This window comes from Amborella trichopoda, chromosome 10 (assembly GCF_054954075.1).
Source record: "Amborella trichopoda isolate Santa Cruz 75 chromosome 10, AtrichopodaSantaCruz75HAP2 v2.0, whole genome shotgun sequence".
Classification (NCBI taxonomy): domain Eukaryota; kingdom Viridiplantae; phylum Streptophyta; class Magnoliopsida; order Amborellales; family Amborellaceae; genus Amborella; species Amborella trichopoda.
In genome coordinates, this window is record NC_142345.1 from 40,980,545 (window position 1) to 41,107,945 (window position 127,401).

General features: G+C 36.1%; 9 protein-coding genes, 1 long non-coding RNA gene and 1 other non-coding gene across 19 annotated transcripts; 4 read left to right on the top strand and 7 right to left on the bottom strand.

The window, feature by feature from the left end:
* The first annotated feature begins 3,301 nt into the window (after nt 1-3,301).
* On the top strand, nt 3,302-7,959 carry GLIP7 (GDSL-motif lipase 7). 4 transcript variants are annotated; one of them, XR_016042139.1, is made up of 5 exons: nt 3,302-3,793; nt 5,141-5,268; nt 6,010-6,258; nt 6,922-7,158; nt 7,458-7,959. XR_016042139.1 is itself a non-coding variant. In XM_006844031.4 (5 exons), exons 1-5 carry the CDS (start codon nt 3,556-3,558, stop codon nt 7,679-7,681), a joined length of 1,092 nt encoding a protein of 363 aa, XP_006844094.2. In that variant the 5' UTR covers nt 3,302-3,555; the 3' UTR covers nt 7,682-7,959. The 4 variants fall into 4 exon arrangements, 3 of the variants coding, with proteins under 3 accessions (XP_006844094.2, XP_088705106.1, XP_088705105.1); XM_006844031.4 differs by having other exon boundaries at nt 6,906-7,158; XM_088848980.1 differs by lacking the exon at nt 6,922-7,158.
* A 1,247-nt stretch (nt 7,960-9,206) lies between these two features.
* Nucleotides 9,207-10,791, bottom strand: LOC148780236 (uncharacterized). Its single transcript, XR_016042140.1, has 2 exons — nt 10,651-10,791; nt 9,207-9,703 (listed from the first exon to the last, which is right to left on the bottom strand). It is a non-coding gene; the product is annotated as an uncharacterized LOC148780236 (long non-coding RNA).
* A 685-nt stretch (nt 10,792-11,476) lies between these two features.
* LOC18433954 (Galactose oxidase/kelch repeat superfamily protein) lies at nt 11,477-13,118 on the bottom strand. Its single transcript, XM_006844030.4, has one exon. It carries the CDS (start codon nt 13,087-13,089, stop codon nt 12,040-12,042), a length of 1,050 nt encoding a protein of 349 aa, XP_006844093.3. The 5' UTR covers nt 13,090-13,118; the 3' UTR covers nt 11,477-12,039.
* A 5,268-nt stretch (nt 13,119-18,386) lies between these two features.
* On the bottom strand, nt 18,387-28,556 carry CR88 (Chaperone protein htpG family protein). Its single transcript, XM_006844029.4, has 19 exons — nt 28,052-28,556; nt 26,286-26,359; nt 25,975-26,100; nt 25,761-25,854; nt 25,442-25,525; nt 24,881-25,024; nt 24,621-24,737; nt 24,405-24,473; nt 24,198-24,278; nt 23,908-24,012; nt 23,643-23,783; nt 22,808-22,900; nt 22,580-22,657; nt 21,930-22,184; nt 21,707-21,809; nt 21,163-21,337; nt 20,938-21,043; nt 19,606-19,695; nt 18,387-18,869 (listed from the first exon to the last, which is right to left on the bottom strand). Exons 1-19 carry the CDS (start codon nt 28,358-28,360, stop codon nt 18,660-18,662), a joined length of 2,454 nt encoding a protein of 817 aa, XP_006844092.2. The 5' UTR covers nt 28,361-28,556; the 3' UTR covers nt 18,387-18,659.
* An 8,547-nt stretch (nt 28,557-37,103) lies between these two features.
* On the bottom strand, nt 37,104-44,652 carry LOC18433952 (alpha/beta-Hydrolases superfamily protein). Of its 5 annotated transcripts, none has more exons than XM_006844028.4 (6): nt 44,065-44,652; nt 40,224-40,260; nt 39,843-40,079; nt 39,689-39,736; nt 37,841-38,256; nt 37,104-37,432 (listed from the first exon to the last, which is right to left on the bottom strand). In XM_006844028.4, exons 1-6 carry the CDS (start codon nt 44,364-44,366, stop codon nt 37,360-37,362), a joined length of 1,113 nt encoding a protein of 370 aa, XP_006844091.1. In that variant the 5' UTR covers nt 44,367-44,652; the 3' UTR covers nt 37,104-37,359. The 5 variants fall into 5 exon arrangements, with proteins under 5 accessions (XP_006844091.1, XP_011623245.1, XP_011623246.1 ...); XM_011624943.3 differs by having other exon boundaries at nt 37,833-38,256; XM_011624944.3 differs by having other exon boundaries at nt 37,815-38,256.
* A 7,317-nt stretch (nt 44,653-51,969) lies between these two features.
* On the bottom strand, nt 51,970-52,043 carry TRNAI-AAU (transfer RNA isoleucine (anticodon AAU)). Its single transcript has one exon. It is a non-coding gene; the product is annotated as a tRNA-Ile (tRNA).
* An 8,913-nt stretch (nt 52,044-60,956) lies between these two features.
* On the bottom strand, nt 60,957-62,719 carry LOC18433950 (flavonol 3-O-glucosyltransferase UGT89B1). Its single transcript, XM_088848983.1, is given in 2 exon segments — nt 60,957-62,274; nt 62,277-62,719. Coding segments are annotated over 2 exon segments (1,434 nt in total). The 5' UTR covers nt 62,475-62,719; the 3' UTR covers nt 60,957-61,038.
* Nucleotides 62,720-66,427: 3,708 nt separating this feature from the next.
* Nucleotides 66,428-84,753, top strand: LOC18433947 (uncharacterized). The gene is made up of 3 exons (XM_011625015.3): nt 66,428-66,939; nt 80,128-81,847; nt 82,190-84,753. The coding sequence occupies exons 1-3, from the start codon at nt 66,511-66,513 to the stop codon at nt 82,429-82,431; spliced, it is 2,391 nt and encodes a 796-aa protein (XP_011623317.2). The 5' UTR covers nt 66,428-66,510; the 3' UTR covers nt 82,432-84,753.
* On the bottom strand, nt 83,942-86,647 carry LOC18433946 (GDSL esterase/lipase At1g71691). The gene is made up of 5 exons (XM_006844023.4): nt 86,319-86,647; nt 85,527-85,657; nt 85,033-85,281; nt 84,424-84,679; nt 83,942-84,308 (listed from the first exon to the last, which is right to left on the bottom strand). Exons 1-5 carry the CDS (start codon nt 86,566-86,568, stop codon nt 84,070-84,072), a joined length of 1,125 nt encoding a protein of 374 aa, XP_006844086.3. The 5' UTR covers nt 86,569-86,647; the 3' UTR covers nt 83,942-84,069.
* Nucleotides 86,648-104,092: 17,445 nt separating this feature from the next.
* On the top strand, nt 104,093-109,742 carry LOC18433945 (DNA glycosylase superfamily protein). 2 transcript variants are annotated; one of them, XM_011625014.3, is made up of 5 exons: nt 104,093-104,978; nt 107,482-107,539; nt 107,674-107,757; nt 108,612-108,756; nt 109,322-109,742. In XM_011625014.3, exons 1-5 carry the CDS (start codon nt 104,615-104,617, stop codon nt 109,586-109,588), a joined length of 918 nt encoding a protein of 305 aa, XP_011623316.3. In that variant the 5' UTR covers nt 104,093-104,614; the 3' UTR covers nt 109,589-109,742. The 2 variants fall into 2 exon arrangements, with proteins under 2 accessions (XP_011623316.3, XP_088705110.1); XM_088848984.1 differs by having other exon boundaries at nt 104,095-104,978; nt 107,469-107,539.
* A 3,080-nt stretch (nt 109,743-112,822) lies between these two features.
* Nucleotides 112,823-120,476, top strand: LOC148780237 (GDSL esterase/lipase 7-like). The gene is made up of 5 exons (XM_088848985.1): nt 112,823-113,087; nt 114,591-114,721; nt 115,677-115,925; nt 117,577-117,829; nt 120,104-120,476. Exons 1-4 carry the CDS (start codon nt 112,832-112,834, stop codon nt 117,631-117,633), a joined length of 693 nt encoding a protein of 230 aa, XP_088705111.1. The 5' UTR covers nt 112,823-112,831; the 3' UTR covers nt 117,634-117,829; nt 120,104-120,476.
* The last annotated feature ends 6,925 nt before the right edge of the window (nt 120,477-127,401 follow it).

The window sequence follows — 127,401 nt, forward strand, 5'->3', positions numbered from 1 at the left end:
GCACCTCAAAAATCCATTAGAAAATGTTGTTTTAATGTTGAAAAACCCTCTAGTTGGTCATCTCAATATCGAGATGTATGAATATGTAGAAAAAAAAAATTTTGAGTCCCAAAACTAGTGCAACTTGCAATACATTATCTCGACCTTCCACTTTCAAGATTTTCTTATGTTTATAGATCCACTTGATTTTAACTATTTTTAGACTCTAAAATTTAATAATTATACATTAAAATAGATTTTCAAATAAACCTAAGAATTTTTTATGTCAAAAATACATGTTATGATAAAACTTAGAAGTGCGCCTTAATTGGATTGTTTAAGGTTGCAACCTTATATAATTATATATATAACTTGGGTTAAGTCCAGGTTGACTTGAACCTTGACCCGACCCAATTCATAATTTGTTCCGAACCATACCCTACCACTAGGTTAAACAATAATACCGAGACCTAGACCCACATTGTCCACCCCTTTCCCAGCCCTAACTATTGTATAGCGTTTATAGGATAATTTCATTCGGGGTAGCAATGGACCCGACCCTGGACCCAACATCCAAACCCGACATAGGTTCGGGTATGGGTCCAAGAATTGGACTTGGTGCGTCGAGTCCTAGTAGGGGTGCAAGAATTGGACTTGGCGAGTCGGGTTCAAGTCCAAATATTGGACTCAAACACTATTCAAGTCCTTGTATATAATATTTTAATAATATTAATTAAATATAACTATATATTTTTTAGTTAGAATATGTAAATAATACATGAATATATTTGACATAGTATTTATATATATTTATATTTAATATATGTATATATGCTTTTATTTTTGGGTCGGATCTTGTTCCAATCTGGTCCAATCGGGTCTAGGTCCCATATTTTTTCATTCCAGGTCTGGTCGGACCCGACCGTTGCTACACCTTCAGAAGATCCAAAGATGTACATCAATTTTTTTTTTTTAACTTTTTTTTAATGTTAAGATGGGAACCATGTTACATTGTGATATCCAAAAATCCCCCAATTAGAGCCCGTTAAATTGCACGTCCTTTTTTTAATTGATGTTAAACTGTGGAAGATTTGTGTTCAATGAAATTAATGTCATCAATCAAAAACAAAATATAAATGTGCCAAATCTATGTCGTTCCTTTACATTATTTTAATACTATTAGGAGAAAACTGATTGAAAAACATAAAAAATGGGAAAAATAACATAAAAATAGAAAATAGTGGGAAAATTGGGGAATCTTGGGATAATTTTGAACATAGTTTTTTAAAATAGATTTTTAAGAATAATGGCAACTATTTTTGAGCTTTTGAAATTAAATGATGTTATTGAAAAAGTTTATATAAGGTTGCAATTTTATTTTTAGAAGTAATGTTGTAGTAATATACATTTAATTTTATTTAGACAGTGTAGATTTGACGCTATCTTAAAAAATACGTCATCTTTTATCACTGTTTTAAAAGGCGTATCCAATTTACGTTTATCAAATAAAATAAATGGTGTAGAGCATCATATCTTACTTCTACAAATAAAGTTTAAGCTTATGCAAACCACATCTATTTTTAGAGCTTGAAGTTTCATAATAAGTACGAAAAATAGATTCTTAGGCCAGAGTTTCAGCTCCAAAACTTGACCATAGTGGTTCAAGGTTAACACTTTATAAAACCCCACACTGCAAAAAATAACCTTTATCCATTAATCACTAATGCAAAAATAAAAATGTAAATCATTAAAATTAGAATGTAATAGAAATGATATTTACCCTAGATAATAGAAAACATGTTGTTTGTATAAGGTTGCAACTTTACAATATATACTTTTGATAGCGTAAAAATTTATTTTTCACCCTTATTAAAAATTTAAAGCTCAAAAAATAATACAGAATTAGCAACTTTATAGGCACTCAAAAATCTGGAAAATAGACCGTGTAGATAAGTTGTTACAAGAAAAAAAAATTTTAAAACTCAAAATTCATTTTTTCTTTCATATTCATAATGTCGAGGTTGAGACAATTAATAAGAGGGTTTTCCGAAAACGAAACCATTTCCTAAGGGTACCTTACCCCTAAAATGTAAGGGGCACCTTGTATTAACTTTTTTTCTTTTTTGCATGATTGTTTTGTACTTCCAGCCCGGTTACTTCCATGCTAAAGATTTCACTAAAAATTTGGATCCATTACTAATAGGAATCGGTTTCTATGAGTCTTGAGAAATGAGGCGCCTCTTAAAAATCTATTTATGAGATGAAATTTTGGATTTAATTTTTAAGGACATGTGACCTCTAACATGGAGATCACGAATATGAATAAATAAATAAATTTTAAAAATTAAAAATAATAATTTTATTAAAAAAATATTTGGAGTGTTAGTATCAATTATTTTGATGGACCACTTATTTGCATCCATCTTTAAGAAGTTGGATGCCTTATACCTATGGACCGAATGTGTAGAAATGCGATCCAGCCCGCATGAGACAATTTTCCTTACTAATATAACTACTGATATATCACATAACGGCCACAAGGCCTTCTCTCTCCTCCTTTTTTTAATGTTTTATTTTTTTTAGTGAATCAAACCTAAAAGGCCATTTTTTAATCTTGCTGCCTCTAATGTCACCAGCAATTCCCACACTCATAGACCGATCTCTGAGAGAGAAACCCACCAGCAAAACCCACTCCCATGATGAATGAGAGAGAGAAGAGGAGACCGAGTTGAGATTAATTCTCTATATGGGGTGGCAATTGTGGCAATCGACTCGATCCATACCGGGGACCCAAGGGGTAGACCCGATCCTGGTCCATGGTTCAAAAATTGGACTTAATGTGTCGCTCTGGGTTAAAATTTTAGACCTAAATACTATTCAGGTATGGGTATGGGTCTGGGTCTGGGTCTGGGTTTGGGTCGGGTAATATTTTTCAGATTTCGATATATGAAATATATTTAAATATATTAAATACATATACGTTTTAATTTTTGGGTGGGATCCAATCAGACCCATGTCCAAGTCCGGGTCCTACACCATATTTTAAAGTCCAAGTCCAGTGAATTCGGGTCTGGTCCCTATCATTTTTTCGGGTCCCTGACCGACAAATTGCCAACCCTTGCTCTCTGTCATTCTAACAAAGGTACGGAGGCTTCTTGTAATTTGTAGAAACGGCCGTAAATGAGTACACAATAGAGGGATAGGGCTTATACAGTATGAGCCATACCTTGGTGAAAAAGTTAATCCCCTGCAACCACCTTGCCAGAGGGCACGTTAACACGCCTTGTTCACTATTTATGGCACACACTGGACACCTGATCCTATGCTTTTGAGAGTCTCTGACTGAGTGAGGATCAGAGAGGGAGTGGAGTTTCTCTTTTTGGGTTGTTCTCTTGCTGCCAATTCAGCTTAGAGAGAAAGATCAAGGAGCATGAAGCCCATCAAGGCGCTTTGCTTTCTTGATTTCTAAAGATAATATCACCCAAGAGCTTGGAATGAGAAAGATAGTTAGGCCTTGTATTTAGAGAGAGAGACGTATGTTTGCCTGTTGAGCATATAGAGAGAAAGGTAAGTAGAATGAATAGACTGGTGTGCTTCCTCTTTGGTCTGCTTCTTGGCTTACCTTCTCACTTCATGGAAGTGGAGGGAGATGCCCTCTCCCCGGCCATGTTCATTTTCGGTGACTCTCTTGTCGACGACGGCAACAACAATCACATTCCTACGGTCGCAAGGGCGGACTATGCGCCGTATGGCGTCGACTTTGGGTACCCGAACGGCCGATTCACTAACGGCCTCACCGTGGTCGATTATGGAGGTAGCTTCTTCTGCTAGAATTGGATTTTTCTTTTCTTCAGAGGCACATTTGTTCCAAATTTCTTCAGCTCCAAATTTGGCGATGCCCATCGATATTAATTTCCAAAAATTGCTATATTTAACTTGATCATTGCATGTTATCCATTTCATGGGCGGTCAAGCCTTTCAAAATCTCAAAAAAAAAAAAAAATTTCAAATTATTCACATGGTTATGATTATGACTATGAGGCATTATAAAATTTTGGTTTCAATTTTAACTCTCTTTTTTTCATTAAAATGGATGTTCCACTGCCTTTTCTATGTCAAAAAAAGGTGTTTTCTTGGTTTTTATACTTTTTTTCATGAATTTCTTCACCTCGCCTCAGAGGTTCAGACAATGTATGTCCCAAATTTGTGCAGAAATTAATGGCCCTGAAACCCGCAAATGGCGAAGGGTGGACAATATAACTGTCCGTTTATTGGATGACAAACAAAAGTGGCCCAGCATGGGGGAGAGATTTTAGAGACTTGTCAAGGGGGGCAACAGGTCGGGTCGGACAAACGACCCGAAGTTATCGTATCCCATTGGTTTGTCCCCAAAGTTATCGTACCCCATTGGACTCGACCTAAAAATATTAAAATAATTTTTCGATTAAATATACCGATCAAAATACCCCTTAAAACTTTCAATGATATTTTAGTCATTTTATTTTATTGAAAATATTGTTTTTATATTTTTCGTTAGTGTGAATTTAATAGAGAAATGAACATCCAAAATTTGGTGTCAAAATAGTGTAGGGACATGACATTGTAATTAGGGCAATCTTAACCCTCCATCCATAATGGACGGTTGGATAAAAGGGAGGATAGAACTCAGGGAAGCATAGAAAGCTTGCCCTATTTTGAGGCCCAAGCCTTGTTGTTTTAGTGGTGGCGGGACTGGGACGGGCGGCATTGCACATTGTTTCCCTTATTTGTGCAGGAAAAAAATTATATAAGGTGCAAACCTGGGTCTAGGGTTTTGAGTGAGGTGCATCTAAAAAAACCTACTGGGACCTCCAATTGGTCTCAGCCTTAGAAATTTATTAATATAAAAAAAAAAAATTTCAAGTTTTAAAAATAAAATTTCTAACACTTTATCTTGCCGTCCGCTCTCAAGACTTTTAAGTTTTTATAAATCTGCTTTATCATCACCATTTTAATAACTTTAAATTTCATAATCAAAGGTTGCAATAGATTTTCAAACTACAAGGCTTTTCCATCCTGAAACTACAGCTTGAGGGCTTTTCTAAACAAATAGAATATTATAGCTTTGTAGCTTTGTAGTTATAATATGGAAGTGTAGAAGGTTTTCTTGTTTTTTTTGCAGCCAAATTATTAGGGCTACCCCTTATACCCGCATACTTAAGCCCTCTGTCAAAAGGCCCTGCCATACTCAAGGGTCTCAATTATGCATCAGCAGCAGCTGGCATCCTAGACCAAACAGGAAGACATTTTGTAATCTCTCTCTCTCTCTCTCTCTCTCTCTCTCTCTCTCTCTCTCTCTCTCTGCAATTGTATTTAGGGAAAATTTTCTGAATGAGTTCAGGCTTTATGCTCATGATCTGCCAAGAGTGGTATCTTTGATGCCCTTAAGATAAGTTCCACTTAGGGGTATGGACTCATGTGTCAAGCCTTCAGGCACGTTTGGTATGTGTGATAATATTTTCATGAAAGCATTTTCATGCCAAAAAACTCTCAATGGACTAGATGTGGGAGTTTTTTCATACTTTTCACATCAATTTGACAGCCATTTAATGTGAAAAAAAATCCCATATCAAATCAGGGAGTCTTTTTCATGTGAAAATACTCAACGGAAATATTCTTATATGTACCAAATGTGCCCTTCCAAAATCTATTTTGTTGATGAATTGATAATTGAGAATTCTATGTATCTATCACGTCAACCTCCCTGACCATGAATCTAAAAGAAGAAAAAAGAATAATGAAATTTGATTACTGAAAATTGATCATCTAGAAATCTTTTTTCTAGACCATTCATTCCAATTTTTCTTAAACCATCTCGACTGAATCATTTTTAGAGCTTCAAACTCATAAACCAACGATGACACATGAGTACGCGGATGCACACACCAGTATGCAAATGGACCAAACACATTTCCTTGTCTATATGGGTGCACCCTATGTTTCATGATCAGCATACTGTATTACTCAAATCTCTCTCTCTCTCTTACTCAGGGCTCACGCATTTCTCTTAACCAACAATTGAACCTTTTCGAGAAGACTGTAAAGGTGGATTTACCTGTACTGCTTGAAAGTGCAGAAACCCTATCTTTGTATTTGTCCGAAAGCATTTTTGTAGTGGGGATTGCAGGAAACGACTACATAAACAACTATCTTCTTCCCTTATTGTATGACAGCAGCCGTGTATATTCTCCTGATGCATTTGCTGACCTCCTCATCAATACCTACTCCCAACAATTAAGGGTAATCTCTATCATCTTCATATGTATTTTTGTGGTTTAAGTTTATGCTCACAAATTAGATGAAAAATTATAAGGGATTACAAGTGTGGAGAAGGGGGTATTAGGGAACAACTAACTCTGTGTTATGGATTTTTTATAATTTTAGCATGTATATTTTTTTTATTATGAATCAATCTTAAAGGTGGATTCAAGATTTGAAAACCATCTTATAGCCTCTAGGTTGCATTGTACTACAGAATTATGATTTTGAAGCACAAAAAAATAGTGCATATCTCATGATTTAAAAAGATTTAAAACAAGAAGTCCAAAGAAAAGTATCAAATAATCCATAAATAGTATACTTGAAAAAGTGTATAATAAAATCATTTTACCTTTTGCATAAGATCACGATCAACCCTAGCTGTTGGATTTGAAACTAAATGGTTCGGATTGCCATATTGATTAGATTTAATGTACGAAAGGAAGTTTTTCAAACTTTATGATATACACCATGCCCCACTTACAAAGATAAACCATATTTTTAGCCTTGTGGAGATTAGCATTTTTTTCTCTTTAGAGGCTTAACTTTAAGATACTGATTGACATAAGTAAATCTTTTTGGGGCATTAGATATTAGTCCCTTACTTCCATTTGTTTCAATTTTCACAGAGGTTGTATGGTTTAGGTGCAAGGAAAATGGTGGTAGTGGGAGTTGGGCCACTAGGATGCTTACCCAGCCAAATATTCATGGTTAACAACAATGGGAGCTGTGTTGATAACGTCAATGACTTGGTGTTAGGGTTTAACGATCGATTGTTCGACCTCATCGACACCCTCAATTCTACTCTGCCGGAATCCTTCTTTATTTATCAAAATGCGTATTCAATCACATTGGACATTGTGACCAACCCTTCAAGCTATGGTTCGATCTGATCAACCATTCACCCTACATCTCTTTATTTAGTTCTGCATTTTTTCGTCAATGAATCCATACATGATACTTAGGTTCGTCATGAATTTCAATTCCAAGAATTAATATGCATCTAACGTTTTCCTAAAAATTGATTCAGCTAAAAAGTTTCAATAGATAGAGCTTAAATAAAATAGAATTTCAATATTGACACACACTTACACAAACACAGACTCACAGCTCCGTTTTGCTGTTCATTTAGAAATTCATATAAACGCATCTCTCTTTCTATGTCATGCATGGGGTTTCAGGATTCACATACGGAAACACAGCTTGCTGTGGACTGGGGAGATATGGAGGATACTTGAGATGCCTTCCCCTCCAGCCACCATGTAACAACAGGGACCAATATGTCTTCTTTGATGCTTTTCACCCAACGAGTGCTGTTAATTCTATCATAGCAGAGAGATGTTATGGGGAATCACCGACAGATGACTGCTATCCAATTGGCGTTCGTGAGCTAGCACAACTATAGAGGAACTGTACAAAACCTAAAATAAGAGAAAAAGAAAGAACACTATTGTCTACCTGCTGTACTTTTCTTTCTTTTCTCTCTTTGAGTCGAATCTGCTCCTTCTCTCACATCTTCTTATTTCTATTTCTCTTCTTTAATCTGATGGGTTCAAATAAGAATCGACCTCGTATTGTCCTCTTCCATTCTAGAAATTGTATTATTAGATCACTATTATGTATCGAAATGTCATCCATATACTCTTCATCAAGTGCATTATCAATAGTAGCGAGATTGAACAATGCATGTTTCATCAACACAATGCAACGAGTGTTCCATTTTTTCCTTTCAAATCTCAAGGTTTCAAAAAACGCTAGGCAGCTGGCCTGGCACCCAGCGCCCTGTTGTACAAGTTATATTGATATGTAATATATATACATATATTTGTGTCAATTTTATAATTTATTACATTTGAAAATATTGTAACATATTTTTTTATGTACAAAAATATGACATATCGCATGTTCAGAATAAATTTGTTCAAAATTTCAAAATGCAAATCATACAAAATTTAAAAGTCTAATAGGATATGTATCAGTAATATTCTCCAACTCTCTGTATTTCATAATAAGTGAAAAGGTTTAGGAAGGTTCTTCAAACCACAAAAAATACTTTTGATTCTCAGAAAGAGGAATAGCCAAGAGATTGAGGGGTTATGGTATTTTTCTTTTAACTTTGGAGGTTGAAACCCCCATAACCTATTTCAACATCGAAATTACCCCATTTTTCCTTTTGTGTATTTTTTTTTTAAAAAAAAAACCACGAGCCTGGGAGCCCGCCTAGAACTCGCCTGACCCACTTGGGTACCTCCTTAGGTACATCCACTCGTGTAGGGCCGCCTGGGTCTGAGCGTGCGGTATTTTGATCCAGGCCGCCTAGGCACCGGGCGGACCGTTGTTTAAAACATTATCAAATCCCATGGAGTGAACACCTAGTAACAGTGTCAACTTTAAAAATTAGTTTGTACATCCGAATTTCATTTGCCATTTTCCTTTCTCCGTTGGGATAGTTCATATGGGATATGAACTTAGGATTTGGTGTGCAATGGTCAACATTGTAACCATCAAAGACAGCCTGAATCCGAATCTATAATCATCCCGATAATCGTTGATAAAGAATTTCATATTCTAAGAGGTGGGAATTCTTAAACTAGACTTATGCACCTTCCACAACATCAAAGAATGATCGCCTAATTTAAATCAAGGAACATCTTCATCAACTTTCACGTAAAGTGAACTTTCATGATTCTCCACCAGTCCAAGCTTCATCCAACTCAAAATCTATCACGAATTAACTCAAAATCTATCAGGAAGTATGGGCAGAACTACCACACTACATAAAAATTGTCAACATCTAGCATCACTGAATTGTGGTTTCTTTTCGTTCTCCTTGACCATCAGAAATAGGACCATGTCTGCTAAACATTCTCGTGTTTTAACACCGGCTTTCAGTTTTCACATGATTCAAAAATGTTAAAACTCTCTCAAAATTTAGCATGCCCTGCATTTCTGAGTCAAGCTATACATTCTCATCAACAATTTCTCAGATGTACTACACTTTCCAAAAAAAAAAATTCTCAGATACAATCTCATCCACAATTTCTCAGATGTACTACACTTATCAAAAAAAAAAAAACTCAGATATACTCTTCAAATATCCACATGCCTGCACACAAATGACTCAAAAATAGTTTACCAGTGGCGAAAAATTACAGAAGCAAACACCTGAACATGTCCCCAGGAAATACACCAAGAGAAAATCAAAAGAATACGAAATAATTTCCCTATGGTTGGCAAAACCTACGGATGCAAAAATCATCCTAGAACTGTTACCTATGGCCATGTTTCCCATACCATCTTCAGATCCCCTCCATTTCCCCATGCGTTACTTTTCCCCTTTCTCATTTCTCGTTTCCTTTTCATCTACTTTTGCAAGTCATCCATTCTCAAGTGCACTACTATCGATATGGGGTAAGGGAAACCCTTCCTGAAATTGTTCATTTATTTTTACCAGCATTAATTCCAAGTTTACATAGTAAATAGCCCTGATAAAGGAATGTCAAGTTAGTATTAACTTCTCTTGGCATTTTTCACATGGGAGCAATCTTAGTTTTTAAGGTGATAGCAAATATATATATATATATATATATATATATATATATATAATAGTATGTTGTGATAGCAAAGATATATTTGCATCAAGTGAAACTATACAAGATTGCTTATTCTATTAAAGTCAAAGTGGCATATGGCCCAGAATCAAACATCATAGATATCTGAGTCTATTATTGGGATTGAATCAACAGTAACAAAACTATTTGACAAAAAATTTCTCTCAAAGAAACGTAACTTTTGTCTCTGAGTTCCACTTTCATCATCTATCAGCAAAACTCTGCACAGTTAACTAATCAAATAATCATGTTCCCGATTATCTACAAGGATCTTTTCTAATGACATCACATCACTACCTTTTTCGTTCTTTTTTTTTTTTTTTTGGTTTTTGATAATGCATACTAAATTAGCATCATAACAAAGTACAACCAAACTTTATTCTCTCAATACATCCAACGATGGGTCTAAAACAGAACAATAAGAAATAAATCGCTGGCACGACAAGCTACGTGCCCCAAAGATAACCTTCTAGTCCTAAAGATTATCTTGAGCAACTAGACTTGCCACTACCCTAAAGTGGAAATATAGTAACCAAGCAAAAAAAGGAGTTCAGCAACTTAAACCAGAAGTGTTTAAAAAGAAATCCTCACAAAATTCGTGATTTAGATGAAAAACAAATTCAAATAAAATTCAGTTGTCCATATATTTCCAGTATGATGATATCCCAAAACTACTCCCATGTCCACTGTCAAGAAAACCGTTAATAAATGCAATCAAAGTACTGTGAATAACTCAAGCTATAAGGAAACCGGTAAATTGTACCTGTCAAAAGAAAAAACCAGTAACACTGAAGGAATGATGAAATTATGAAATATATAGAACAGTACCAATGTCTTCTTTCAATGACTGAAGGACCATGTGAAGCTGCGAATAATCACCTAAATAGAAATCAAATTAAGAGGCATTCTAAAGGGCGTTAGGTACTTTTAGCACAATGCACATCCAACTTTCCCAAAAAAAAAAACCGAGTGCACATCCAGTTAAAAACTAAAATTATGTAGAATTAAATTGTATCAACTCAAACCCCTAGAAGAACAAGTAATAAGAGGAAGTGGTAATCTCAAACTCAAGCTCTCCAATTTCCAAAATAACAAGTAACAAAAGAAACGCAAAACTAGAAATGAACAAGTAATCATAAACAATTTCATAAACAATTTCATGAAATACACACTTCAGGGGCAAATGAGATCCAAAACTGATGGAGGTCATACCATAAGAAACTGTCAAAAGTCCCAACCATGTTACATGGTCCAGAACACAGAAAGAGGAAGTAAACCATAAAGATATTTCACATCCAAACAGTCACAAAATTTCAGTTACAAAATTAGATGTCTTGCAGGAAAAAAATATCAACATGTAACAATCTTGATTAAACATGAAGTAAATCTAAAATATAGAAAAATAATAAAATATCTAAAGGAGCTGAATCCATGTTTCTAGAGACATCAATGAGATGAATAGTACATGACAGAAAGTACCATTAAGAACATCAAGAGGAATGTCGAACATTGGATGGACGCCTTAGTACCCAACCATTAGACTTCACATTGCAAGCCCAAGCTTATCAACCAAGAAAAAGAGTACAAACTAAATGCAACTCAAATTTATTGAACAATGGATTGCTTAACGAGCATTACAAGTTATTAAAACAAATGAAAACTTACAAAAAGATGCAATTCTTGGACCACGAGACTAAGCTGAAACTCTTGCCCAAGAAAGTGAATCCTTATATCCCAGACCCACAATCAAGAAACATAAAGCCCAGTGAATTCCTGGTCTTCTACATGTCTCCATGGCAGTCACATAACTAGATGTATTCCTCCCCCTCAACAAAAGTGAATTTCATATCCCCAAATAGTGCAGCTTATTTTCCTTTGACTATTAAAGTTATGCAGCTCATTAGAACCCCAAGCTACACCAGACATCCTTGAAACAAGAGAATGGTATTCTCCCTTTGATAAATTAAACAAATAATGTTACACCCCACAGCCAACACCAAAGTCCCTTTACATTGTTCAAACATCAATTCCTAGTATATAGATGTGTTGGAACTTTGTTCATAAGAGCTCATGTCACGGCCCAAGCTCAAGATATCAGATAAATATATTACACCCCGTGATAGCCCTTTCTCTGTCTTTACAACAACAATTCCTAGAACACGGAAGCATCAAGCCTGGGTTCATAAAAGCAGACTTGGCTGTTCCATGACTGAAGAGCACAACCAGCAATCCACGACCACCCCTTCTTATCCACATCATAAAGGAGCCCCTTGCCCTGGTTCCATGAAGTGAAGCATATTAAATTATCTTGCCCAAAGCACTCGAATCTTTCTGCTGATAACCTCAACAAAGACCTGAAGTATCTCTGAGGCATTCTACTTATCTCGACCCACATTGTCCTAACATGGTCCAATTCCCAAATCCTCATACTCTGATGAGTGCTATAAAGTCCTATCCTTCCTACCAAGAACAATCGTGATCTTGCCCCTGCAACTAAATACCCATCAAGTAGAGACCTTGGAAATTTTGCTGGTATGTGCTCCCAACACCCAGTATCAATTCTATACATCATTAGCCCCAAAGGAGAGAGAGTCTCTAAGTAAATCCTTGAATCACAAAATGCCATTTTCGATGAGCAAAGATTCACAGCCGGCATAATTTGATTCAGTGACCAACTGTTTAGCTTTGAATCAAAAACTTCAGTTGGTAATGCCTTGTCATTGTATATATCACTAGCAGCAATAACCTTAAAGGAACCATCTACACGATCAACCACCATGATCAATTGTCTCTGTTGATTATAACGCATATTAGGGAGAATTCTCCAAGTTTGTGTAAGAGGATTACAGACAATGGTCTTGAAGTCTAACCCATCTAAACCTGAGAAGCAAACCAAACCACCCGATGAACCTACAAGCCAAAAGATCCAATCAGGCAAAAAGCTAAAGGGCAGGCGATACCAGGCCTTTAATGGCATACTGAAAACTGAACATTGGGGCATCTGCAAATTCTTCCAAAAAGTAAGAAGGCATGGACCATGGGATGGTGCACGAGCGTGGAATTTAAGGAAACTAGGGTTTCTAGGGATCAAATTCCATGCTTTGCACACAGATCGAAGCTTGAAGAGAGTGAAAGGCGGGAGCCTAGCAAGGATTTCAATCAAAATATCATCAGGCAATGATCCCCAAATGTTATCATCCATTCGAATGTCAACCTGAACAATTCTGCTAAAATTAGCTGAGGTTTCTTCATCAAGACCCCTTGGCTTGGTTCTGACCGTCTTTTGGCGAGAAGGACTAGTGTTACGAACCCAATATCGGCCAGAAGGAGTCAATTTCTGGTAATCCTCGTTTCCCTCATTTCTCGAAACCTCAGCATTAACACCAACTTGCAACGCTAATTCTTCAGCCATAGTATTAGGATGGGCACCCTCCAGATCCAGATAATTCAATAAAGAAGAATTCCATTGGAGCTCAAAACCCATCAAAACCCTAGATTTGCATCGACTGCAAACTTGATAACCATAGAATGCCAAGATGGGTATAAAGATACAGAAAAACCGTTGAAAAAATACAGAAAATTCATGGATTCATTCGTGATAATGGCAAATATTGAATGATTCTTTGAGCCATTGAAAGACTTACCTACAAATCTGAAATCACATAGAAAACCTAGAAATTGTGAGCTTGAAGAAAGGCTCTATAAACCCAAGAAATCTGAATAAGTTACAATAATAAACCCGAAAAATCTGGAACTATGAAGAGACAAAATTAGGGTTTCAAGAAGACATTTTCCATTCGTGCATTTGGTGAAGAATATCTTTGATTGGGAACGCGACGAGATAATGCCCTAAACATACCTTTACTTGTCACTATTTAATAAAGATATTTAATAAAGGGTTGGTTTTTATAAGGTTGTTTACAAAACGGATGGTGACCCGGATCGGGTCTTTAAAAAACCGATCCGGATCAAAGAATCGGCAATTCGGACCGGGAATTGGGTGAATCGATCAAAATAAAACTTAAAAAAAATTCGAAAAAATTATTAAAATTCATTATAAATATTGTTTTTTAGGAATTCAATAAAAAATGAGGGTACTCCATTAAGAATTTTCATGTTTTTTAATGAACATGCGAATATTGATATGTTCTTTCCCTGCATGAACCGCCATTCAGCATTTAATTTACATCACACAAAAGGATAAACATATAATTATCATGGAATAAGTATATCAACATACATGGACTACAATAAAGCATAAAATTAGTAACATATGATCTAAAAATAAAATGATAGACGACGTTATTGTTCTTCTTGGTCACGCTGGTGCCATTGATTGAATTCGTTTAACAATTCATTGATTCGATCTAAAAACGAATCATTGATATTAACAGGCGTCTGACTATTCCCAAATCCCTATGTGTTAGTGTTTTGTTGTGTTCCGAATCTAAAATCCCCGAAGATTGTTCATCCTTCATTCTCACCTGCACTGTCGTGCTCATCCCTACACTGTTGCTGTTGGGACTCGATATGTGAATAATATGGCTGGGATAGGGTGGCCTCAGAATCATCATCTCTCTCATTTTCTCTTTGAATAATATGGATAAAAAAAAAAATAACAAATTTTCAAAAAAAATCGATCATGGATTAAAAAAAAAAAAAAAACAAATTTTCAAAAAATTCTATCATGGATTACAAAAAAAAATTCGATCATGGATTAAAAAAAAAAAACACACAAATTTTCAAAAAATTCTATCATGGATTACAAAAAAAAAATCGATCATGGATTAAAAAAAAAAAATCACAAATTTTCAAAAAATTCAATCATGGATTACAAAAATTCGATCATGGATTACATAAAATTCGATCATGGATTACAAAAAAAAAACAAAAAATTCAATCGTGGATTACAAAAAAAGAAAAACAATTTTCGATCATGGATTACAAAAAATTCAATCATGGATTACAAAAAACTCTATCATGGGTTACAAAAAAAGCAAAAAACAAAAAATTCGATCATGGATTACAAAAAAAAAACAAACATTTCGATCATGTATTACAAAACATTCGATCATGGATTACAAAAAATTCTATCATGGATTACAAAAAAAAAAAAAAATTCGATCATGGATTACAAGAAAAAAAAAACAAACATTTCGATCATGGATTACAAAAAATTCGATCATGGATTACAAAAAATTCTATCATGGGTTAGAAAAAAAAAACAAAAAATTCGATCATGGATTACAAAAAAAAAAACAATTCGATCATGGATTACAAAAAAATCGATCAAGTATTACAAAAAAATCTATCATGGATTACAAAAAAAAAAAAAAATAATAATTCCGTACGGGACTCGCCGATTCACTGTACTGACGCGCCGATTCCGTACAGTGAATCGGCAAGTCACTGTACAAAATCGTCCGGTTCTCTCTAGAACCGTACGATTCCCATTTTTTTCGCCTATTCGATCCATCCATGGCTATTCCCAAGTCGAACCGGGCGAGTCCGGTTTGACTCGGCTTTTTTTTAAACATTGGTTGCAACCTTAAACGATCCAATTAAGACGCAGCTCCAAATTTTATTATAACATGTAATTTTTTTGTAAAAAATTATTAAGATTATCTTAAAATCCATTTTCATGTCTAATTAAAAAAATTTAAACTCCAAAAATAGTTAACATCAATGAGATCTATAAACATACGAAAATTTTGAAAATGGACGGCCTAGATAATGTATTGCAAGATGCACTATTTATGAGACTCAATAACTTCCTTTTTATATATTCATACATTTCGATGTCGAGATGATCAAATAGACGATTTTTCAACATTAAAACAGCCTTTTTGATAAATTTTTAAGGTGCATTTGTGATTCTACATTTGAAGGTTGCAACCTTATATAAAATTTTCTTTTTAATAAATTCTATTTTTAGTTTTGTGCGCAAAATAGCATATCTTCAATGGTTAAATTTCAACTCTAATGGCCAATGATGATTGCGATCATTTTATATTAAATAATAGCTTATTATATATATTTTTATATAAAATAATAATATCTACAGAAGAAAATTTGTTATAATAAGTTAAAGTCCTAAACAATCAAATTAAGACCCATCTCAAAAATTCACTAGAAGAAGTTGTTACGATGTATAAATACCCACTGATCTATAATCTAGACCTCTAAGATGTATAGACGTGAAAAAAAATGGATTTCAAGTTGGGGAAATAGTGCATCTTGTAATACATTATTTGGGTCGTCAATTTTCAATATTGTCAGATGCTTATATATTCGCTTAATCTACACTATTTTTTAAGCTTTAAATTTTATAATTAAAGATGAAGATACATTTTCAAGACAACACAAAGATTTTTGCTACTGAAATATCATTTTTAAATACTATTTAGAGGTATGTACAAAAATGAAGATACATTGTTCAGGACCACAATCTTAAATAAAGCACACTCATATTTAAAATAGGAAAAAGTTTACATAAGGTTGCAACCTTAAAATGTAGAATTACATATGCCCTTCAAAAATCCATCGGAAAAGATTGTTTTAATGTTGAAAAAATCTCTAATCGATCATCACGACATCGAGATATATGAATATGAAGAAAAAAAAAAAAATTGAGTTCCAAGTGCATCTTGCAATATATTATCGAGACCGTCCATTTTCAAGATTTTCATATGTTTATATATCTACTTGATTTTAACCATTTTTGGAGTTTAGAATTTTATAATTACATATGAAAATATATTTTGAGATATTCCTAAGAATAATTTTACCAAAATTACATGTTAATTGGATAGTTTAAGGTTACAACCTTATAGAAATCACACCCTTTAAAATAATATAAATAACAATATATATATATATATATATATATATATATATATATATATATATATATATATATATATATATATATATATATATATATATATATATATATATATATATATATATATATATAGAGAGAGAAAATATCTCCTTATCCCCTATATTTAACTTCCATCCCTTATGAGACTCAAGAAGTGAAAATATTACTTGTAAACAAAAAATCTCCATTTTTTCTATCTTACAACCCCCTGGACCCCTTTGACCATAAATTTTTTACCCAAACAAATACTAAAATGACATCCTATTTAAACTTCATCTCTCTCTCTTTGTTTTTCGATGAGTTTATCCGATAAGAGGTTTAACTTGAGCTCGAACAACAGCTCACCTTCTTATGTGTGAGAGAGATAAAGTTTTAGAGAGCGAGAGAGAGATGGAGAGATAGAGTTTTAGAGAGAAAGAGAGATTGAGTTTGAGTTTTAAGGAGTTTTGAGAGAGATAGAAAGACGATGATATGAGAGATTGATGGAATTTGGGTTTTACAGAGAAATGGAGTTTTGAAAGAAAGAGAGAGAAGATAATGTGAAAGTGAGAGATGGAGTTTGGATTTTAGTGAGAGATGGAGTTTTGAGAGAGAGTAAGAGATAGAGTTTTAGAAGGAAATATAAAGTCAGTTCATAAATTGTTGAGGTCATTAATACATGATCACAAAGGTTTAAAGGGTTGAAAGATAGAAAAAATAGAATCATTTTGCTTACAAGTAATATTGTTAATTCTTGAATCTAATGAAATATAGAAGTTAAAACTAAGAGAATAATAAGATGATTTTTCTATATAATACTTGTATATCATAATATATACACTTTTATTGGTTATGCACAAAGTCCAAATCAAATTTCTCAAATATTATTACTCTTATATTTATCAGATTTCACATCGAAATGGCTAAAAATAATTATGACCTTCTTATACCAAAAATAAAAGACCTTCTTATACCAAAAATAAAAAATAAAAAATAAATAGTCTTGTAGCATACAATCTCTATCTGTATAATCATCGCTGGGTAAAAGAAAATTTGATTTTATGCTCTTAAAGGGCTTGACCTGGCCAAACATGAAATGCAAGACTTTGCTTACTCACGGGATGCAAAATCAGATCAACCTGTGGACCCAATGAGGTCCGGGTCTAGACCCAAACACTCCGACAGGTCAGGTCTGAGTACACAAACCTTGACATGATCGTTTCCAAGTCCGGGTTTGGGTCCAACCTGGATCGTGTCAGGTTGGGTTAGGTCTAGGTCAAAGCTAACCCCAGCGAATTATAATAGAATAAACTACATATAAATAATCCTAATTATATAGATATAAATTATATTATATATTTTTATTTAGAGACTCAAACCTGGCCCGACCCAATCGGTCGGGTCTTCGGGTCCAATCGACTTGGACACATACCAGGTCCGGGTCCAACTTAGACCTAGCTCACCAAATTCAAAAGGGGATTTTTTCAATTTATTTTATGAGCTTCTTCGTTGCTTCCAAGAGAACGTGTTTGGGCCCCAAAATTGGGAGATGAGCTCGCCCCCTTGAGCTAACTAAGTTGATAGAAGACACGGCTTCCACCAATCAAATGCGTTCTTATAGATGAAGAATGCAGCAATAAGAAAAGATGGATCAATTACATATAGCATTTGAAGGTGCCAAGGGTATTTAAGGACCAACTTGCATGCACTATCCTCTCAAAGGAAAATGAATACTGCCTCAAAATCCATAATTAAACAAGTAACACCTGCAACTCTACAACATTTCTTACCTCTTTCCACCATTCAACCACATTAGCAGACACTTAAAGCTCTCTCTCTCTCTCTCTCTCTCCACAAGGAACATACACTACCAAAAAAAACGACCCATTTAGGACAAACCCACCATAGGCTTAGGCCTTCCATGGATCACTCTCTGCTCTCACCTCCGAGGGCTCCACGACTTCAACTTCATCAGAGCCGCCTTCAGCCTCCTCTTTGGATTCAGCTTCAGAGGTGGCTATGGCTTCCTCACCATCTTCCTCTGCTCTTCCCCACCTTCCACCAAGTGCAATGGACATCATCTCATAAATTTTGTTACCCAACTCTGCCGGACTATCAGGCTGCATCCAAAGGAAAAAAAACAGAAACACAACGATCACTACACTCAGCATATTTAAGAAGACATCAACACGTATATTATCATGCATACATATGAACATACATGCTACCTACATACAGAGGCATGTGCATGCACGTATAAACATTAAATACCAGCACACATGCACACACACAGACTCTCCATAAGTGTCCAATAAATGCTGAATAGGTCAAGAAAAATACTCAGTTAAGAATAGCCTAACATAACACACACACACATATATATACTACATTAGTTTTTCAAAAGCGAAAGACAAACCCCACCAACACAGGCAAACAAGTGAAAGTAAATGCCCTCAAAACATGTCCGGCATATATGATTTCCAAAACCGGTGCCCTATTGGCGGCTCTATTTTCTTTAAGGTGGGGTTAGCTTGTTCAAATAAAAGAAAAACCTTCAAACCCTCACCTTCATGCAATCTGGTTGTACACCAAGGTACGAATCTCACAGTTCTAGTGGACAAAAAGCACATGGATTGAATGGATGAACCCAAAGCCAAATGGGTCCAGATCCACATTAAAACACTCATGCATGTAATATTAATTATTAATTATATTATGGATCTCACGACGTGTCAATGAGGCATGCCCATAATAGATTTCCACTCCATCCATCCAATCCAGGATAGGCATCCACAGCGCATGCATAAATATGAGTATATAACACAAGAACGGGGGAAGATGGTTTACAGCACCTACCGTGAATCCACTGGATATCAAGGCGGTATCATACAAAAGGTCTACAGCCCGACGAGCTTCACTGTCGTCCGGGTCGTATTTGCAAGCAGCCTGCAAGTATCACGATAATAAGGAGCTAAATTCTATTGGTTTAACAGACAAAAGACCTTATTTCAAAGGATTGCATGACAATGAGTAATAAAATCCTTCTGATTTGGATCCACAACATTGCTACAGTTCCCTGAAATAGCATGATAAGGATGAATTGAAGTACACATAACATTGCCCAATGGCTTGGGGAGCCACATGGGCTTTAAAGTTATTCATTGAATCAAGAGAATACAGATAATTCTCATAGAGACACCTGATCATCAAATCTGAGGACCATTAGTGCATCATAGCATTTTAAAGGGAAATAGCTACTTTATTACAAGAAACAACCTTGAGACCACTTACTATTGTTACAAGGAGGTCACAATCACTCCTAGCCATTAGATATCAAATTAGATGGAACTTTTGAGTCTAGTTGATGGCATCCTTACATCCACCCAATTTGAACGTAAATGGTCTCTTTGGAAACTCTCTCTCTCTCTCTCTCTCTCTCTCTCTCTCTCTATATATATATATATATATATATATATATATATATATATATATGATGCAACAACTTTCAAAAACTATGGTATGGCCATTTGTTTGATCCAAATTTTGAAATATACACTATTTTCATTCTAATGAACAATCACAAATAAGAAAATTTGAAAACACAACCTAGAAAGTATTTTTTTAGCTCAATTAACATAGGCCATTCATTTTTGTGAGATGCTTAGATCTAAGCCTTACAAGGATTTTTTCATTTCCAATTTTTTTGGATGGCTTTATTATCATTAGATGAACAATGTTAAAAAAGAACAAAATGATTTTGAGTTTATAAAAGCTACGATCTTGAAATTCACCAAATGAATGGTCTAGATTCGTTTTTGAAGAGAACCCATTTTGACCTTATCTAGGGTTCAAATTGAACTTTTTTTTTTTTGGGATGATTATTGAGATGAAGAGTGTGTAAAAATTTGGGTCATACAAATACCACAAACATGGTTTTCTAGATGTGTCGTTGCATCAACCGTTCCATCAAATCACAGCCCATATATATATATATATATATATATATATATATATATGAGTAATAATTGGGCCTACAAATAAGTGCATGCATTATTTAAAATTCAAGACAATAATTAGAAGCATGTGTACATGCATGCCTTTGTGCATGCGAGAGACAGAGAGAGAAGCACACTGCACATGCATGATAAGATAAGCTTCAACGGAAACACAATGAATCATCCATCTTACACTTAGATCTTTGATGATTGGATGGTCTGGATTGATCTCTAATATTCTCCTTCCCCTCATAAACTCAAGACTTGCTGTGTCTCCAAGAGTTTGTGCCTTCATGAGCCTTCAAAAGAATTACATTAAAAACAAAAAAGTTTCTCAGAAACCATAAAAAATAACAGAACATATCTTTTCATGGCCAAATACCAAACATTTAGCAATGATAAGTCACAACTAGCTTACCTTTCCATGTTAGCAGACCACCCAAACTTCCCTGACACAAGAACACAAGGAGATGAGCTCAGGCGTTTCGATACCTGAACTTTAGCCACCTTATCTCCCAGTTGTTGTTTTATCCAGTCACAAAGAAGATTGAATTCTTGCTTTGTTTCCCTTTCTTTTACCTCATCCTCATCACCTGAAACACAATTTGAGTAACAAAGCTTTAAGATATTATTTCGATATTCTTTTTTGACAGATATTTTCTTTTTCTTTTGGTATATTTTTTTCAGACATATCATTTTCACTACATATGGAAACAATTACACTAATATAGACGTGATACATATAAGTACGAGCATTGCATACTTTCATTAATTATTTTCCATTGTTTATTTATTCTTTGAGCAAGTAAAGATGGAAGTCTATTAAGAACCTTTTAGTGGTGCCAGTTGATTTGAAAGAAACAAGCAACTGTGAACATTTAGGAACTCAGTGCAACCCCATATAAACATTACCATATTCTTATAGAAGGAAAAGTATAACCACTACCAGAGTAATTACTTACCCAACTCCAGGTCTTCTTTGCTGATATCCACAAATTTCTTTTCCTTGTAGGTCTGTAGGTTCTGGATAGCAACTTCATCAATGGGCTCCACCAGATACAGCACCTGAAACACAACTTATTTAGTTGCTCATCTTGGAGTTTGTCCAATTAAATTAAAGCCATAAATACATAGAGACATGGTTGCATTTTTTTACCCTTTCTGGTGGGTAGTTCAAGAGCATACCTCAATGTCTTTCTGAACCAGCTTTTCCAGGAATGGTGCAGTTTTCGCACTCTTCAAACTATCAGTTGCCAAGTAATAGATTGCATTCTGGTTTTCAACCATGTTTTCAACATAATCATCAAGGCTGATAAGGTCTTCCTCACTTTTGGAAGAGTAAAACCGCAGCAAAGGTGTAATACGCTTATGGTTCCCACTGTCCTCAATGCAACCCAATTTAAGAAGTTTTCCAAAATTTTCCCAGAACTTCTTATAGTCCTGCAGTGCAAAAGGCATCACTCAGCATTAAATAAATATTAATTTGCACAAGAAACTTAAATCTGCACCTCTTGTTTCATTGTGGCTGTTTTGATACAACTGTTCAGAAAGGGGTTATTCACAGACGAGAAGATTCTACAAATCCAAGGTATATGCATAAATGTAAAAACATCTTCAATAATCAAATCAACTGGTACATACTTTATCCCCAATATTTTTTGATGTTGCCCATTTTCTTTTTTCATGTCCTCATATTTTAATATCAGTTATCCTTTTTTTCCTATTCATAGTAATTTATTTTTCTCTTGTTTTTAACCTTCAAACTTCAATTCTCCTTTTTCTCTTCAAAATAATGCCAAGTTGCAGAAAATATTTTAGTTCATGGCATTTCATACCTCTTTATTTTCACCTTCAGCAATATCCTGGATCATGTCAAATGTTTTCCGCACGAGCCGTTTACGCATAATCCTCACCTAATAAATGTCAGCAAAGAAATGAAAACAAAGACTATTAGAAACAAAAAAAGTGAAATATACCAAGTTTTGAACTGCAGAGAAGAAAAGAAAATTGTGATGCATGACAAGGCTGCTTCAATCTCAATACACAGAGAAATCAAAACTTACAATTCGGCTTTCCTGAAGGATTTCACGAGAAACATTAAGAGGAAGATCATTTGAATCTACCACACCCTTAACAAAACTTAAATAGCGGGGGAACTGCACAAATATATCAGGCACAATTAATGGCAAATATATGAAAGATTAATAGTAACCGCACATCATAAACCTAGAGTCTCAATCAGATAGAGATCTGTTAATTAGACAAATACAACGCTAGACACGCACTAGTAGCCAAACATAATATGAATTTATGAACTAGTTGCAGGCACATGAATTTTGTAAACGGGCAAAGTGTGTCCGAATAGATTATTTGAATAAGTAATTATGGGAAAGAAAACAGACAAAACACAGTGATCAAAATTCAGAAACGGATGCCACGCATCTAAAAGCACAAAAAAGAATATGATTCAGCAAGTGAATCAAAATTATCTTTTGAATTTGCACATATTTCATATTTTGAAAGAATAAGAAAGTGAAGCACAATGAATTACTTGTTTAAGGTCAAAGATTTAGGTCCCTTGGCTATTTCCAGAAAACTTAAGAACAGCAAATTCCACTGCATACTGATTGTGAAAAAAAAAAGAACAAAAAAAATTAAAGCCAAAAGAGACCAACAGCACGTACAATAATATTTGAAGATAATAGGTACTTTTAAGAATATTTCGTAGCACAAGCATACTTTGGTCACTTCTAGAAAAACAATGGAGAGATGAGCATGATAGATATCACATTCAACATCTCATGAAGATCTCTAAAATTTGTTTTCTTGCCCAAATTCAGAAGACCAAGAAACAAGGGAGAGTGCAACATATAGCTCTATATGTCGGTGATAACTCACCAATTCGCCATCAAAATCATCCGAAATGAAGACGCGCTTCACATAGAGACGTATATTTTTTGTCTTAGGGTTCACTATCTCCTCATTGTTAAGAGGAGCCATGCCAGGAATGTAAAGAACACTTCTAAATTCCACTTCACCCTGTAAAGCACAAACAATTTCAGAGATAAAATTAGATTTCTCTTTTTGCATTAGATGGCACTTGAAAGTGATAGCAACAACTAGTGAACTTATACAAAGGAATTTAGGAAGCAATACAAGTTACCTCTGTTGTAAAATGAGTGTATGCAAGTGGGTCCAGGAATTCGTTGAATGCCTTCTTATAGAACTCGAAGTACTCATCTTTCTCAACTTCCTTGGGGTTGCGTAACTAGACAAGATGGCAGGAAAAAATAGCATATTGATTAGTATATGCACACCTTGCATGAAAACTTTATATTTTTCATAAAACTGAACAAGGTTGAAGCTTAAATAGGATATAAGCTTTTTAGACAAAAACCACACTGTAAAAGTGTGATAGAAAATGTTTGATTGCAAGAAAGAGCTTCAGCTTACCCAGATGGGTTTTGTTTCATTTGCCAATTCCCAATCCCAATATTTCTCTGTCACAGTCTTCTTCTTCTTCTTTGTCTCACCCTGAACAAGAGAAAGGGTTCTTTTAATACGAGTATCTTTTGCTGCTTATCCAACACATTTGACTCCATAATAGTAAAATAAAAAATGGGAAATAGAGACCGTCATACATCACCAAGCGTGAATTACCTCTGGTTTAGCTTCTTCCCCCTCTTTTGGAGCTTCTTCCCCCTCTTTTGGAGCTTCTTCCTCTTCAACCTGTTCAAAAAGTCAGTTCTAAATAAGGACCACAAAAAGGGATAATGGCATATGATTCTCCTTTCAATTAGAAGGCAGCTGTTTCAACATTTTTGAGAAGGGGCTCTGCATATAAGAAAGTAAGAAGAGAGCCCAGTATAGACTAACCTCTACTGTCCTTGATTTCTCTTGCCAAGTGTATATTGGGAATGAGACGAACTGAGAGTAATTCTTAACCAAGGATTGGATTCTTGTTGGTTCAGCAAATTCATATTTGTCATCAGGCTGCATTTAGATAAAAAATGGTTCAGTCACTTGGGTTGCTATTTCCTATTTCTTTCTGCCTCAAGAAATTCACAAGAACCATTTCAACATAACTTTCACAATCAAAGGAATAAAAGGGGCAAGAAAGATCACATATGACATACCCTAAGATAAAGGGTGATTTGTGTTCCCCGTCGTAGCAGGTTTTCAGGGTCTATCTCTTCTCTAATTACATAGGAGCTACTGTCTGCTACAGCTTCCCAAACATATTGCTTATCAGACTTGGGACTCTTGGTTGACACAACCACCTAGATCACCAGATAATCAGATTCGAGAAACGTGACACAATCATGAGCATATGTAAAATTACATTTAATGGACCAAAACACGTTTCAGATGTTTCACAACAAATTTCAGCCAAAGTATATGCTAATAAAATACAAGCACAACCACAAGAAAGAGAACAGCTTGATCTTGACTGAGTTCACATTTGGTAGTCAAAATTGTTTGCAATTTGGAGGAAAATAAGAATAGTTTCAGTAAGTCTGGTCACCATCTAGTAAGAATATCCAGCAATTTCACCAAGTTTAAAGTGTAACAGCCCCGATTCATTTGAACCCACTTACCCACATACATAAATATTGCAAATTTTAAATGCAGCAAGCAAGAATACATTGAAAAACCAGCTTCAGAATAAAACATGATATTTTTCTAAGACTACATACTTTGTCTGCAACAAGGAAAGCAGAATAGAACCCAACACCGAACTGGCCGATCAAAGCATTGTCAGGACCCACATCTTTATTTTCCTACATAGAAAACAAAACAACAATTAAGTAACAAATCCACGGAAAACAACTAATATTAGGTATGAAGGATCAAAATATCCATTTTAAAAACTCAATTAGTCAACAGCAGCAAATTTTGCATTTCCTAATACAAATTTCATAATTCTTCTCATTGGTTAGAAGCTGAACAAGCTTATTATCCATACAAGCTGCAAAAGTGTAAAAGAATGGATAAGACACGGATGAAATATAACACCTTCAACGCCTTCAAGAATTTTGAGGTACCACTCTGAGCTATCGTTCCAAGACAGTCAACCAGCTCTTCTTTTGTCATTCCAATACCAGTGTCACTGCACATAAATGATGAAACCCATATGACATACATACACACAGAGTGCAGAGAGAGAGAGAGAGAGAGTAAATCTGGTGCATCAGAACAGCTATAAGAAAGTCAAAGAGACGTAGCATACGTGATGGTGATAGTTCCATTTTCAGGGTCAGGCTTGATGCGTATTTCTAATTCTCCAGCATCTCCAAGAAGTGAAGGATCAGTTACGCTTAGGAATCTCAATTTGTCCAATGCATCACTCCCATTGCTGAAACAGGCAGATTCGATAAGTAACACAACAACAAAGATAACCATTAGAAATATATGATTCCACTGTATTATCAAACTACAAAACCAAAATATAGAACTCATCAGAATCCAAAATCGTGTTTTTTATGACAAAGACTAACTGAAATATTACCAAACATAGAATCCAGAAAAACAGAAACATACCTCACAAGCTCTCGGAGAAAGACCTCCTTATGGCTGTAAAGACTGTGGACAATCAAGTCCAGGAGACGACTGACCTGAAGGTGATTAAAAAAATGAGGAAATACGAAACATGTACAAACAAATACAAATGAAAGTTTCTACTATTGGGAGAAAAACAAATTTCCTTATGCAAGGAAGAAAAAGATTCTCTCACACTTTTTCAGAGAAGAAAAAAAGGAAAGAAATATCAAAATCTAGAAACATTCACATGCTATTATAAGCATTTTAAGCAAAAGCTATCTTTCAAGGCTCAAGGGTAGGAAGAAATAGCTGAGTTCTCAGATTTTTTTTTTTTTTTTTTTTTTTAATGTTAACTTTGAATGTTTTTGGAGCGGTAATATTAAACAATGGCTATCATTTGAATTCTTTATTCTGAATATTCTATGAATGTTCAGAGATGCTAAAGCTAGAAATAGGGCATTCAACAAATAACCAATAGATAGGCAAGATTTTTGTGGCTTCAAAGTTTTGGGATTGGAGAATAGAATGGCCACTTTGAGAATGAACTAAACCCAAAGGAAGCCATGGTTGTGTAAGTCATCATTGGGCGAGCCAAAGTTAAAGGTTAGAGAGAAGCCGCAAGGAAGGTAACAACTTCGTAACTCCTTAACAAAAGAGAGGGTAATTTAAGGAGGAGGTCACAATTGGGAACACCAACCCTGTCCCCAAAGAGTTGCAGTTATTGTAAGCTAATGAAAAGAGAACAAAAAAGGATAATAATTGATTGCGAAAAAGTCACAAAGGATGCTTCCTAAGAATTCCAAACCATACATAAAAACAGCCTGAGGTGTTCCACGGTGTGAAACATGAGCAACAGTAATAATTTCAATTACAAAGTCAAAGTCAAATGACACACCGAAAATAAGAGAACATATATTCCAATTTACGGGGCCATATGAAACCAAATAACAATAAAAATAAAAATAAACATAAAATGACAAAACCTTGGAAGTTAAAACTATAATTCCAACAACGGGAGAGAAAGAGAGAGAGAGATGTCCCATAACATAATAATCCAGAATTATTCATTCTACACTATGGCAAAAATTACCCATTTCTCAATTTTTGAGAAGCATCTCTCTGTAGCCATCATTCTGCCCCATGGAGAGGAGACAGAAAAAAAATTTACCAGCATATCTCAATAACAATTTTTTTACAAGCACATGTCAATAACCATTTTTTTACAAGCACATGGCAATAACCATTGTTCTCTCCCGGGGTAGATAGGTAAATAAACAGATGGAGAGAGACAGAGAGAGAGAGAGAGAGAAAGAAAGATTCCAAGTAACAAAACAATTCAAATCACACATCTCAACAGAGAAAGTGTGTGTTTGTCCCAATAACATAACAATGGAAAATCATTCATTTCCGCAGTATTTAATAACACTTCCAATTTCTGAACTTTCCTTAGAACTCAATACGAATCATTGCAACCCGGGAAGAGAGAGAGGGGGGGCGGGGGAGATAACACAACAATCACCATTTATCTCCGCACTATCGCCACGAAGACTTCCTAGTTCTTTAATTTAGCAAACCATCTCATTGACAATCGTACAAAACCACATAGAGAGAGAGGGTGAGAGAGAGAGATTCCCAATAAGACAACATTCCAAAACCATTAATTTCTACAGTATTGCAACTAAAAGGGGGAAACATCCCATTTTGGAAAATTACTTAGCCACTTCAATAACATTCATACAACACAAGAGAGAGAATGTGTGTGTTACCTCAGCCTGGTATTCAAACTTTTCGCCTGAAGTTTCCTCCCTTTCCTTCTCTGCAACTGCTGCTTCACACCTCACACCGCCCCTTCTCTCCACCCTCTTCACCTTCCACCTCAACCCACTTGCAGGGACCCCAGCTCTGAGCTTCGGAAAACTTTGGCAGCCCAACCAAGCACCCAATTTCAGCTCTTTCTCTCTCCTTGACGACCCAGAAGAAGAAAGCCCACAGAAGCGATTAGAAGAGAGAAAAGAAGATGGTGGGAGCCGAGTCTGGGTGGTTGTTCCAACAATCCTACTAAGAACAGGTGCCATTTCCTAGAGAGAGAGCAAAAATGGAGGGGCGAGGAGAGAGACAACCCACAGGAGAAAAGTTCGGAGAGAAGCAAAACAAATGAGAGGGGAGAACGAAAAGAGCGTGCCGGCGAAGAGAGAGAAAGTGATAAGCGGAGAGAGAAAGAGAGAGAGAGAAATAGAGTCAGGGCGAGGAGCGAGAAAAGAAAAGAAAAGTAATGACTGAGAGGGGAGAGAGAAAACCATTTAAGGGTTTAAGGGAGGGTTTACGGAGGGTTCTGGAAGACGGGTATTTTGGATTGTTTCAGTAAGGTATTGTAAGGCCTAGATGCTGCCATGTCAGCAAGCCTAATATCCTCATTATTTTTGTGCAGTGAGAAATTGAAGAAAATACGGTGCATGATTATTTTTCTCTTGTGTCCATTTCAAATATCTCAAGGGCATTCGCCAACCTGAGCGCAGAAGTAGGGGTGGCAATGGATGCGACGAGATCCGTGACCCGGCCTCGGTCTGGCTATGGGTCCAATATTTGGCCCCTATGTGTACGGTCCGGGTCAAAAACTTGGAATCAAAATTATTCGGGTCCGGGTCAGGCCAAATCCAGGACCTATACCCATAAACCATTTCAGATCAAATACTTTATTTTAAGCTTTATTTGTTGGGTGTATTAATAATAATATATAATAAGAACTTGTGGTCATTTTTAGCTATTACCAACAAATAAGACGGCTTAAAATCTAATTGTAGATGACGTCTTTGCTAATAATATGGGTATATGATGGTAAAGAGGTCTCTCAAATATAAGTATGGTTTTAATTTTTAGACTTGACGTTGCAAATCAAGGACCAAAACCTGAACCCAAACACTTTTCGGATCCGGGTCTGGGTCCGGGTCCCGGTCCGGGCCCATTTGACTCGACCCATTACCATTTCTACTCAAGAGAAAGGCAGGAATAGGCCGTTGGCCCAGCCCTACAAATTAGGGCATGGGGCACAAAGCATGGCCCAAGGGCTGGGCCTCAGCTAAGACATGGGCAGGGCAGCCCTATTCAGCCTGGCCCTTGCCTTTTAAGCATTTTTGCTTCTTTTTTCTTAGCTCAGCCGTGATAGGGCCAATGCCGAGGCATCTTTCGCTTGGTCTAGAGCAAGCGGGTCTAGGCGGGTCTTTGGGGGCACAGGATCAAAGCCCTACCTATTGCCAGCCCTACCTGAGCTATATGGTCAAGACTGACAACGGCCCTTCCTGAGCCTGGTCATAGCCTAGGCATGGGGCACACTACACCCAGCCCTAGCCCAACTCTTAGAGCCGGCTCGAGCATATCCAACTCGTACAGGGCAAGGGATCAGGTCTAGATTGCCCTATCCTTGTGTAGTGCTGACGGGACTTTGAAAACGGGGCATTGTGAGGCAATTTAAGCCCCAGCCCTCCCTAGCTAGGTTCTCAATGACCTAGCCCAGCGGACCCCCAATTTTGGCATTTAAAACAAAATTGATTTTGAGACTAGAAATCTGCACGTAGGGTGGTTTGTTTGTCCTGATTGAGCTAAAAAACTATTTTTAAAAAACTCATTCCATTAAGCCGTATCAAACCACAGAACGATAGCCTAGAGTCGATTTTGGGGGGATCAAAGATCCATATTAATCCTTTAAAAATAAAAAACAAATGATCTCAGATATGATAAAGATGATCATGAAATTTTTAGATTTTTTTTAAAAAAATAAATTTCTTAAAATGCACCTAAATTATCAACTACTAGATTTTACCTTTTTTTAACCATTCTAACTCATGATCATGTATGTTTTAGTGACTTTTAAGAATTAAATCAAAAGAAATAAGTAAAATGTTAAATAGTTCAACTCTTAAGTGCGGATTGATAAATTTCCCTAAAAAGGCCTCTCTCCGTGTTTTTAAGGTACCAAACATGAATAAAATTTGGTGAGAACATACATTTTCACAGTATCCATTAAAGACCCGGTTTCTATGCGGCCAAGCTTGCAAAAATCTTAATAAATATATTTTTGAGATTTATTTTAAGACTTAATTTTTGAGGACATGTAATCTTTGACATGCAGATTATGAATATTAATAAATAAATAAAGTTAAAAACTAAAAATAATAATTCCTGTAAGAAAACATTTGGACCATTAGTTTCTATTGTTTTTAGATGGAACACCTACTTGCATCCATATTTAAGATGGATGCTTTACGCTTTCTGGACCGCATATGTAGAGATACGGTCCAGCCCGCATGAAACACATTTCCATCTATTAAAATGTAAATACTTAAAGGAAAAAGTTTATATAGAGCCGAGGCTCTAAACAGTCAAATTAGAGCCCACCTAGAAAAGTTGACTAGAAGAGGTTGTTTTGATACTCAAATATCCTCAAATTGATCACCTCGACATCAAGATGCATGGACATGAGAAAAAACTAGGTTTCAAGTTTTGGAAATAACATATCTTGTAACGCATTTTTGGACCGTCAATTTTCAAGTTTTCATAATCTGCTCGATCTACATTATTTTTTAATTTTAATTTTTATAATTAAAGGTGAAAATATATTTTAAGAATATCATAACGATTTTCAGTATCGAGACCACATTTCTTAACACTATTTGAAAGTGTGCTTACTTTGAATGTTTAGAGCCTCGGCCCCATACATAATAGATCTCAATTTTTTGCTGTAATCTTGATTGATGTTTAAATAATAAGCAATCTAAACAGGAATCACCTCGTCATTGGTCTAGTATAACCTCCATTTTTTTTGGGTGAGCGTAAAACCTCCAATTTTGATCATTTTTAAATGCTCTAAAAGATGTTTACTACAATTTTTTAGATCAAAAGCCCAACTTCAACGAAATCAAAAGTTCAAAAAACTTTATTACTTTTTATTTTGAGATTGGTCTCTCAGTTTTAAGGCTTCAATCCATATTTTGAGATTGGGTCTCTCAGTTTTAAGGTTTCAATCCACCAGAGTGTCAAGAGCTCTCAACCTTACGCATGAACTATTCATACACCAATAAAATATATATAAATTCTTCATAAATGCCGGTCATCTAAGAGGGACAGAGTTCTGCTGGATCTGAGAATGAACGCTCCCCTTTGCATTTGCTGTTCATAGTAATAAAGTTGTGGATTTCCTTTGTATGCCTCTAGTCTGCATCTGTTTTATCCTAGGCATTAGTGAGTCACAAGAGCACACGCATGCACACAATTCGAACCGTGCATGCAGGCCATTGATTGCAAAATTGGGTAGCCCAATGTGTTATTGGCCCCGTTTAGAAGACCAGAAAAAAGTTTAGCATATAATACATGAGGTCCCAATTTGAGAACAAGTCAGAGGAAAATTCTTGTTCCCCGAACCATGCAATGCATAGAATGGAGGAAGGGGAGGAAAAGCCTGCCATGGATGTCCATTCCTCTCTTTGGATCAGTCAGTGGTTAGTGAGTCGTTGGCTAAAACCAAGTGTGCGGTGGTGGGCTCATTCTCTCCACCATTTAATGATGTTTTTGGCCTTAGTGATTGGGCTAGGAGAAGTTGGAGTCTTTCTTATAATCCGGTGGTTAGAATTCTAGGGGAGAATAAAATTGTCTTTTCGTTGCGCCCTGTGGAAGAGGTTGGTACAGCTTTGAGGAACATATTTCCCAAGGTTAGAGGTAAGTTACTGTTTCTTGATCGGTGGAATGCTTCTGAACATGGTTTCATAGTTCAGAAAGATATTAGGTGGGTCAAATTCGGGGGCATCCCTCTACATGCCTGGAACCTTAAGACCATTAAATTAATTGAGAATCCGTATGGGGCTACTGTGACATGGGCTGGGATTCTTTTTGGGAAAATTAAAGGGGTGGATATTCCGGAGGTAATCCGATTGCAAGTGTACAAAGAATCCTACATGATTGCTGTCACTTGTGAAGAAGGGGCGAAAGCAGTGAAGAAGATTGACTCTAAGTCAATGCTTCATGGTTGATAACCAAGGATGGCAGCGGGTATCCCATCTTCCACCAAAGCTTCCGGATGCTAACTCTGGTAAGACGACTGCCGGTTTTCCTTGCCGGAAAAAAATCAGAATGTTTCGAAAAATAACGGAAAATATGGGCACGATGGGATTTCCGTTTTTCTCTGATTTTACTAATACTTTTGGGGAAACCGTATCTCCGGAGATTAAAGGTAACTTTGAAACTGGCTCCAAATATGCAGGAGGCTAGGCACAAATTTTGAGGGATCATATTGTGGATACAAGTCGAGCGGGACCACCAAATATCACTCTTTTGGGAAAGGATTGCATGAGAGAGAGTATTTTGGGCAAAGAAGTTGATGGCAGGGTGTTGGAAAGTGGTACCTACGTGGTGGAAATGTGGTACTGATGGACCAAATCGAGGCAGGAAGACGGTGAGGAGGGGGAAATTTTGGAGCAGGAAGATGGTGCTGGTATGGAAACTCAGTCTGATGGCTTTCGTGGACTTAACGTTCATGCAGGTTTTGAAGACCGTAAGATGAGGGTGGGCAAAATGATGGGTGCTGATTTTGAAGTATCCTCAGGAGTTGTCTATGAAGATATATTAGCCCGCCGAAAGAGAGCCAATAAGCTGAAGGAAAATGAGGCTGAGATCGGGGAAAGAAGGCATTGAAACTCCTAACACAAAAACGGCCAAAGGAAAGGAGTTGGGTATTGTGAAAGGCTCTAGATCATCAGCTCGCCTTGCAGCCGGATTCACCCTGACTGATGAGTTCTCATCTCTTCATTTGCATAATACAGAGCCTGTGCATATGGAGCTTAGCAGTGAGATGACCTCTTCTTTTTCAGATGCTGCGGACGATGCTGCCCTGTATGAGGCGCTGATGCTGGAGGAATCTTATTTGGGCTGTGTGTCGAGGGGCCACGTTACTCTTGTAATCCACCCTTTTAATGCTTATTATGTCGTAGAATGTAAAGGGTCTTGGTGACCTAGAAGAAAGAGGGACGTCTTGTTCCTAGTTTTGAAGTATAAACATTTGGTTATAATGCTGCATGAGATCAAACTTCCTAATCCTAAAGTGTCTCAGGCTAAGGAAATTTGGGGCTTTGGAGCCGTTGTTTTTTGGGGTATAGATATTGTGAGTGCATCTCGGGGTTGGGTATCGACTCTAGGTTGCTTAACCAGGAGCCTGGGGTGGTTATTAAATTGGATCTGAAAAAGGTATATGACAACGTGGAATGGGGAGTGTTGATGGAAATTATGAGATGAATGGGTTTTGGGGTTAGGTGGCGCAGTTAGATTTTTGGGTGTTTATCCTCAGCCCACTTCTCAATCATGTACAAGGGTAGCCCTACTGGAATTTTCTAAAGTTTTATACGGTCTTCGGTAAGGGGACTCTTTATCCCCCTTTTTGTTCACCTTGTATGCTGAATGCTTCAGCCTTCTGATTAAAAATGTGGAAGCTAGTGGTAATTTTCAGGGCTTCCAAATTGATAATCAGGGACTGAGCATCTCTCATCTTTAGTATGCTGATGACACTCTCTTTTTTTATGGGGCATATTTAACTCAAGTTCGGAATATTGCTCTTTTCGTAAATCGTTGTGAAATGGCTATGAGGTTAAAGGTTAACTTTACCAAACCTTCCATGATTGGGATTAACTATGAAAAGCATGTAGTCGAGAATTGGCAACTATGATGGGATGTAAAGAGACTTTCCCAATTACTTCTTTGATAGACGACTATCTACCTCGGTCTGGGATAAGGTACTTCAAAGAGTCCAATACATGTTGGATTTTTTAAAATATAAGTATCTATCATCAAGGGGCAGAGTTACTTTACTTCAGTCGTGTCTGTACAACCTCCCAATCTATCAATTGTCATTTCTTGAAATCCCATCCTCAGTGGCAAAAAAATTGGAAAACTTGATGCGCGATTTCCTATGGGCGTCAAGTGGAGAAGCACGAAAGTTTCATCAGTTGAGGTGGGATAGGGTTTGCTCTCCTAAAAAAAGAGAAAGTTTAGGCATCAGGAAAATAAACCGAGCTCTTTTGTGCAAATGGTGGTGGTGTACTTTCTCTTCCAAAGACCTCCTATGGTACAAAGTATTGGTCACTAAATAATATGGTTGTGATAGGTAGGGAGTGTAGGTTGGGAGTGGTAGAGGCGACAATGTGTCTAGTGGGTGGAAAGCGATAGCATCTGCTTATTGGTGATAGCTGCATACTTAAGATGGATTATTGGTAATAGAGAGTCAATTTCTTTCTTGCACCATAAATGGATTAGGGAATATCCATTGAAGTTAATGTTTCCAGAAGTGTTCAATGATGTAGTGAATCCTAATGCGAAAGTGGCTGAAGTTTTTTAGAAAAGAAGAGATGAGGTAATGTGGAATATAAGCCTGGCCTATAACAGGGTTCCTAATATGACGACATAACAGTTTGGTTTATTGTTGGAGCTTTTGGAGGGACTGTATATTCCACGTGAGGCATCGGATGAAGTTATTTGGGAAATAGAAGGAGATGGCCTTTTCTCAGTGAAGTCGTACTATATATTATTGTTTCATGATAGATGGTGGTGGTCTTTACTGTAAGTTATCCAAATCTTGAAGTGGCTCATACCTCACAAAGTCCAATTTTTGTATGGCTAGCAGTTCAAGACAATATTCTTACGGTAGACAATTTAATCAAGAGAGGAAAAGTTTTACTGAATATTTGCTTGATGTGTAAGAATGATGTTGAGACAGGAAGTCATTTACTGTTGTATTGCTCTTTTGCATCTAGAATCTGATGATGGTTCTTTGGACTTATGGGGGTTTATGTGTCCCCACCTGAAAATGTATTGGGAATAGTCACCCAACTTTCTTTTCCACATCTTCCACAAGTTGAAAGTGTTGATTAGAAGATGACGAGAAGAGTAGTATTGTGGGAAATATGGAAAGAAAGAAACTGAAGAACTTTTGATGGTGTATGTTTGCCTCTTGAAGGAGTCTTGGATAAAATTAGACACTCCTGATGTTGTTTGGTTGTTACATCTAAAGAGGGGTAGGGGCTTTCTGAAATGGATGTGATGAATAATCTTCAGAGGCAATGGGGGTGGTCAAAAGTCGACCTCTAAAAGCTTGGAATCCACCTTCACTGGGTTCCCTAAAATGTAACTTTGATGGGTGCTCCCTTAGGAACCCAGGCATGTCTAGAATAGGGGATGTTCTGTGTGATTGACATGGAAATGTAATTTTTTCATTTGCAAGCCCAATTGGGGTAGCCACTACGAACTAGGCAGATCATGGCTCTCCTTCAGGGGCTAAGAATTTTTAAAAGTCGCAACTTAGGTGGGTGGCGCGTGATTGAAGGAGATTCTTTAAATGTCATTCAATGGTGTAGAAAGGAGCAGAGAGTACCTTGGAAACTCAATTCGATTTGCCTGTAACTGCTAGACTTAGTTGACAACTTGACCGTCTCTTTTACCGATATCTATAGGGAAGCCAATATGGTGGTTGACTCTCTGGCCAAGTTAGGGACTCCCTTGACTTCTCTTTCTATTTCGGGTGATGTACTCCCACTTGTGTGATTTATTTTGATTAATACAATTATAACATTCATCAAAAAATAAAAAAAATCTTCATAACACCCCATTTTGCACACTCTTCATTTTTTATAGGAAATTTGTGGCATTTGTATGACAGCAAATTTTATACATGTACCCTCCATCATTCCCAATTATCAACCTCAAAAAGAAATAAGTTGAATTTGCACTCTAAAAAAAGACAAAACAAATCCCTCCAACAATAAATCCAAATTGTCCATATTGTTGACATTGAGATCTAAGCCTTTGAGAACTCAAAATGAATTTTTTCCTTGTTAAAATTACTCATCTAATGACGATAAGCAATTTAAAAAGTTAGAGATTAAAAACATCTCTCTAAGCCCTAGATTGAGTTGTTCCATCAAATGGGATAGGAAAAACACTTTTTAGGGTTTTAAAATTTTGCTTTTTCACGTTGTTCATCAAAATGAAGGGAGTATACGCATAAAAACAAACAAATGCTCCTTACATGGCTTTTGAAGATACATTTGGTTATACTACTACAGAGATGTCAAGCTGTGCCAACACTTTTGGCTTAACATCCTAAGTACCTTGGAGTTGGTGTTAAGTACCTTGGAGTTGGACAGGTAACCCATGCAAAAATACAGGTTTCTATACAAATTTTATCATTTGGGTTTGTGATAGTTTCCTTGCACTCCTTCATAATTCAAGGTCAAGAAAGGATACTCCATCATCCGATCGATGTTTGTCGAACTTTGACGGTCCTCGAGCAGAGGACAGTCACATCCCAACCATCTCTAGTTGAAATTGATGGTTCGGGGTAGGAGACCCAAATGATAGAATACAATACCCTTGCTTGGCCCAAAAACAAAAAATAAGACAATGGAATACTTTCCCTTTACCGCCGACAACTTGAATCATAAATGGGATCAGTGTTAAAAAATGTGGATTCAGAGTGTTAAAACATGCGAATTCAGCCGCCTAGGCGCCCTCCCAGAGACAAGGTGCCCTCACTAAAACTAAAACCCCTCCCTCTTAAAAAAGAGGGGAGTAGCTTTATAGAGTTTTTTGGGCAATTTTAGAGCCCCAAACTCCTCGTGAAATAGACAAAAATGTAATAATATATTCACATAACAGATTTACAGATACAAGTCTCAAAGAGAATGGAAGAGAATGTTGCCATGTTTCTTCAATCTCTAGCTTGGTATGGACAAAGAAGCACGCTAAACATAATTTAAATACTTAAAACACGAAGAAGTACAAGGATTGCAGCAAACAATAATTTATTAACAAACCAGAAATGAAAACTACAATGCCACAACCATACATAATTGATTAAATAATGCAATTTTTCTTTTTCTTTTTCTTCTTCTTCTTTTCCCCTTGCTTTTCTTTTCTTCGTGGGAGAAAGAGCCTATGATCTTAATAATGTTATGAACAAACACTCAAATGCGACTAATCAATACGTGGTACCAGGAAATGCAAATCCATTCCAAACTTACAAAGCACCAATCTTCATTCCTCAGACCCCAGCTGCCTGAGGCTTGAAACAGTCGGTATTGCACAAGCCCACCGCTCTCATCATTTCCCCAAAGCTGCCACCACAGATGCCAACAGTCAACAAACCAAGCATTTTCACCCCAATTAATAAACAGAAAGTTTTTTTTTTTTTTCAGAACAGTGTGAAGGGTAAGTATATCATAATCCGTTAGACAGTAGAAAAAGATAGTCCACCCCATTGTCCATTGGGGTCCAATGAAATGATCAAGGGTAACAAAAAGTAAGATCCATGTACAGTAAGATCCATGACTAAAGTCATATCTCTCATTCAATCTCCATTACCATCCGTCATTTCATCAGGTGTGGATGACCTAATGGGTCATAGTTGTCCAAGTCAAATTTGACTACAACATATACAACTAACAAAAATTTGATAACAAAACATTTCATAAGAACAAGATATAGAGGACTCTTAGCCTGTCCAAGAGTTCTAACTGTCCAACCGATCAATGCTGGTCCTCCCCTTCTCAGGTTGATCCATGCTCTTCCTTGGCTTGTCCCCTTGATCCAAGCTGCTCCTTGGCTTCTCGTTTCGGTCCACACTCTTTCTCGATTTCTCTCTTCGATCTGTGCTGGCCCTTGACTTCTCAGGCCGATCTATACTTGGCCTGGACTTGTCTCTTCGATCGCTGCTCTTTCTAGAAGGCTCTGTTTCATTGGTGTTCTGTTGTGGACCATTCTTAAGGCCAGGAGATTTCTCAACAGCTGATATGAACTTCTTAAGATGCCTTATGTACTCTGGATAGAGCTCCAAGTCACAGTGGTTGCCTCCTTTTATCCACAGTGGCTCATACTTCTCTTTACAAAGTTCCCATAGCTGCTTACCATGAGAGCAATCCACTACTTCATCCGCAGTTCCCTAGACAGCACGTGTCACTTAAGCTTCTACTTTTTCAATGATTGAGCATAAGATTTTTTGTTTTCAATGTTTTGATTGCTACAGGAAGGAAAATTGCATGCTAAATAAGCCCACCCATTAGAGGAAGACATGATACACATGAGGCATGCAATCATTAGCTGAGTATTGAGTCAGGGTTAAGCCCCATTATGTAATTAAAAGCAGCCACATAATGTGTTTTAAGTAACTGTAAAAAGGGCAGACAGTTTATAATGGATTGCGATTTGTAGGAGAAACCTAATCAGTACAAATTATTCGTGGCTGAAGGACCTTGCTGAAGCCATTTGTAAAAACCCTTTTTCACACTATATTAGTGTGACCTTTACAATATGTTTGTAAAAGGGCAGACAGTTTATAATGGATTGCGATTTGTAGGAGAAACCTAATCAGTACAAATTATTTGTCGCTGAAAGACCTTGCTGAAGCCATTTGTAAAATCCTTTTTTGACCTTTACAATATGTTTGTCATTATAATTCATGTCAGTTGATGTTGATGATCCACCTTCTCATATGGGTAAAACTTGTCAGCTTACATAACTGGAAGTTCTCCCTATTATAGGTAGAAAATGGTAGCCTATCCTAGCAGAAACCACAAATATATTATCAAAAAAATTGTAGCCATAACCGACTGGTGTGGAGCTCCTTATCTCCATCATTGAGTTTCTCTGTTTTAAAATCTAGCTCATCCCAGCAACAGTAAGGACACTTATACAAGCTTTCAATTATATTAAGAAATAATGAGAGTACCCATAACAAGTGCAGTTGTCACAGATCATATGATTGCTGTAAAACTCTACAAGAAAATATAGTGAACTAATATTTGTATGTAACCGTCATATTTGCTTTATTTTCCATGACAACAGCTATTAAAATCAGCAATAAATCAGCTAAAGGAAGAGGAGAACGTAAAAGACAATACATCCTATTCAAATCACCAATACATAGCATTATATCAATTTTACCATCACTAGGCTGGGAAGATGTAGCTCACATTCTAATGAAAATGGAATTGGCATGATTTTGACTAGATCCAAACTTGCTCTGTACAAAATTTAGCATTAAAATGTCACATCAAGATAGTCCCCAGAAAGCATTTATGATTTCATTTTAGATATCACAAGTCACATTACTGTTATATAATTAACATCATAGATATCAAGTGATGTCATTTGTACGACAAAGGACGAAGAAAGAAGAGGCAGATCTTCCTGATTATTTTCAATAAGCACAAGTATGATATGCTGGATGGCCATGAGAAATTCAATGAAGACAACGGATGCTTGATTCTTATTTAAGTATATAATTTTTTCCAATGACATATTTCATTTATCAGAAAACTCAAAAGAACATGCTGTAACTTTCAATACTAAGGAATCAAAACAATATCACTCACATGAATGACCAGGACAGGACAATTAACTAGTGGGATTTTGTCAATGTTCTGCAAAAGAAAAATAAGAATACCAGTCAGCACTCCACTAAAGAAAATAATCGTCATTCCTCAGAAATGAAATGATCAACATAAGCATGGTAAAACAAAGCAAAACCTTATAGATGTCAAACCAATACGTTCGTTTTACAGGATACATGACCCGTAAGCCAGACAGTATAGGACTATGCAGCACGACAGCTCTCAATCTTGGTAATTGAATTGCTAAATCCAATGTCGGTCCACTCCCAACTGATTGCCCATACAAAACGATGTTATCCTCATTCACTCCATAGGTCTCTTCGAGGCATTTAAATGCAGCCTCAATATCCGCATAAGTATTTTGCTCGCTTGGCTATCAAATGGAAATACTGTAAATGGATCGGCTTTTCTTGAGATAAAAATTTCAAAAGAGGAAGAGATTTGCAATATATTTTTTCAATTTTGAATATGTTTCTGTATAAACTTAGAAGTAGGGTATCTTGTCTTTGCAACAAACCTTCCCTGTGGATTGACCATACCCTGAATAATCATACCTGCATGGTAAGAAGAACAAATGAGTTCTCAAATACTCTTAAGACCAAAAAGAATGAATACAGCATAAGGGTTCAATAAAAACCAAAAATATCAGTAAAGATGGTTCAAATCTAGTTCTAAATTAAGAGATACAAAACTGCCTTCATCTCTGGCAATGTCATGCAATATTGCCAACGATAAAAAAAAATGAGCACATAAAAAGAATGGATCATACACGATCACCAAAAACAGAAATATCATGGAGTATCACAATTTGCATGCCACCCATTTATGTTAAACATGTCTCACAGTCACAAACAATTCCCTACTAAGAAAGGGATGACAACAGATCAGCACCTAACAAAAAGTGCCTAGGAAGATAAATTTGCGAGCAGTGTTACCCTTACACGTGTTGCGTGTTCGCGTGTGTAAACACTTTGAAATGTGTCGAAACCTCGAGACACATGATGTTGTAAAAAAAAACAAAACACTATTGCTCAGGCCTAGCATGTAAAAACAATAACAGACTAACTCAAGACCTCGTCTATAAGAGGCATATGATCTACCTAGTCTCACCATCATCATCTGAACCTTGCTTCTCCAAGCACTAATTTGTGTATTGATTAAGAGTATTTTATTATATATACTTTAAACATATATTAATTTATTTTAAAATAATAAGTGTACGGATATGTATTGCTGTATCTGCTTTTTATGGTGCCCTATCTCGCCATATCAGGAGTTTACGACAAAGTAATAGACAACTTCAACACATGTAGGACACCAACTCTCTATGTTGGTTTCCATGTAATACTGGTTCTGTTATTCAAGGTGACATATTCTCTTCCAAACTTGCCAGCCACAAAATAGACATGGAAGGTACTGTTAAAAAGAAAGAGCAGATGGAACATATGACAAGTTATAAGGTATATTTGTGCACCACGAAGCTTCACAGAAGACCCAGGACTGATACTCAACTTGCCTTGTACTCAACTTGTCTTGTAGGACTGTGATTGCTACCCTACTCTACAAGAAAAGGGCTCCAGCCTTTAACCGGTTGTGTAACCCGGAAGGGAGATAAAAGATGTAAATCTTTTTATTGAAAAATGATTATGTGCTCCAAAGGTGCTATAAATCATGAAGCATAGTCCATTCAGTTTACCTTTATCCATAAGGTTCCATAAATCCAACAGCATAGTTTATTCAGTTACCTTTATCTCGAGGTCAAAGATTCAAGGGAAATTGGACACTAACTATTTTAGAACAATTGAGATTGGGAACTTTACTGAGAAATCAAATCCCAAAAAGAGTCTTACATTGGGTAGAGTGGATGTCTTCAATCTCAGTTCTAGCAGTGTTCGAAAAATCGAACCGGCCTCGGAAACAGGCCAAGAGCCAAGTCCGAGTAACCGGTAAACCGGCCGGTTCAACTGACCTAACCGGGCAGGTTCATCTAAAAAGTGTTAGAAAAAAATAAAAAAAAAAATTCAAAAAAATATGAAAAGGAAATTTAAAGCATGATTAAATAAAGCACATCCAAATAAAGTTGAAAAGTAGTTAAAAAAATCGATTTGTGCCGAGAGGTATTTTCAAAATTTTCTAAAAAAAGATGGGAAAATGTAAAAATAAGTATTCATGGCCAAAACACTTTCCAATCTTTGCCAAAATGATTAATAACATTCAAAAACACATTACAAACAAATCCCTTATTTTTTTGGATTCTATTTTATTTTTTATCTTTTTTTTCATGGCACAATCAAGTGCCCGTTTTATTTTAAAAAACATACTCGGTTTCTTAGAAAACCACCCGGTTTTTTAGAAAACCACCCATTTTTTAAAAAACCACCCGATTTGTTATTACTCAGCTGGTTTGTCCTCAAAACCAACCGGTTGAGTACTAGTCATGTGGGGGGGTTCAATCCCCTAAGTGGACCTCAGAAACTGGGGTTAACTGGGACCGGCAGGTGCCCAGCCCCGATCTAACCGGCTAGCTCCAAGTTGAACCAGCTGATATTTCTAATACCGAGTCCTAGATACAAAAGGAAACAAGTTTAGATGGCTACACCACTCCAACAAGTAAGGGAAGGGGCTTATTTATTTATGGAGAAGACCAGTTTTTCTTCCTCCCCCCTCCCCCCCCCCCCTCCCACCCCTCCCCCCCCCCCCCCCTTGTCAGAGATGTTTTGGTGAGATTTTGTGGATAAACAGGGTCATAAAAGGCTGTCACCCAAGAAAAGTGGAGTGGGCGAATCTGCATAATCCTTCACCTCTAAATGAGTAAAGAGCGAAATAGAACTATTCCCAAAATCTGCTCCATCCAACTTGGAAACAAATCAGTGAAGACCAATGCATCCTTGCCTGTAGCTTCGGCTCAATGAGTTAATGCACCTACGGATTTGCACCTTTTTTAACATACTTTTCTGACATCATGTTTGAAAAGTGCGAAGATTTGTAAAATGCACACCATTCTAGACCATCCCCAGTTAACGATTTTGGCAAGAGTTCGTTGAATAACCCTCAAACTGATGGAAGTCGGAGATGATGCTCTAAGGCAATTAAGGTTATCAACTTTGCCAAAATATTTCATGACGTAGAAAACATACCTGAAAATGCAATGCCATGAAGTACGAGAGAATTCCCCAAAATTGTAACTTAGACTCATTAAGAATGTTTATTAGTCATACTTTATATAAAGAAATTAAAAAAAAAAAAAGAGTACAGAAATAGAAAACCATGAAACCAACAAAACATAAACAGTCCATCAAACAGACCAAACAAATGATACGCACAAAATAGCCAATCAGAATGGAGCTCTTCAGCTCAAGTCATGTTCAGGATTCTACATAACAATTTAATAACCAAAATGGTAAGAAAAAAACCCATATTGTCATATACCAAAAAAGAATTCAACCATTACTAGTGCTACTCAAATTAAAACCCATGGTAAAAATAATAGTAGATAAAATATAAATATAACTTAGCCACTTGCAAGTGTACAATCAAACAAATAAATACATAAAGAAAAACAAAACAAGAAATTAAAAATCAAATTGGTAATCAATGTATAAAAAGATTGGTAGGTATGATTAAGTATGCATATCAAGCACATGGAAAAAGGGTGATCAAACCATGTAAGGCATGAAGATTAACACTGTATAACAAATCAAGAGGCAATCGCTGAGCAATGTAACACTATGCAGGTCAATGGTATAGGGTATCAGCTTTGCGCACTAAGCATTCATTTTTAATGGAATTTTGATGAAGCAAGTAGCTGTACAAAAGAGAAAAAGAGAAAATGCAAAACAGATGCCAAGGAAAAATCTCATATACAACAACAGTACTGCTACATAATCTATATACAGTATTAGTAAAATATAGCTCTATCATATACTCACAACCATTAGGGTTGATTTTGAACGCCCAGTCAACTCATAACACAAATTGTTACATAACACACAAATCAAAGATCAAAACCAACAGGAATTGAAATCAAATAAATATAGGCCCCAGCTTTGTCACAAACCTGGGGCTTTGGGTTCACATCCCTGCTTACCCATTAAAAACAAATAGGAAAGCAGTTTCCTTTTGATGAGAATTTATTATTATTATCACTTTCAAATAAATATAAACATAAAGTCGAAGACACACTATCATATAGTTCAAAGCATAAAACCAATATAAATTTCAGACGAAACATATTCAGACACATGCAAACAGGAAATAAATATAATTCAGAACAAGAAACCAGTGTAATTCAAAGCACAAAACAACGTGAACTTTTTTTCCATCTTACAAAGAAAAAGAAGGGAAATTGATTCACCAACCCCATCAAATTCACACGAAGATGAATACTGAGCTCCGAAAAAAGCTCATACATTTGGCCCAAATCAGCTGCGTTTCCATGTGAATACAAAACTGTCAATTTCGCCATGGGGTTCTTAATATACATGGCCACAATCTCACAACCCCTGCTCGTCGAAAGCTTCAATATATCGACATTTTTTCTCAAAGTAACATCAGAAAAACTCAATTTTTGGTTGGCTTCATTCACAATCACTTTATATGATGGTGGGTTTGGAGGAAAGAAGGCGAATTTCGCCGCCATTGAAGACGTCACACCACCCATGGAAACCCAAAGATCAGGGAAATTTGGGATTTTTCCTTCCAGAAAAGGAGGAATTACGAATTTCCTTTAAAATTCAGGAGTTAGAGAGAGAGAATAATCTTCATGAAAGACGTGGAAGAACCCATGGGAACCCTAGGATGAGCAAAACTAGTTGTGTCCTTGTTCGACTAAAGGAAAGTTAGGGTTTTTCTTCTAAATTAAGAGAGAGTGAGTGTTGCAGAGAGAGAAGAGGAGAGAGAGAAAGAAAGAGTTGCAGAGAGAGAGAATTTGAATGAGATGGTGGCACGGGTGGACAAGGAAATTGTTTCGGGACTCCTGTACTTTCCGTTTTGATTTTTTTGTCCTAAATAAATAATTCCAGTAATTACGGCTTGTTTGTGGGGGCCAGGAGCTGTATTTTCATTAAATTATATGGATTTCTTAAGGAAATAAACCAAAAGTGGGCTGCTATTCTTAGAATTTGAAATGGGTGTGGTTTGCTAAGTTGTCATCCTTGAGCGATCCAAGCAAGGTGCACCTGTAAAGCTCCATATAAGAATTTTAACTGTGAATTCAAATTTTACTTCATATCTAATTATAAAAAATAAAAAAATAAAAAAAAAAAATATATATATATATATATATATATTTTTATTATTTTATTTTATTTTATTTTTATTTTTTTTAATTACAACCTACATTGCCACCCATTGCATTTGTGGGAATTAGTATTTTAAATACCAATGATTTGGATCGGAAATTGTTGGTCTAGAGGATTAATTACGACCAAATCGGCTCTAAAAAGGTATAGTTCCAGCTCCATTCCCACCTTAAACTCCCTTTTATATTCTCTTTCTTATTTTTAAGCTTATCTAAAGTTTTTTTCTTTTTTTTTCTTTTCCTATGTTCTCCAAAATCCCATCAATTCATATCGTCGATCCAGCAATCGATTGTAGATATATTTGATCGATGATCTACCCTAAATATCTAGTTTTGAAACACTGGTGGGAACCATGAGAAAAAGAATCTATCCATTAATTTGTGGGAACAATAAGGAGAATACATCTTCTTAATTTGTGGGAACAATAAGGAGAATACATTTTCTATGCAATTGTCTAATATGGAACTATCTCAAGTATTAGTCTTAAGGAAAATGTATTGATAGGGTTGCAGGCTTAACAAAATAAGCAAAACCTTGCCTCAAAACTTACAAAAAATTGTAGTTTTGGATTAAAAAAACCTTCAAAACGATCATCTTGACCTTAGCTAAAAAAAAAAAGTAGTATAATCCATTTTCAAGCGTTCACATATCCATAAGATTTGTACCAATTTTTTTAGCTATAAATTTCATAATCTGAGGTAGAAATTGATTTTAGATCCATAATAATGATTTCCCCTGCCAAAGTGTTTTCCAGAGGTGAGATCTTACTCTTTTTTTCTGTAAGGTTTTGCAATTCTTAGCTAAAGAGCCCCTAAATCACCTAATTTCCTTGTTTTTCTCTTTTTTCAAATTTTTGGTTTAGAAACATATTTTTATTTTTATTAGGTATGCTCTTACGATAAATGAGCACATCCTAAACTTTCTATTAAAATGATTTATAAATTTTAAAACAATAATAAAATATTTTGAGATGTCTAATGAGACACTTAAAGGGTAACAAATGGTATTAGGACTGAAGTTATCTCAGTCTATTAAGATTGGATGATTGAGAATAGCACCTACATATATATTTCATATAAAAGAGATCACATATACACTTCGTCCTTGCAAATTTGTTCATATTTGATATATAAGAGATGTCACATATACACTTCCCCCTTGAAAATTTGTTTCTAGAGATCCATGTGTGCCATTCGAAGGGGTGAACCCGAAAGATGAGAATGAATTCACATCCTAGACCCTTTGCAAGTTTGAGACGTATAAGTGAATTTGCTATGCATGAATTTCAAAAAATAAAAGAAAAAAGATGTATAAGTGAACTTGTTATGTATGAATTTTCCAAAAATAAAAGAAAAAAAAGGTTCTGTATGAAGAAAATTTTGGCTTTCTAGCTTTTAGCCTTTGGCAAAAACTTGCTATCTCTTAAACAAATTTTTTTAAAAAAATAAATAAAAAATCTAAGAAGCGAATTTTGTCTTTGGGTTTTCAATATTTGGAACTAGAAAAAAAATTATTAAAATAATCAACCCCTCCATAACGTTCTGGGTGTAGTTTGCAACCCTAAATAATCTTAAGGTGCACCTCCAAACTTTGATATGAGATGCAATTTTGGTGTGAGATGCAATTTTGGCGTGAAAACATTTTAGGATAGTGTAAGAATCTATTTTTATCTCTAATTATAAAATTTAAACTAAAAAAATGGTTCAAATCAAGCGGATCTATAAACATATAAAAATCTAAAAAATTGACTATCTAGATAATGTGTTGCAAGACATATTAATTTTAGAACTTGAAATCTCCCTTTTTTTATATATTTAGACAATTCGATATCGAGATCATCAATTAGTTGTATTTTCAACATCAAAATAACATATTTTCGAAGGATTTTGGAGGTGCACCTTAATTCTACAATTAAGGTGCCAACCATATATAAACTTTTTCCTCACTTTTTTGAGGTGGTTTGTCAATAAAGTAGGTCGTTAAAAGTATTATCTCACTAAAGCACTTTTAAAATTATGGATTGGTGGGGTGGATCGTTCACCTACAAATCCATGTGGGATCGTTGGATTGGTAATTTAGATTGGATTTAAATTCTTTCGAATTGGTGATAAAAAATATTTAAAAATAAATGAAAAAAATTAAAAATTAAAATAAGAGTTTGTGGAGTAGGGACCTAAACGTAAAAGAACATTGGATAAGCTTAAAAAGAAAGAAAAACGAATATATAACAGGGGGTCTTGAACAGGTTCGATCCCGACCGACTCCCATCCAAATCAGCAATTCAAATAAAAAATCATCGGGTTTTAAAGCACTGCTTCAGACCATGAAGGTCCAAAGTGAAAGCATTTTGAAAAATAGAAAAAAGAGAAATGATCGTAGAATAAAAAAATTTTGAGAACTTTTATAATGATGTTATATGGAGGACATAATAATAACTTTAAAAATAAAGGAACATCTTGGTTACTCTTTTAAAAAAAAAAAAATAAGAACACTTTTGAGATTTTAAAAAGTTCAACAAAAGGTGAATGTTAAACCTATATTGTCTCCCACTAAAAAGTCAACCCCTGACTGCAAAATAAAGAAATGAGTGACCCTTTGCATCATATCATACGATAAGATGAAGCTTGGTTTTGCATATTCCCAGCTAGCTGTGTATCACATGCAATCCTTTTTTTTCAACTTCATGGTGCATGAATATCCATTTAGAAAATCTTCTTTTTCTTTAATGTTATGTAAAATCTAGCTCTCTCCATCTCCTTATATTTACATTTTCCTTGTTTTTCATTCATTTAAAAAAAAAATTACTTGTTTTTCTTCCTCTCCTCTCCTCCTTTTTACGTTGATGATAGTTTTTAGGTGCGTCCTAGGATGCACGAATGCACCAACGCAATAGGGCTGAGAATTTGTCGGATTAGGTCTTGATCCACCTAGATTTGGATCCGAATTCAAAAAGTATACCTAGGATTTGGATCCAGGTCCAATCGGATCCATAATGTTCGGATCCGGATCCGGATCTAAAACCTATACATGAGATCCAAATCCCATATGGATCCAAAAAGCATGTGAGATTTGGATTAGGTTTTCTAAAAGTTTAATAAATTATATATATTATATCTATATAAATTATAAATTAAGAAATATATAGCTATTTATATATAAGACAATAGATATTATTTAAAAATCAGGTTGGATCCAGATTAGATCCATCTGCACCCAGATTCGATCCAAATTACTATTCCGATCTAAATTTTGGATTTGAAATTTAGGTTTCAATCCATATCGAAGAAATTCTCAGCCCTACATCATGAAATCCATCTCCAAGATAGATGTTGGATCTAAACTTTTGCAGGTTATCATCTAACACCATTGCATTCATGAATATGAAGAAAAAGAAAGAAGAGAGCCTTAAAAATATTATGTTTTATTTTATTTTTGGATGATTCATTTTAATTCTTCGGATGTCATTAGCTTTGACCTATTTTAAGAGTTCCAAATTCGTTGTAGACTCACCAAATACTTTTCCTTAGACCTAGTCTCTAAAAATTAGACGAATGAGTGGCTAAGGTCGTTCGATTGATTCAGACCATTACTAGTATGCATCCGCTTAGGTGAACCTTTCATTGTCTCACGGTGGTACAAAAAAGGAAAAAAATTTAATACAATTTTAATTTTTCATATTATTTAAAGGTAGATTCTCTTTCCGTTTTTTTTTCAAGCAGTATAAAAAAATCTTTAAGGATTTTACCATACTCTTCATCTCTTATCTCCGTCTTTTATTGATTTTTTACCATAAAAATTAGCCACAATAAATCTTTTTATATCATTTTATCCCAAAAACTGTTTTAACCCTTTTTTTCCTTTTCCAACTCATTAAAAACATTTTTGGGTTGAAATGATATAAAAAAATTTGTTGGGGCTAATTTTTATAATCAAAAGTTAATAAAAGAGTGAGATAAGAGATGTGGGGGTCTGGTGAAATCTTTAGGAGTTTTCTTATGCCGTTTGAAAAAAAATTAGAATGAGGGTCTATCATTAAATAATTCAAAAAATTAGAGTTCTACACGAAATTTTCTCCATAAAAAACAATAGAACTTAGACATGTACACCAGGGCACTAATGTTGAGGTTTGTATATTCATATTGATTGATGGACACTGAGTACCTTCAAATAAACCTAAAATTCTTCACAATATACTCTATTAAAAAAGTGATAACAAATACACTTTAACATAAACATCTTTTGAAGTCTTCTGGTTCAAAAAATCAGTAATTTATGAAAATAAGTTTTGTACATCACCTTGACATGATCAATGACATAAGTGTTAACAATGAAAGAAAGTGATCGCTTTAATGTCACCTTGACAAGATCAATGACATAAGTGTTAACAATGAAAGAAAGTGATCGTTTTAATGCCACCTTGATGGACGGTTGAGGTACTCGTTGCAACAAACAAATCCAATATATAACGGTACTCCTCATCGGTCCATTGTTGACATTAGAACATCAAAATCCAAAGCTTTTTTTTTTTTTTTTTTGGAAAATGTATACAAGGGTACCGTTTGCTTTTAATATAAGGCGGATTGATCGTTGGGTATAAAATTGGGTGGTTGGAGATGTGTTATCAATTAAGAATAAAGTTACAAAATAAAATTTTTTCATCCATTAGATTCACATTTAATGGTTAAAAATAATTGTGACCTTATTATATCAAAAGTAAATGATCTCATAATATGCAATATCTCTTCATTTTTCTTTTTCTTATATTCTTATATATTAGCGAGTTGGAATGGACCCTTGACTATCTAAGTGATTGCTATTTGCACTCTTGTTTTTTATATTTTCAGGTCATTCCCAAATTGCAAAAGGAGTTGCCAGTTTTTTTTTCCAAAAGGCAAATTTTCTCGGATTTCCAATATATTTTGGATGTAAATAAATTGTTCAGTGTGCTCTGACTTGCCTAGGCCAGAAAAATCACCGTGGCCAGGGGAGGCGAGTTACTCGGCAGAGTTCAACATAGGGCCTTTTGGCCATTGAAAAAAAGAAAAAGAAAAAGAAAAAAAAATAAAAAAATTGAAAACAATAACAACTTGTAGTAAAGTATTTTGAAACCTAAAACAACTTTAAAAAGTTAAAACAAGCGTAAAAATATAGAGAAAACATAGATTTAAAAACCAATTTGCAATTCGAGACATTTTTTAAAATTCAATGAGAGGAAAATATAAAAACAATGATTATGGCAAAAAAAACTCACTAATCTTTGTCAAATAAATCTAAATCATGTACAAAAATATTATAAAACAATCCAACATTTTTATTTTTTTTTAAAAAAATTTATCCCCAAGTTGTACACCCAACTCGGGCGGGGGCCGAGTGGACTCGGGCGAGTCACAACACACTGGAATTAGTATATACCAAAAAAAACCCATAAAGGAGTTTATGCAAGTACCCTTTCTTGTTGCTGAAAGCAAGGAATGCATGATGGCACATCTCTTACAAAATTGTGGCCATTTTCGTCATTAGCTCATAACTTTTTGAGCTCTATGTTCTTCTACAAACTTTAAAAGTTTGTGTAGTTTGAAAAATATTTATTTCCTTTTCACGTTCAATTTTTTTTAATTTCTTCTTTTTTTGGAAATCATACGTTTAAGTTTTTTGTTTCATGGGAAATAGAAGGTTCATTTTCAATTTAGTTAGAAAAATTATCGACATTTTGTATTTAATGTCTCTTTCAAGTGTTTCTTTATTTTGAGGTTTTGTGGACCTTATAAGGGGGAATGGGTAATTATCTCTCCTTTTTAGCTATTTCAAAGTTTTGGGGAAATTTTATTATTTTGTGGCAGTATATTTTCCATACAAAAGTGTCTCTCCATTTCACTATTTAAAAGTTTTCTATATATTTGAATTTAAATTTTTTTTAAAAAAATACATTTCTCATAAAATTATGAGATATTGATGAAATAGGATAAGAAATAAATATGTGGCATAGGGTCTCCAACAATTCCATTTAAAAAATGGACAAGCCATGTTAAGATTGCCTCAATTACAATATCATGTCTCTATACTATTTTATTTTTTTGATAAACTATTTTGACATCAAATTTTGGACGTTTATTCCTCTATTAAACTCACACTAACGAAAAATATATAAAAAAATATTTTCAATAAAATAAAATGACCAAAATATCTCTGAAAATTTTAAGGAATATTTTGATCATTATATTTTATCAAAAAATTATTTTTAATATTTTTTAAAAAAAACCAAAAATAAAATATTTTGAAACATCAGATTTAAAATCAAACGGTGAGCGGCTCTCTTGATCAAAATTACACGTTCAATCGCATTGAATCCTATCCTTTAAAACAATTAATTAGGAACCCATTGATAAGTGACGCGTGTGGTTGGCAAAGAGCGTAATGATCCCACTAATAATGACACGTGTGGATGGCAAAGAGTAGAATGATTTTGTTGTTGCATGCGGGAACACCATATAATTGCATGAGTATATGGTATTTCTTTTCACATAATATTAAAAATTTATCTATATAGTATTTCTTTTCACAAAATATTAAAAATTTTAAAATATATTGTATTTCTTTTCACATAATATTAAAAATTTATGTATATAGTATTTCTTTTCACAAAATATCGGGATATGGTATTTCTTTTCACTTAATATTAAAAATTTATCGATATAGTAAATTTATCTATATAGTATTTCTTATCACAAAATATTAAAATATATGTATTGTATTTCTTTTCACATAATATTAAAAATTTATGTATATAGTATTTCTTTTCACAAAATATGGGTATTAGATATTTCTTTTCACTTAATATTAAGAATCTATCGATATAGTAAATTTATCTATATAGTATTTCTTTTCACTTAATATTAAGAATCTATCGATATAGTAAATTTATCTATATAGTATTTCTTTTCACAAAACATTAAAATATAGTATTGGCCCATGCAGGTCTCGAACCTGCGACCTTCGCGTTATTAGCACGACGCTCTAACCAACTGAGCTAATAGGCCTGATGTGCAATCGTGGGTGGTAAGTACATATTTAATGTAGAATTGGGGAAAAATTAAATTAAAAAAAATAAAATGGCATTATTGATTTCAATGTTCAATTTTTAGACCTAAGGAATTGGCCATTGATCTAGGCGATCAGATTGGTTGAGTGATGCAAATAAAAATAGGGTTTAATTTTTTTAAAATATCAGAAATAGAAATTTACTCAAGATAAATCAAGTTCATTGGGAAGGAGGGAGGATTTGAGCGTGATCTGTTATTGAAAAATTGGGTTTGTTAGTCTCTTAAAAAAAATAAGATAAGATTTATCTAGGAGCTTTATCTTTTCAACTGTGGGCAATGTTTTGCCTTTAGGGGAAAGCTTTGACTATGTAAAACATGAGCTATCTATTTAGAGGTAAATCTTTTTGACACATTAAGTTAAGAGAGAGAAAATAAGGAGGAAAGATAAAATAGGGAGGCGAGATAAAATAGGGAAAGTATGTAGAAGAGACATAATTATCTTTTGCTGATTTTTTTTTTCTTCTAAAGTTTATTTAAGGAGATATGACCTTTCATTCTAAAGGATCGTAGAATGAGAATTGAGTAAATTTGATCTTCTGAAAAGATCATAATTGAGAAAAGTTGATCTTGTAAAAAGATATGAATCGAGTAAAGTTAATCTTGTGAAAAGATTGTTTTTTGGGTTGGATTCCATGCGGATCTTGAGAGAGGGTTTATTCTCTGAACCATTGTTTTTGTTTATTTTTATTATTCTGATTTATTTTCTCCTTGCATCATGGAGCCACAATTTGATGTAAGGGCTTCATTCCAATATGGAAAAAGTAAGGCGCACCTAAAAAATCCACTAGTAAAAGTTGTTTTGATGTAATAAAACTCTTCAATTTATCATCTCGACCTCAAGATGTATGGATATAAAAAAAAAAGAGGATTTCAAACCTTGAAAATACTGCACTTTACAATGCATCATCTGCACCGTCTATTTTCAATAGTTTCAACTATTTATGGAGTGCTCGATTTGTCCCAATATTTGAGTTTAAATTTAATAATTAAGGGTGAAAATAGATTTCCAAGACATCGCAATAGTTTTTGACAAAAAAAAAAAAAAAAGCTTTTGATAGGGTTCGAAGTAGCACTTTATATATATTATTGTTTGAGGTTCTAACATGCACAAGAAAAGTATCTACTTTCTTTAATACTCATGGGCTATTCTAATATGCACAAGATTTTTAATACTATGTGGTAATTTTATGTTGGATATCAATGTTAAAGTTCTAAACAATCATCTTAAATTGCTCTTTTGCTCAATTTTTTTATCAAGTTCAAAAAAAAAATTTGTTTTTTTGCTCGAGGGAGCACATATACAGTGTGCTCCTATGGGCGGACACTGAGTAGTAATATTTTTTTAGGTAGTTATTTTTAATTCATGTAATAATAAGCCATAATTGTTCCCTGATATCATTGGTTTTGACCCCTTTCATGTTTTCAACGGGCACTGAATGGCCAATAGATTGCATGTAATCGATGTGGATTAGTAATCAGTATTTTGGAGTGGGGTAGGTAATTATTCTGAAACGAACTGTTTACTGTACTAGCATTTGTTTCTACACAGTATGCTACCAAGACCTCAACTGTCCAATGTTAACAGGAGGATTGTAGCGAGAACTAGCATAGTATAGAAAACCTTTCATTTTGGGTCCAGTAAACCCACCACCCACCACTGTCATGGTATTTAACATCCAGAAAACCACCAAATAAAGAAGAGAAGTATTCATGGTATTCAAGGGGACTTTTTACCTATACTACCCTCTTGTTCTATTCAAACCAGTCAAACTAGGCATTCCGATCTGCTTTTTAAAACACTGGGTCACAAAAAAAACGGTAATGAACTCGCTAACTAGAAAGAGGTGTCTCAATAGGGTCCAGTTTAGACACAGATATGACTTGTTAGATCCAAGATGCATCCAGCTCAAGTGAACTTGGACTTGATATGCCTCTACATGAGGTGGGTCGTGTGAAAATTATAGAAGTATGCATTTATTTTTGTTACAATATTTTTTTCCTTTTTATGTGTACTCATTTTAAGAAAGTGGTCCATTGTATATATTTCTTTCTTTAGCTGTACACAATTTTGTAACCCTATATATTAGAGCTCTTGTTTACATTTACTATAAGTTTTGAAATATATTTTCTATGGAAGTTTAAAGCCATATAATTTCTCACATGATATCCGAACCAGATTCTTCACCGTATCCATTCTTTCTTCACTGTGTCCATGCGCATCTAGGAATCCCATAATTGTTGGTCTTTATCACACCTGCGACTTTTCCTTCTCTCTGAATTCTAGGGTAGCCGATTATTCTTTGCTTTGAGGTTGGTCAAAAGGAAAAGTTTTCCATGTTTAGAGAGATGTGGATTTGCGAGATGGTGGATTTGCCCTTCTGATATTGCCTGTGCACATGAAGCATTAACTTCAATATTGGCTCTTGGTTTTGATGTGTCTTTTCTCTGAGCAAGTAAGCGAGAGCTCTCTGTCTCCCATTGAACCATCATTCTCTCTCTCTAGCATTCAAGCTCTCTTGGTTCCTTAGTCTCAAACAGTAACCAACTTCAATGAGCTCTTGTATCTCCCATATAGCAAGGCCCAGAAGAACTTTAGCACTTTGATGCCTCTGCTTTGGGGGAATGTAAACAAAGGATTTGCTAAATACCTCAATACAAGTCGAACCAGGCCTTAACTGAATAACCCGAGTTCCAAATCCATCTTTTGAAGCTTTCTCTCTCCATATCTAGAAACTCTGAGTCTTTGCTTTTTTTGGTTTCAGCAAGTGAAGGCCGCTTTGAACCCACCAAGGCCTCCGGCGTATTCGAGCTCATTGTTAACCTATCCACTTCTGAAATGGCCGATCTGCTCTATATGCAAAACAGCCACTGAGTCGTGTTTCGACTATCTGATCTGTCTATCTGTCGAGTCATGTTCCGACTCTCTGAACTGTTTTGGATCTTACTGTTATCGACCCCGAATCTAAGGTTCAACGGCGCTTGTTGATCCACCACTGATTTTTGTCGGCTTTTCCAAGTGTCTTATGTTTGATAATTGAATTTCTCAATTATGGTTGATGACCAAGTTTTCCATTATTCGATTATTTTAATGATTGAGTTTTCCGTTACTTAATCCTATTGGATGATGGAGTTTTCATTACTCCATCTTATGTAATAATCAAGTTTTTTTTTTTTCATTACCTAATCTTGTTTCTTTAGGAGACATGTTGATTTGCTGTTATGTGAGACAGCTCTGTTTGAGGCGTCGGTTTTTAAGGATCACTAATTTGCAGTTGTTCAAGCTTCTTGTATTCTTGTTTTGTTTTTAAGGCATGCCTTCATTTGTCCAAACTCAAGTAGCTCTCTCTTAACTCATCTTGAGTTTGAGGGGTAATTTGCTCTCTTTCAACTCATCTTGAGTTTGAGGGGGAGTGTGGAAATTATAGAAACCTGCATTTATTTTTTGGTACAATATTTTTCTTCTTTTTATATGTACCCATATTAGGAAGGTTGTTTATTGCATATGTTTTTTTCTTTAGTAGTACTTCTATAAACTTTGAAATACATATTTCATAGGAGCTTAAGACCCAAATATACATAAATACAGTTTTTGATATATCCAAACCCTTACCTGGATCGAGTCGACCTCACCCGGTTACGCTCGGCCAAATGACTAAGTTTCTTAAAATAAGTGATCTACTGATAAAACTAGTTTGGATGGATTATTTATTGAAAATATTTCAGTTTCTCTTCCCTGATGATTTGAAATAATATAATGCAACTTTTGATCAGGTCCAGCTAATCATGGGTACTCCCATTTCTGGTTTCTCTGCCCCATGCTATTCGAAGTGAACTGTGTTATCGTGAAAAAGCCCACTGGAAAATATATAACAAAAAAGAATAACACTTTCGCCTATCTCTTAATAAAGTCATGGGAGGTTCCAAACTAGTTCTTAATTTCATTGTAATTCAATGGAGCAAAACTAATCACTTTGGCAAATGGATAAGTCTCTAAAGGAAATGATCCAATTTAATTTTGTTGGGATCTAATGGAGCAAGTTTTTGAAGTAAATGATCGAATGGGTTCCATCATTTTGGGATTTAAATTCCCAAGATTGATCTTACAAAACAGAAAACTCTTGTTCCATGGGAAAATGCTAGTTGAATCAAGGCTCAAAAATAGGGAAATCAGGAATCATGACTGGTGAGGCCCTTTAACGTGTCGTAACTCGTAACGGTTTGAGTGCAGGAGAAAGTAGTTGGAAAATTTTAATGAGGTCCTAATCAGATGCCCTTCCCTTTCAAAAATGCATATTCGAGATTCATTGTTGATATGAAGCACATTAAGTCACCTTAGATGCATTTTCATATCAAATTCATGATTTTGTAGCTCAAAATATAGTGCAGGTTTGATGATCCGTAAAAAAGAAAGTCCAATTTTTTCTTATCAAATTCATGATTGTGGTGATTGAGATGACTGAGTTGCGAAATTTTAGTTCCAAAATCACCTTTAATTGTCTTACGAGGAAAACACATATCAACATTGAATTCTATATGTGGATTGACAATTGCACTGCATACCAAGATCAATCCTCATCCTGACATACCAAAGAAAAGAAAGAAGGGAACCATGTTTTTATCATGCTTGGTCAGTCCATAGTTATACGACTAGATATTACCATAGGGATTGTCTATAAAAAGACCATTTATCTTTTGTTTATGAAGCTCACTCATTAGATGCCAAATTGGATGGCTTGATGTGAGTCAGGAGGTCCGAGATTTTTTTTTTTGAATTGTGTGTCTATTTAATGATACTCTAACAACCATTCATACTGAAATTTAAAGAATAAAAATAATTGTTCCTCTATGTACAAAAGATAAATGATCTCTTTATAGACAATCCCAAAATCATAATATTACAAATATATCCATGACCTGAGGTGCATTGTTTTTCTTAGCTGTGCATTGCTTTTAAAGTGTGTGTTGTGCTTTATCACATATAATTGCAGTCAAAATATTTAAGAAATTGTCGGTCCAAGAAGGATGAGGACATTAAACTTTTTCATCTCATTCTTAAGTAAAGGAGGTGGGTTGTATTAGGTAGTAAAACTTTCCCCAAACTTCCATTTCAATATTAAAAAAATTGAGTGACTAGAGTGAGAGAGAGTTCATTCAAATTGAAAATATTGTGGAATTCGTTTTGTTATTCATTTATTTGTCAGGTTCGCATAGTGGTTTGTACTTGCTTTCTAGCTTATTAAATAAATCATCCCGGTAGATTTTTATTTAGGATTCTTATTTCCACGTCTAAGAGGGTTCATAATCTCAACGTATTGAATTTAGTCGTTTTACTCATTCTTCATTAATCTCTCTCTCTCAGCTCTCTATAGGCCTTTTTAACGTATTGAATTTAGTCGTTTTACTCATTCTTCATTAATCTCTCTCTCTCAGCTCTCTATAGGCCTTTTTACTTTTAGGTTCTTGTTTTCATTTAGTGGTGATTAGGATTAATTTGAGTGTTGGCTTACTTTTCGGTTCTTGTTTTCATTTAGTGGTGATTAGGATTAATTTGTCAGGTTCGCATAGTGGTTTGTACTTGCTTTCTAGCTTATTAAATAAATCATCCCGGTAGATTTTTATTTAGGATTCTTATTTCCACGTCTAAGAGGGTTCATAATCTCAACGTATTGAATTTAGTCGTTTTACTCATTCTTCATTAATCTCTCTCTCTCAGCTCTCTATAGGCCTTTTTAACGTATTGAATTTAGTCGTTTTACTCATTCTTCATTAATCTCTCTCTCTCAGCTCTCTATAGGCCTTTTTACTTTTAGGTTCTTGTTTTCATTTAGTGGTGATTAGGATTAATTTGAGTGTTGGCTTACTTTTAGGTTCTTGTTTTCATTTAGTGGTGATTAGGATTAATTTGAGTGTTGGCCGTTTCTTCTGTTAGTAGTTTTTTAACGTCAGTGGCAATAAAAACCATTTTTTTTTTTTCAAATAGTTAGTAGTTTTTTAACGTCAGTGGCAATAAAAACCAAGACCCATACCTGAAGCTCAAGTGGTGGACCTCAACCCCATTTCCACTTCCCTCTTTTTCTCACTAGAAGAAATGATGGTTTCTTTTTAAAGAAGAAATCTTTCTAAATATTGACATAATTTTTAGAGAAAACATTTTTCAACAAAAATTAACCAACTCCTAAAGATACTCTCAAGTAGGATTTTACCTAAAGGGAGTGAACATATGATATGCTTGCATGAGGGCATATAATCTTGTAGAAACTTCTACGGTGGTAGCATACAATGAAACAATTATTGAACATGACAGAAAAAAAACTATTTTTTTAATCGTTAGTGGCTTTTGAAGGCGTTAAGTGAAAATAGAAGTTTAGACCTTAGATGAAAAAAAAAAAACCTATTTTTTGACTCTGTTCCTTATAATTGAAGTTCACATGTTGTGATATTTTATTTCCAAGACTACGGGCAGCTCTGAAAATGGCATGGATTTTGAAGGAAGGACACGCCACCTTTTACTTTTGGTAAAAAATGATCCCAATGACATTTAGCTATTAGAAATGAAGTCGGATGGTTGAGGATGTGACCACGATCGAATTCAAAAGAATAATTTTTGAATTTTATGACATACTCTTATTTGCCTATTTTTACAAAAACGCGAGTGTGACTTTCTTATACCATAGTTTTGCAAAATTTTAGGTAAAATACAAATTGCTCGACGTATACAGAGAAATTACAAAGAATGTAGATCAATCTACTTTTTTTATTTTTTCAAAACTCCCCTTTGGTCAACCTGAATTTTATTTTTTAAATTTTTTTTTTTTCATTAGTAAGGCAGTGCCTTAAAGCTTGAGGCAATTTCTTAATAACGAAAAAAATAAAAAAACTAAAAAGAAAAATAAATTAAAATTGGGGTTGACCGAGGGGTAATTTTCAAAAAAAAAAAAAAAAAAATAGATCAATCGACCTTGTTTATAATTTCTACAATGGAGTATTTTGTATTTTAACTATAATTTTGCAATCTGTACGTAAATCCCTCGAAATATTATCACGAGATGAAAAAGCTTGAAGTAAATAGTAAGTTATAAAGCTAGCTGTTATTACCCAAATCTAACATGGCAGCGACAAGGATGAGCGCAGCTCATGAACTCAGGTATGTTGCCTCTTGGCTCGTCTTTCACCTCATACAGTGGTAGCAGGGGCTAGTTCAATAGATGGCACTATGGCCAAATGACGTGACTGTTTTGAAATAGAGAAATTTATGCCCATATTTATGTAAGTTTCTGCTATTATAATTTCAATTTTTTTTGTATTTTACACGGATCTTTTTTCTTATATTTTAAGTTTTTTCCAAAATAGTCTTAATTCGGGTCTTGATGATCCAAATTGACGAGATTCTTGACTTCGGACATTTTTTAAAGAAGTGTACGAAGTGATTTCACTTTGGACCTTCAAAGTTCAAAGTAAGTTGAAGCTTTCATCTAGATAATTTGTCTTTTATATGTATAACCCAATCTTATATAGTTTTGATCAATGAGACTAGAAGTGACGTCAATGCATACTTAGAACATTGGAGGGATGCTCTAGAATCTCAAGATATAAAATTAGCCGGGCTAAAACATATAGAATGCAAGTTTAGTAATATTAATTGTTGAAACAAGGAAGTAGTTAAGATTGATCGCCAATAAATACCTAAACGAGAATATTTTCGATACCTTGGGTTGAAAATTCAAGAAAATAGAAAGATTGAGGAAGATGTCACACATATAATTAGAGCTCGGTGGGCGAAATAGAGATATATGTGATTGTCGTATACCAATAAAGTTGAAGAAAAAATTATATAGGATAACTGTGAGACCAAATTTGCTTTATGGAATGGAATGTTGGATTGGAAAGAAACAATATACCCACGGAATGAGTATAGCAGAGATGATGATGTTGAGATGGATAACTAACATGACCTGAAAGGATATAATTCGAAATGAGTACATTCGATGGAACTTAGGTGTGGCTTTAATTGGTGATAAGAAGAGAAAAATTAGATTTAGGTGGGCATCCTATATGCAACGTAGACCCAATAGGGCACTAGTTAGGAGGTGTGATTTGTTTCAAGTGGAAGGCGCTAAAATGGCTAGGAAAAGGCTAAAAATATATGGATGGAAGTAGTGGGAAAAGATAAAAGGACTTATAATCTTAGTGAGAGCATGACCCTTAATAGAGCAAAATGGCGGAACATGATTTGTGTAGGCAACCCCAAATAGTTGGGATAAGGCTATGACCTCTGATGATGATGATCTCAGAGTGTGTAGATGCTTTGAGAATTAACGGATCATTGAAATCCCTATACTAGGTGCTTGACATGTGGGTTGAAACGGATAAGTTGGACTGGCATGATTAGTTAACAATTTGGACAATTGAAGTATTAATTGAAGTACTCAACTTCGGACCTTTAAGAAGTGAAGTGCAAGTATTTCATTGAATTCAGACTTTTTCATTGTCACTTCGAACCTAAGTGGGAGCATTTTTGGAAAATTAAAAAAAAAAGACAAAAAAAAGAAAAAGGAAGGGGGCTATGAGTATAACTGCATATGAAAAAAGATATTTGGAAATGGGATTGAGGTCGTGGCGGTAGCATCACTTGAGCCTCATCTACCGGTCTAGATTTTCATTCCCACTGTCACATTTGTAAACAGCTAATTATTCTGAAAACGGGTAGCGGCCTATATTCTCCACTGATCAACCCAAAAAAATAAGAAAAAATATTTATTTTTTCACAAATCCTGTGCCTTGTTATTAGTATTTTTTAGCTACACCTACACTGACTAAAATAAGTGGCACTAAGGAATTGTAGCATGACACTACATTAACTCACATACTGGGGACTCGATTATTCATATAATGAATAATAAAAAAATAAAGTAGTGGAGCCTTAGGTTTACTACTAGACCCCAGAAGCATGAAGCCTTTGCAAATCCTCCACCAAGTTCTCCAATTGGGCCCTCGAGCTACCTCCTGGGACCAGGGCTCGACAAGCCCTGGCTCGAGCCCTTTCTTTGGACCCGGGCTCCATAACCAGAGTCACGGCTCGAGCCAATGAACCTGGGTTCAGCACAGTGCCGTAGTCGCATGCCATTGTGCCGGCCCCCAGCCCATCGACTAACAGTCGTGCATTGAGGTATTGATCGGCGCCCATGGGCAAACCAACCATTGGAACTCCGGCCACGAGGCCCTCCAGCATTGAGTTCCAGCCACAGTGTGTAAGGAACGCAGCCACTGCCCCATGGCCCAAGATGCGAGCTTGTGCAGCCCAACCACAGGTGACAGCAAAGTGTGTGCCCGCTCGAGCCTCGAGTTCTGAAGGCACCAACCATTCCTCTGGCATTGCCCAGAGGAATGGTACCCCACTGGCTTTGAGCCCCTCTGCAATTGTGTCCACTTGTTGACTGCTCAGCGTGGCCTGCGTGCCGAAGCACACATAGATGACCGAGCCTTTTGCGTGACCCTCGAGCCATTCCTCTGCCCAGCTCCTCGCGGTCACTGTTTGTACCTGAGGGAGGAGGTGCACAGGGCCAACTGCCCAGATGTTTCCGCCGCTCCTCGATGACTTCAAGTGTAGCAAGTATTCGGCTTCTGCTTCCATGAACGAGTTGAACACGCTGCCATAGCTAGAGATGTTGGAAAGGAAGCACTCCCTGACTGAAACCCAAGCAGGGTCATGTTCGCCAGACTGCGCGGCCTTTTGGGCTTGCTTTTTGTAGGTTCGAAATAGGAGAGAGAGGTGACCAAAGGGGAAAGTAGGGGCACCTGGGATGTCTGAGATCGTTAATCGGGCAGAGCAGGGGATGGGACCGTGGGCCTCCGTGATGGATTTAATGGGCTCGGGCTCCGGAGTGTCATTGAGCCACAAGGAATGCAGAATGGAGATGACGAAGGCGCTGCAGGTGTAGAAGGTGAGGCGGGGGATGGAGAGCGAGCGAGCGAGCGAGCAACGGATTCTGTAAAGCCAAGGAATATGTCGGAGATGAGAGCAGTGGGGGTATGGGGGAGGCCAAGGATGAGTTCTCGGATTGGGTCGGCAAGCAAAGAGAGAGAGTGAATGATGGCAGAGAGAGTGTCGGGGTGGGGGGGAGGAGAGGGGAGACACACAGAGGAGATGGGGAGTGAGGAAGAGGATGCAGAGGAAAAGAAGGAAGAGAGAGAGGGGAGGGAGGGGAGGGCAAGGATGGTTATGCGGACGCCACGGGACGCAAGAGCGGCAGCAAGCAAAAAGAGTGGCCGGACATGGCCCGGGGTGGGGAAGGGGAAGATGAGGACATGGGGTGCTTCCATATCAGGAACCGAGGTCCGAGTTGGAATCGAGGATTGATCTGCTTCCATTGATTCGGGTTTCGATATCACCACAATCTTCACTAGGCAAGAGAGAGGTCGGTTGATCACACATACCCCTTCTCCTTCTCCTGCCTGTCAAACACAACACAGAGGTGCTTCTATTCTCTCTCACACACATAAGAGCGAACACAGAGGTGCTTATACTGTGGACATTCTCTCACCGTGTGCAATGGCTCTTTCTCATCTCACTATACTGCCCTTTGTCACCTCCTTGTTTTTTACTCTCTTCTCTTCTCTCCTCTTACCATTTTACCTTGTATCTATCTATACATTAATTTTTAGATACACCAAAGCCCAAAAAATAAAAGCATCTATTATTATCATTATTATTTCGAGGCTTACAGACTGTATTAGAAATGTAGTGTGTATCTGTTTCCATCAACACGCTTTCTATTTCCTCCGAGACTTCTAAATTTGGGAAAGACAAAAGCTAAAAATGGTGGAGAAATTGAAAGTGCCAGATTAGCTTTTCATTTAAGCAAGCATCAGGTTTGCATGATGCAGGAAAGGGCTTGATGCATACGTCAGTTGCACGGTGGCTTATATTCCACTGACTGCATAAAAAAAAAAATGGTACCTTCCCTTGTGAATTACCCCAAAAAGAAAAGGTTCCCATTTTCATCTCCAATAATAAAAATTTAAATTTTATAAATGTTTGACTTAAATAGATCTATAAAAATATGAAAATATTGAAAGTAGATGGTTAAAATAATGTGTTGCAAGATGTACTACTTTTTAGACTTTAAAACCTTTTTTTTTTTCCATATCCATTCATCTCAATGTTGACATGACCAATTTAGATGGTTTTCCAATGTCAAAATAGCTTTTTGCGAAAATATTTTTGGGGTACACCTTAATTCTACAATTTAAGGTTTCAACTTTATATAAACTTTTTTCTTCTATTAAACGCCTTCATATTTCAATTAAATAATAACTAAATCAAATGATACTCAAATTACTACCTTTTGGTCGACCTCGATCGCGATCTAGTCCAGCTGATATATATATATATATATATATATATATAAACAATAGTTCTATAATAATTTAATGCAATGATTTTATAATAATATAATGAAACAATCTTAAAAAACTATGTTAGGACCATTTGTTTGATCTTAACTTTCAATGGCTTCGTTTGTATAGAGCCAAAGCTCTAAACAAACAAAATAAAGAGCACCTTCAAATAATGTCAAGAAATATGGTTTCAATACTAGAAATCTTTGTGATAGCTTTAAAATATATTTTCGTCTTTAATTATAAAATTTAAAGCTTAAAAAATAGTGTAGATCGAACAGATCTATGAAAATTTGAAAATCTTGAAAATTGATGGTCCAAAAATGCATTATTTTCAAAACTTGAAATCCCTTTTTTTCTCATATCTATGCAACTTGATGTCAAGATGATCAATTTGAGGATATTTGGACATCAAAACAACCTCTTCTAGTGAAAATTTTGATGTGGGTTCTAATTTGATCATTTAGAGCCTTGGTTTTATATAAACTTTTCTAATTTTTAAATATACACTCTTTTCATTAACAATTAAAAATAAAAAATAAAAATTAAAAACGCATCCTTTGAAAGCTTTTTCTTTAGCCCTAGATAGTCCATTTTAGTAAGGTTCTTAGATCTTATTATCATTAAATATCGTGAATGTCCAAATGTTTTAGACGACCGGTTGTAGCACCACATCCAGGGCATCGCATGCACAAAGTCTTTTACGAGGCAATAGTAAAAAGGAAAAAGTTGATGTAAGATTTACGTTTTAAATTTCGAAATTAAGAAACACCTAAGAAATCCATAAAAAAAAAGTTGTTTTGATATTGGAATACCATCTAAATGACTTCAATTCCTAAAAAATTGTGCATTTTGCAAGCCATTATCTGGAATGTCAATTTTCCAGATTTTCATATGTTTATAAATTTGTTTGATTTGAGCTATTTTTGGAGATTAAAATTCTATAATTAGAGATCAAAACAAATTCTCGAGAATCCTAATAATTTTTTATGCCAAAATTGCTTCGTGTGACGAAGTTTAGAGGTGCGCCTTATTTTGATTGTTTAAGGTTGCAACACCATGTAAATTGCACCCATAGTAAAATTCTACTTTTTTGTATATCTTTTTATCAAATCATTGACTCTTTTTATTTTTATAATGGTTTTGTTTTACAATTATTTTTACAATCTATCTTCTTTTAATCTTGCTTTTTTGCTTCTTCTTTTTTCTCTCTTTTGTGTTCCTACTTCTTATTTTTGTCTATATCATCATCGTCAGAGCCTTTTTCCAATTAATTGGGGTCAGCTACACGAATCATAGTCTGCCATTTTGCTTTATTGAAGGCCATACCGTCAATGAGACCATAAGTCCCCATATGTTTTTCTCACTACTTCCAATTGTCCTTTTAGGTCAACCCCTTGTCCTTTTTGAGCTTTCCGCCACCCACTTAATTCTATTTTCTCTCATCTTATTGTCTATTGGTGTCACATCTTACTTTTCTCGAATGTATTCATTTCGAATTCTATCCGTTTTAGCATTGCCACTCATTCTATGGGTATGTTGTTTCTTGACTGCTTAACATTCTACCCCATAAAGCAAAACTAATCTCACAACCATCCGATAGAATTTGCCCTTCAGTTTCATTGGCATACGGTGATGACAAGGTATACTGTTGGGTAACATAATTTTGCTTTCCTTGACTTTGTATAGTTATTAAATATGGTCGCTTGAGTTGAAATTCAAATGTATAAAAATCACTGTTTGTTTAAAACTTTTATATTATTTTAACTCATTTTCTAATTCCTTTCCGAATTATTCATTTTTACAGGTTCTCCTTTTGCTATTATAGGATATAAAAAATTGATATATTAGGTACATTTTTGTTGCTGTTTAGTTATTCATCTCTATAGTTTAGATGTATTTTAGACTAATTTATTATTGCAACAATTTATGTCCATAATTTATTGAGAGAACATGCAAATATGGAGAATAAATTGAAACATAACCAATTTCACATTGGGATGGCGCCCATTTAGACATGCATGGTTTTTGTGGGTCCATGTAGAAGTGAGTTACCACTTAAAAATCTATTTTTGAGATGGATTTTTGAACTTAATTTTTAAGGACATGTAATATCTAACATGGAGATCATGACTATGGAAAAATAAAGTTTTAAAATTAGAAATAATAACTATATTAAAAAAACATTTGACCATTAGTTTCAATTGTTTTAGATGGACCACCTATTTGCATCCATCTTTAAGATGGATGCTTTATAACTTGAAAATGCATATTGTAGAAATGCGGTCCAACCCACATGAAACAATTTTTTTTTAGATATTATAGGAGACCGTAGTTAATTTAGTGAAAGGAGATGACTTTCTAGAAAAATTGAAATATATTTTTGAAATATATAGACCAAGACTATTTTTTATTTTTTTAGTACGAAGACATCACAGTCATTATTGACTATTAGATATAAAATAAGGTGGTTAGAAATGTATCGTTCATTTGACATAAAGTTGAAAATAAAATTTCTCGAATATTATGATACACTTCAATGCATCTGATTTCACATCCAGTCCTTGAATATAAAATAAATAATCTCATAGGATACAATCCTGTACACTTAAACATTTAGTTTTCTATTAAAATACACGACATTGTGTTTAGGGACATATTAGGATAAACAATTCATCTATGCATTTACAAAGGGATGAGGTTTCTATTAGGCCTAAGTTTTATAAAAATAAAATAAAGCCTCACCTCAAATCGATGAGGATTTATACTTGCAATTTTCAATCGATGAGGTGAGGATTTACCTTTATCTTGATAGGGCTGCAGGCCTATCAAACCATTTACCTTTACAGAGAGATGGACTCTCGGGGAAAGTTTGGAGGAAGGCGGGGTGGAACCCCAATAAAAGTCCTTTGGACGTTCTTTACTCTGAATGTAATGTTATTTTGATGATATTTTTGATAGGACCTGCAGGTGCATCTTACAGGTTAAGCGTTTTATCCCAGATACAATGGCGGACGACCCCGGCCTTAGAGATCGAGAAGAAGAACAGTCACCCTGCTTTTCCTCTGGACTCCAAACCCCACCATTAAAGAAGCAAAAAACCGTAGAAACACAAACCCTAGACCAGTGCCCCACCTCCAGTAAAGGAAAGGAGAAGATGGTGGAAATCATGCAGGGAAATACGAAAGAGAAATTAGAGGAACATGATTCAGCAGAGGAATGTATTTGTGGGATATGCCTTTTGGAGGGACCCAAGGCGAATAGAGGGCGCCTAGATAGTTGTGAGCATTATTTTTGCTTTGTGTGTATAATGGAGTGGGCGAAGGTCGAGTCTCGGTGCCCTATGTGCAAGGGTCGGTTTTTGACAATTCGTCGCTCTCCTTTGCCTGGAAGCTCGCTCCGAGAGCGAGTCGTGAATGTCCCGACTCGTGATCAGGTACCATCTCTCTCTCTGCATCACACGTTTCTTATTAATGGTGGATTTTGGTTATTTGAATTTCTGATATTTGTCATATTTTTTCTTTATATCCAATTTCTCTCTCTCCCTAGTGATTTCTATTCATACCATAGCGCTTCTTTATGTTTTCTGATAATGCTATTTTGGTTTTATAACTTTGGCAAATGTTGGGTTGCATTGTGTTTCTAGTGATATGCTTGTAAATTTGATGATGTTGTGAATAATTGACCTCCTCTACCTAACTGATATTGTTAGTTATCCTACTCATATATTATATATACTTCACGAACAGAACCTTAAACATCAACTTTCATGTCTAACAAACATAGTGTAAAATGTTGCTCACAGGTTTATTGCGACATTTTTAATAGGTTTATTTACTGCTCTGAAGTGATATCAGATGAAACCTCCCCACATTTATGTTTTAAACGATTTAAATTTGCAATCAGTAAAGATCATGGGAATTCGTCAAATTCTGTTCAAAGATAGATAGTAATCTCGAAAGATCATCCGTCTCTGAGAACCGCTGGCAGACCGGCTTGAAATCACGCAAAATCCATAGATAAACCAAGAAAACAAGAAAAGAAAATAAAGAAAGGAAATCAATTGAAAATTAAATAAAAGAATGTACTTAAGGAAATCAGTTGAAAATTAAATAAAAGAAAGTACTTAATTGGAATCCAGTCCTTGGGCCCGGTACCTATAGTCGGTCACCTAGATTATACCAGCGGTTGAAGTGTCCTCACCTCAAACCTAGAGTTCTACTCGAATGAGAAGTACCTTGGGCATGTGCATCCTGGGGTTTTGAGTTGCTTTGTGCCTAAGGCTTATGAATTAGGGTTTAGAAGATTGTAGAGAACTAGGGTTATAGAGAATTGGCTTAGCATTAGATCACCTAAGGTTTTTCTAGGGTTTCCTAGCTCTAGGGCTTCTCTAGCCTAAGGGATTTTTGGTTACTTTCTTAGGAGCTTAAAGGTCTGCCTTCTAACAAACCCTAGAGAGGCAGGGGGGGGAGGGGGGGGGGGTTATGTAGGCCTTCAGTTGGGTATTAGTCCAATTAGGATTCACACTCCTAGATCTATCCAAACCAGCAGACAGACCCACGGAAGCCAAGAAAAACAACTTGAATCAGACCCCAAAAAATAGGTAAAAAACCAATCAGAAATACGTAAAAAGCCAAACATTCTGGAATCTGAATGACAAAAATTGTATCAGGTATAATTATTGTGGAAATGATACTAATGAGCGTATTTAGCGGTTCAAGAAACACCTTGTCGGTATTAAGGGGATGTTGCCCCATGTACAAATGCTCATGAGACTACCAGGGAGGAGATTAAACAATATTTGAGTTCAGTGAAATACAAAAAACAAGAAAAGGGTGAAGAGGCACTAGGTAGAGTAGCCAAGACTCCTAGGGCCTCATCTGCACGGAGTAAGAGGGGTACAAGAAGAGGTGGAAGAGGCAGATTCAGAAGAAACAGAGGAGGACGGGCGTTATGTTGAAGAGTGAGATGACTCCGATGATGATGGCCTTGAATTCAATGCATATGATGAGGTTAACCCTACTCCTAATGATGATGATGCTGATGATGATTGAAGAGACTTAACTCTCGGTGTTGAGTCTTGGACTGTATATTTTATTTTTATTATTTTCTAGTTTATACTATCTACTCTTATGTGTCTGCTTGTATGGTTGTATTACTATATGAAAATATATATGATGGAATGATATGAACTATGGATCATGGAGTATGGTCTATGGAGTATGGACTATGGCTTGTGTCTGTATTACTAATTTACTAGTTACTATTACATTTTATTTTTGTTTGTGCTAGTAGTCTATCTCTTACGCATGTCTAAGGGTTTGAAACTTTTTGGATTATGAGATTTTTAGTGTTTTATGATGGATACTTATATTCCCATGCCCCTGCTCCTTTTCTTCAACCTAGGTTCTAGGCTACACTCAGGTTCTGGGTGGCCGCCTAGACACTGGGTGGCCACCCCCCCTGGTAACCTAGGTGCTACCCAGCGTTTTTTGGAACACTAGTCCCTATGTTTCAGGTTTACAGTTTCCCTGGGAATTTAGGGTTTTTTGGAATCAAGGAAATTATTCTATTTCAAATTGGGTGTCTACAAGGCTTGAATTTATTGGAGTTACAATATTTTAAATCAATTTTTTAGGAATATAACAGAGAGGAGTATAAAAGCTTAAACTCAGCTACAACTTCCCTCATGTCCCCCCCACGACTCTACGCCTCTTATGCCCACCTCCTGAAACCCACTTCTCATCCCAACTTCCCTCCTCATCCTTCTCCTCCTCCCTGAGCCCCTTCTTCCTCCACCCACCACTCCATTCTTCCATCCCCCACCCTTTCGCCTCTCCCCCCACATACCCTCTCCTCCAATCCCAAACTCATTTCCATCCTGCCTGATAGGACATTGCAACCCAAACAGCAACTCCTATCTTCCCTTATTGGTGTTTTCGATCGCCACCGAGACGACTTAAGAGCCATTAAAAAATGGGGGCAAATGTGTGTGGAAGGAACCTGACCTTGGATGCTGCAAACTATCCGATGGTTCCATTCTATTCTCTTTCCCCTATGAAAATAGTGCATTCCGAGCACGTCAAGACCCTCAATCCTTCGCCTCAAAGGTGCAAATCTTTCACTCCAACGCTGGTTCCCTGATTTGGGGTCATTTAGGAAACAACGGGTATGGTTGACGGTTTACTCCATCCCTCTGAATGCTTGGAAACTAGAAACTTTTAAGTTTATTGGAGAGGCTTGTGGGTCTTTTGTCGCCACCCACTGGAAATCATCAGAATACCGACCCTTTGTCTCCATCCTATTATTCATCGAAATTCTTGACCCCCAATTCATCCCTCCCACCATCTGGTTGGAAGTGGAAGGCTGGTTCTATTGTGTTTTTCTCTCCTGGTCTTCTGCTCTCCCCATTCCAGCCTCCATGTCCAGCCATCTCTGGTGCATGGTAGCCGCTCCCTCAAGGACCATGGCTCCTAGACCACAATGTCTAGACGCTGTTCACATGGTAACAATCATTGCTATCCACAATCGCATCCGACGGATCCCAAGAGTCCCCCAGCTCAAGCCCCAATCAACCCTTACACATCCCCCCCCCCCTCTCACCTTTTGGTTGACTCGTCCTATTCTTCGCATGTATGGCCACCGCTCCCTAGTCTGGCTGATCATTCCACCCCTGCTCCTTTCACCCACCAACCCCATCTCATTTAGTATATTCTCCCTCCCCTTGCCACGTACCCCAGGTGTCCTCATCATCCCCTCCTTTATGCCCCTCTCTATCCTCTCCCGCTCTCCCATTGATCACATGACCGCACTCTTTTCCCTAGCCATTTCCTTATTCCATCCTTGTCTCGACGCGTTCCGTCCTCCCCTGCAACTTTGTCTCCTCTTGGAATTGACTCCCCCGAAATCACCATCCACTCGCCTCAGCCTCTTCATTCGATCTCCTGCTGCTCCCCTTTCCACCCTCAAGACTCGAACCTAATCTCCAATGGCCATGCCTCGTCACCCCTCCTCACTGTCTCTCCCAGCACCTCTTCCTCTGCCCTACCTCCCTCTTCCGCGTTCCATATCTCCCAGTTGGTACCACATCTTCCCCCCTCGCTCTCACCTTTTGACTCCACCCCTTTCTCGCGACCTCCTTCCCATGCTTTTGCCCGTTTCCCTCCTCTCTATCCCACCCCAGAACCCCGTCCTCTTGTCGTCGGAACTCACCTCTTTATCCATTGATTGCCAATCCCTCCTAGACTCCTCCAAGCCCCTTGAAGAGCCTCCTATTCCCTCTCCTGGTTTACAAGCTCCCCTTCCCTCTTCATCACCTCCCCCACTATGGATCGTTGTGGCACACCCTCGAACCAACAACCCCTATTGTTGGCTCTACCACATCAGTCGCCTCCCGAGGTCTCTAGACTCATCCTAGCCCCTCTCTTCCTTAAACCTAACACTTTGGAGCCCTACCTTTCTCACTCACCCCCTCATCTTAACCCTTTCTCTTCGCTCTCATCCCTTGCCCCCTCCCTTACTCCTACCCCACCCCTCCTCAAGGCACTGCAGTTTCCCCTCTTCCATACCACTTTCCCCCTTGCCCCCTTCCAATTCTTCCTTTCTCACTGCTTCCCTACTCTCCTTCTTACATTGGCTACCCAAATGGTTCCTTCCTTGTGGGACCTGTCCCTCCCCATGGCTTAAAGCCCTTATGCACCTCTTTCCCTCTCCCTTTGTCTCCTCTTCCTCGTATCCCTCTTCCCCCTCCCCCCATTCTCATTCTCTTAACCCTTGCTTCTTTAATCCCCCTCCTCTCGCAGCCATTTCGTGTCCCCCTAAATCAGCTCCCCCCCTTCCTCTTCTTACCCCCCTGCCCTTATAACCCCTGTCTCTACTCAATCCACTATTCCAGCATAAGCCTTGTTCCTCATCTCCCTCTTGTTGCGCCTGAATGTCCTGGTATCCCCCCCTCCTCGTTGGGATACACCTTCCACACTCTTATTCTTGAGGAGCATAACTTTGAAGCTTCTTTTGGAGCATCCTCTTCTTTCAACCCCTCCTCCCCCTCTTCTCCCATCTCATTGAGCTCTTCCTTCATAAACAATTTGGATGCGGCTCAGGGTAATGTTTGTGAGGTTCTCAAGGTAATGGGCTTTCCTTATGATGGCCCGGAGGGACCCTTCCATGCTTTCTTCGAGGCTGACACTTAGGCAAGATTCAAGGTAAGTGGCAAAGGGAAGAGAGAGATTTCTAATCTAGTTTGCGGTCAACTACGATTATGCAGCCCCCCGCTTATCCCCGGAATGCTCCACAACTCCCTCTACCTCGGCTAATGACCCTGTCCTCAGACGCTTCCCTAGGAGCGTCCCCACCCCTAGACCCTTCTCACAATTATCCTCTCTTGAGACATGAGGGGTCTGGGTCACCCCAATGGACGAAATGCAGTTTGGGAACACCATCCTGCTATTCTAGCATTCACTGAGACCAAACTCCCATCCCCCTCCTTGCAACTCATTAGAGAGGTTTGGGGCCACAGGCCGTGCCAGTGGGAAGCCTTTCCCTCTAACGGGGCCTCGGGCGGCATCTGGGTCATTTAGGACCCCATTGTTCATGCCCGTAGTGCCTTACATGTTACCAATTTTTCGGTAACAATTTTGCTATCCAGAATCACAGATGGACTTCAATGGAAGTTCTCGCCTTCTTGGCAATTTATGGCCCCAACTCTGAATCCCCTAGGCTCCAATTATGGAGGGAATTGAACTTTGTCGCCTCTCTCCCCCATTCCATTTGGTGCTTTGGCGGGGACTTCAATGTCACGTGTTGGTCTTTTGAGCAAAATTCCACTTCTCGCATTAAGCCAGGCATGTTGGCTTTTTTAGATTTTATCTCCAAGAATGACCTATTAGATATCCCTCTTCAGGGAGCATAGTTCACTTGGTCGAACCATTCAGACACCCCCTCCCTTTCTAAGTTTGACCGTTTCTTTTTAATGTGAATTGGAACTCTTATTTTCTTGGATATGAAGCTTATGCCCTACCAAAACCTATTGTGGACCATAGCCCCATCCTCTTGAATACCAATCGGGCATCCAAGGGCCCTAAACCCTTTCACTTTGAACTTTCTTAGTTAGAAGAACCCCAACTCCTCTCCCTCATCCCTCTCTGGTGGAACTCCCCTTGCTATTCGGTGGCTGGATCAGCGGGCTTTAGACTACAATGTAAGCTCCAATCGCTAAAATATTCCCTCAAGGTGTGGAGCCGACACCTTCCAGGCTCTTTCCAATCCCTCAAAGCTCAACTTCTTCAAGTTTTCCAGAGTCTCGATTTGTCTGAGGAGTCTAGACCTCTCTTGACCTCCGAGCAACAACGAAGATCCCAACTAAAAATTGACTACCGAATGGTTCTTAAAAAAGAAGAATTTCTTTTGGTACCAGTAGGTCCATGGTGAAATGGCTCCACTTTGGGGATCTCAATACCTCCTCCTTCCACAGAACAACCAACTACAGGCGCAGGGACAATACCATCACCCACATCAAATTGGGTGAGAGAGCCCTAGACCAACCTACAGACGTGGAGAATGCCACTCTTAATCATTTCAAGCTTCGCTTTACTGCTCCCTTTGGTCCTAGACCAAGGATGGGAAATCTATCTTTCCTCACCTTATCTCCTAACTACGCTGCTTGGTTGGAGCGGCCCTTTTCCAAAGATGAAATTCTGTCAGCCATAAAAAAATTGAGCTCAGATTGAGCCGACGGCTTCCCCATTGCTCCCTTTAAAATTTTCTGCGAGGTTTTTCGCATTGACTTCCTTTCTCTTTTCGAAGAATTTCACAGTAGAGGTATCATGCATCGGGCTATAAATGCCACTTTCATAACCTTGGTGCCCAAAGTAGAAGGGGCTAAGGAATTGAAGGACTTCCGCCCCATCAGTCTCATAAATTCTACCTACAAAATCATCTCCAAAGTCCTAGCCACCCATCTAAGAGTGGTCCTTTCCCATGTTATTTGCCCTTCCCAAGGAGCTTTCGTAAAAGACCGCCAAATCTTGACTATGTGCTTGTGGCTCATGAGTACATTCATTCTAGGCACCTATCGAAATCCCCCTGGATTGGTCATTAAAATGGTTTGGGAGAAAGCTTACAACCATGTAATGGACCATCCTAGATGAAACTATTTTGAGGTTGGAGTGCGGGAGTCATTGGAGGGCCTTGATGAGAGGATGCTATTCATCCCCTTGGTTGTCGGTCCTTATCAATGGCTCACCTAGATGCTTCTTCCCTTCCTCTAGGGGTCTCAGACAGGGAGATCGCCTCTCACCCTTCTTGTTTGCTATCATAGCTAAGGTTTTCAGCTAGTCTATAACTCGCATTTTCAACTCTGGCTGTCTACATGGCTTTAAATGTAGTCCACGGGGCTCGGTCATCACTCACGTTCAATATGCCGATGATACTCTCTTATTTTATCAGGCCAGCCAGCAGGAAGTAGACAACCTCCTCTTTCTTAAGTGCTTTGAGTTTGCCACTGGTTTTAAAGTTAACCTCGAAAAATTGAAAATGATTGGTGTAGCATTGGACGCCCAAGCCACCCAGGAATTTGCATATAGTTGAGGATGCCAGGCAGAATCCCTGCTGTCAAGTTATTTAGGCCTGCCCCGTTGCATTGGCAAGCCGAAGAAAATACTGTGGTAGTGTGGTCCCATATCATTGATATGGTAGACTGCAGGCTAGCGGGTTGTAAAGGCCGTTTCTTATCCTTGGCAGGTAGGCTTATTCTCATTACGGCCACCCTTGCTAACGTTCTGGTGTATCAAATGTCACTTTTTCACATGCCGGCTGCCACCCTTCGACTTGAACAACTCATGCCATTGTTTCAAAAAGCGCTAGGCGGCACCCAGGCGGCAATGGGGGTCCAGGCCTTCTAGCGCCTAGGCGGGCGGCCAGAACCTAGGCGGTCCAGTTGAAAAAAGGAAAAAAATGATGACTGATAATGATTAATCCTTAAGAATTTTGATAATCCATAAGACCATAATCCATAAGAATTTTGATAATCCATAAGATCATAATCCCAGTTAAAAAAAAAAGATAGAAGTCCATAAGAGAATTTTGATAATCCATAAGACCATAATCCATATTTTCATACAATGCTAAAACAGTAAAACCATACAAGTATGCACTGATAGTTTGATACACTGTAGACTGTACACACAAAAGTTAGATAGTAGAATTAGAAACTAGAAAGTAGAAACTAAAAATAAGAAAAAGAAAATATACAGAAATTCAGAAAATATACAGTCTAGGACATAATAGTCAACACTCAACACAACAATCAATAGTCAACACTCAACACCAAGAGTCTTCAGTCATCATCATCATCATCGTCATCAGAAGGAATAGGGTAAGCTTCATCATATGCATCAGATTCGATGCCATTATCATCAGAGTCATCTCCCTCTTCAATATAACGCTCGTCCTCCTCTGTTTCTTCTGAATCTGCGTCTTCCTCCTCCGCTTCTTTTACCTCCCTCTTACTAGTGTGTGCAGATAAGGGCCTAGGAGTCTTGGCTACTCTACCCTTTTCTATCTTTTTGTGCTTTTCTGAACTCAAATATTGTATAATTTCCTCCTTGGTAGCCTCAAAAATATTTTTACACGGGGCAACATCCCCCTTAATACCGACAAGGTGTTTTTTAAACCGGTAAATGCCTCCATTAGTATCATTTTTACAATAATTATATTTAATACGGTTTTTGTCATTCGGATTCGGGTTATAACCATACTTCCAACTGGGATCATCACTTCTAGAAGAACCTGCAGAAGATATTTCCGTAGAACAATGCTCATTTTCATCATTTTGTGGTTCTTTTAAATTCAGAAGTTGTCTAATCTCATCCCGAATAGTTTCAGGAACCTTTTTACAAGAAGCAACATTCCCTTTAATACCAGCAAGGTGTTTCTTGAATCGGTTAATACCCCCATTGGTATATTTTTCACAAAAATTACACGTTATACAATTTTTATCATTTGGTTTTGGGTTAACCATAGTTCCAACCTAGATCACTTCTTCCAGAAGTAGCAGAAATAGATCTATTCAAATGACAAGGACTATGGATCACTTATTCTAGAAGTAACAGAAATAGATCTTTTCAAATGACAAGGATTTTGTTCTTGTTTTTGTTTTACAGATCTCATATATTGCTTAATCTCCTCTCTGATAGCTTCAGGAACATTTTTATAAGGGGCACCAGCCCCCTTAATATCGGCAAGATGTTTCTTAAACCGGTTTATGCCTCCCTTTTGTATCTTTTACAAAATTGCATCTAATACAATTTTTGTCATTTAGATTCCGGTTATATCCATATTTCTAACCCGGATCTCCACTTGACTAGATCCTGATGAAGACATCTTAAAATAAAACAAGCAATCTAAAAAATAAAGTTTTTCACTTACTTTGATTGCTCAAACTTTAAACTCCCATATCTAAGATGTTTTCTGGTGCTAAAATAAAGAAAAACACCCTCTAATAGGATGATAAAACTCCAAAACTAAATCAAATCTACCTTGGTGATGTTTGGATCCGTTTTTTGTGACGTTGAGAAACAATTTGATCCAATGAAAGTCACAAAATTTAGTTTTCTTGAGGTTTCTTTTTTTCTAAAATGGGTTCTTGTGGGTTTAGGTTTCAAATGAACCTAAAAACCATCCTCAAAACCCTTTATGTTTAAAAAAAAATCAATACAACGAAAAAAATTTCGCCCCTAAGTGGGGCGCAGGCCCTTGGCAGCTGCCCAGGGCTGGGTGCCCCCCCTGTTCGGCGCCCTGGCCTACTGGACCGTCTAGGCGCTGGGCGGTTTGCTTTTTTGAATAATTGCTCATGCAAAGATTTTTTTGGTCGGGGGACTCTCCAACTCACAAGTTCCATCTTGTCTCATAGGACAAACTGTGCTAGCAAAAGTGCCTAGGTGGACTTGGCATACGGAACATAAGGAAACATAATGTAGCCGTACTTGATAAATGGTGGTGGCATCTTGCTACACAAGGAGATCAACTTGGGATGCAGACCCTCCAATACAAATATCGCCTGGACCCCTCATCGTGGCTGCTTGATTTGCGGGGCCAACAACAGATCGTTTGGGGTATGGAAATCCATTTTCTCATCCTACAGCCTCTTCAAAAACCTTATTCACTTCCATTTCAAGGGTGGGCATCAAATTAAATTTTGGTCCTGGTCCGACCTTTGGATGGGCCATAGGCCCCTGAAAGATATTTACCGTTCCTTGTTTAGCCTGGCCCGTTACCAAGCGGCTACTGTAGCTGATGTAATGACTATATCGGGTCCCACTAGAACATGGAACCCAAGACTCTAAATGACCTTGAAACAATCAATTTTACTAGCCTGGTTGCCACCCTCCATTCTACTTTCCTTGCTTAGCAGGGTATTGAACTTATTATCTGGACCCCTAGCCCTCTGGGGTCTTCCCAGTCTCATCCTTAAGACCCCAGTCTCATCCTTTTACCATAAACTCCTTCAACCGCCTACTTTCCCCCTAGCCCCCACTTCCATCGCAGTCCAAGCCTTAGGACCCCAGTCTCATCCTTTTACGATAAACTCCTTCAACTGCCTACTTTCCCCCTAGCCCCCACTTCCATCGCAGTCCAAGCTTGGTCCTCCATAGCCCCAACAAAATCCAACTGTTCAACTGGTTGGCCCTATCTGAAAAGGGGTCTGCCCATCCCAAATAGGTGCATGATGTGCTGCGAAGATGAAGAGAACAAAGCCCACTTGTTTATCCTTTGTCCCATGGCGCAAAGTATATGGGGGCCCCTCCTCCAACTATTCAAGTGCCAATGGGTCACCCCTAATTCGGTTCCTATGCTGTTTTTCTCCCTTCGCCTTTTCCCCTGGCTCAAAGCTGGTATTTCTCTGTGGAAGGCCTCCATTGCTGCTGCCCTTTGGATAGGGCGCAACAGCAGAATTTTATGTGGTGAAAGGTCCTCGCTGAGTGATATGATTGAAAAGATCAAATCCCTTGTTATTTTTTGGGCTTCTAATCACAAACTGTTCAAAGGGACTCCCCACTCGGCTTTCTTCCAACATTGAGAATTCTTACTCTACACTAGGAAAGCTAGCATCACCCGTGGTTCCCTTGTGGATTCCACCTACCTGATTCCAATATGGTAGAGGCGCTCGCTCTCCTTGAGGGCCTAAGGCAGTGTTTTAAAAAGCGGACCGCCCATTTTTTGCGGTCTAGAAGGTTTGAGCGCATCGCCCAGGCCTAGGCGGTCAAATTAGGCGGATATCCCTGGCGCTCGCCTAGGCGCCCAAGAACCTGCCTAGGCGCCCGCCTGAACCCTCCTAGGTGGCCGCTCAGGGCTTGCGCCCCGCCCAGGTTTGGAAATGCGGCTCTTTGAGGGTTTTTTTGGGTCATTTTTTTTAATACTAACGGGGCAAAATTGTGGGTTTTAGGGGCTATTTTATAGAGTGAAAACCCATTAGAGGCTATTTTATAGAGTGAAAACCCCAATTTTCTTTTTTCTATTGGGCCGCTTAGGTTCTGGGCGCCCGCCTAGGCGCTGGGTGGCCTGGACCCCCCCCGACCACTTAGGTGCCGCCTAGCACTTTTTGAAACACTGGCCTAAAGCTTTTTAATCCCCTGTGGAGTCTTTCTTTAGTTGTGGAGGGGGACTAAAAAATGTGATCCGGTGGGCCTTTGGCCTTGGACCATTGCTCAATGCTCATATATTGTGCACATTTGCAGGCGTATGCATGTCTCATGGAGACATATATGGCGGGAAGGAAACCACGAAGCTGACTCTCTTACGAAGGAGGCTGCATCATCTTTCTAACGTCCCCTTTTGTTACCTTTTCTAGCTCTTCCATGGACTACCATTTTGTGATTTGTAATTACCTAGAAATTCATACTGGTGTTTTTTGTTTACGGTCTACTTAGGAGGGACCTTTACATTTTTGTACAGAGCTCCCCATCTTGGGGAGCCATTTTTTGTGAAGAGCTTGTGGGACGCCTCATTTTTTGACCTAATGGCCTTCCTCTCTTTAATAGTGTAGAAACATTAATCTCTTAAAAAAAATTTGTTTTGGGAATCGACTCGACCAGGTACTTGCCACTGGCCTAAGGGGAGCTACTCGAGTTGACTCGCCTGAGTCAAGCCCGATAACAGTTAGGGTGGAGAGAAACTAAAAAGGCAGAAAAAGGCCGAAAAATTAGAAAAATCGAGATTAATAGAAAAGATGAAAATTTTCTCAATAAAAAGATTTGTTGGCCCCAAAAATCATAGGGATGAAAAATACACCATTTTTCAGTAATTAGTCAAATAAATCAGTATGGGGTTATTGAAGAGGGTTGAATCATGTTCAAATAGGACCAACTTTCAACAGATTTGGGCAAAAAATGAGGGAGAAATCGGTGGAATTTCAGATAATTTAGGATTTGTTTTAAAAAACTCTTTGTTCACTAGAAGTGACAATTTTTGCGCCAGATCTCTCAATTTCCATCCTTTAATCCAGCAAATAAATATAGGGATTTGTAGAGGGCTGATTTGAGAAAAAAGGCTCCAGGTTTCAATGGATTTGAGTGAAAAACAAGAGAGAATCCCATATTTAGGTGGATAGGTTAAAAAGAACAGCTATCTTCACTAAAAAATCAATGAATAAATCCCTACATCACAAGTTTAGATCCAAATTAATCGAAGATAATGACTGATTTGGACGAAGAAAAGGAAAATATATAGGCCTAGTAGAGAAACATTTGAATTCAATATTTATCAAACTTCTGATATTTTTTTGTTAAACATCACTAGTGGCGAGTTGTACATGAGTCCTCGGAGTAACTCAGCTTGCCAAGGGGGCCAGTCCCTGTCACTTGGCTGTGTCTGAAAGTACTGTTTTGATTCGATATTATTTTTTATAAACAAACTTTTTAATCAAGATTATTGTTTCTATTGATTTCTTGTTGATTTTTAGCTCAACTTTTCTTTCATCAATCAAAAAGAGGGTATGCATTTATGATCTTTGTACAAAATTTTGGTTCTTGAACCAATGAACAAAATATCCCAAAAAAATTGAAAATGTTTAATAACAAAAGACATCGTTTCATCCCATCTCTAACCAGCTGATCAGCCATATTGTTTGAGTCTCTTTAATGTTTCAAAAGTATATATGACCCATAAGGTCATTATAACACTTTGATCATGTGCTATCGATGGATGTAGTGATGAGGGAAGAGTGGATCATGTAAAGCATGTCATGAGTTCAATAGTATGTCCGACTTTCCCTCCATAACCATCCAACCTATAGATTTCATGGTGATGACCCATGCAAACATGCTGTTATGATGGCCTCGTTGGATCATACTCAACTTTCCAAGTGTTTTAATGCATGACATAATTTATATAAGGAATAAATTTTGAGCTCTCGGCCTTCCTAGTTCAAACTGGTGCTACACCCCCGGAAGTAAGCGTAGAATGATCTTGAAGTCTGACCATTCTAGGGCTTGTTTATGAGGAATCTGATGCATCTTGGTTATAACAAAGGAAAAAATAGACAGAGCACCATAATGGGAGCATTTGCTTGAGCAAACCATTAACTAGCTTACGCTCATTTGATGGATAGATTCATGCCTTTATGCAGGTTTATGATCCCAATGAAGATGACCCCTACATGGAATATTCTTGCACAGAATGCCATGGTTCAGGGGATGAGCATCTCCTTTTACTCTGTGACCTATGTGACTCAGCTGCCCATACATATTGTGTTGGCCTTGGAGAAACTGTACCCAACTATGAATGGTATTGCTGTGACTGTAAAACTTCAATGAATGAACACAGCGACACCCAGAGAGATGCTGAAGAAAATTATATCCACACCTTTGAACCTAGTTTTCCTGGGGATTGTGATGGATACATTTCACCCTCTGAAATTGTGAGGGACCAAAGGGAAGATGAGTCATCCAAGCCTCCGACACGTGGGACGCAGACTGGAGAAAGAAAAGTAAATAGAAGAACCCAAAGTGACAATTCACATTCTGTGGTGCCCTCGTCACCGATTGTTATTCCTGGAGTGAGGAAGTCTTCTTCTTTGGGTTCTAATAAATCAGGTCCAGGTGTGAGAACATTGTCCCGCTGCAGAGATTTGCATGGTCGTATAAGGATTATGCGTGAGAATTGGGATGCATTGAGAAGTGGGTCAATGATGTTTTCTTCAAGGAACACCAGTGGCCAATCAAGCCAATCACATTCGGTTTCTTTTGCGAATGACCAGGTAATGGCTTTGGAAAAGCATACCGGTGTTAGAGAGGAGAGTAGTATAGATACATGGGATGCTAATAAAGCTTGGAGAATGATGGAATTGGCCCAGTCCATGACGGGTCGAGGTAAAGGAGCCAAGTCCAACTTGAGATCAGTGGATTATTCTGCTGGAAGAGAAGTAAGGAGCACATCGATATCCTTGGAACCAAAATATAAGCTCAGTTCTGGTGGAGGAATCGATGATAGCCGCACTAAATTTGGAGGTTGTTTAGCTGGTCCTATTTTAATGGGTTCTGATGTTTCGATGAAGAGACAGAGATCTTCGGCTGGTGAAATTAGTGCTCTTACCCCTTCTAAACATAGGGATGGTTTGGTTGTTCCCAAGAAAATGGGTTCTGATATTTCTTCTAATGGAGCAAAACCTGGAGGTTGTTTAGCTGGTCCTATTTTAATGGGTTCTGATGTTTCGATGAAGAGACAGAGATCTTCGGTGGGTGAAATTAGTGCTCTTACCCCTTCTAAATATAGGGATGGTTTGGTTGTTCCCAAGAAAATGGGTTCTGATATTTCTTCTAATGGAGCAAAACCTGAGATATTACCAGCATGCAACTTTGCTAGTCTTATCCCTGCTAAAAATAGCAGGGGTTTGGCTATTCACAAGCAAATGGGTTCTGATGTTTCTTCTATTAATGGAGTGAAACCAGCGGTATCTTCTGTGGGTGATTTTAAGATGGGTTCTGATATTCCTTTTAGAACAAAATCTGAGAGTTCCTTGGCCCCCTACTTTGCTATTGTTACCCCTTCTAAAAACAGGGAGAAAAATGACCAGCGTTTGGTGAATCCAGGGCGAATAGGTTCTGATATATCTTCTAAGAGAGATGACCCTACAGTATCCTCAGCAAGCATTTCCCGTCAGATGGGTCCCGATACTTCTACAAGTGGATCAAATGGTGGTGTTTTTCGGGGAAGAGAGAGAGTGGCGAAGACATTAATGAGAACTTCAGATTCTAATGAAACTGTAAGACAAGATCATGCTGACAAGAGCCAGGTTCAATCAATGGTTAAGCTCAACATGAAGCTTCTGAGGAAAAATTGCGAGCTAGGTATGTTTTCTTCAAACCCTAATTTTTCAACTATGCAAGAGAGAGAGAGAGAGAGAGAGAGAGTAATTTTTTTATTATTCCTACAAATGTTGAGAGAGAAAGAGAGAGAGAGAGAGAGAGAGAGAGAGAGAGAGAGAGAGAGAGAGAGAGTATTTTTTTTTTATTCCAACAAATGTTGAATCTTATAAATTTATTTCCTTTATAATGGATTGCACTTTGTCTCGAATCTTATAAACTTTAATTTTATTTCAGAATTCGTGTAAAACCCATTTCATATACCTTCAAAAGCTATATGGCTTTTGTATTTTCGGAGACTTAGTCTTATTTCTGAAGTGTTCGCAGGGACTGACAAATTCAAGGAAATAGCAAGGCTTTCTACACACACCATTTTAGCGGCTTGTGGGTTAGAGCATTCAAAATCTTGTGTTCAGCCCTTTTCAAGCCCTAATTGTGTGCACAATAAGCAGCACACTGCTTCCAATCTCATGCCAACTTGTTGCAGAGAGTGCTTCAGCTTCTTTGTCAGAGACGTAGTGAGTTCGATCATGGTCAACAAAAGCAGAAAAATAGATAACTTATGTTAACTGTTGTGTAGCATTTTTTGGGCCTCATAGGGGGTTTTTGTAATTAAGCACCCGACCTGGTGCAATCTCTTGTAATCTTCCACACTCAATACAACAGTCTTAACCAGCGTTTTAAAAAACGCCGAGTCGAACCGGACTCGCCCGGTTCGACTCGGAAATAGTGAAAAAGGAACCGGAACGTCCAAAAATCGGAAATCGTCCGGTTCTAGAGAGAACCGGACGATTCTGTACAGTGAATCGTCGATTCACTGTACGGAATCGGCGAGTCCGAACAGTGAATCGGCGATTCCGTACGGATTTTTTTTTTTTTTTTTTTTTTTGGTAATCCATGATAGATTTTTTTGTAATACTTAATCGATTTTTTTGTAATCCATGATCGAATTGTTTTTGCTTTTTTGTAATCCGTGATCGAATTTTTTGGTTTTTTGTAACCCATAATAGAATTTTTTGTAATCCATGATCGAAATGTTTGTTTTCTTTTCTTGTAATCCATGATCGATTTTTTTGTTTTTTTTTTTTTTTTTGTAACCCATGATAGAATTTTTTGTAATCCATGATCGAATGTTTTGTAATACATGATCGAAATGTTTGTTTTTTTTTTGTAATCCATGATCGAAATGTTTGTTTGTTTTTTTTTAATCCATGATTGAATTTTTTGTTTTTAGCTTTTTTTGCAACCCATGATAGAGTTTTTTGTAATCCATGATTGAATTTTTTGTAATCCATGATCGAACTATTTTTTTCTTTTTTTGTAATCCACGATTGAATTTTTTGTTTTTTTTGTTTGTTTTTTTTTGTAATCCATGATCGAATTTTATGTAATCCATGGTCGAATTTTATGTAATCCATGATCGAATTTTATGTAATCCATGATTGAATTTTTTGAAAATTTGTGATTTTTTTTGTTTAATCCATGATCGAATTTTTTTTTGTAATCCATGATAGAATTTTTTGAAAATTTGTGATTTTTTTTTTAATCCATGATCGATTTTTTTGAAAATTTGTTTTTTTTTTTTTTTAATCCATATTATTCAAAGAGAAAACGAGAGAGATGATGATTCTGAGGCCACCCTATCCCAGCCATATTATTCACATATCGAGTCTCAACAGCAACAGTGTAGGGATGAGTACGAAATACTGTAAATTAAATACTGAATGGCGGTTCATGCAGGGAAAGAACATATCAATATTCGCATATTCATTCAAAAACATGAAAATTTTTAATAGAGTACCTTCATTTTTTATTGAATTCCTAAAAATCAATATTTATAATGAATTTTAATAATTTTTTCGAATTTTTTTTAAGTTTTAATCTGACCGATTCACCCGATTCTCGATCCGGATCGCCGATTCGCCGATCCGGATCGGTTTTTTGGAAGCCCGATCCGGGTCACCGATCCGTTTTTTAAACCATTGGTCTTAACACTTTCTAAATAATAATAATTAAAATTGACGATGCCAGTTTTTCTAAATAATAATTATAATAAATAATTAAAATTGAAGATGCCAGTTTCATTCAATGGATTCCATTCAAATACTTCTCAGTGGAAGAGATTGACGCTCATTTTATTTGTCTAGTTATAAATTCGAAGAGAACAATGCACACAAAAAGAGACATTTGTAGATAATCAGCTTGAGCTATTTTCTCCGATTTGGAATCTGTGCTCGAGCAAGCTGTTGAATGTTGATGGGGGAGCACACATATGTACTTCCATTGAAGCAAGCCTGTGACATGAGGATGTTCACATTTTGGGTTGGATGGATGCCATCATAGAACACAAACTGGTTCCTGTTTGTGCATGTTGGCAGATTGGGTAGGCAGAGCAGTGTTCCATTCATATTGGCGCTACAGCACGCTTTGTTTGTAATGGTAAACCCTGAAAAAGAAGAAATGTAATGTGAGTTGCATGGTATGGATTTGTGGTTAAAAGGTGTGTGTCCTCTGCCTCTTCCTGCTCATTGCACATAGAAGAGGGGTGTTTGAGACCTTACCATAACGGGAAGGATTTGAGATGATCGAGGTGAAAGCTCGGAAGACATTTTCGAAGACAAAGATGGATCCTCTAAGAGTGAATCTTAATCTGTTCAATAGAAAGGGAAGCTGGATGTTGAATGGTGCTATGATCTGGTAATTCACGACATCAGAGCAACTGCCTCCAGTTCCTTGCCTGATTATTTGGTTGGGAGTGCATCCCAGTGCGCTAAGCCCCATCACCACTATCTTCCTTGCCCCAAGATTATATAGCATCTGTAAATTAAATGAAAACAAATCACCTTATTCTATTATAAGAGTTTCCATCATATTGGATTAAATGGGTCATCTTTGGAAGTGCAAAACAGTTCTGTAGCATTTTGTTCGAGGACCAGAGATATAACAAAAGAACAACCTTTTTGTCATTCCTCTCTCTCTCTCTCTCTCTCTCTCTCTCTCTCTTCATAGGTTGTTTTTATTGAATATTTTATTAGAACAAACGGGGAAGCTGTGAAAGTCCACAGTTTAGAAGTATTTGTAAGAGGACCAGGGCTACATAGCGGAACACCCTCTGTGTTTGTGTATGCACATGTGCAGGCGTGTGTGTCTGTGATTTCAGCTGTGTTTACCGTCAATTGTTGAGAGAAATTTTGCAGTAGTATTCTAGCGAAGGCTGGTGGGGAAAGATCTCGACTGGTGTTGAAGAACTCAGGAAGCAGATAGTTGAAGAGATAGTCGATGGTGCCAAATTCAACCACAAATATGGCTTTAGCGAGATGGTCTTGGAGTGCTCTGGAGCTGTTGAACAGTGGCGGGAGATCTTGTTGCACTGTCTTCTCAAAGAGATTGAGCTGTTGATTGAAGGACAGTCGTGCTTGCTGCAAAGAGGAAAACCAATGCAAATTGTGTTAGAGAAAGAGTGGGCAGAGACATAATTTCTGAGTTGCCACAAAGATAGATGGGTGTGTTGCCACAGAGACAGACTGGAGCACATCTGTGCTTGAGAGAGAGAAGAGGGAGAGAGATGATTTTGTATCCGTTGCAAGTGAGAGAATCGTGATTTTGTCTGTTGTGTGTGAGAGAGAGAGAGAGAGAGAGAAAGAGAGAGAGAGAGAGAGAGTACGAGTGGACTGCCGGACTCCTCTAGAATGCCACCCCCTCCAGAGGCATAATTGGCTCCGGTGAGGATCTTGGAGGTGTTTGTTGCAGAGAGGCTCAGGTATGGGGGAGGAAGCGGCAATTTCAGTAGCTGAGCTGCAAAATGAGCGACGCATTCAATACTTGACTCGAATGATAACCGAAACAAAGAGTAATATCAGACAAAGAGGATGGTCAATAAATTATAGGGATCACATGCTACACCTTTTACTAGAAATGTGTCATGTACCTATCATCTACCCTCCACCCTTATCCGTGGATAGTGGAGATGAGTAATTTTTCATGTGTAAAACATGGATAGCCCCGAAACTTCATAAACAACTTTTCACTTGCTTTTTTGGATAACATGGATGCCAATATGACTACCCAAATGATTGAACTCGTAAGAGGGATGAATTATATACATAGCAAATAAAAACTAGTTACTAACGATGTTGCTTTCTCAAGTGTGTTCTAGATAAAGGGGGGGAAGGTGACATTTTTAGATGATATTTTTCTAACACAGTGATAAGAGGTATCTTCACATTGAAATAACAAGAAAGGTTAATAAGTAGTATTAACTTTCTAAGATATCAAATATAAGTGTTGCGTGTTTAGCGTGTCAACATGTGCCAAATACCATGGACATGAATATCCATGTTATGAAGCATGGAACTTGACCTACATCTTTTCAGTTCTCCCTGTAAACAAAATCAATTCATTATATCTTCATTCTCCACACATGCATATACACACGGAGGATTCCGCACATTCGCACCTATTATGTCTGTGGTCGTGAGGCCATTGGTGAACCTTCCGGTGGCACCACGGGGGAAATCAATTCCGTATGGCGGGTAGTTTGCCTTGGCCAGTGCAGCTATGAAATTGTTGTTGCCATTGTCATTAATGGAGTCTCCAAAAATGTAGAGGGCTGATGCCAGTGGCCTCTGTGGTTGCACTTTCACAAAGGAGGAGAGAAGAGAATGAAAGACCAGAAGATGGTATGCCATTCTCTCTCTCCTGTTCATTGTTGGTTAGCTCAACTCAAGGGTGCTTGCAGGATAGGAGAGATGGGTAGTGTGAGAATTTATAGCTTGTGTCCCTGGTGATCACTCTCTTATTGATTTCCCTTCTTTATCTATCTGAGCTGAATTGATTTCTCTTTATGAGGGTGTTTAAATTTTCATTATTACTGTTTGAAGGTATTTATAAAGTTTACAGATTTTTTTAGTACAGTTCTACAAGTGGATGATTTAATGCTAAGAAGCACACTTGCACACATCCTCTCTCTCTCTCTCTCTGCTCCTTAACTTGTCTCTTTCTCTCTCTACCTCTCTCTCTCTGCTCCCTAACTTGTCTCTTTCTCTCTCTACAACACACGTGCATAAATATAAGCAATCTTATTACCTTAACATTCTCTCTTGCTGTCTAAAACCCACCGCTCTTGTTTTTGTAGTTTAGAGCTTTTTGAGTGAACTTTTGGTTGGTTGGTTGAGTCTCTAGGGATGTTTTATGGAAGAAAACCAACGGGTTTCACGAGTGTGGGTTGTTCTATTTTTAGTAGTTGTTTCACTTTTTGGGAAAGTGGATAAGGTTTTTTTTTTTTTGAGAAATTCAATGGGAAAGACGCCTCTACTTGTGCTTTCAAATAGATTAGGAATCACGGATTCAATTGCTTTAATGTATTTTTAGAATAACTTTAAATCATAATCCTATATTATTTCATTTTTACATATCCAATTTTTTCAATTTGTTTTTTTAGCCAAGTCTGAAATATTCACAATTCTATAACTCATCATATTTTTGGACGATCGGTATTTTTTACCCGAATTTTTTTTCCAACCTTTTAAAACAAAACTGGTTCATTACTGATATTTTCATTTACATATATATTATTATGAGAAAGGTTTCTATACTTCCCCTGCAGCATAGAAGATCTATGCTTCCCCTACCATCTAACCATCCAATTTTAATCAAGAATCACTCACCGTTTGATCTTCGATCTGATGTCTCAAAATATTTTATTTTTATTTTTTATTTTATAAAAATTGTATGAATATGAAATTTAGTGTGTGCCATCTTCTCATTGGGGCGCACCTATAAAAAATATTAAAAATAATTTTTTGATAAAATATAATGACCAAAATACCCTTTGAAATTTTTAAAGGTATTTTAGTCATTTTATTTTATTGAAAATATTTTTTATTTTTTTTTATATTTTTCGATAGTGCGAGTTCAATAGAGGATTGGATGTACAAAATTTAGTGTCAAAATAGTTTATAAAAAAAAATTAAAAATAAAATAATACAGAGACGGGATATTATGATTGGGACAATCTTAGTCCTCCATTTACGATGGACGGTTGGATAAGGAGAAATATATACGTTTTATACTGTAAGGAAAACATAGGAAGCTTTGCCTTATTATTGTTCTCCAACTCGCTAACTACCCACTGCGACCCGAGCCCCTTTCCAAGGTGGATAAGTTTCTTTCGTTTTTGCTTGTTTAGCTTTAGCACAAAAGGTATGAAGTACAAGGGGCCCCTTATGGATCTCTTTTGGCTTTTTATAACGGAGAGAAAAGCCCCATGCTAAATTTCCAAAAATCATTTATAATTTATTCTAAGGAAGTAATCTATTTCTAAAAATCATTTGAAAAGATGGATCGGTTGGACGGATTGGCCTTCATGAAAACCAGTTTGGATCGGCAGAACAATGAATTGATGGTTAGATAGGCGATCTGGCCGAATGAATTGGCCAATAAAAAAAACAAAATGAAAAAAGAAAAGAAAAGGTAGAGCTGGATCAGAAAGAACCAACCGATTCTTTATATACAATAAGAACTGGACTGGTCCATCGATTCCCCATCCAAATTGGGCAATTCAGATCCCGGTCATCATTTTTTTAAACCCTGATTGCTGCCTTGTCCCCAACTCAAAATATGTTCAATTTTTGTGCCTAAAGTCCGAGTTTGTGGACTTCTGCTTCATTTTTCAAATGGGTCGACCCAAATATAGAATCTTTATTATGGTTTTAAAGGAAGAAATAAATTTTCTTGTAGTATAAATCCTATTCGGATAAATCTCGAGCCGAATGCTATTTAGGGCTGTCAATGAGACAGGCAACATGGAACTGCCCACTAGGCCCGGCCCAAAACTAGTAGGGCTTGGGACACAAACTATGGCCCAAGGGCTGGGTAGGAAATGTTCGGCCCGACTTGGCCCCCCATTTTTTTATTTTTTATTTTCTTGTTTTCTTGTTTTCTTTTGTTTTTTCTTCATTTGGTCTTGGCTCGGCACCTTAAGAAGATCAAGGCCGGCCCTGTGGGGATAAGGGCTAGGCTGGCCCGACCAGCCATGGCCCATTGCCACCCTCAATGAGCCCAGAAAAATAAGGGACAAACACAAGGTATCTTATCGGCTTTGATTAAGCAGCAATTTCCTATAGATAGTTTTTTTTCTATGATAGTTTGGCGCGCAACGGACCAGGCGAGTCTGCCTGGAAACCTTGGGTCTGGGCCACAAAATGTGGTTCGAGGAATGGGCTATATAGCCAGTGCTGCCTCGGCCCGACCATTTTTATTCATTTTTTTCCTTGAGTCTATTAGGCTTGCCTGGCCGGGCCCAATGCGGACATGACCAATGCCGGCCTTGGACCTTTTTAGCCCTTTTGGGTTGGCCGGGCTTGAGGTAGCCTTGTAGGGACTAGGGAAGGGCTAGGGCCAGGGTTGGTTTAGCTTGGCATGTTGCCAGACCAATAGTAATTAATATTTGAGTTTATATATTTTTTGGAATAATAAAAATATGATATGTTGTATTAGTATCGGTAGCGTTTGTGATGATCAAAATCACCCTTTAGATATTTTCCTAAAAATATTGAGGGCATTATGATCTAGGTAAAAGCACTATGAGGTTTTTTTAGAGAGCTAAGAATGAAACTAAGTGATCTCTATATAAGAGCTCAAGTAAATTGTATTACTGTACCTTTTAGAGTCACTCTTATGGCATGTTTGATAACTAGAAGGTAAATGTTTTCTGAAAATTAGAAGTTTTTTTTATGTTGAGAAGAAAGAAGATCTCAGTGGAAAGTTCTGAGCATTTGTGTTTGATAACTTATTAGAATGTTGAAGGAGTTCTAGGCACCTGTGCTTACGTAATGCATATAGGCGAAAATGAACAATAGTTTTGCCTGTAGGTTCGTCAAGGTTCGCTTGTTTTGGACAATAGGGAAAAATTGACCGCTGTGGACATACTATGTCCGTTGTAGGGCAAAAACACTATTCACTTCGTCTGTAGGCATTGGAAAGTGTTTTCCATAATTTAAATATAAATTATGTGATATATAACATAATATAATATATCATATAGTTTTATATATATTTTTTATTACTATATATTTGTATTATATAATATTGTAAATATCTATTATATAAATAATATATATATATATATATATATATATATATATATATATATATATATATATATATATATATTACTTATAATACAATATATATTAATAATTTAAATATAAATATATTATATTACATATAATGCAAAAATATATTGATAATTTAAATGTAAATATACAATATATAGGGCATAATATAATATATAATATATTGTATTTTATTTATACATGACATATAATAAAATAAAACATAAATATAATAAACATATTATATACTATATATAATATATTATAAATATAATACAAATATATATTAATAATTTAAATGTAAATGTATAATATACAGAGCACAATGTAATATATAATATAATATATTTTATATTTATTTTATTAATATATATTATATATAACATGTAGAATATATTATGTAATATGAATATATATAAATATTATATAAATAAATATAAATTAACAATATATATATATAAATATAAGAGTAATGATCTTATGAGACCCTCTCACACCCATGTGTGTAGGACCCTAAAGGATTAACATTAAATTTGACACAGATCTCTAAAAAAGTTATCACATGAGTGTGAGATTTAACTTTTTTAGAGATCTGTAACAAATTTAATGATGATCCTATGGGATCCTATATATATGGTTGTGGGAGGGTCTCACAAAGGAGGGAGGCATAATAGGGTTGAGGAAGAAGCCCTCTTCGGACCAAGTTCCTATTTTAAGTTCTATTGTTTTAGAAGGAACTTTTTTTTTGAGCAAAAGGGAGTAAGGAAGTTCTTCCATCCAAAACTTCCTTACTATATAAGTTCCGTACGTCAAATATGGAAGTTGTATAGTAATTGGGAAGTTTCTTCTTCGTTCCACTAACTTTCCGCCATTAAACACCCTATGAAGTCATGGAAGGGATCACCAAGAGAGAAGTCTCAATGAGAGACACAGAGAGATGAGTCTCAAAGAGGGAGACATGGTGTCCTAGAGAGAAGTGGTATTCCATGGAGTTGAGAGCTGGAATTCCTTGGAGTTTTAAAAACACTCTCTTAATCTCCTGGTTTCTTTGAAGGAGTTTTGGTTGGCTATATCTCTTGTAACTCGAACATTTATTTTCATTATGGCATTAGATTTTGTCATGCTCATGCTGAAGTCCATTTGGGGTATATCTTGAATTTTTTCTTTTTTGTGGTTCATTTTATTCACTTATTTTGTATCTAACGAACTGTATACATGATCTTCAGTGTGATCGAAGTGATTGGGGTTCCCAATTACCCGAGCCGGGGGTTCTTAAGAACCCTACACTGGAAATTTCGGTATCACTCAGGCTCATTAGCAAGTGTTATATGCTTACATGGGCATAAGTTCGCAGCGGGCCGTGCATTGTGGCCCTGGGGCCACAGTGGTGCTGCCTTGACCCAACCCTCAGGCTATATTTTGTTGCACCAGACCCTAATTTTTTTGGGGCCAGACCAACCTAACATGTCGCTTGGCCGCCCTACATAGGTATGAGTTTTAGTATATGTTCATATATATTTTAAAGGAAGATTTATCAAATACTCAAAGAGATGAAGTGCTCATTATTTTTTTGATTTAAAGCCATTCCAACTCAAGACTATGTGGCTTTTTATGGGTATTTTGAAATTAAATAAAGAAGATATAGGTAATGGGTTAAATAGTGGGTAATTTGACAATTTTTTTTACTTTCAATGATCAACTAAATTCATTCATTTTCTAAGAAAAAGAGTCCGTATTGGATTGGTTAGCGTTTGACGATTTGCAATGCTAATTTATAGGCTCCGTTCCTACCTTAAAAAAAAAAAACTAAATCCGTTTTCTTTGTACTTTTCCTTCAAAATTTTGAAATTTATTAACTCCTACTTTGAAAGATATACTTAGTCGTTTACGCCAAAAAAAAAAAATCATGGGAAGTAGACATGAAAATAGTTTAATCTACCCGAGAGAGAGATGCAAAGTTATTAGTGAGGAAGAGACACAAGTTGAGTCAGTCAGTCTAGGCCTGAGCAAGCTGTTGAATGTTGAGGGGGGAGCAGACGGTTGTGGTGTGGTTGAAGCACCTCCGAATTATAATGTTGTTGACATTATGGGAAGTATGCACGGCGTGAAAGAATACATACTGCTCTCGATTTGGGGGAGGGGCAAGCAGAGCACTGTATTGTTCAAAGTTCGATATGTAGCATGCCTGGTTTGTTACTCTAAATCCTGGAAAAATAAAAATGTAGATGAGTCCTGTGCTCTAAAAATGTTCAAGAGAGAGAGAGAGAGGCATGTGGGTTTAGAAAGGAAGAGGAAGAGGCATTTGAGTAGAGAGAGAGGAAGAGAGGTATTTGTATGTGTAAGAGAGAGAGGAAGAGAGGCATTTTTGTATGGGAAAGGTTTCTATACTCTCCTATCCAGCCAATCAATTTAGATCAAGTGAGCCACCGATCATTTGATCTAGATCCGACGTCTCAGAGTATTTAATTTTTAGCTTTTGTTCTACTAATTGTATGAATGTGAAATTTGATGCGTACCATCATCTGGATGCACCTAAAAAAAATATGAAGAATTTTTTGAGAAAATATAACGGACCAAAATACTCATTGAAACGATCAAAGGTATTTTGGTCATTTTATTTTATTTTATGGGATTATTGTTTTTATATTTTTTTTACAAGTGTAGGTTTAAAAGAACAGTGAATGTCCCAAATTTAGTGTGAAAATATTTTATAAAAAAAATTTAAAATTAAATAATATAGAGACATGACATTATGATTGGAGCCATCTCAGCTATCTATTTAAAATGGACTGTTGGATAAGGAAAAATATATAAGTTTTATGTAATAAGGAAAGCATAGAAAGGTAGCCCAGAGAGAGAAAGAGAGGCATTTGGGCTCTCGATATCTCACCATAAGTGGAAGGATTGGAGATTATATCTGCCATAGGTTTATAAAGATTTCCAAAGATGAATAAGGATCCTTGGAGAGTTGTGGTGAGTTTGTTTGAGAGAGAGGGAAGTTGATGGTTGAATGGTGCTATGATTTGGTTCACTCGATCAGATCAAGTTCCATTAGTCTTCTCCCTGTTTATTTGGTTTGGACTGCATCCAAACCACCCTCTGTCCCATCACCACTATCTTTCTTGCTTCAAGGTTATATAACCTCTACACAAAAAGCAAAACTGTTTCTTTAAAGAGAAATTCTAGTACATTGTAGCAGAAGGGGCAAATCTGATAATTAGTGTTTTGACCGCTTGGCCAGGTACACTTGGACTGGCGAGCTAGTGTATCCCCGAGTTGGATACCCAACTTGGGGATTCAAAAAAGAGATTCAAACAATATAAAAAATTCAAAACTTGTTTGTAACATGTTTTTTATGTGTTTTATTATTTTGACAAAAATTGGAAAGTATGTCGGCCATTATTTCTTATTTTTATCTTTTTTGTTTGTTTTGGATTATTTCAAAAAATACCCTCAATCACAAATTGATTTTTCAAAATATTTATATTTTTTACTACATTTTTAACCTCATTTAGATTTTTTTGCTTAATTGTATTTTCAACATATATTTCTTTTTTTTTTTGAATTTTTTAAAATTTTTGGTATTTTTTAGCATGAATAGTACTCGGATCAACTTGGACCGAGTACTCGGTGGGGACCTGAGCCAAGTGCTCGGTCTGGTCCCATGGCAAGTTTGAGTGAATTCACCTGAGTCAATCCTGATTTCGTATAGGATGGAAAAAAACTACAAGAAATAGGAAAAATATTGATAATATCAGAAAAATTGACATTAATATAAAGGGAAAAGTTTATATAGAGCCAAGGCTCTAAACAATCAAATTAGAGCCTATCTCAAAATTTTCCCTCGAAGAACTTGTTTTGATGCCCAAATATCCTCAAATTGATAATCTCGATATCAAGATGCATGGGTATGAGAAAAAAATGGATTTCAAGTTTTGAAAATAGTGTATTTTGCAATACATTTTGGATAGCCAATTTTCAAGATTTTTAAGTTTTCATAGATCTCTCAATCTACAATATTTTCGAAGCTTTAAGCTTTATAAATAGAGATGAAAATATATTTTAAGGCTATCAAAAAAGCACATTTTGACACTATTTGAAGGTAGGCTCTAATTTGATTGTTTAGAGCCTAGGATCAATACAAACCGCACCCATAAATGATGAAAATTTTCTTAAAAAGGAGATTCATTGGACTAAAAAAATCACAGGGTATGAAAAATATTGTTTTTGTCAAAATTTAAAAAATGAGAACTTTCAAGCAAAAAGCTACTGATTTTCCAGCCATTAATCAAACGAATCAGTATAGGGTTATTGAACAGGGTTGAATTACAATTAAGTGGACCCAGTTTCAACAGATTTGGACAAAAAAAGAGGGAGAAATCGATGAAATGGTGGATAGATTAGAGTTTGTTTTGGAAAACTATCTTCTTGGAAAACTATCTTCTCACAATAACCATTTTCACCAAAAATATAAATCCGTAAATCACAAGTAGATTGATTTGGAATGGATCTCTTGAAAAGTTGTGGCTGCATCATCTTGATCACCTAGGCCAAGGCTGATTCCTTGGGAAGAGAGTTTTACTACAAAATCGTTGGACCGCATCATACATTTGAATTTCCAACCTGGATCAAAGAATTAAAAAATTTAAAAGAAATTGGCAAAAAAAAAATTGGGGTTAATTTTGACCTATTATTTGACAAATTGGTGAAAACGAGCCAGAACAGACTGCTTCATGGGGGAACTGACCGATTCTCAATGTTTAGTGGGGACCGGTTCAGATTCAATGATTTCCAATTCTAATCAGGCGATTCCAATCTGGATCAACATTTTTTTAAACTTGATTCACTCTTAATCATGGATAGGGCTCCCAAGTTACACTCACCATTTTAGAAACTAATAGGAACTATGTTTAAGACTTCTATATAAAGCCCTTATCCCATTGGACGCATGCTAAATGGTGTAATATGTATGCGAGATACATGGGGACTTTATACACTAGGCACTAAAGCAACATAATCTTACAGCCATTTCTTGCATTTTTCTTATTGGAAAGTGGATGTTGTTGGTCTCTAAATTTGATATCCTTAGGCATCAGTTCAGACTAAAGCAAAACAGTTTTGATGTTTGAATTTTGAAAAGACGAATCGGCTTTTCTTGAAAACCGGTCTAGATCGGCAAATTGACGCGGTCTGGATATGCGATCCACCAGAGTGAATTGGTCAATAAAAAAGTAAACATAGAGAATAAAATAAAAACTACAAAATATTAAAACTGCTATATAAAGCCCTTACAGCATTGGACATATGCTTAATGGTGCCATGTGTCTGGGAGATACACGGGGACTACAACCATTTCTTGTATTTTTCTGTTTGGAAAATGGATGTTGTTGGTCTCCAAACTTGATATCCTTAGGCATCAGTTCAGACTTTTTGCTAAGGAATTCTCATAATTTTTAATTGAGAAACCTACTAACTCAGTATAACAGGAAAATTGGCAAATCTGTTGGGCATCTGTGCTCTGTAGGGGCTTTTGTTGAGCATGCAACTCAAAGGAGATTATTGTTTCACTTGGCTTAGTTGTATCATGCAACTTAGATATACTTTCTTTTCTTTTTGGTGAGTCAGTGGGGAGAGGGCCCTACCATCGGCAGGAATTGAGCCGTAGCATTGCAAATCGTCAAGTACTAACCAATTAAGCATGGGCTCTTTTCCTACCTGTAGATATACTTGTTACCACTCGGTTGCATATTGAACAATCCAAGTCTAGAAGCATGATAAAACCAGGAGTGTCTCGTACCTGAGAGTCATCATCGTCAAAGCCTTCTTGTACCTGTGAGTGAGTTTTTGAAATACATCGTCGAATCTGTTGTTTTAGAAAGTTTAAGTTCTTGTGTTTCCGTGTTAGAAGTTTGGTCTTGAAGCTCTTTTTAAAATGTTCTTCCATTTCAAATAGAAGTACCTGTAGATATACTTGTTATCACTCGGTTGCATATTGAACAATCCAAGTTTAGAAACATGATAAAACCAGGAGCGTCTCATACCTGAGAGTCAAGCCTTCTTATACCTGTGAGTAAGTTTTTGAAATACATCGTCGAATCTGCTGTTTTAGAAAGTTCAAGTTTTTGTGTTTCCGTGTTAGAAGTTTGGTCTTGAAGCTCTTTTTAAAATGTTCTTCCAATTCAAATAGAAGTACCTGAGCTGTGCTCAAGTTAAAATCTGCGAGTTCTGTGTTTTGCACTTTGGAAGGGGTTGTGAGTTAACACCATGTTTAAAATGTTGTGGTTGTCATCATGTTAAGGTTGCATCTTAGGGTTTAAGGTAAAATTCTAAGCCTAACCTTTACTTTAGTGACCCGAAAACCTAGAGTTAGGCTTGAGCTTGAGTTGGTAGCAATTGACATTAGCTACATTACATCTGAAGTTCGATTCCTATTGCTGATCGCCCTAAACAAAGAACCCAAAAATCAGCAATTAACGCAAAGGAATGACTATTAAATATAAGAAAATTACATAGGTTAAAAAACATTTCCATGGCAAAGATTCCAAACATTGCAAATACATACAAGATGCACACACCCCATGATGCATGCCTCGGGGCTGTTCGTTGTTAACAATGGATGGTTGAGATGAACCACTCATCAACATGCATCTTAAATGGGGGTTTGGAGCTATTTTACATTTAGGTAGTGTGCCATTAGTAAATCCTCTAAAAGCAATATAAGTCATTGGAGTTGTCAACAATGGATGGTTGAGATGAACCACTCATCAACATGCATCTTAAATGGGGGTTTGGGAGCTATTTTACATTTAGGTAGTGTGCCATTAGTAAATCAACTAAAAGCAATATAAGTGATTGGATTGTAGTTATCTTTACTGATGTTAGCGGACTCGGCTTCATCTTATGGGTGAGGTTGAGTTGCCTCAAATTGTTTGTACAGCTCATGGTACAGGAAAAATTTACGAAATTAAAAAAAGTTCTAAAAATTGTGGAATGTTATATAAAAGTTTTGTATATAATTTGGAAGTTTTGGGCAAAGATTGGTGTGTGTTTTATGCAATAATCCCTAGTTTTATGTTGTCCTTTTTTGGGATTTTTTAAGCATGTCCCCCACTATGAATCAATTTTTTTTTTAATTCAAAATTTCCTTACCTTTTAAAGATTATTTGGATTTTTCTTTAGATCCATTTTTTCTAAATTTTTTTAAGCTTATTATAACTTTTTAAGGTTGTTTTTGGTTTTATTTTACTTTTACGACCTTTCTATTATTTTTCATTTTTCTTTTTCAGGGCTTTTGGCTTTCTACAGACCAGGGCCAAATTGATCCTTACCGTTAGTTGTCTACCTAGATTTTGAAGCAATAGATCAGAATATACAGAAGGGGTGAAATTTCGACTGGTTGTGTATAACTCAGGTTGAAGATAGTTAAAGATATAACCGATGAGACCGATCTCAACAACGAAAATGGACTTTGAGAGATGCTGTTGGAGCTCTTGGGGGGCTATTAAGCTGTGATGGCAGATCTTGTTGCACTGTCTTCTCAAAGAAATCGAGCTGCTTATTGAATGGCACTCTGGCTAGCTGCAGCAACAGAGTAAGGCAGATGAGTGTGTTTAAAAGAAAGAGAGCTCACAAAGTAAGCGAATACGATGGGCACACGTGTGTGTGCACGCATGTTCGTGCCATCGAGAGATAGCATGTTGGATTCCCTGCATGTCTGATATGCATGTGAGCGCGCTTACATGCACTTCCCTGCATGTGCGAGATGCATGTATGCGCGCTTTCATGCACATGAGACACGGAGAAAGAGAGAGCGATTTTACTACCAGCATTTTGCCAGACTCCTCTAAAGTGGCACCACCTCCAGAGGCGTAGTTAGTTCCATTGATGATTTTAGATATGTTTGTTGCTGTGAGGCTCAAATATGGAGGTGGGAGTTGCAGTCCAAGCAGCTGAGCTGTGAATTTAGATAAAACAAAAGAGGAAGAAAAAATGATTGATCAAAACACTAATAAAACGAAATAAACAGGAAGATGGGCTCAACCCCATAGCTCAACAAAGTCTCTAACACGAGCGAACAGGGAGGAAGAAAAAACGCACTTAATGTGGTCCTGCAGGACCAGAAGTATAATGTGGTCCTAACACGGTTTTCTTTTTTTGTGACTTAAAAATTTTCAAACAATCTCTTAATCATCTCTATCTACATCGCGATTTATTTAAAAAGAACATCATTTCGAGTCCTTAAAACCCTAGGTAGGATTGTTAATCAAAGAGAGAGTTTTAGACTTATTCACCCAAAAGAAATAGAAAAAGGAGGCAATCTTTGATAGAGTGTAATACAACCATTTTAACTTTCAAATCAAGTTACTATTGAAGAAAATGGAATTAATTCTAGGTGCGGATAATGATCATTGGACAACTTTGATCAAATGAACAACTTGGTCGTGCAGGACCAATCAATTTTCCGAAAAGATTTCACGAATTTAGCATAAATGTAAAAGATGATTTTTCAGGAAACTAGTATTCTATCTTGTTGTCCATAAAAATTTAAAAGGGAAGGCACGTTGTAATACTCGTTTAACTCTTTAATAAAAGAGATAAACATGGTGTATAAATATAAACTTAGAATCTAATGGAGAGAGAAGTGGGTGGAAAACCCCAAAATTATCCCTTAAAATGAGTTACTAAACTTATTCCAATTAACTTAAATTTCCAGGAAAGGAAAATTAGGACCACAAAGACATGGACCGCACCCCACAAGCTGACCCGACCAACCCATTTGACAGCCCTAGTTTCAAGCCCTACATAGTAATAAACTTTTTATTTGGGTAAGTCAGTGGGGAAAGAAGGACCCTTACCCGTTTCTCATTAAATAAAGATGGAAAAAATATATATCATATTTTAACAACCCTACCGTAGGACAATCGTACCAAATCAAGAAATATGATCATAAACTTCGTACCACTTATGGCCGTTATATCATATAATGTTCCATTATATTAATGTTAATGGTGGAAATGAAGGGTGGGATGTTATATTGAGGCATCCGCCCCTTAACCACCGATGCCTCAACCCCGTACCCAACAAGTGCTTTACCTATTATGTCCGAAGAAGTGTGGGTTCCTGTTGTCCCCTTCGGGAAGTCCACTCCCTTGGATTGATAGTTTGAATTGGCGAACGTGGGCAAGAAAATTGTTATTTCCGCTGTCTGTTAAAGAGTCTCCAAAATTGTATATGGCCGGTGCTTGAGGTGGTTGTGGTTTCACTTTGTTGAAGAGGATGCACCGGAGAGAGAGAAAGACTAACAGGGAATGTTGGCTCACCATTTTCTTTCTATTCAGCTTTTGTGGAATGGCTCTAGATTTTGAGTATAGGGAGAATTTAAAGGGAGGGGAATTGAGGGTCACATTCTCACGCAAAGCTGCTTTCAAGGGCTCAAATTGTCCTCTGCAAGTTTCTATTAATCTCTGATCGGCATCTTAAAAGTTTTCAGTTGTCATTACAGATGGTAGCCTCCTTAAAAGTTTTCAGCTTTTTGAGTAAATTTTCATTCGTGTGGACATTTTAGGTGTGTGAGAAAATGCTGAATTTTATTGTATTTCATAGCTCCTCGGGGCTGATGACGATGTGTGCAAGATTCTCAATTTATAAACTTACAGAATAAGACCTTCAATTTATAGGGTTGCAAAACCGTATACTATTACATAAAGAAACATATGCAATGAACCACCTTCCTAATGAATACATAAAACAAGAAATAAAATATTGTATACAAAAGATATATACATGTTTCTATAAGTTCACATTCCCCCTCAACTCAAGATGAGTTTAGACAACATAAAGCAATGCTAAAAAAACATAGCTGGAACAAAAGAAGCTCGAGCAGCGGCAAATCAACAAGTTTTAGAAACAGACGACTCGATTAAAGTAGACTCGAGAACTAGCAGATCAGCAGGCCTCAGGCCTCAAGAACAGACAACCAGAACAAAGTAGGGTCGAGCAAGGACAAAACCTTCAGACCTTTAACTAAGAAAATAGAATGGCACTTTGAAGAGGCAACAAAACTCACTGTGAACCTGAGACAAATTCAGCACCTCACAAATAAAAACAGACAAGATCGAGTAACAAAACAACATACTCAATCATACAGACAAACTAAATAGAACGAAGATAATCTTAAGAATAGAATATAATTTTCTTTTTTAATTTTTTTTTATTTTTTTCAGGATCGATGGTTTCAGAGATTTCTACAATGCTCTACATGATCATGGTGGTGGGTACTGTGACATGACGTCTTAGAGTTCTATTCTTACCAAGTCTGGAGTTAACATTAACAAGAAAAAAAAGAAGATTTAAATTTCTTGAATTAGTCCATCTTTCTCTCATTCTCTCTTACGCACACACATGCATAGTCGGTACATGCTTCTTCCGTATAAATAAAAAGCAAAGGAAAATTGTTTCGTGCAGCAGAGACTACATTTCTACATTTGATGTCCCCGAAGTATAAAGCATCCATCTTAAAGATGGATGCAAATAGGTGGTCCATCTAAAAACAATTGAAACTAATCGTCCAAATGTTTTCTTAATAGAATATTATCTTTAATTTTCAAATTTTATTTACTTTTTCAATTCATGATCTCCATGTTAGAGATTACATGTCCTTAAAAATTAGGTCCGAAAATCCATCTCAAAAATAGATTTTTAAGATGTGACTCATTCCTATATGGACTTATAGAAACCGTGTCCAAAAGCAAAGCATAAACATTTATGGGTCGTTTGGGACCTTGTATACAAGAATCCTAGGTTATCTTAATACCTGGTTTTGTTGATTCTAGTATATATAAAAATTGGTTTTGAGCACAATGTTATTTGCCTGGCTGCAGGAAGAACCCAATATATATATATATAAGCTTGGTACGTTACCCTGTTTGGCACAATGAAGATGATAAACTAGTTTTTTGTTATTTTTTGTTTATGCAGTTTAGTCATTGATTCTTAAAGTTGATTCCGTACTAATACATGGCCAATTAAAATTATCAAATTTCACATCAAATGGTTGTAAGGAATTGTGACCACCTTATATCAAAGATAAATGGTCTCATTGTATACAATCCCTATTTTAAATACTTCCTAATATTTTACAAAAGTAAAATATTAATTGTTACAAAGTTCGATGCCACCACATCGAACCTATCATGGACTAAGGATTTTTCAAGGTAAATTAGAGAGGCTAATGAGGTGGCTGATAATTTGTACTCCTTTTGATAAATAAAATCTTAAAGATTGTCGCAATTAAAAAATAAAATATCCTTCCGAGTTTTGACCTTTTTGACATATTTACTTCCATCCTAGGAATACGTCTAGGATTTCCGAATTCCTCTTGCTTATTCCAATTTTTTTTTTGAATACTTAGACAAATAAGTTTATCCGATACATTTGTCACTAGTAGTCTCATTTGGACTGATATTAATATCTAGAGCTAGGAAATTTGTTTTCATGCTTTTTGTAATATTATTTGATCTTTGATTGCGGTTGTCTTTTACCCAAATATATCCATAGATCTGGGTGATTCATAAATTATGTGTTATGTTCTGTTTAAATTAGTGCATTTCATAAGCCATACATAAATAATGAGAAGCTGCATATTTTTCCTATGAAAAGGCTCAGGATCATATCTTCTCTCTAGGGGTGGCAATGAACCAGGGACCCAACGACCCGACTTGAGGTCTGGGACTATGTGGCCCAACCTGGACCTGACCCGAATAATATTATTGTTTAAATAATATTTAACATAGTATTAAATAATATTTCAATGATATTTAATAAATATAACTTTATATTTTTATTTATAATATTTAAATAATACATATATATTTAACATAATATTTAGATATATTTAAATGGGAAAAGCTTATGTAGAGCCAAGACTCTAAACAATCAAATTTGAGCCTACTTCAAAAATTTCACTAGAAGAGGTTGTTTTGATGCCCAAATTGATCATCTCGACATCAAGATACATGGACAAAGAAAAAAATTGATTTCAAGTTGTGGGAATAGTATATTTTGTAATGCATTTTTTGACCGTCAACTTTCAAGATTTTCAAGTTTTCATAGATTTGTTGATCGACACTATTTTTGAAGCTTTAAACATTATAATTAAAGATAAAGTATATTTTAAGGCTATCACAAAGATTTCTGATATTGAAACCACATTTCTTGATACGATTTGAAGGTATGCTCTAATTTGATTGTTTACAGCCTAGGCTCTATACAAACCGCACCCTATTTACATATACATATTTTTATTTTTGAGCCGGATATATATCCGGGTCCAGCTAGACCGGACTTAGACCTGTTGCCCGCCATAATTCTCTATACTCTTTCTCTCTCCCTCTCTTTCTTTCTCTCACCCCTTGTGTGGCCGCTCACTTGTTTTACTAGAAAATGATAACTCACAATTAAAGATAAAAGACAACAATATTTAAGAAATTGGGAAATTGTTGAGGTTTCAATTTCAATTTGGACCTAGACTTAGAAGTAAAGTTATGATAATGCATGAAAGCCCCAATCCCATCCATAACGAAGTCTACTCTTGGCCTAAAATTTCAAAAAGAAATCTTCATATTCTTAAATTTTTGTGCCCTTTTCGCCACCACATTCTATTTGTACCGCGTGCGGCTCATGGGGTTAAGGCAACATCATTTTAGTACATGATTATTTAATGCCAATATAACTTAAACTCCAAGGTAAGAGGAAATTAATACAAGTTTTTGACCAATTACATACGGACGCAAAATTGATAAAATATATAAAAATTCGAACTTTATTACAGGGAAGGTCGTTTATTGTTGCATTTTTTCTTTTTTTCCACAATCTGCTTCGGTCTAAGGATACCCATCCTTGGACCGGTTTTAATTTTTTACTTTTTTTTAGTTTTTTCTATTGTCTAGGATATATCCTATGTTTTAAGACAGTTGGCGACTAGTCCGAGGTCTTCATCTTCGGACCACCCATATTGTGGTGTTACATCATATTATAAGCGTCTGAAGTTGTCATCCTTGGACCGCCTAGATTGTCGTGTTGCACCACATTACAGGTACTCCGAAGTCTCCATGGATCAAACATAATGTGGTCAAACACCACAGTGTCGGCGGTCCGAGGATGGGGAGCTCGGACCTCTAACTGGATTGAGCCTATGCGAATGTCCGAGATCTCCTTCATTGAACCGCCTATAATATGGTGTAACACCAAAATCTGGGCAATCCAAGGATGAGGGCCTCGGACAGGTTGTCAACTGTCTTAAAACATAAAACACGTACCAGCCAATAAAAAAAAAAAAAAAACTTAAAAAAATAAAATAAATAAAACTGATCTGGGTATAGTATCCTCGAAGCAAAGGGCATTTTGAAAAAAATTAAAAATGTTATAGCAAACGACCTTCCTTGTAAATTTTGAGTATATCTCTTTTTGTAAATTACCTGTTTTTTTTGTATCCATTATGTAATGGGCTCCAAGATTTAAAACAAACAAGGAAGAATTATTAGTATTCGTCTTTTCTTTATGGAAAACAATTTCACTTTGGTTTATAAATCCGTCACGTGAATGGAAGCATATTATTCATTTACTCCCTAGGCAAAACTTACTGAGGAGTATTTTTAAGACATTCAATTATGGGATATAACCTCTTCCACTTTGAGAATAACTTCAAAAAAAGAAAAAAATAATAATCAAATCACACTGTGTGCCTAAAAAAGTAACATCCCAAGTGTTTAATTTTTGGAACGTGAGATCTGATTGTTGAAGAACTCATTCAATTCTTTTGTAAAATAATTACCTAGGGATCCTTACGTAGAAACCAAAACTTTATACGGAAAAAAAATCCTCCCAAATAGCTCTTTTGCCGAAGGGAATAATTGTACAAAATGCTCCCACAAGACCGGACTATACTCACTCAATTCTTAAAATTTTATTCCATGGAGTTTAGAGTTTCTAAAGTATTTTACTAATGGGGTTTGATAGGGCTGCAGCCCTATCAAAATAAGTAAAGCCTCACTTCATAACTCGCAGAAAATTGTAATTCAAGCATTGGAAAACCTTTACATAGATCATCTCGCCTTGAATGTTGTGGTGGTGAAGAAAAATTAGGATTTCAAGTTCTAAAAATAGCATATATTCTAACAAATTTTCTTAGACCATTTATTTTGCCTTAAAAATAAGTGTTCATAGATCCGCAAGATCTATAGATTTTTTTAGTTTCAAAATTTATTATCGGTGTTGGAATTAAATTTAGAGCCATTATGAGGATTTCGATTGCTGAAAGTGCTTTTCGGATGAGAATTTGAAATAGCCTTTATTTTGTTTTCATAAAGCCTAGACTGTATACAAACTTCATCTTTCATTAATTTACACAAATTCAAGTTCAAATATGCAGTGTGCAATATGCATATTCTTGAAACTTGCACTCCAACAAACATGAGTCAGTCACAATTTCACTTTCTACAAATATAACTTTAACATCACCAACTACTATCCAAAGTCCCCATCTCCAAGCTTAAGGTTCCTCAATTCTCCAAAGTTCTTAACATATTGAAATGCCATACACAGAGAGAGAGAGAGAGAGCAATGTGTTTTCTTTCCGAGCATGCCGGAGCGAAGAACCATCATGAGACGATCTGAGAGTGTTCGATGCCGTGTTCTCGAGAATCTCGACAGAATCCCGAGTTGCAAAAGGATAGGTCAGAGTGAGAACTCAAGCCCTTCTCAGTCTGATTTAGAAGCAAGCTTTTCTCCAAGAAGGTTTCTGAAGGTTTACCCTTATGAGTTTAGGAGGTCCAACTACTCTGTTTCTCACTCTACACCACCACAGACCACAAGGCATTTACCTCAAAATGGCCTCAACAAGAGTTTTCAAGGGCACAAAAGTATTAGAAAGGAGGAATTCGTAGAAGATGTTGGGAATGGGAACTCGGGTTTCAAAAGGTGTCATTGGATAACACGGGGTAGCGGTAATCTCTCTCTCTACACTTAGGAACTGTCCTCTCTCTTTCTCTCTAAAAACTGCCTCTCTCTTTCTCTCTCTACTCTATAATTCCTTTGCATGCAATCTCTGCATATATAGGGTGCGGTTTGCATTGAGCCTAGGGTTTAAAGAATCAAATTAGATCCAATTTTCAAATAGTATCGAAAAATGTGGTTTTCATACGAGAAATCTTTGTGTTAGCATTAAAATATATTTTTACATTTATTTATAAAGTTTAAAGCTTTAAAAATAGTGTAGATTGACAGATCTACGAAAACTTTAAAATCTCTAAGATTGATGGTACAAAAATGCATTGCAAAGTACATTATTTCTAAAACTTGAAATCTATTTTTTTTTTTCATATCATGCATCTTGATGTCGAGATGATCGAATTGGGAATATTTGAACATCAAAACAACCTCTTCCAATGAAAATTTTGAGATAAGCTATAATTTGATTATTTAGAGTCTCACCTCTAAATAAACTTTTCCCAAAAAGTAATCCATAACCTACTCATGTGGGGTGACACGGCAAAACTGCAATACTGGATATACACCATTGGGTGATGGGGGTTTGAATGCTCCCAAAGTTGGACGGTGGAGATCAATGTGATCAAGTGAATTTTGGTCATTAGATGCTGATTATTTTCCACCATTCATCGTTTAGTACCGATGGTGGATGTGATATACACTATACCATTCTTTTGGGTCAGCAGTGGTTCATGTACCTGGCAATGAATTTACATGCGTGGTACGACATTATTATTTTTATTGTATTTTAGTTTTTTAGGTGGTTGGGTGGGGAAGGTGTTTCCTGATTAGAAATGAAACTCAAAATGTCACACTATATTACCATTAAGGGATTTACTTTTAATGTAAGGTGGTCACAATTCCTTACAACCATTTGATGTGAAACTTGATAGTTTGGATGTCACAAAGTTCGATTTTTTTTTTTTTGAAGTTTGAGATTGGTCAATAGAATAATTGCAACCACTCAATTTCACATCCAATGGTCATGATTAATGTGACCAATTTGTACCAATAGTCTCATTCTATACTTTCCCATGAAAATTATATCAAACTTTAACGAGAGATTGTGGCACATCCAAGCCATCAAATAGTTGTAGGGAATTATGATTACCTTATATCAAAAGTAAATAGTTTTATTGTATAAAATCCTTACTTTCATACCTACGTTTTTTGTTTTTTTTTTTTTATCCCAAATTGGTCCCATTTTGAACTGGTTTTTTTTTTTAATGAGTAAATTCGGATCTTCAAAAATCCAAATTTACCAAAGACACTTTAAATACGAGACAATTTACCAAGTATAGGTCTCGATCCCATGAAGGTCTCGATTCCATGAAGGTCTCGAAAGAAAAAATCATTGGTAACTTAGGACCTTGAATGTCCAAAGTATTAAACTTTGGATTTTATGATCCAAAATAAGGACCATAATGTCATCAACAAATAGCGCAATTTATGGGAAAAAAAAAAAACCAAACAAATAGGTATGACTGTATCAGCTACTTGCATCCATCTTTAAGATGGATGCTTTACACTTTCTAGACCGCATATGTAGAAACACGGTCCAGCCCGCATGAAACAATTTTCCTAAATGTTATAATATATAAGCGAGATGTACCTTAAAAGCCCATCATAAACAGTTGCTTCTACGCTAAAAAACTCTCCCTTTAATCATCTTGCCCTAGAGATGTTGGATATCGAAACAAAAAGATCTCTAGGTCTTAAAAATAGTGCATCTAGTAACTTATTATCTGTATTGCATTTTTTAGATATGTTCGATCTACACCATTTTTGAAGCTTTAAATTTTGTAATTAAAGGTGGAAATGGATTTTTAGGCTATCATAAAAGTTTTCGAGACCGATGATTGCATCTCAAATAAGGTTTAGAGGTGCGCATTACTTTATTATTTAAGAAGGGCGCCTTATATAAAACCCACCTGAGAAACCCGAGAAAACAGATACACCCATTACATAATATTTTATCCATATTAAAGTTTTTTTCTTTTTTTGAAAAAAATCCATATTAAGGTTTCTATAGTCACTTTACACTCAAGTATCCTAACAATATATTAGTATAGGTAACAATATATTAGTATAGGTATCGGCACGGTGTATACTCAAGTATATAATGTTTTTCAGTTAATATAAAAAAAAATTTCTTGAAAAAAAAAAAGGGTAATTAAAAAGAAAAAAAAAAAAATTGAAGTGAACTGAAGACTGTAATTTGATAACAAAGCCAAGACAAGGGTCTCACAATTATTGAAGTGAAATGAAAACTGTAATTTCATAACAAAGCCAAGACAAGGGTCTCGCTGTCTGTCATAGCGTTAAGCATGTAAACATATCTGTGCATCTTTTCTTAATTTTTTTTTAATACTAGTTTTGATCATTAGCTGGAGGAAACCAACTTTTGAAAATGGGCCTTCTCTTTAATATAATGAACACATTTATAGTTTCAATTTGCAGATCCTCTATATATCAAATTCCACGACGAGCAGTGGGGAGTTCCTGTTTATGATGATAAGTATGAACTTTTCCTTATTTTTAAAAGCCATGAAATATGGCATATATATATATATATATGTATATAGATTTTGAGTTCTTCTTCTCCAATTCTATGAAATCTTAATTTCTAATATAGTTAATACAATAATGCAGCCTATTGTTTGAGCTACTATCACTATCAGGCATGCTATCAGAGCAAAGTTGGACTGATATTTTGGGCAAAAGAGAGCAATACAGGTAAGTTTTACAAAAAGAAGATAATCAATTTTTTTTTATTTAGAATAATTTTATTCATTTTCTTAACAATGGACTTTGATCTGGTCTCATATTATCATACAAGTCCCTAACTATGTAGAAAACATCATTTGAGAAGCCATTTTCTTAATTATGGAAAATTGAGATGTCCACATGTGGAGCTCATTGTCTTACTATGAAACCCCACAAATAGAAACACAACTTTTTCAGTTGGTTTTAATATACCCTAGTCGAAGAAGTCTAGGCCCTGGCCTAGCCCTCAGGTCACATTTTGTATTCCAAGCCCTAGTTTTCTAGTGCAGGCGCCCTTGTCCATTGCCCGCCCTAGGAACAAGCATATGTATCTTCAATGGCCTTTGAAGGAAATTTCCTCTTCTTCTAGCTTCAGCTTGCGAGGAGCCTTGCAAGGTGTACCAGTTATACCTAAAATTGCCAAAAGATATACCTCCAAAGGCTAAATGGTTTTGTATCCAAATTAAAATGTAAACAAGAAATTTCTTCCAAATTTGCGAGGATACTAAGAAAATGTCCGATGCACTTAAATATATATTAATTTCCTAAATTAAGAAAATATTAACTATCCTTTTCTTGAATTCAACTATATGTTTATTGAAATGGAAATTTAGTAAAAAGATTGAAGTTTGACATAAGAAAAATAGATGTGTGAAACTTTTGTTTAATGGAACTAGTTAGCAAGCATACTTTTTCCTGAAGGGTAACACAAGTTAACTAGCATACTTTCCATGCTAATAAAGGGTATTATTTGTTTACTTTAATTTATTTGATGTATTTTTTCTATTTACAAGCATGGTTTTTTTGTTTTCCTTTTGTTGAAGAGAAATATTTTCGGGGTTTGATGTGAATATGATCGCTCTGATGGATGCGACGAAACAAGTACCAGTATTCGATTCAGAGAATAAAACTCCATTGTCAGAGATAAGACTCAGATGCATTATAGAAAATGCCAAATCCGTAGTCAAGGCAAGTTTTAAACAATCTTCTTCTTCTTCTTTTCTCTCTAACAAAAAAAATGGAATAGTTAACCATGGATTTAATTTCTCATTTTTTGTTTGAAATCAAATGTTTTTAGTTGTGAAAATCTGTCAATAGAAGTGGAAAAAAGAATATTTCTCAATGTATCTAGATTTACTTTTTTAGAGAAATGAATTCATTTTCATTCTCCCAAGGATGAACTTGAGAATATCATGATAGGTTTTGTCGATTAAAAGTCCAAATTGTTTGAATTTTGACTTTCACTGAAATTTTTTAGTAAAACATTTTGTAACCTTTAGAATGAAAAGGGAAGCAAAAGACAATATTTCCCCTGGAAATTATGACTCATGCCCAAATTGGGTTATTGAGATAGCTTTATAGTTTCTTTGCTAATATCTTCTTCATATATGACTCGCAATTTTTGGGGAAATCATTGATTAGCCTAAGAGAATATTGTTGTTGAGGGATTCTTGCTTTTTCTGTAGAAACTATAGGTATTCATAGTTCTAGTCTAAGAAGTTTTACTGACATTTTGGAGCTTTGATGGGAGCAGATTGTGAAAGAATTTGGATCATTCAGTGCTTATTTATGGAGCTATGTGAATTATACACCTATAATTAATAAGTACAGATATGGGAGAAATGTTCCTTGGAGAACCCCAAGATCAGAGTTGGTGAGCAATGATCTGGTGCGGAGAGGCTTTCGATTTGTCGGCCCTACCATCATTTACGCCTTTATGCAAGCGTCAGGAATGACTGTTGATCACCTTGTTGAGTGTTTCAGGTTCCATGAGTGTGTTAGCCTGGCTTTGATGTGCTAGTCCTTGATTAGTATCTTCCATAACTCAAGAAAATCTAAAGACAGTTGTTTATTTACATGTTTTTTGCCCAAGTCTCGGTTACATTTCATCAATGTAATTTTCATTTCCCATCTTTGACAAGGAAAGCGCAAAGAAAACGAAGTTTATATAAAAACCTTGAGACACACATACTCACTCTTATATGCGACGAATCCTGGCTTATGTTCAACTAGGATTCAGCAAATCTGTTGTTGGAGTTAATGAGGTGAAGTTTACAGCTTGGCTGCCTAGGAAAAGTCCACTGTCGAATGCATCAATGGACGGAGGAGATCCTACACATAGTTAAGGACGATGAATTCCTCGGGATAGCCATAATCTTATGGTGCATAGTTTAGTTTGTCTCCATGAAACTATCCCCAGACCTTTACATGGACTTTAAAAGGGTTTGTATTCTATGCTATCATTTAGGTTTGAAACTGTTTGCTATAACCTAACTAAATGTCTAGTGTCTAAAAAAATGGCAGATTTTAAGAGAGGAATAGAATACCCAAATTGTTCCTCATTGACATCATAGAATACAAGCCTTTCTTCCAAATATAAACCTACCTTTACCTTTTGCATGCGTGTTATGAACATGCACATCTGTTTAAATACTCAAAGTTTGTCATGTTTAGCCTAATCAATTGTTGCCCATGAATCTATAAAGTCCTATACCTAGCTGATCTCAATTAATTGAGAAAAGATTTCAAAGAACCAGCCAGTTATGTGGGAACCACCCATCCCCGTTTTGATTAGGAACCAGTCCAGTCAATACCAATTCCCAATCCGGATTGATAATTTTTAAATTATTCAATAGAACCAAATTATAGTTTTGTTCCCTTGGGAAAATCACCACCTCGGGAAGATCTATTCACAATAAAACAACTCAAATCATTTTTAGTCACCCTGATGATCAATTAAAAATGATGCTTTGGAATTAAAAAAATGAAAGCTTTCTATGCTCCGCCTACAACATGGAAGTTCTATCTTCTCCCAAGAGAGTCACTCACCGTTTGATCTTAGATCCGACATCTCAAAGTATTTTATTTTTAGTTTTTTTAATACAATTTTTCAGAATATAAAATTTGGTACATGCCATCTTCTCATTGGGGCGCACATATAAAAAATATTAACAATAATTTTTCGATAAAAATAATGGCCAAAATACCCCTTGAAACTTTTAGGGGTATTTTGGTCATTTTATTTATTGAATTTTTTTTTTATATTTCCATGAGTGCGAGCTTAATAGAGGAATCGACGTCTAAAATTTGATGCCAAAATAGTTTATATAAAAAAAAACTAAAAATAAATACTGTAGAGAAGTGACATTGTGATTGGGGCAATCTTAGCCCTCCATTCAAAAATGGACGGTCAAAAAAAAGGGAGGATAGAACTTCTATGCTTTAAAGCGGACATAGAAAGAAGCTTTCCCTTAAAAAAATGCTCCAAATCACTCCCCCGCCAAGATTGACTACGAACCTTTCCATTTTATTGATGATTTACTTTGGAGAACTAAAATCATTTCCGAGTTTGAAACTCATCCTAAAGTGTGTAAAATATTATTTGAAGGTAACAGTTTAATAAGGTGTTAACTTTGTACCAGAAATGTAAGGCACAACTCAAAAAATTAATCAAAAAGGTTGTCCTTATCACAAATTGTGCTTCTCGACCTGAAATACATACATACGTGTGTATATATATATATATATATATATATATATATATATATATATATATATATATATATATATATATATATATATATATATATATATATATATATATATATATATATATATATATATATATATATATATATATAGGAAAATGCTGGGATTAGCCTACTAGCTCATATGAATATATGAACCCAACGGTTCAGATTGAATCTGGGCCGATCTGACGGTCACGACTTCATTTCATGTTTAAATTTTAATTTTTTTATATACAAATCCAAATAACCTGAAATTTTAGACGTCCATTCTTCTCATCAAGACGCACCTAATAAAAATATTTAAAAAATAATTCGTAAAATAAAATTGACTAAAATACCCCCAAAGTATTTCAAAGGTATTTTGGTCAATTTATTTCTTATAAATAAATTTTTGATATTTTTATTCGATTATATTACATGCCTAAAATTTTGAATTATTTGGATTTGTAGAAAAATAAAAATTCAAATTCAAAATACGAAATGAGGTCGTGATTGTCAGATCGTCTAAGATTCAATCTGAGCCATTGGGCTCATATGAACTCATATATTCATATGAGCTAGTGGGCTAATCTCAGTATTATATATATATATATATATATATATATATATATATATATATATATATATATAACACTACAAAACGCATATAGGTGAAGTTATACAGTATTTCACTTACCATTTTATTACCGTTCAAAGTTTATCACACAGTCACATATGTTTGATAATATTTGAATTTTAATATTTTTTTTACAAATTATAATGAACTGAAATTTTGTAGGTGTGTGTGCATTAGTGAGATGCACATAAATAAAATATAAAACAAATAATTTTAATGATAAAAATGATGCAAAATACCCCTATAAAATATTAGGGGTAAATTTAAAATCACTTTTTTCTTTTTTAGCATTATTAATCTAATGATGATAACGCTATATAAAAACTTTGGGAATAAAAAAATACTTCTTAGGTCTATGTCTAACCATCTCAATAAAATGGACAGCTTATAGTAATTGGTAGTATAAAAACTTTCTATAGCATTTTTTTAAAATTTTCCTTTTTGTGATTGTTCTTCATAATGAAAAGAATGTACATTTAAAAATTTGTATCAAATAAATGTCTCTCACATAATTTTTGAAGATAGTTTCACTATACTACTATACAACCATTTCCCTTTATATAAGTTTCCCTTCGTTGAATTAAATTTTGGCAAGAAACAAACTAGTACCTGATACAGTACTTTCGTTAATGGAAATTTACTCCAAAAGCTGAAGTACCTTCCACCCCATAATAGCAATATTCAGATATATTTAAAACCCCTCAAATTGCAATGAATTCAACTTAATGAAAGAAATATTTTAATTTACTGCAAAAGCTAAAGTACCTTCCACCCATAATACAGATGCTCAGATAAATTTAAAGCGACCACTCAAATGGGAAATAAATTCAGCCTAATGAGAAAAGTTACCTATAAATTCTCACATTGCTCTCCCCTTTCCATCAAATAGATTTTAAGGATGAGGAGAGAGAGAATGAGAAACCAACTTTCATTGTTACTCTTTCTCTCTCTTCTTCCCTTCCTCTTCATGAAGGTGAGACCACAACAACAGTTGGCTCCTGCTCTGTACGCTTTCGGCGACTCTTTAGCGGACGACGGCAATAACAATTTCTTAGTTTCTCTCTCCAGATCAAACTATGCCCCCTATGGCGTAGACTTCCCCAATGGTCCCACGGGAAGGTTCACCAATGGCTACACATCTACTGATATAATTGGTCGGAATACATTCTCTCTCTTTCTCATACACAAAATTATGTTATTTGCTGATCTACTCAGTTCTACTAATTATTAGCAAGCTTTAAAAAATTGGTGAATCGGCATAAATATCGGAAGCTGGGTCGTTCTAGCCAGTTCTCTGATAGAACCAGCCCCACTTTTTTTTATATTTTTTAATTTGTTTTGTTCCCTAATGTTTTGAAATTTTTATTGGCCAGTTCATGTCAGCAGGATTGCCTATCAGAACCGGACCCGAGTCACCTCTATGGATGATCTAAAATCCAAGAGATTTATGGTTCCAAAGAATCTGTCCTTTTACTCCCTTGGGTAAAACTCAATTTAGGAGTGATTTAAAATCCCAAATTTTGGATATGTACCATCGCTGACCCGTAGGCTAAAGAATTCAAAATCACACACTCTACGCACTTGAGAAAAATAATGTCCGAAGATTGATTGGACAAGGTCCAATTTTTTATGGAGGGATCTAAGTTTTAAAAAGCTTAAAATACAAATTATATTTTTCTGAAAATAATTATCTTGTGATTCTTAGTCAGTTCACATAATTTTAGATTAAAAAAATCAGTTGAAGTAGGTCTTCTACTCAAGGGATTAGATGAACAATATGCTCTCGTGTGAGCATAGTATGATTAAGTACGACGGTTTAGAGAATGAGGTATCGAGTAGGGGTTGGCTTGGGCTAGGCCTGCCCATGCCCCGCCCATTAAGCTAATGGGCGTTAAATTTAGTCCCAGCCCCAGTAGACCCTATAAAGTGGCTAGACCTCGCCCATGAAGGACCTATGTATGATGCCCGTCTCGACCCGTTAACCCGACTGAAAGTCATGCCCCACTGGAATCCTATGGTCTGTATGAAAGAGCCCAAACCTGGCCATGTTAGGCTGGATCTTTGAGGACCTGGCTACTTTGGGCTGGATCTTTGATGTCCAACATTTAGAGATGAAGGTCGGATTCAAAATTTTGGAAAATGAAAATCTTAACCATAATGTGTAGGAAACTAGAAAAAGAAAATAAATTTTAAAAAAAAAAAAAAAATTTGTTAAAATCTTAACGATGTCAATTTTGATTTTTAGTAGGACCACCATTTTTTAACACCCACCTACAAGATGGATGTTTAATGTGTCGAGGCACGCTATTGTAGAAGTGTCTCCCTTGACACATGGACTGTTTTTCGTTTATACTTTCATACTATGATCCGAACATCGTTAATTTAAAGTTTTTTTTTTTTTGGTAATTCAGTGGGAAAGATGGGCCCTATCCGTTTTTTCAAATGGTTTAGAAGTTGGTCATTTGAAGATATTAGTGGCGTGGTGTCAATGAAAACCATAGCATGGTGACTTAGTTGTGGGGTACTACCACCGTGACTCCAGCCCCTTTACCAAATTAAATTACATTAATTTTGATTTTCTTTTTCAATTTTCCTCTTCATTATCCATGTTTGAGTTGTTATGGATTCTCTAATTCATTTTATTATGTGGAGTGCAGCTCAGCTACTCGGACTGCCACTTCCTCCCCCATATTTGAGTATCACTTCAGCAAAAATCTCCAAGGTCGTCACAGGAGCCAATTACGCTTCAGGATCAGCTGGCATACTCGACGAGTCCGGGAAAACATTCGTATTGTTCTCTCTTTCTCTCTCACTACAAAGCAATGATTAGAACTTGCCGAGTCCGACTCAGACTCGGAAGGGTGTTTAGTCCAATTGTAAATTTTAGATAGCCCACCCAGTCTCACCGGTTCCCAAGGTTTTGTTGTTAAATTTGTTAAGACTAGGCTGAGGCTAACTAGAACTTGGCTAAATATATGCCAGCCCGGGTTTAGGTTTAAAATACTGCTACAATATCCTAAGAGCGGCAATGGGCTGCGTGGAGAGGCATGGCCCAGTTGTCTCGGCCCTAAAAACTAGAGCCTGGGCCACAAACTGTAGCCCGAAGGTTGGGCTGGGCCAGGGCCATGACAAGGTCAGCCCATCTCGGCAAGTCCTAGCTTGGCTCACCCCTGATAAGGCTAGGCCAAGGCTTGTTTGACCAATCGAAGCTGGGCTAGGCTTGAGCTAGCCCTATAGGGTCCAGGGCCAAGCTAGGACAAGGTTCTCACGCATGCACTGAAGTGCACACCCCACACACAAACACACTGAAGTCACCCCTCTCTCTCTCTAATACCCAATTTGGTTAGACACACAGGTGATTTAAAAAACTGATCAATGACATGAGTCTAGCATCCAAAAAAGCGGTCATGATCAGTGAATCGGCAATCCAAATGGTCATTTTAATGTGCAAAAAAAAAAGATAGTGAACTGGCAAAAAAATAATGAATCGGTCAAAACCAGGTTCGGATCAATGTATCTGTGGTCTGTGGTCCGGATTGTTGTTTTACTGTGCGTAACCGCCGGTTCCCTTCGAGACTCGGCTGTTTTTCTATATATATGTATAACTGAAATGAGGTGACCCGGATCAGACGATTCCTTACCAACCTGGCGTTTTTTAAATCATTGAACACACACCATGCATTAAATTCAACCTTTCTCTCTCATCCTTGCAATATTTCATTGGCATTTCTCTTTCTTTGTAGGGCGAACGGCTGTCTTTCAATAAGCAGCTCGATTTATTTCAAAAGACGGTGCAACAACAATTGCCATCACAATTTAACAGCTCTCAAGCTCTTCAACAACATATCTCAAAATCCATTTTCATGGTTCAGATAGGGAGCAACGATTATCTCAATAACTACCTCCTCCCTGAATACTATCCAACCAGTCGAGATTATACTCCACCTGCCTTTGCCAATCTTCTGACTCAAAATCTCTCTCAACAATTGACGGTAAGATGTTTGAATTCATAATACACAACAACATGATACTTGCATTGAAAAAACTGGGATTGACTTGATTCTTAGTTAGAATAAGAACCGGTCCAATTTAGAGGGTACTCAACACGTTTTATTAGGCAATCAAGCGAGTCTGTTTGGAAATTCAATGATTTGGATACGGTGAATTGTTTGGTTCTCATCCATTTTATTTTTTATTATTTTTGTTTTTTAATTATTTTCAAATTTAAAGTATCATTGAGATTTTTTGACCCATTATTATATTGGAAAATCGGTCTGATCCAGTGGGAATTAACAATATGGATCAGTCCAGTTGGTGACTGATCCATTCATTGATCAGGTTTTTAAGCACTATATCATAGTATTTGAAAAATAGCCACTCCGAATCGGGTATCATTTGCTTAAAGATCTAATTCTTGGAATGAATAGGGCAGTTTGCCCTATATATGCAATAAGGTATTTTCCTTCTCCTTTTTTCTTTTTTGCTGAATCGGTCATTCGCTTGACCCATATTGTCGACCCCGATCAAAATCAGTGGGTATGAAATCGACCCTGCCGATCCATCTTTTAAAACACAATATCAAACCAAACAAAATTGTGCTATTTTTGCATATTGAATATACGTATGCATCACACAACATGCATACGATATATAGATTCAAGTGCTTTCATATACATGCTACCAAGTGTGGATGACTCTTGGGAGCATACTATACACTAAAGCCTGGGTCCTATTTGAGAAATTTCTTTATATGAAATTTTAGGAGTCACTTTAGAATCAACAAACAAACGAGCATATAAAAAAAATGAGGATTTTGATTTTTAAATACTTAGATCTGATCCTCCAATTTGTCTTTATTATACGTTAGGACGGTTCTTTTTAGGCACTAATAAGAATTCTTTTTGGAAGCTAGTTGGTTCATTCAGGAAGTTTAACATCCCTAAAGTTGAGATATTAAGAATACTTTTGGGCAGTGTTTTACCTAAGGGAATGAATGTGCGTTTGCTTCTGTGGGAGCATGTAATCTTTGGCAAGAATTGGAGTGGTCATTGAACAGGTCATGGGTCCGGTATCGAAAAAACTTGTTTGAATACCGATCAAATTAGTTGCAATAGATTTTTTAAGAAATAAAGAAAATCAGGTCTAATTGTTTAGCATGTGAAACATATCGCAATATATAAAAGAAAAGTCTGCAATGAGATCATTTATCTTTTGAACATGATGGTCACAATTAATCTTGACCTCTAGATGTGAAATTGGGTGGTTGTATTTATTCTGTTGATCAAGCACAAAGTTCAAAAAAAAATTTGTCGAACCTTATGACACACTCAAGTTATCAAATTTCACATCGGATGGTTATAAGCAATTGTTTCCTTGTACAATAGGTAAAAAGTCTCATTGTATAAAATCTTATATATGAAATAACATTTTTTTTAAAAAAAAATAGTCTAAATTGATTTAACCATTTTAATAAATCAAAATCCATCGTTCCGACTAGCAAAAAAAATTAGACAAAGCCAATTTTTCAAGTCATAGCCTAAAAAGAGCACTAAAAAGAAGAGTTGTGATGTAGCATGCGAAAATCTTAAAGTTCAAATCCAGTTTTAAAGACACAAACTATTTGTTTCTTGTTTGTTTTGACAGAGGCTATACAAGCTTGGGGGCAGGAAGATAGTCGTGATGGGACTGGGTCAATTATGATGCACTCCCAACCAAATCGCGAGGGAGGGGACCAACGGCACTTGTTCAGATCGAGTGAATAACATCGTTGCACTTTTCAACGACCAGCTTCCCCCCCTCTTAACCACCCTCACCTCAACGCTTAATGGATCAATCTTCGTCTATGGAAATCTTTTCGGACCCATGTCAAACATGACCTCCAACCCCTCCACTTTTGGTGAGATATTAGGAACCTAGTCCTATCTCTCTATCTCTCTTAGGGCTGTCCCATGGACCTAGCCCCCATATGGCCGGGCTAGGACTGGCCAGGGCTTAACAGTTGGCCCTGACCCTAGCCCTAGCCTTAGCCCCGGCCAAGGCTGGACAATTGGCCCTAGCCCAAGCCCGGCCCTAGCCCTATCAAGGCCAAGCCAAGTAGAGCTGGGCCAAATAGAATTGAAGAAAAATACAAGAAAAAAATGAAGATAAAAAGGGCCTTGCTGGGTGGAATTAGGCTGGCCTTGTCATGACCCACGCCCAGCCTGACCATACCCTCGAACCGTGATGGCTTGGCCCTTCTCTCACCCTCTTCTCTCTCTCTCTGTTATGGTTAAACAAAGGTACCCAAAAGACCTCTCTCTCGTCCCAATCCTTGAAGTTATGGTTAAACTTAGGTACCACCGAAAGAGCTCTTTCGGTAGTTTTACAGGTAATGTAAAAAGAGCTATATCAACTCTCTTTCTCTTGGTACTAGTTATCATCACTTCGAAAACAATATTACGAGGAAACACGTTTATACAAGGTGTCAACGTTATACTGTCCAAGTAAGGTGCATCTCAATTATTTGGTTTTTAAAAAACCCTCCAATTGATCACCTGTACTTGGATATATATAAATATGAAAGAAAATTTGAATTTTAAGTATTAATAGTAGTACATATTACAATACATTATCTAGATAGTCCATTATTAATATATTGTTGATAGATTTGCAATATTTTTTGAGCTTTTAATTTCATAATATATATGAAAAATACATTTTAGGACGATCATAAGAGTTTCGGCGCCTAAAATACATATTATAATGAGATTTTGGGGTGCACCTTACCATGATTGTTTAAGGTTGACACCTTATACAAACCTCACCCATGTTATTAGGCCTTCTTTGATAACTGAGAAAGCTATTTTCCTAAAGAATCTCTAACAAACTGGAAGTTAGAGAAAAAAGTAGAAGTAGAAAACTCTTGGCTTTTGGTAATCTGTCTGTGAAAACTGGAGAAAGCTCAGACGAGAGCTTGGCCAAAGGGAGATTGAGTGCGGAGAGAGATGGTTAGGTTAGAGAAATAAAAAGGAGATATAGGGGGGTCTCACATTTCTCCTTTTTCCTTAGAAATCAGGTAAACAGTAGTTTTCCCTAAAATTAGAGAAAAATGTGGAAACACGAAAAACTGTGGGGCTCCACATTTTCATATTTTTCCTTATACCCAAACAAAAAAGGGATTATGGAGTAATTTATCATTATACTCAACAAAACTTGGACACCTATATACCTTTTTTGTTTTGTATGTGGAGCTTTTGTAGTAAGGGTATTTTTGGTCATTAAGAGGGGTGTGACATCACCCATATGAAGCACACTAGTGGCATTTAATGGTCCATGAAGGTGATGTCACACCTCTCCTAATGACCAAAAATACATTTATTAAAAAAATAGAAAAGTTTATATAAAGTTGCAACTTTAAAATATAGAACAATGGATGCAACTCAAAAATCCATCGAAAAAGGTTGTTTTAATACTGAAAAACCCTCTAATTGATCATCTCGATATCGAGATGGATGACAATAAAAAAAAAAAAAAAAAGGATTTTAAGTTCCAAAAATGGTGCATCGTACAACACGTTATCTAGACTGTCCATTTTCAAGATTTTCATGTATTTATAGATCTACTTGATTTTAATCGTTTTTTGAGTTTAAAATTTTATAATTAGATACGAAAATAGATTTTGGGATAATCTTAAAAATGTTTTACATCAAAATTATATGTTATGATAAAATTTGAAGATGCACCTTAAATGGATTGTTTAAGGTTACAACCTTATGGAAACCACACCTTTAAAAAAAATGCTCAATATACAAAACAAGGGTATATAAGTGTCTAAGTTTTGTTAAGTACAATGATAAATTATTCTATAGTGTAAGCACTTAACATAACCCAAAAAAAAAAAAAACATCATAACTTGGAAAATAAATATTTTCTCATATAACAAACAAGGCCTTAAATCCAAAATGTGACTCTCACACCACCAATATAGAGTTGAGTTCATGTAACGAGTTGTATAAGATGAAGATAACTAAAGAGCTCACTCTCTCATCTCTCAAATTATGGATAAGACTTCAAATACCCAAAGTCTTACTCTGTCTCAACCAATCTCCAATCCCTCCTCTCTCTCTCTCTCTCTCTCTCTCTCTCTCTCTTTAAAACCAATGTTAATGGAATTTGGATTGGATTGTTGCAGGAATGTTGGTGACCAACAAGCCTTGTTGCGTGGCGGATGTGTCGGGAAGCACTCTGTGCCGCCCACTCCTACCACCGTGCCGAAACAGGGAGCAATACCTCTTTTGGGACGGCGTCCATCCCACCCCAATCCTCAACGCCCTCTTTGCAAACGCATGCTTCAACCAATCCACAACACTATGCTCTCCCCTCAATATCCAACAACTCACTCGAGCCTAGTCGCACAAGGCCTATTTATGCCAATCGATTCACAAAACAAGGGGCGTCTATGTAGAATTTGCTTATTTCATATGTTTTCCCTTTCTGATTGGCTGTAATCTTGGACTAAATAATAAAGCTTTAATACCATTGTTAAAAAAATAAAATAAAATAAACACATACACTCTCTCTCTCTCTATGGATAGTAAAACTCAGCCAAGAGCGAGCATGGTACTCTCTCTCTCTCACCAAACAATGTATTGTTCTCTATAACTCTCCCAATGTTTGTTTTCCATTACAATGTGTTGATTACTATGTAGAGGCATGGTTCCGTGACTTGGTCCAGTCCACTTAGACTCAGCCAAGTTATTCGAATAGTGGCTGTAGAGAGTGATGATCGACAAAGATACACCTTGAATTAGGGGTGAGAATTTCCATGATTGGATTCGGATCTACCTAGATTTGAATCCGGGTGAATTTCACCTTGTAATCTTCCCAAATCAGTAAGTAAAGTCTCGTGTCATTCTCCCGTGGATGTAGGTCACGATTTATGATCGAACCACGTTAAATCTTTGTGTTTTGTGGATTGAATGTTGTTGGATTTTTCATTTCATATTTTTCCTTTGATATTGTGTAGTTTCCATTGCTCATGAATGCACAATAGTTGTGAATATTATAAACCCTTGCTGATTTTTCACTAATCGATCCCAACAATAGCTTCTTCTATGATCTTCAATTTTTAAATCATTGCTGTAATTGCATCAAACTTGGTCCTTGGATTTCAGAGATAATGGCAAGCCATTCTCCATTCCTTCCAATTAATCACATGGAACTTTCTCTTTTCAAGAACATTTTGTGATGGAGCCGTTATCTTGTTTACATACCTATAATTCTCCTTTAGGAATGCCTTTCTAGCGCCTCTCACTTGTTCATGCATAGCAACTCACCAATCCCAAGCTTTTTGTGTTGTTTCTATAGACCTGACATGGGAGAACATACCTGAGCCATTCGAGATTTGAAGTTCATATAGAGCCTACCATTATGTTTCTTTCATGACTTAAGTATATCATTGGTCTAGGTTCAGTCCCATCAACTATGTTCCATAGATCTTGCCCTGTCCATAGGCCTTGCCTATCAAATATCTTAACTACACTTTTCAATTTCTATAATTCTAAACTTCAAGAACTATAGCACTCGATGTCGACATGCTAATATTTTTCTTTTCTTTTTTTTTCCTTCTTTTCTTTTTTTTATATTCTTCCTCCTCTGTTTTTTTTCTTCTTTTTTTTTTTTTTGGCAAAAAGGAAAATCAACTCCAAAAATAATCTAGGATTGAAAAGAAGAACCTCTAATTGCTGATGCCTCAGGTCACTCTCCTTCCAAAACCCATAATGCCTCACGTCACCCATCACCTCCTTTACAACCTTGTTCACTTCTCCTAAGCCCAGTAGGACTAGGTGATCCCTCATTCTTAAGGACTCTATTGACCTATGGATTGAACTTGATCCCAAACATTATCCACTCTAATTCTAGATCCTAATCTATGCTAATTAGAACTCCCAAACGTCTAATGCATTTAGCAATGTTAATCTTTAACAATGTTAAAGGTGGCATTTTCTCTTGAAGTGAGGTTCAGGGAGGTATTGTAGATGGAGGGACAGAGTCTCAGGAGGCACGTCCAAGAAAGAGAAGGACGTTGTGAGATACGTCTGCCTGTAAGAGAGGGTGTTTCATGCAAACGTGGGAATCAGTGTTCGCAAAAATCGAACCGGAACAATTAATCAGACATTGGTCTGGAAGCGGTTTAACCAGCTTTATCGGTAAATCAATCGATTCAACTACTCTAACCGGGCAAGTCCCGGGCAGTCACAGAAGTGTTAAAAAAAAAAAAAAGATACAAAACAAAACTACTAAAATATGAAAAGCATATAAAGAATGATTAAAACAAAACACATTCAAATGAAATTGAAAATTAATGAAAAAATGAATTTAAACCCATTTTATATTTTCCTAAGACTATTTTTAAAATTTTCTGAAAAAAATGGGAAAATATAAAAGTGAGTATTAATGACCAAAACAAATTTTAATTTTTATCATATTGTAAAGAGTACTTAAAAATGTATTGCAAATCAAATTCTTCATTTTTTAGAATTTATATACATTTATTTATTTAGAATTTTTTAGAACCGGCCACTGACTGGTTCCAATCTAACCGGGCGATTAGCGGTTAAATCGGCCAATTTTACAACCACGGCTGGGAACCAATGCATTGGACCACGACAGAGTGAGAGGGTGACTATGGGAACTAAGAGATAGGACCCTGGCATCGTGGACAAGTCCAATTTTGTACTCTGGTAATTTTTTTCGTAATGCATCGAAATTTTCTCGTTGTAGATTTGGTGTGCGCATGGATTCTAGTGTGTGCATAATTTTATTTTTATGAATCTATTTGTGCATGGGCTGCTTGTTGTGAGCCTGAATTTTCCTCCGTGCAAACTCAACATGGGCTGCGTATTTAATTGCCACAATGTGGTTGTGTTTGTTAGATGAATCTTATCCAATTGATGGATAATGTAGCTAAATGTTGTTGGCAATCCTTTAGGGAATGTTTTTTATGTGTTAAACTTTCCTGATTTCACATGAAATAACTTCTCCATGTGATTAGGTATGGGAGTGTTTTCACACCATTTGGTTCTAACGCATTTTTTTACACTAATTGATAGTAAATTGGTGTGAAAAAACTCCCATACTTAATCATATAGGGGAATCCTTTCTTGTGAAAATCATTTTATGAAAGTATTTTCACTCGTACCAAGTGTGCCCTTAGACCATTGACACAATATCGAGTTGCTAACTCATCATCATCATCAAAGCATTTTCCCAACTAATGCTAACCACATCAAGTTAAGTGAACTACCGACTCGAAGTCGTTAACTCAATATCTTATCACACGAACATTGGCGAAATTTTTTATGTTAGAAAACCACCTTCTGACCCTGCAAAATCTCACATCATCATCATCATTCTAACTTTTTTTCAATTGATTGAGGTCGGCTACCAAACAAAATCTCACAAAAGTTCTTTAAGTTAGATGCATCACTTAACGGTGGACTCTATTGACGTGAAGTATATCTCTACACCCAAGACGAAGACTAGTGCAAGTTTAGAAGAAGTTTTGATCGACTATTTCATCATACCATGGTCTGAAAAATCACCAATTTAGATCGGGAATCGTCGATCCACATTGTATATTTCTTCCCTCGATCGGGAATCGGCCCTAGCATCCTAATTTGTGATTTACAAAATATTTTTGTGTAATGTTTTTTATTTTTAATTGATTAATATGGTAGGAACCAGTGTTCGAAAAATCGAATTGGATTTGGAAACTGGCCAATGGCCGGTTCTGAGTAACCGGTAAATGTGAACCAACCTAACCAGGTAGAACCTAATCGATCCAAAAAGCGTTAAAACAAAATAAAGAAGTACAAAACAAATCTAAAAAAAAAAGTATATTTAAAGTATGAGTGAACAAAGAACATCCAAATTATGTTGAAAATTAGTGAAAAAAATTGATTTGTGCTTTGTATGACCCCAAATTTTGCACACATACTCTCTTCATCTCAATAATCAATCCCCAAAAAAAAAAAATTCAATTTGAACCTTAGATATGGTCTTCTAAACTAAGTATTCATGACCAAAACAATTTCCAATCTTTGCCAAAATGATAAAAAATATTAAAAAAAGCATTAAAAACAAATCCCTTATTTTTGGGGATTTTATATAAATCTTTTTATTTTATTTTCTTAAAATACTCGACCAAACCACCAAAACAAGACTGGTTAGTGCCCAATTCCGATTTGACCGACCGATTCCGAGTTGGACCGGCCGAGTTTACCAACACTAGTAGGAATTTGATCCATGGCTCTGTATAAGTGTTTTTTATCCTTCATGTTTTGTTTTTTTTCCGTCGCTATGATGGATCTCCGATTGGGCCGATCCAAATGCATAATATGATAAATATTAAGCTTTTTATTTCTTTCTTTTTTTTTTTGGTAATACGACTCTAAAGAGCAATATAAATGTAAAATAACATTTTACATCAAGTGGGAACTCTTTAGCTTTGGGTAATGAATTGCTCATTTTTGTGTCTGACTATGACATTGTTCGTAGTCTTTAAATGACACCTCTTACGCTTTATATAATCAATTGTTTGGTACCCTTGGCCGTGACCTCTCTCTCATGATACCTTTTTGGTCTCTTTTGCTGTATCTTGTAAAGCATTTTTGGACCGTCAAATTTTAAGTTATTCAAGTTTTTATAGATCCGTTCGATTTACACTATTTTTTAAGCTTTAAATTCTATAATTAATGATGAAAAATATATTTTTAGGCTAGTAAAAAATTTCAAATGTTGAAACCGTATTTCTCAACACCATTTGAAGGTGAGCTCTAATTTGATTGTTTAGAACCTCGGCTCTATAAAGAGCACAACCTTTCTTTTAACCTATCTCTTGTGCTATATCTAAGGAACCGAGTTTTGGTATGGCCGCATGGGCACCCATTTGCTGCTTTATGTAGACCGTTTGGATGCCTAGAAATTTCTCTATGAGAAATGTCTATCCATGGATATTGCCAATCTCCATTGTTTGGATTGTAAAACCGTATGGAGATGCATCTCTACGAGAAATGCATTTCCACGTTTGGTGGCCAAAATAAGAAAACTAGTCTTCCAACATAATAGGTGCAATCAACGGCATTAGATTCATATCGGTAACCAAAGCAGCTCATTTATCGAACCAATAACGTAATTTAAAATTTAGGAAAAATAAGAATAATTCATATAAAATGAATATAAAAAATCTAGAAATAAGAAACTCAAAAAAATTTAAGAAAAATACTAGGAACAAAAAAAGTAACATCTATCAAATATACAGATTATCTATACTCCATAGTTTATTGAAATTGAAGTGTTAAAAATAAATAAATGAATATATAAAGCAAAAACTCTTAGTATTTGGGTTTAAAAAAGTGGGTATAAAAGGCTTCCTAGAAAGCAAAAGTATACAAAAATAAACTTAACAAAGATAAGATAACCATTAACATGAACAAAAGAAACAATATATTTCATAAATTTGAAAAGAAAATTGTATATAGCAAAAACCCTAAAAAAAATTGAATTTTTTCAATTTTTCAATATGAAACAGAAAAGAAAAGAAAATGATGTAGTAGACTTGGCCTTTAGTCAAAAAGATCAAAATGCACCTATATAAAAAATAATATGAGACCATTTACCTTGTTAGGAGGAGGTCACAATTATTTTTGGTCATTAGATGTCAAATTGGAAGGTTTGGGATTTGTCAGGAAATTTGAGAATTTTTTTATTTAAACCATGAGTCTAGTTAGTTAATGATACTATGACCCAATTTGAAATCTGACGAGTAAGATTGTTTGTGATACCAAAAGTAAATAGTCTATTTATATAATTTTCCTTATGGATATGTAATCTCCTCTACCTAGTCAACCTAAAAAGAAAGGAACACGATAACTATATGTTTGCCCTAGGGAGTAAGTGCACAGTGTACCACTTCTTAACCTCAGCTTAACTACTCCCAGTTGGCCTGGATATTGGTATTGGATATTCCTAATATACATTTGTAACTATTGCCCAATAGGCAACAATTTATATGAGTCTTTCTTTTGTTCTTTTCAACTGGATTTCTTTCCTTTGAACTTGAACTTCCATTTGAAATTTGAGGATGTCGATTGGGATATTGAATGGACATGAAGATTGGAGACATAAAGTTTCCAATCTTGAAGATTGGACTTCGATTGGATATTGGATTGGACTTGAAGATTGGAGACATAAAGTTTCATCTAGGAGTGAGTTTAGGTTGGGCCTGAAATTCGAGTTTGAAGTCGGATCGGGTAAATTCTCAGCCCTACCGCATAAGTTCCCTAATTTAACTCAAATTTATTTTGAGAACCTCATTTAATTAACTCCAAACCCATGCCATTTTATAGGGAATTGAATAAAGTTTCAAATTGTTCAAATATCACCTCAATCTGATATAGAGTAGTAGACTAAGAACTGTCAATTTCATTAACCTTAATCTGATAGCATATTTTTGACTTGTTTCTTAGTGAAATTTGAATCGTTGGTTCGAAACTACATCGGCCGTGCCTATAAATAACCCCCTCTCAAATGCAGTCTAAATATATGAGATATAAGATGAATTCTGAGATCTAACGGATGAGTTCTTAAATCGTAGGTTCTAAATTATAAATTCCCAATATAACCCTCGAATATCCTTTTTTTTTTTTTTTTACCATTGTACTGAACATAAGGTTGCAATCTTAAACAATTCAATTAAAGTGCACTTCCAAATTTTATCATAATATATAATTTTGGTATAAAACATTTTTAGGATTGTCTGAAAATCTATTGTCCTACTTAATTATAAAATTTTAAACTCAAAAAATAGTTAAAATAAGTAGATCTATAAACATGAAAATCTTGAAAATTGACGGTCTAGATAATGTGATGCGAGATGCACTATTTATGGGACTCAAAATCTTTTTCTTTTTTTTTCAATATTTATACATCTCGATGTCAAGATGATCAATTACATGGTTTTGCAGCATTTAAACAACCTCTTCCAATACATTTTTGATGTGCATCTTTAATTCTACATTTTACGGTTGCAACCTTATATAAACTTTGACTAATGATCCTATCGGATCCTCCCCCACCCATGTGTGTAGGACCCCAAAGGATCACCATTCAATTTGATACGAATCTCTAGAAAAGTTATCACATGAGTGTGAGACTTGATTTTTTTAGAGATCCGTGCCAAATTTAATGGTGATCTTTTGGGGTCTTACACACATGGATGTGAGAAAGTCTCACAAGGTCATTTCCCATAAACTTTTTCCTATTATTAAATCATTGGAAATATTACAATGATAGAGTTAAAAAAGTGTAAAGAATAAAATCTCTCTTTTTTTTTTTTTTACAAGAGTATTGAATATTATTAAATCACTTAAATATTATAATAATAGAGTTAACAAAATGACAGTTAAAAAAAGGGTAAAGAATAAAGTC

Excerpts from the sequence above, each read along its gene's own strand:
- LOC18433946 (XM_006844023.4), bottom strand. The coding sequence starts at position 86,568 with ATGAACAGGAGAGAGAGAATGGCATACCATCTTCTGGTCTTTCATTCT. Across the intron at positions 85,282-85,526 it reads AGGAGTCCGGCAGTCCACTC|CAAGCACGACTGTCCTTCAA; the intron begins GTACTCTCTCTC and ends TCCTCTTTGCAG. Across the intron at positions 84,309-84,423 it reads CTCAAATCCTTCCCGTTATG|GGTTTACCATTACAAACAAA; the intron begins GTAAGGTCTCAA and ends CTTCTTTTTCAG.
- LOC18433954 (XM_006844030.4), bottom strand. The coding sequence starts at position 13,089 with ATGGATGATAACATTTGGGGATCATTGCCTGATGATATTTTGATTGAA.
- GLIP7 (XM_006844031.4), top strand. The coding sequence starts at position 3,556 with ATGAATAGACTGGTGTGCTTCCTCTTTGGTCTGCTTCTTGGCTTACCT. Across the intron at positions 5,269-6,009 it reads ACCAAACAGGAAGACATTTT|GGCTCACGCATTTCTCTTAA; the intron begins GTAATCTCTCTC and ends TCTCTTACTCAG. Across the intron at positions 7,159-7,457 it reads GACCAACCCTTCAAGCTATG|GATTCACATACGGAAACACA; the intron begins GTTCGATCTGAT and ends ATGGGGTTTCAG.
- LOC18433945 (XM_011625014.3), top strand. The coding sequence starts at position 104,615 with ATGCCGGAGCGAAGAACCATCATGAGACGATCTGAGAGTGTTCGATGC. Across the intron at positions 107,540-107,673 it reads GTTCCTGTTTATGATGATAA|CCTATTGTTTGAGCTACTAT; the intron begins GTATGAACTTTT and ends ACAATAATGCAG. Across the intron at positions 107,758-108,611 it reads GGCAAAAGAGAGCAATACAG|AGAAATATTTTCGGGGTTTG; the intron begins GTAAGTTTTACA and ends CTTTTGTTGAAG.
- CR88 (XM_006844029.4), bottom strand. The coding sequence starts at position 28,360 with ATGGCACCTGTTCTTAGTAGGATTGTTGGAACAACCACCCAGACTCGG. Across the intron at positions 25,855-25,974 it reads AATGGAACTATCACCATCAC|TGACACTGGTATTGGAATGA; the intron begins GTATGCTACGTC and ends ATTTATGTGCAG. Across the intron at positions 21,810-21,929 it reads TGGTTCAGAAAGACATTGAG|GTGCTGTATCTGGTGGAGCC; the intron begins GTATGCTCTTGA and ends GTTGTGTTTCAG.
- LOC18433947 (XM_011625015.3), top strand. The coding sequence starts at position 66,511 with ATGGCGGACGACCCCGGCCTTAGAGATCGAGAAGAAGAACAGTCACCC. Across the intron at positions 66,940-80,127 it reads ATGTCCCGACTCGTGATCAG|GTTTATGATCCCAATGAAGA; the intron begins GTACCATCTCTC and ends GCCTTTATGCAG. Across the intron at positions 81,848-82,189 it reads GAGGAAAAATTGCGAGCTAG|GGACTGACAAATTCAAGGAA; the intron begins GTATGTTTTCTT and ends AAGTGTTCGCAG.
- LOC148780237 (XM_088848985.1), top strand. The coding sequence starts at position 112,832 with ATGAGGAGAGAGAGAATGAGAAACCAACTTTCATTGTTACTCTTTCTC. Across the intron at positions 113,088-114,590 it reads CACATCTACTGATATAATTG|CTCAGCTACTCGGACTGCCA; the intron begins GTCGGAATACAT and ends TGTGGAGTGCAG. Across the intron at positions 114,722-115,676 it reads ACGAGTCCGGGAAAACATTC|GGCGAACGGCTGTCTTTCAA; the intron begins GTATTGTTCTCT and ends CTTTCTTTGTAG.
- LOC18433952 (XM_006844028.4), bottom strand. The coding sequence starts at position 44,366 with ATGGGTGGTGTGACGTCTTCAATGGCGGCGAAATTCGCCTTCTTTCCT. Across the intron at positions 40,080-40,223 it reads ATGGTCAATCCACAGGGAAG|CCAAGCGAGCAAAATACTTA; the intron begins GTTTGTTGCAAA and ends TCCATTTGATAG. Across the intron at positions 37,433-37,840 it reads GGGAGGACCAGCATTGATCG|CTTTGGGGAAATGATGAGAG; the intron begins GTTGGACAGTTA and ends CTGTGGTGGCAG.